At 31.7% G+C, this 121,480-nt stretch overlaps 4 protein-coding genes across 4 annotated transcripts; 3 read left to right on the forward strand and 1 right to left on the reverse strand.

Moving 5' to 3' along the window:
- Window positions 1-482: 482 nt before the first annotated feature.
- Window positions 483-34,662, reverse strand: PGAP1 (GPI inositol-deacylase). The gene is made up of 17 exons (XM_065508980.1): window positions 34,485-34,662; window positions 34,268-34,414; window positions 24,257-24,332; window positions 23,639-24,132; window positions 22,976-23,155; window positions 22,755-22,919; window positions 22,600-22,694; window positions 15,167-15,317; window positions 14,956-15,094; window positions 14,751-14,880; window positions 12,725-12,850; window positions 10,663-10,856; window positions 2,511-2,697; window positions 2,296-2,446; window positions 1,825-2,102; window positions 1,661-1,765; window positions 483-735 (listed from the first exon to the last, which is right to left on the reverse strand). The coding sequence occupies exons 1-17, from the start codon at window positions 34,620-34,622 to the stop codon at window positions 564-566; spliced, it is 2,928 nt and encodes a 975-aa protein (XP_065365052.1). The 5' UTR covers window positions 34,623-34,662; the 3' UTR covers window positions 483-563.
- A 5,684-nt stretch (window positions 34,663-40,346) lies between these two features.
- cv (crossveinless) lies at window positions 40,347-47,880 on the forward strand. The gene is made up of 4 exons (XM_065508830.1): window positions 40,347-40,906; window positions 43,868-44,074; window positions 44,137-44,281; window positions 47,545-47,880. The coding sequence occupies exons 1-4, from the start codon at window positions 40,684-40,686 to the stop codon at window positions 47,735-47,737; spliced, it is 768 nt and encodes a 255-aa protein (XP_065364902.1). The 5' UTR covers window positions 40,347-40,683; the 3' UTR covers window positions 47,738-47,880.
- A 9,829-nt stretch (window positions 47,881-57,709) lies between these two features.
- On the forward strand, window positions 57,710-60,606 carry Spg7 (Paraplegin). Its single transcript, XM_065508446.1, has 8 exons — window positions 57,710-57,873; window positions 57,945-58,289; window positions 58,362-58,596; window positions 58,663-58,796; window positions 58,859-59,395; window positions 59,489-60,082; window positions 60,153-60,344; window positions 60,405-60,606. The coding sequence occupies exons 1-8, from the start codon at window positions 57,757-57,759 to the stop codon at window positions 60,552-60,554; spliced, it is 2,304 nt and encodes a 767-aa protein (XP_065364518.1). The 5' UTR covers window positions 57,710-57,756; the 3' UTR covers window positions 60,555-60,606.
- Window positions 60,607-92,744: 32,138 nt separating this feature from the next.
- Window positions 92,745-110,946, forward strand: LOC135957681 (retinoblastoma family protein-like). The gene is made up of 15 exons (XM_065508468.1): window positions 92,745-93,149; window positions 93,302-93,444; window positions 93,515-93,703; window positions 93,778-94,129; window positions 94,197-94,353; window positions 107,595-107,629; window positions 107,695-107,846; window positions 107,928-108,460; window positions 108,526-108,621; window positions 108,692-108,786; window positions 108,858-109,034; window positions 109,105-109,225; window positions 109,797-109,888; window positions 110,140-110,307; window positions 110,367-110,946. Exons 1-15 carry the CDS (start codon window positions 93,009-93,011, stop codon window positions 110,514-110,516), a joined length of 2,601 nt encoding a protein of 866 aa, XP_065364540.1. The 5' UTR covers window positions 92,745-93,008; the 3' UTR covers window positions 110,517-110,946.
- The last annotated feature ends 10,534 nt before the right edge of the window (window positions 110,947-121,480 follow it).

Genomic DNA, 121,480 nt, shown 5'->3' on the forward strand with positions numbered 1-121,480 from the left:
GAGTGAATTAAAGATAAGGCTTTCGAAGGAAGTTTTCAAAAATAAAGACGATTTATGGGAGAAAACGCAAAAAATATGGTACGAGATTCCATTGGAGAAGTGTCAGAACTTGATATCCAGTATGCCCAGAAGAGTGGAGAAAGTTTTACAAAACAAAGGTGGATATACTGGATACTAGCTTTACTTTAATAATAAACTAATTTTTTTAAGATAAAATTTATTAGCTTTTGTTTAATAAGAATTTTTAAAAATGTATCTATTATTATGAGCACCAAATTTTTCGAAATTTAAGAAATTTAATTTACTTTATAATATTTATTATTAATTATGAAATATTTTGTTTTTGTTTTTTACTCTCCTTTTAACTATACATAAAAATCGACTGAATTTTTTTTATAATTTTACAATATACCATTATTTTTTTTCGTTTTTAAAAAATAAATTTTGGTGTATCTATTATTTTGAGCAGATGTGTATATTAATAAATTCAACAAAATTACAATTTATTTACTAAAAAAAAAAAAAATATATAAAGACTAGACATTTTCTCAATACATTAAAATTCAGAATTGGATTCCAAACAAGTGCAATAAACGCCGCATTATTTCCTGCAGCAAAACAATGACGTAAACAAATGCAATCAAATAATTCAAACGATATATGTTCTCTTGGCAATAGGTAATGCACAAACAGGCACAAAAGTACAGCACAATTGCAACAACACGATAACCAGAACTTGAAAGAAAGAAAAAAACATGTATTTAATGACAATATCTTTACCGTAGACAAATACACATAGATCGGAAACTCTCCTCTCTCTCCTTTCAAAGACCTAACTCAGTTGTCAAAAGCCTAAAGCTATGTATACACGGTTGTTAGATCTTACAATGTTCTCAGATCTGGCAATGTACTGACAATGAAAAATTGTAAGCAATTTCATTGTCAGTCAATAAATTTATCTGCCAACAAAAATTGTCAGTTTACACGGTTCTCAGATTGTTGAATGGCAAAACTTGCCAGATCAGATGTTAGACATTGTTTTTAAATACATATACACAGCGTTGCCAATAGAAATAATTTATCTGACAATGGTGTCATTGCCGTTATCGAAATAATCCAAAACGTTGCAAGACAAAAATTGTAAGTTCACACGGTTAGACATTTTCTGAACATTTTTCTGACAACATTGTAAGATCTGACAATCGTCTATACCAGCGAAATGCAATGAGCTCTCAAATGAGCTCTCTTGTTTTTATTTTCACATGTACGCAAGCACACACATTGTATAAAAACAGTCAGTCTCGCATGAGCATTGATAGAAGCAGGTTGTGTTACGCTTTTATGATTGTTTATTTCATTATTTCAGCTATTTGTTTTTGTTTTTGCCAGAGAATAATTCTCAACTTATACAACTACAATATCTAAAAACTGTAGTGATGTGAGTTTGCATTTCGCTGGTCTATACATATCTTAAGTGGTGAGAATGTACTAGTTAACAAAACTATATAAAAACAACACTCGTATGTGTGACTTTTTTAAGAAATTTTTTGTTTGAGTTTATTCTTGTATCCGCTTACATACATACATATGTGTATTTCTCTATGATCTTAACGAATGTGAATTTTAGGATAAGATGACATTTCAAGATATTATTACTTACGATTTATGTGGAGCATTGAATTGCAATAAAATGCTTAGACAGGAAAGCACAACTATTGTGGGTAACAAAAATGGATCCGGAAGTTTTTCACCAATATGTCTCAAACTGAAATAATTAGCAATGGTATTAAATGGTATTTGTAAAAATAAACCCCCAGTACTTACTAATGCGACTTTATCCATGCAATTGAAAGACCAACATTTAGTGACGACATTATCACAAGTAATAATAGCATTGTTATGTGAAATGGGAAATTTTCTAGACCTTGGAAGTATCCATTGGACTCCGCACTTTCACGATTTTCTGCGTCTCCAGTTGGAACAGGACTTCCGTCTGAATTTAACTGTGCATCGTCATTTCTGCTAGTTTGTAATTTTCTAAAGAGCCCGGTTGCTTTTTCCCATGCCCAATTTTCCAAGTAATCCTTATATGCATTGGACAACTAAATAATTAACATAAGAAAGCGATTTAACAACACAAAAATGTAAAATCTTGCAAATATATTAGTGAACACTGTGTATATATGGATATATAGCAAAACTTCTTAAGTCGACTTATGTTAAATGACATATTTTTGCAATTTTCGACTCAAGTTGTTTTAATATATTGCCACAGATATTTATGTAAATACATACCAAAATGAAATAAAATATTGAAGCCAGTACAAGAGCGATGCCACTACATGTTGCAAATGCTATAGATATAAATAAGACTCCAAATGTCAAAGGTAAAGTTGATATAATTTGGACCAAAACATTTGAAGATGCCACCGATATTCTTGTTATTCTACAAATAATAAAATTTATTATTTGACTTTTTTTCATTTCAGCCACCTAAAATTATATCAAACCTGAGAGCAATTTTCAGAAGAATATTTCCATGAAATGTTAAAATTGTCCAAATTATGAAAACTAAAATAATTGATGCCACTATAGCAGTGCTATGTATTATTATGGATACATAAAATGAATATTCCGCTTTATCAATTGTTGGTAGGAATTTAACTGGTAACAATAATTTTTTAATTATTCGACAACCTTTAAAATAAATTAATATTTTGTTAACAATTATTTAATTTATATTTATTTATTTGATTATGTATTAAATATGATCATCTGATCCACTGCCATCTTACGATCCTATCTTGGGAAACTATGTATTTTAATTCTCGTTATAAGAATTTTAAATTTGTTAAAAATGTTGGTAAAAAAATTCGGGTTAAAAAATATTTATCATGAAATTTGCCCATTGTATGTAGATAATAGCGTAGACAGACGATAGAGTTAATTTGCATTAACAGCACACTAATGTGAATTAAAATTTAACCATGACAGTAAACAGTTGTTTGTTTATAAACTGTTTAATGTTGAAAAAATGTGTTGCAAATCGGTAAATTCTCTGCTAGATGTTAAGATGAGCTTTTGCGAAGATACATGCAAATTTTGTAAATTGAAATTAAATTTTTATTTATGAATATTTTTTAATGAAATTTTACAGTTATTTGATATCAGGAATCCCGCAATTCCCAAAACGTGTTGAAAAATCCCAAAAATGGGATTTTTTGGCTATAATATCAATATCAGGGCGGGGATATTGGAACCTTTTAAAAAATAATTAAGAACATATTTGGCCATCTAAAATGGGTTACTATATTTTGATATTGACTATGCAATTTTAGAATGTTTGAATTTTACATAAAAAATAGGCGGCTTTTGAATGGACCTGGTCCCCTCGGTATCAACAAGTTTCAATTTTTTTTCATTTAAAATATTTCGTGAAAAGTTAGCTTTTCAAAAAGTATAAATTCCTTATACATTCATCGTCTTAGAAATTGTTTACGATAACATAAAAAGAAAAAAAGTACTTTTTCGTTTTAAAAATTTAACATACCCGAGGTGTCCTACATTGGGGACCAGTTACCGCGCCCCTGGCGAGCCCAGTTGGTCCAAATTTAAAACTTAAACTCTACAACATTCATACCGGGCTAACCATTTAGAAGTTACAGCTTTATTTTCCCTCTTTTTTCCTATTCTACTGGGTTACGTTTTCTTTTACAATAGTAAACAATTTTCCAACAGCTGATTGATTGCCGACGGTATTGCCATATTGAAATAGCTAAATTCAGTATAAATTCAGTTTGATTCTGTGTATTTACGTCAATTATATAATTCACAAGTTAATTTGAATTAAGACTGCTAATGCAAATTAACACTGAATGTATAAACTTAATTCTAATTTATTGAGTTTGAAGTCAGATATACAATTGGTCAATTCACAAGGTCTCTTATCAGTAATATTGTCATAATGTCCTAATATTTCACGACTCGCCGGCTCGGCTTAAACGACTCTTAGGCGTTCGGCGCAGGTCTGTGCTGGTTGATTACGACAACACAATAAACATAGCATACAGAGTAGTATTATTTTAGGACATTTTTTGCTTGAAATGCAATAACAATATTTTTAAACCATTGTGAAATATTAAGACATTATGACATGATAAGACCCCTTGTGAATTGACCAAATGTTTTTAATTTGTTATTTATTTACAATGGAGTAGCGAAATAATGGATATAAATATCAATAATTGTTTCAGGTGAAGTAACACACTGCCTTTTGTATGGGAGGCTCAGAACCTTCCAATAAAGAATATTGTTACGTTTTAACCTTTTCAAAACGTTGGTTTATTTCCTTTAAATAAACCGGATACTTTTGATTGCAAATTAAAGCCGTTTAGTAGTTTGAAAATTGTAACAACTCTTTATTTATTTAAAATGTACAACAACATAATTAAATAGTCACTCAGTGTTTTTTATACACGTTTATAAATTCGCAGAAATACAGACACAATTTATAATTTACACGAATTCACTTGAAAAATACAACACACTTTAAGGCACTCAGTTGATGTTTATTCGAAAAGCGTCTCTGATAAACTGACTCACGACTGCAACCTCTGCCACTATTTATAACACTGCCATCTGCACTCTAGATTATTCTTTAAAATTCGAATATTCTAGATCAGGGGTGCCCACAAGTTCCTTATGGAAGAGTAAACACCAATACATTTAAAGAAAAGCTATTTTTTATTCAATATTTGTTGTTGCTAAAACCAATTCATACAAAGAAAAAAGAAAAAAAACTCACTTTCAACACACACATTTTTAAAATATCATACGATAAACAAAAACAAAATCTACTTGGATGATCGCAGTCGTCAATGTTTACCAGCAAAGCATACGAAAGTATTGTTGCTTTCAACATGCGTGTATTCAGTGAAGAACGACAAAAAAAATAATAAGACAAAGTTGTTTGTGTATTTTGTGTTGCTAGTGCTGAGTGCTCTAGTGAGTATACAAAACACACAGCCTATAGCTAAGAGCAATTACAAAAACAAAAGAGTACCAAGAGTATAGGGCTTGGGCATGACTGTTCTAGATCTTACTAATACATACGCCATCTGTGGTGTACTTTCTACAATGTTATTTAAGAATATTCGAATTCGAATATACGGTCGCAGCAAACAGCGTTGCCAACTTACGATCAAATCAATTGAAAGCTTTTATTTAATAATGCCCACAGATATGTTACAGTTTGCTATTACAGCACTGTTATTTGAAAGCATTATGCTACTTTTAAATCAGCCCTTAAAATCGTTATATTTGAATTCAAGCACAATTTCGTAACAATATTACCAATTCATTTGTTATCAACATATGAGGAACCATTTAATAGGATTTTCGTATATTGGGATAATTCATCCTAAAGCGCACAGCAGTCGGATTTGTAATCTCATCATATTGCAAGTGTTTATCAAATCATTCACTTTTTGACTCGAGACCCTTTCCGGTCCAAAAATATAATGTCTTAACAATTTATAAAAAATTCACAAACGTTGGTATAACATTTAAACCATACAATGTTCAACATTAAACTAAATTTAATTTGAAAGATAAAGATATGTCCTTTAAAATTTGATGAATAAATCACATTTATTTCAAAATATCCAAGTTCAGTTCTTAAGTTATAAAATTCAAAGGCCTATATATTGAAAAGGACTATATAGGAAATGATATTATTTTTTTTCAAATATTATTTCCTATATATAAAACGGTTTATTTTTTTTTTCTTCTTGGACCAGCACTTAAGGGATAATCACCAATAATCACCTTCGCACTCTCCTGTACGCGGTCGAGCAGCTCCAAAGTAGACTTTGAAGCACCGGCCCATACATGGGAGTTGTATTCCATTTTCGGTCGGATATAGGTGGTGTAAATAGTGAGGAGATCAGATGGACATGACATTGTATTTTCATGCCCACAACATCAAGATTCGTCTGATTCCACAATATTTACACCATCCATAAATACAGATGAAGCAACATTGTTTGTTCGTTTTTGTGTCAACATGCAACAATGAGTCTTGCGAGCGTTGAAAGCGACCCTTCGTACGACCCTATTCAGAGATTGTCACAATGTCCCGATTAAGGGAATCATTTTGTTTTGCCTCATTGCTAGGGTTTTTAATTTTCCGGCCTTTTTTGATTCCCGGGAATCGGGAAATATTTTGTTAAATTCCCGGGCACCCGGGTATTCCCGGAATATATAATGATAATGTAAATTAGGAATATTATTGCTAAATTTCATATAAAAACTTAGTGTTATATATAATAACTATATATCAGAGCATTTCAAACATTTTTACAAATAATTTTTAAAAAACATAATGAAAAATGATAATTACAAAATTATTAAATTAATTTGTTAGTTTCATATATTTGAAATTACCCACAAAACTAAAACATTTATTACCAAGCAATTAGTTAAAATGCTAAATTTTGTCACTTCACTACTTTCATAACACTCATTATTTTAACACGGTTAATAACTTATTGATTTAATAATTCATTACTAGTTAGGTCGCACAGAATATATATAAGCACGACTGGAAAGTAAGTATTTATATAACAAATAATAAATAAGGCATTATAAGACAACTTTTATGTAATGCAGACGGTATGTAGTAGTCATTGAGAAGCAAGGTATTGAGTAATTGCAAGTTATTATCAAGTGTTTGCTTGGAAATGAAGCAAACAAAATATGTTATGTAACAATTGTTTTAAGCGGTAAGAAACTTGTTTGGCAAATTTGGACCACATTCTGGTGTAAATTTTACCATCACTTCTTATTATGCCATTTATAGGCATTATACGTATTTTTGTTGATTTATTATCGAAACATGACCAAAGTGTGTCAATAGGTTTAAATATATCCTTGTGGTATCTAAAAACTTTTATGAAATTTTTCATATTTATAAGTTTGGGAAAGTTGATAAAGCGTATGTCTTATTTAACTAACATTCGAAAAACCCCAAATAAATAAAAATAAGCGGTATTTTATTGCCGAGACTTGTATTTTAACTTGTTTTCTTTGTTATTTTGTCAGTTATTAATTCCCGACTAAAAATCTCGGGAATCGGGTAGTGAAAAATTGGCAAAATTCCCGGGATAAAAACCCTACTCATTGTCCCAATCTCCGACAGGCTTGGTCAATAACTGAATGAATATGAATGGCAAATGCTGCTGTCATCTGCAAAATAATAGATATGGTTGCAAGTTTGATGTAGAAGTTCATTTAGAAAAATAAGGAATGGAGTAGGTGAAAGAACGGAGCCTTACGGTACCCCTGAATTTATCTTGAACTCGTTTCAAAGTCGATTTTTCAACATTATATTTTTAAAAAAAATTTATAACGTTCAATTGCCAAAATTTTGGAAAGAAAAATTAGATACAAATAATAAAAGTTGACAACTCATAATTAGACATAAAATGCTGATAATATCTAAATTTGTTCTAATTCGTGTTATCAATTGTGAAGCAATGTAATTTTTATTAAATAAAATGTTGTTTTCCCAAATATACTTTCAATAAAATAAATGTTTGAATATGAATCCTATTACTCGAGGTGTGTATTTTTAATTGTTTTAAAGATATTTTGTAAATGTTTGTATTTAGCAGTTTTTTTGAATACTGTTATCATCATTTGTGGAGTAGAACTCTGTTAGATAACAAAAGATAAAATTTGTTTGGAAATAATTGCAAACTCACGATTTAATGCTGCTTTTGCAAAAAGAAAGTTCATATGGGAGCACCACGAAAAAGCTGACACGACTTTCAAAATTTCTTCTAAGGTTTATAGAAATGTATCTACCAAATTATAAAGGGGAGGCTTAGAAAATGTAGTTATGTAAAAAAATGGAGCGTGTACTGCCCATTTTTACTTAACTCGAATATGTTGACAGTAGAAAATTGCATACAAAATTTGGTGCGGTTAACTTGTCTGGAAATAAAACAACACTCGTTTGTGTGATTATTTTGAGAAAAATTTTGGTTTGTGTTTTTTTTCCAGTTTCCGTTCTAATTGTTTCTCTATGGTATCAACTAAAATACAACTAAATTTAAATAGAACAATTTGATTATTTTTAAGTTGAATAAAGGCTTAAATCAAGGCTTAAATATTCTAATTGAAAATAAATTTTAAAATTGTTGATACCATGGGACCAGATATATTCAAAAAACGGTTATTTTTATGTAAAATTCTACTTTAGGCCAAAAATTCTCAAATCGCATAGTCGATATCAAAATACAGTAACCCACTTTAGATGACCAAATATGATCTTAATTACCTTATAATGGGTTTCGATAACCACGCCCCTGGTATGGATATTACAGCCAAAATAAAAAATCCCATTTTATGGATTACTCCAATTTTTTTTTGGAGAATTGCGGGATTTCTGAATAGAAATTTATAAATTTGTTTTTATTTCTTCATTCTCAATAGAAAAATCTATATAACTCAAAAACGCAAAAACACAATAAAAAGCATTTTTTGTCATATTTTTCAAAAAAGTATTCCATGATTTTTTTAATTATCAAAAGTTATATATACTTTTCAAATACAGACAAAATCCCCTATCCATTGTCAACCTTAAGTTTTTTATGTGGCAAATTAATTAGGGAAAACTCAACAACTCGCAGAAACTCGCAGAAATCCGCTATTATCAAAAAATTTTAAAATGCCAAAGTTTTGCTCGACGAGGAGATTCTTTATATTGTTACGTTTTAATCTTTTGAAAACGTTGGTTTATTTCCTTTAAATAAACCGGATACTTTTGATTGCAAATAAAAGCCGTTTAGTAGTTTGAAAATTGTAACAACTCTTTATTTATTTAAAAAGTACAACAAAAGGGGACGAATTACATAATACATACGCCATCTGTGGTGTACTTTCTACAATGTTCTTTAACTGAATATTCGAATTCGAATATACGGTAGCAGCAAACAGCCCCTGGTAAGCTTTTTAAAAATGTTTTAAAAATGTAATATACCCGAGGTGTCCTACTTTGGGGACCCCTGGAAGCGCATATGCTGGATATGAGGTCCAAACTCAAAACTTAAACTCGACAGCACTTCCTCTTTGCGTATGTCAAATTTCATTGAAAACGGACTAAGCGCCTAGAAGTTACAGATTTATTTCTCTCTATTTTTTTATACTACTGTGCACTGTTGACGTTTTTTGGGTAATGTAGAGTTTGAATTTTTGCAAAAATATTTGGTATTTTCGCAGTTGGGGAAAATGCAACTCATGCTTATTAATTCTTAAAATAATGTTAAAAATTAGCCTTGTAATACATATTTGAAAATGAAGATCTTACCTTTGATCCCAATTTGAAATATTTTATATTTTTTAATATTTTTAAAATTAATGAAAATTATGTAATATGGAATTACCATTTCAATGAAAACTTCAAAATCCTTAAGCATGTCAGATATAGAATTTGAAAAAATAAAGAGAGAATGACACTATCATCTATTTTTCTACTATTGCCAAGACTTTTCAAACCATAATAAAATTCCGGAAATATTAGACAAATTAATATTGTTACGAAATTGTACTTGAATTCAAATATAACGATTTTAAATTAGCATAATGCTTTCAAATAGCAGTGCCTCTCAAACTGTAACATATCTGTGGGCATTATTAACATTGAATAAAAGCTTTCAGTTTACTGCGACCGTATATTCGAATTCGAATATTCAGTTAAAGAACATTGTAGAAAGTACACCACAGATGGCGTATGTATTAGAAAGCTCTAGAATATACGAGCTTTGACAGTTAAAGAGCAATCTAGAGTGCAGATGGCAGTATTATAAAGGCAGATGTTGCAGTCGTTAGTTTAGTTTATCAGAGACGCTATTCGAATAAACATCAACTGAGTGCTTTAAAGTGTGCTGTATTTTTCAAGTGAATTCGTGTACATTATAATGTGTGTCTGTATTTCTGCGAATTTATAAACGTGTATAAAAAAAAAACACTGAGTGAATATTTAATTCTGTTGTTGTACATTTTAAATAAATAAAGAGTTGTTACAATTTTCAAACTACTAAACGGCTTTTATTTGCAATCAAAAGTATCCGGTTTATTTAAAGGAAATAAACCAGCGTTTTGAAAAGGTTAAAACGTAACAATATAAAAACCCTCTAATAGATTAGGTTATAAAGGGTGTTTTTTTTTTAAAAATACACAAAAAAGAAAATAACACGAACAATGTAGGCCTCCAAGGCGTCAATTGTTGCTTTTTTATCAGCATATACAAGTCGCTTCTCGTGACCCCACAGGAAATAATCGAGACATGTCAAATCTTACGACATTGGAGATCTTTTCTCGAAATCAAGTTATAGCAAAATTTTGATTTCAATAAATCATTGGTTGTGGTCGCAGATCGTCCGGCTAAATATCATCCATATTTTCAAACAAAAAATCATTGATCATGGTGCGCTAATAATCTCCATTGACCGCAACGCGAGCTCCGGCTTCATTTTTTGAAGAAATAGTAAGGTCCGATGATGTCACCAGTAACTGTTCGTTTGACAGTTAACACGTTCGTAAGTTCTGTCGAGCTAAATAAACACCCTTTACAAACATACATATAATCTTTATACATACCTGTTATAATGTAAAGTGATTTACATTGAAAAAATCCTGCATATGGTTTTACGAACAATGTATTTTCTGCACTTTGAAATTTAACAATTTGATTTCTTAGTACAACGAACAGAACTGCAGTTAGATGAGCGGGAATCCAGTGATAGAATTCTTGAACAATTTTAGACATAGTTCCAGCAATTGAAAATGTATAACTATTTAAATATACAACATAAATAAATGTGTGAGAATTTTTACTTTTTGACATTTCGAACTAGAAATATGAAATTATGCATATATATGTATAAGGTTTCTTCTTAAAGTTACAGTATTCGGGGTTGTCATAGAATACAATCATTGTCGAAATCGGGATTGAAAACGACAGAAAAAGTACATTGGTCTCGTGAAATCGAAAGTTATCGGTTTTATATTCGATCTAGAATAAAATTCTTTATCGATTAAAGAAAAAATTTCATTGGATTTCATAAGACAAATGTACCTTTTTTGTCGTTTTCAAAACCGATTCCGACAATGATTGGATTCTATGACAACCCCGATTATAAGAGTATTAGTTGTTTTCGCGATAGTAAATATATAATTACTATTAATCTAAGTAATATACAATAAAAATATATACTAATATCAAAATAACCTATGATAACAAAGGTCAACAGAAAAAAGGCTTGACTAAGACCCCATTCACACTAGGCAATTTAGTTGCGCAAGTCTCTTGTGTTTGTTGATGTCAGAGGTAATGTCGGGTTAATGAGAAGAAAATTTTGCATGTTGTTTTGTTGTTGGGCAAGAGACTTGCGTTTCAATTGGCTTAGTAGTTTCGGAGTTATGATAACAAAATTAATCAAAAAATAACTTTTTTACGTGAAAATAAAATTTTTTTTTTGTTTTAAAAAACTCAAAATGAGCAAATTCACTTAATTGTGAATAAATTCGAAAAGAATCAATCAATTTGTATGGTCGATATCACATTTTGTTGCTATTATATGTGACTTTGCGTTAAAGCTAGGGTTTTTATCCCGGGAATTCCCGGTACAAATTTCCCGGGAATTTTGCCAATTTTTCACTACCCGATTCCCGGGATTTTTAGTCGGGAATCCCGGGAATTAAAAACTGACGAAAATACATAGAAACCAAGTTAGAACTCTATTTTTTTCACCAAAAAAAAGTGAAAAGTTAAACAGCTTTTTATAATTATTTATTTGGGGTTTTTCGTAATAAAATTTAAAAATAGAATTCATTATTTATAGAACTTATTTCTTATTGAATCATTCTAATTTGTTTAAATTTCTTCTTCAAATCCATAACAAAATACCTTCAAAAATTTATTAAATGATTAAATTTTCTTCAATTAAAATCTAGTACAAAAAGATTTAAGACAATTTTTTCAATTAATTTTGTATATGATTTGATTTAACAAAAATTTAATCATTCAAAGTTTGAATAAATTCGGTTATTAATTAACTTTAAAATTAATTCAGTTTAAACAAATGCTTTGGAATGAATCTAAAAAATTAAATATTAGGAATGGATTTATGGAATGAAAGGCTGACATCTTTTAATTACGGATTAAGATTTTAGTGAATTAAGCGCAAATTTTATTAATTAATTCGAAGCTCTGATATTTAATAATTATAACACTAAGTTTTTATATGAAATTTGGCTATAATATTATTAATTTACAGTATCATTATATATTTCGGGAATAGCCGGGTACCCGGGAATGTAGAAAAAAATTTCCCGATTCCCGGAAATCAAAAAATGTCGGGAAATTAAAAACGCTAGTTAAAGCAATAAACCTGAACAATTTCTGCCGTTTTCAATTTTTCATGAGTTTTTTAAAACAAAAAAAAATATATTTTCACGTATATAAACTGATTAAAGGATATGTAAATTTAATTTTTTTAGTTTACTTTAATAATATCGGCATAACCGTTTTTAAGTAATCATTAATTATGTGGAAAAACGTCTAAAAAAAATCACAATTCTACTTTTTTCAATTTTGATATTCATCGACAAAATAAATATTTTACATTTTTTTTTCTTAGAATGAAAGATAAAAACTTACCTTATTTTATAACGACATACGGGATCCAAAAACAATTCGAAAGACACTGGATTTCGTGAAGTATTGTAATGATTCGGCGCTGACATGGGTACATTAACGTATATACTTTTATCTTTAGATAATTGTCTACAAGTACATGATGTATTAAATATACATATATGTTAATATATTTGCAAAGATATCGAGCCGTTAGTGACAAAACACAAATTTTACAGAACGTTTTTTTATTTTTTCGAAATACGCTTGAACTTATGATATACAGTCAGAGACTAAAGTTTAAATACAATCTCAATTGATTGTTTAAAGAAATGTAAACGTTTAAGAAAAACTTAACCCTCTAACCGGCAAGGCGGGGTATGTTAAATGTATGTAATGCTGCTTTATTTGCTTATTTCTCCCGTAATAACGGTAATTATGTGTAAAGAGACAAACAATTTACTTATTGTGATAAATATGAACGTGCACTTGTCTTTTGTTTTTTTTTTTATTCCAACGTATTTTTTTTATTCAAACAATAACCTGATATATTCTTTTACCTCAAAATAAAATTGGGCGGTTAGAGGGTTAAAGTATACAGATTTATTTAGTTTCATAAATAACAAAATACAATAACACTCGACAAAAGTTTAAATATTTTTGAGGTGTATTTAAACTTTAGTCTCTGACTGTATATTACAATTTCATATACAATATATCGAGGGCTTATATTCAAAAAGGACTGTCTGTTCGGTAGGTCCTTTTATTTGGAAAAACAAAAAATATAAATTTTGATCACAATTAAAAAAAAATTATAATAAATACTTTTTAGAATGTATAAAACGAGATTTGCCAGTAAAATATAGTGCGACTATTTCAAAAGAAAGAACATTTAATTGCAATTTCTTCTAAATATATTTAAGAAATCAGAGAGGCTCAGAAGGCTTAATGCATATCAATTATTATAATACAATGACATAACAGTCTTTAATTCCAATAAATGTTTAAATGTTTAACCTTAGCTCTGGCACCAATAATTTTCTACGAATCCTGGCACCATTTACATTTATAAATACGTGTACTTTCTTATTTATTCATATGTAGATTATTGTTAGGGATACTCTATAAACCGTTAGGGATATTTGTGAAGCCGTCCATAACATAACAACAATATACCTAGGCTTCTTATGAAGCCAATTATTCTGTTTATTAAGAGATGAGACATCAAAGCTCCTCCGATGTACTTCACTCAGCAATACCCTAACATAAGGGAATCCCATTTTACATCCTCAGAGATATGGTTGGTTGGCTTACAAGGTGGTTACCTGAACGCGAACAATCAAGTAGTGTCGAAAGGACCCCGTTTTCAAAAGACCATACTACTCGTCAGATGTAGTGTCATTTACATCGTAATGTATGCTAAAATGTTGAAGTTATTAGACACATATACCTACTAAGGTTGGCTAATATGTAGTTGTCCATGAATCTGTACATTTTGACACTCAGGGCTGGGCATTTGCAGAGAAGGTGGAAAATCGTTTCCTCTTTCCCCTATTCTTACACCTACGACAATGATCGTTAAAAAGGGAGTCCAAGGCGACTTGCATGCTTGCCTACCATCCTCACATGTATAGTCCTGTATGTCGAATAACAGGATCCTCGCTATAGCATTCTTTGGAACGGTGGAACAGTATGATTACGGTCCTATAAGTGATCATGACATCGCACTGACTAAGTAACCATCATAATGTCAACGAGTGCCTTTTAGAGATGTAATAGAGTAAATGGAGACACTCGAGAACTTATATCTGTAGAAGATAAGTCCCCAGATCCCTCCCAAACACAAAAAAAAATGATAAATTTTTTTTTTTTCTTCAAAATTGATATAATAGGTAATGATTATATATATTTTCAAAACCTGCAGATAGCCCCTTTTGAATATAAGAACTCGATGTATAAAATTTGAAACACAACAAAAATTTGTTTAAACAGCTGAATTTCGCTAACGATAATTTGGCGCTAAAGGCTCGTTATGATAGTATGCACTTACGTTATATGGCTATATCTTTCATAGCCACGTGCCCAAGGTATACATAGTTTCGCCGTCACCTTAAAAGCCTTGTCTCCACAACCAAACGTCTCAATATGGAATTGTAATGTTGGAAAAGGTTCATCTAAACCTAAAAATTAAAACATACTTACTGTATTGAAACTAATTGCGTTAACAATTTCGCTATATGTATATACTTATGTACCTTCAATGAATACTTCGTAATGGAGGTTACCATAGACGCTTTCATTAATTATGGTTTTTTGATCAAAAGAAAACCAACGCGGAGCTTTAATAGTAAATGTTCTTTCTTTTTTGTTGTAAACATCTATATTAAATGTTATCTAAAAGTAATTGCATGTACATTATTTGTAATAATCTATAAACTATATACATAAATAAAGTTATGAACTGACCGGTTTATTTGTTGGCAGCAATCGTACCATAACATGAGTCCATAGTGGATAGAATTTATTTAAATGTTGCAAATCAATTAACACCATTGAACGAACATTATCATGCGACGCTATATTTTGAATGTTATGAGAGAGTGATGATCCTTTATCACTAAATATATATAGAAATAAAAGGAATTTTTATATGTATATATGCAAGTAACAATTTTTAGAACATCTCTTTAGGATTTATTTAGGATATCTCAAGGAATAAAAATACAAACAAAATATGTAAATACCTCCCATAAACGTACAATATTGTGTCTAATAAGCTGATTTTAAAATATACCCCGAAAGTTTAAGTAACATCGGACAATGTTTAAATCTTATAGTTCATAGGTCAAATTTTACAATATTTGTGTAATATTGCAAAATAAGCAAAATATTTCAAAAACATCGAAAACAAATGTTGATTTATTGTAGCTTTTATTACAATATTAGTAGGACAGTAAGAAGAAAGTATATGACAATTCAAAAATTCATAAAATTATTTCATTAAACTAAACCGTTAATCTTCAAGTCCTAAGGTTTTCATGGATACCAACTACTTATACAAAAAGCTTATATTTATTCATCAGGAGCTCTACAAACCTTGCTCCTTTTTGACAAATTTTAACTTTTTTTATAAATTCCATGCATAATGTGTTTTGTGGAAAAACGTAAAAAATACAGTCATTTTTACATGTTCCAAATTTGTATTCTTGTAACTTTTTACAGGGACGGGATAACTGTTAGCAAATTGTTGTATTCGAAATTTTATCGCAAATATAGATGATATTTTAAAGAAAAATTTCGATCCTCCGTAGGACCGACATACATATCTAAAAACCTAAAAAAGATCGAGCTAAATTTGAAAAAAATAAATAAATAAAGCTAAATAACACTTGACCTAAAAGTGATAACCTACATATGTATATATGTTTTTGTAGATCATCTTAAGGACTATTTATATTTTAAATATCAGCTCATTCGGATCATAAGTTGATTTTTGGCGATTTTTTTTTCAAAAATGTGAGACCCAAGGTTAATTACAACTTTTGTACCTTTGTAGACCCTCACTGAAATTTTTCGGCAAACATTTTCATGGAAAATTTTAATCTTTAAATGTCCTTTTTGAAAAGATTTTTTTGGATTTTCTCGAAAAATTTACCTCTTTTTTCCACCATATAACTCTGACAATAATAATTCTCTCAGGCATTAACTTACAACATTTTTTTCATTTAGTATCATGCTCTCTTCGATCAAAAAATGAATATTTTGACCCACTGTAAAAAAAGCTCGACTAAAAGTTTATTCTACAAAAATGATCTAATCAATATGCCGTTTCAAAATTATAGGGTCGCTATTGCACTCCAATCAAAAAGTCTCAATTTGTTGGACAGTGTAATTATTAGAAATTAATATTTTTTAACTATTTTATCATGTTTTAATATGTTTTTTTTAATCTATATATATAAAAGAGTAACGTTAGAGTAACTTCGGGTAATGTGGACTACCGTTTTGTTTCTTCTAAATTTTGGTCACAATATATATGGATATTAAAAAAGTTGTGAAGCAATATATTAGCTAATATATTCCCTAATTGTTTTTGCAGTTGAAAATTTTTTCCGTCAATGGATAAAAAAATTATGTGAAAATATTGTAAGGAACCCAAAAACCAGCATTAAAAAAATTGGAGGGTAATATGGACCACTATATGAGGGTAATGTGGACTAGTATTTAATACATAAAATTCATGAACCAGCTAATCATGAATGATTAAAAAATTTAATTTCAATATATTTTTATTAATACAAACTAAAAAGTCGCGTTCTTGGCTTAGATATATTGCTTACAAAGTACATAATAGTTATTGTCGGGTAATATGGACCAGTAGTACATAATCAAGTAATTTAAGTGGTCCACATTAAACGAACTTGGGTTACAGTGGTAAAAAAATATTTTTACCTAATAATCTAAATGTGCTTAAATTCTTACCAAATATATGCAAAACTACGTGTCCACTTTAACTATATAAAACAACCAAACATTAAATTCTACAAAGTAACTGTACCAAATTTTGTTTCTTACTTGAGCCGAAAAAAATGTTGAGCACGCGCATTAATTTCAATACAAGAATAAATAGCCAACATATCAATTACTCATGAAAGCAAATGTGCAATTGTCGTTTCAAACAAATTGTAAAATGAACGACAAATCAGTTTTATCATACCTTCAATAGTTTCTGAAAAAATACACTGGTCCACATTAGACGCATAGTCCACAATACCCGAAGTTACTCTACTGACTGACTGACTGACTGATTCATCATCGCACAGCCCAAACGGCTGAAGCTAGAATCATGAAATTTTAACTGTGGGTTCGTCCCTCCCCAAAACGATCCGATAAGAAGGGATTTTTGGAAATTCGAACGTTTAGGGGGTAAAAAAGGGTAAAAACGGGTAAATTCGGTAACCTTATATCTTCAAAACTAATAAAGATACAAAAAAACTTAAAATTGCATGTTACTTCATCTAAAAAATAAGCTGACAGGTGTTTCGTACTTTTTCGAAATTCTAACACTTTAGGGGAGAAAACGGGTAAAAACTGTATTTTGGTACTTTTTTGGCACCCTATGTATCTTTTAAACCAATAAACATATAAACAAATTTTAAATCGCATTCTTTACTTATCAAAAAATAAAAAATATAAGTTTGGTACTTTTTGGAAATTCGAACCATTAAGGGATAAAATTTGTGTTTATTTTTGGTACTTTTTCATAAAATATGTTTTTCTATAATATGACATAGACATACGAATATTTTATTATGAACTCCTACCACGATGCAGATTTTTATTTGAATAAAATTTTACCACCGCAATGGGGATAAAAAAAGGTACCAAAAAGGGGATGAAATCGGGAAAATACATTATATTTGAAATTATTAAGCCAATTTTGATAATTTTTTTAACGTTGGTTCCTGGATTCATACAAAAATTAACTAACAGGGTGTTATTTGGAACTCGAGTGCCAAGGTTTATATTGGGCCAAATCCGGGTAAACAGTTTGGTACTTTTTTTAAAACAGATTTTAATATTTTGAGACATGCCTGTAGCATAAACAATTTTGGCAAAATTGAAAATTTTTAAATTTCAAACTTGTTCAAGGAAGAAAAGGGAAATTGGTACTTTTCTCCTAATGGTACTTTTTTAACATTTTAAATTATTTTAGTTATCGACATTAAAGTTAGCTGATATGTATCTGAGTGAAGTTAGTGTTAGGAATAGGGGATAATATTTAGGTACCAAAATGTGTGAACTGAACTATAGGTACTTTTTTGTTCTTCTAATGGTATTTTTTTGAAATTTCTATAACAATGGACTTAGAAACATGAAATTAAACATATATGGTCCTAAGTGAGTAAGAATTCTAGGGGGAGACTTTTTGGTACTTTTTCTTTATTGGAATGGTACTTTTTGTAATTTCTTCACCAATGAAGCTAGAAACATGAAATAAAGCTTATAATAAACCGAGTGAGTGGGAAACCACAAGTGTGGGTTTTTTGGTACTTTTTTGTAAGTTCTAATGGTACTTTTTTGAATTTTCTATAACTATGGACTTAGAAACATGAAACTAAGCATATATGGTCATAGGTGAGTGAGAATTCTAGGGGGAGACTTTTTGGTACTTTTTCTTTATTCTAATGGTACTTTTTTGAATTTTCTATAACAATGAACTTAGAAACATGAAATTAAGCATATGTATATGGTCCTAAGTGAGTGAGAATTCTAGGGGGAGACTATTTGGTACTTTTTCTTTATTCGAATGGTACTTTTTGTAATTTCTTCACCAATGAACCTAGAAACATGAAATAAAGCTTATATGGAACCGAGTGAGTGGGAAACCACAAGTGTGGGGTTTTTGGTACTTTTTCTATATTCTAATGGTACTTTTTTTATTTTCTATAACAATGGACTTAGAGACATGAAATTAAGCATATATGGTCCTAAGTGAGTGAGAATTCTAGGGGGAGACTTTTTGGTACTTTTTCATTATTCGAATGGTACTTTTAGTAATTTCTTCGCCAATGAACCTAAAAACATGAAATTAAGCTTATACGGACCGGAGTGAGTGGGAATCTACAAGTGACTGCTTTTTGGTACTTTTTCTATATTCTAACGGTACTTTTTGAATTTTCTGTAATAATGGACATAGAAATATGAAGTTTAGCATATATGGTCCTAAGTGAGTGAGAATTCTAGGGGAAGACTTTTTGGTACTTTTTGTTTATTCTAATTGTACTTTTTTGAATTTTCTATAACAATGAACTTAGAAACATGAAATTAAGCATATATGGTCCTAAGTAAGTGAGAATTCTAGAGGGAGACTTTTTGGTACTTTTTCTTTATTCGATTGGTACTTTTTGTAATTTCTTCACCAATGAACCTAGAAACATGAAATAAAGCTTATATGGAACCGAGTGAGTGGGAAACTACAAGTGGGTGCTTTTTGGTACTTTTTCTATATTCTAATGGTACTTTTTGAATTTTCTATAATATAATGGACCTAGAAATATGAAATTAAGCGTATATGGTCCTAAGTGATTGAAAATTCATGCGGATACCTCATGGTACTTTTTGTTTATTCTAATGGTACTTTTTTTTAATTTTCTATAACAATGGACTTAAAAACAAGAAATTAAGCTTACATGGTGCTAAGTGAGTTCGAATTCTAGGGGAAGACTTTTTGGTACTTTTTCTTTATTCGAATGGTATTTTTTTTAATTTTGTATAACAATGGACTTAGACACATGAAATTAAGCATACACGGTGCTAAGTCAGTGAGAATTCTAAGGGGAGACTTTTTGGTACTTTTTCTTTATTCGAATGGTACTTTTTGAAATTTCTTCACCAATGAACCCAGAAACATGAAATAAAGCTTAAATGGGCCCGAGTAAGTGTTAATCCACAAGTGGCTGCTTTTTGCTACTTTTTCTATATTCTAATGGTAATTTTAAAATTTTTTTTTTGGACTTAGAAATATGAAATTAAGCGTATATGGTCTTATGTGAGTGAAAATTCGTGCGGATACTTCATGGTACTTTTTTTTAATTTTCTGTAACATTGGACTAAGAATCATGAAATTAAGCATACAAGGTCCTAAGTCAGTGAGAATTCTAGGGGGAGACTTTTTGGTACTTTTTCTTTATTCTAATGGTACTTTTTGTAATTTCTTCACCAATGAACCTAGAAACATGAAGTAAAGCTTATATGGACCGGAGTGACCACAAGTGCCTGATTTTTGGTACTTTTTATATATTGTAGCGGTACTTTTTGAATTTTCTGTAATAATGGTCATAGAAATATGATATTAATCGTATATGTTCTAAAGTGAGTGAGAATTCTAGGGGGAGACTTTTTGGTACTTTTTACTTTTTGTAATTTCTTCACCGATGAACCTAGAAACATGCAATAAAGCTTATATGGACTCGAGTGAGTGGAAATCCACAAGGGGCTGCTTTTTGGTAGGGTGGTGGGGGATTTTTGGTACTTTTTATATATTCTAATGGTACTTTTTTAATTTTGTTTAATAATGGACATAGAAATATGAAATTAGGCGTATATGGTCCCAAGTGAGTGAAAATTCAAGGCCATACTTCTTGGTAGTTTTTCTTTGATCTCATATGTACTTTTGTGAATTTACTATAATAATGGACCTAGCGTTTCCAAGAAACCGAAGAATTTCAAAACCGCGGTTTCGGTTTTGTGATAATTTATTAAATATTATGTATTATAGAAACAAAATTAGTTGATAATATAGGAAATGATATACAAATCTAAAATTCAAACTTGATGGGTTATGGTTTAGTGAATGCGAATTTAAAAGTGATAATCAATGGTACTATTTCCTTATTACAATGGTACTTTTTGAATATTTTATAATAATAAACCTAAAAATTTGAAATTAGGAACACATTTTGCATTTTCTATAATAATGGACCCAAAAATATGAAATTAGACATTTTCAATTAGATTCACAAAGTGAGACTTGATAGTACTATTTCTTTCTTCTAATTGGGGTGGCGAAGCGCACCGGGTCAGCTAGTTTTTAATAAAATTATTCTTTAAACGGATTTGAATTTCGTAACTGTACCAAAAATGTTAACTGTAATGTGGTAGTGTACGGCGGCTTTTATTTGTAGTAAACTAATATTTGAAAAATTTACCTAAATTTATCTGTAAGTAGGGACTGCGCAGATTAAATGAAAGTTTGAGCTTAGTTTATTCAATAAGCTTTTGAGTTACGCGAATATATATTGTTTAACCTCCTCCATCTTCAAAATAACGGTATATCTCGAAAACAGGAGCAAATTACAGTTTTTTTCAACTAGCACAGTGTTATCGTAAGAGCTATATTTTTAATTTTATATAAAATGTCTTTAATTTAATTTTTTCAATTCATTTATGTATGTACTTTCAAATCGTAGATAAAATAACTAAAAATATGTGTTAATTAGAATCTCTTCTAAGAATTCATAAAATTTTTGACAATCCATTGACGATTAAAGCTCAATATCGCCAAAACCATAGATGACAACAACTATGTAGATAGGTAAACCTATGAATGTTGTCATGAGAAAGTATTGTCATGTATTTTATTATTGGATGTGTGAAAAACAAAATTATTTTTTTTCATTGACAGCCAAAAACATATTTGGTCGATTCACAAGGTCTCATGTCATATTGTCACAATGTCCTAATATTTCATAATGGTTTGAAAATGGTGTTATTGCCTTTTTATAAGCGATAAATGTCCTAAAATAATACTACATTGTAGCTACGTACTATGTTAGTTTATCGTAATCAACCAGCAGAGACCTGCACCGAAAGTCTAAGAGTCGGTTAAGCCGAGCCGCCGAGTCGTGGAATATTAGGACAATGTGACAATATGGCATGATAGGAGGAGACCTTGTGAATCGACCAATTGTGATATTATGAAAAGTTGTTTCTTTGAGTTTTTAGTGGTTTTTGAAAACAGACTTAGGATTTTTGCTGTTACGTTTCTGTTCCATATCTTTCTATAAGCTTCGCACTAAATATTCGCATAAATTTTAAATAAAACTTAGCTATGCTACATCAAAAATATGCAGGGGTTCTCATAAATCATAAGTTTGTTTGTTTGTAATTGATTTATTTATAATTTTATTTAAATGCTTTACTTTCAGACAAAATCTACTTTTTGAAAATCGGTTGGAAAATTGTTGTGTTACGGTCGTTTAAAGTTCGAAAAACTTACATTTTTCAAAAAAATTTCATTAAAATTTAAAAATTGTTATGAATAAGGCCATTAAAATAAATTAATTAAAAATTATAATATAAGTCCAAGAAGATTTCAAAAAATATTGCAAACTTACCATTTAATACTGTTGCTATTGGTAAAATTCGTTGCTGTACAACCGTAAATCCAATCATATATTTCATCGTAACTATTAATTTCAATGAAGAGTTTCTAGGATTCCAAATCAAGATAACAATTAAAATATATTTCTGCGTTCACTGTAATTTTTACCTTGTAGTATTTATATTTTGAAATTGGCAACATATGATTGTATCCAGTACGTAGGCCGTTTTTAAATAACTTCCTATAAACAATTTTTGAGTCCTCATGCCATGTAGCTTCAATAGTAGATTTTGGAAAAGAAACTTCATTTGATTTATATTTATTTAGAGGTTTCTATAAAAACAACAAAATTAGAGAGCTATAATTTTAAATAAATGACACATATTTACCACAAAATAGTTAATAGCGCTTTGAGTACGATGCGATTTGTCGTCAACAAAGAAGACATTATTCCTTTTGTCAATATTTGTTATGCCGAATATGAAACGATTTACTACCATCACTAATTGAAGACACCAAACGGCTGACAAATGATCACAGCTTAACCAAACTTTTGGTATTGACGATGTCTTAATGTCAAACATTTTAAAGTTATTTAGTTAGGCACTTTTACTAAAATACGCAATTGTCGGCCGGCAAAAAGAACTTTGTTGATTTTAACAACTTTGGAGAAGACCCAGAAAACACTCTATTTTTTATGAAAGCTATACGAATTTGCTAACGATTCTTTGTGAAAACTTCGGAATCAGTAGATACATTTTTGTATATATCATCACCTAAAAGGCAAAAGGGCGTATCATCACTTTTTAAAATTTTACACGAGAGACAAAAAATTTAATAAAATGAAAAGTGTTGTGGTGACATGGTGACGTGTGCCTTGATGCGCAGTACCAATATCCATTAAAAACTAACTTTTGAATTTTTTGGTTGTTACGCCCTTTTGCATTTTAGATGATTATATACTCTGAGAGTCAAATAACAAAGTTTTCAAACAATTACACATAAGTCTTTTTGCTGACATGGCAACGATATGTATATGAAGATGTACATACCATTGCATGGATATCACTGTATTTGGATGTAGTTAAAGCATCACGCACCAAAAGGTCTCGGTTGCCACCTCCTATAGATATCATTAAAACATTATCCAAAAGCTTCGATTCATTATTATTTAGCGGAATGCGATGATTGTAATTAGAACATACATTTGTGTCTGTGTTTGGCACATACGAAACTCTTTTATTAGACAAGTAACGATCACTGAAGGCATAAAACTCATTTAATTTCGAATCGAAATCTACTACTGGATTGTCAAGCGGCGTAGAAATGAAAATAATTGTGTTAATATATGGAGCTATGTCTGGTTCTTCGAGCACTGATTGTGCAACCTTTCCGCCCATTGAATGGCCAATGAGGATTACATGTTTTTCAATATTTGATGATTTCTTGTACAAATTTTGTACAGCCAAAATAGAAAGACGAAGAAATTGTTTTTGATTTTCTAAATAACCACCATATAATCCGGAAAGCTGTTCTTCATAATTAACTAAAAATATTAATGTTGCATATGGTCAATACTACATGAATTATGATGATATTAGGCACGTGTTTAAACTCAAAATAAATAAAGCTGCAGTCGCAATACTAATTTACAAGAAAAGCTTACTTACTAGTAAAGTAATCCAAATGTATGCCTCGCTCATTATCCATTCCCTTTCTTAATGCCACCGAAGCCAGAGAACGTACCTTAAAAGAGAACAAAATTATAAATATTGTTACGAAATTGTACTTGAATTCAAATATAACGGTTTTAACGGCTGGTTTAAAGTTGCAAAATGCTTCTCAACCTTTATATTTATGTTAACATCAAGATTCACGAAATATGGTTATATGGAGGTTGCAATCGTTAGTTTAGTTTATCAGAGACGCTGCATAGTGGTATGAGAATAAAAAAAGAAGGAAATAAATCTGTAACTTCTAAACCCTTACGCCGATTTGAATGAAATTTCACATGCGCAAAGAGGAAGCGTAGTCGAGTTTAAGTTTTGAATTTAGACCTCATAACCCCACCAAGAGCGGGACCATGGGTTCCCAAAATAGGACACCTCGGGTATGTTCAATTTTTAAAATGATCCTATTTCTTCGTTTGAGTTCCGATTTAAAAAAAATTACACATACAGAATCTCCTCGTCGAGCACTACATAAAACCTTAGCTATAAATTATATCTTATCGCTTAGGAGATATTCGCATTTGAAAATTTAATTTTCAACATTTTTACCCATCCTACACCAGTTTTTTGGTGCCCGCGGTTCCAAATATTCTTTTGAAATGATGCTTTTCGGCCTATTAGCATACTTTCCTGCCTTTCTAAAGTATTTGAACAACTTGTTGCTAAACAGATAAATGATTACATAAATGAAAATAAATTACTTAGTGTTTGTCATTCAGGCTATCGTAAAGGTTTCAGCACCACGACTCTTCTACTTTCTCTAACGGACAGAATAAGGTGTAATCTCAATAATCATGCAGTTAGTGTTCTTATTGCCCTGGATTTATCCAAAGCATTTGACACTATTAATCATAACAATTTAATTAATAAATTATACACAAATTTTTATTTTAGAAAGGAGACATGTAATTTAATACAATCTTATCTCTGTGATCGAAGCCAATATGTTTCTTGTGATAACAAGAATTCTATGATTTTGCCTTGCAAAAGTGGGGTCCCACAAGGATCAATTTTGGGTCCCCTGTTATTTATGATCTATATGGATGATTTCATTCGTTCTATAAATTTGCCTGTTTCAGATATATATTTATATGCTGATGATATTCATATGGTGTTTTTTGCTGATAGACAATCTATTGATATTTTAAATGCACGTATAAATTCTAAAATGCAATGTGTTGTTTCATGGATGAGAAATAATTTCTTGCGGATTAACATAGATAAAACTAAGTTAATGTGCTTTGGTATCAAGGAGACAACACGCTTGAATATTACAATTGACAATATTCAAATTGAGATTGTAGAAAATATGCGTTGCTTAGGTATTATTTTGGATAATAAATTTTCCTTTAACAAACATATAAATTTATTAAATTCTAAAGTAAATTTCGTATTAAGGAAATTATACAGTTTAAAATACAATTTTCCCATAAGAGTAAAGATTATTATTGCTAATGCATTTCTTTTGTCACTATTGAATTATGGTATTGAGATTTATTCGGCTGCTAATAGAACTAACTTTGGGAATGTACGCAGAATTGTGAATAGGATAATTAGATACATATATGGCTTGAGAGTACATGATCACATTTCATCACATGTTAAATTGTTTTTTGGATTTTCATTTTCTATGTATGTTCGTTTTAGATTACTTTATTTATTTTATAAAATAATATCAACTAAAACACCACCTAATTTATATGATATGTTTGCTTTTTCAAGATCTACCCGCTCTCCCACAATCATTATACCCAGGATTTGTCTGTCGGTATTTGAACATTCCTTCCAAATCCGTATTTCTAGAACTTGGAATACTCTTCCTGCACATTTAAAAACTTTTTCTTTTACTTTAAATAAAGCAAAAAATATATTTATTGATCATTTTACTACACAACAACTTTAATATTGTTCCTTATTAAATGAGAATTACTAAAATATGTACATATATGTAAAAAAGTAATATTATAAAACAAAAATGTATATACATACTTATAAATATATTATACTTACTTATAAATAATTAAATTATAGTAATGAATTTCATATTTTTGCACATTGTATTATATTATCTTTTAACCATATATGGCCCATTAGGGCTTGGTTAAATAATGAATAAAGAAATAAAAAAAAAAAAAAAAAAAAAAAAAAATATTCTCCGATTTTATCCATTTTTCAAAGTTACTTGCATTTGAATATAAAAAAATTAAAAAAGGCGATTTTTCGCAATTTTTTTGGGAAAATTGTACTTTTATTCTTTTTAAGTTATCTAAAAATTTTCTAAGAGGATGTATAATGAATTTGTACTTTTTGAAAAGCTAATTTTATGCCAAATATTTTAAATGAAAAAAACATTTATAATTTTTGATACCGACGGGATCAGGTCCATTCAAAAAATGCCAATTTTTTATGTAAAATTCAACTTTAGGGCAAAAATTCTCAAATCGCATACTCGATATCAAAATATAGTAACATATTTTAGATGGCCCAATAAGTTCTTAAACATTTTGTAAAGGGTTCCGATAACCACGCCCCTATTATGGATATTATAGCCAAAAAATGAAAAAATCCCATTTTTGGTATTTTTCAAGATTTTTTTGGGAATTGCGGGATACTTGATTACAAATTTCAAAATTTGTTTTTATTTTTCCATTCCCAGTAAATACTTGCAACGAGAGAATAAAATCAAAATTTACAAAATTATTCTCTTAAATTCTCAAAAATAGTAAAAAGTAAATGAACGCTTTTCCAGTAACAATTGTTTTATACACACAATTTCCTTATTTTATTCCACATTTTCTTCAATTTTATTGAAAATTCTTTTATTTTGAAATTTTTGCACCACAAAAATAAAATTTTAAATAAATAAACAATAACACAAAACATATAAAATATATGGTGCTAACCATAGACAACAACTAGATAGGTACATTCCCACGACAGCCGGTTCTACGCACCGGAATGACCCGAGTTCATTCGGCCAAGGGCTGTCAACACAGCAAACACTGCTGCTACAACAACAACAACTAGATAGGTAACTGAGAGCCAAAAACCTAAGTCTGTTGTCAGAAACCTAATTCATGAGAATGTATTGCATGTATTTTGTTATTGTATCACCCGTATGTGTAAAAAGAGAGTAATTTTTCAATATGTATTACTCTCTCCTTCCTTTCTATGTGTTTATTCTATGGTGCTAACTATTACGAGTTCAAAATAGAACTTGTAATAGTTTGCAACGAGAGAAAATTTATACGCTCTTGATTTTGTCTCTACTTGTAAGTTATTGAGTTAATGAACTCTTTTCCAGTAACAATTGTTACTAACTAATAACAACTTTTAGTTATTGAACATAGCTTACATAACTGTGAAATTTCATTAAAAAATATTCATAAATGCAATAAAAAGCATTTTTTGTCATATTTTTCAAAAAAGTATTCCATGAATTTTTTAATTGTCAAATGTTATATACATTTTTGAAAAGTAGACAAAATCCTCTATCCATTGATATATAACATGTCTACCTTATGTTTTTTACGTGTCAAATAATTTAGGGAAAACTTAACAACTCGCTAGGAGCTATAATATCGATGACTTCAGACCACTTAGACTGAATGGAATCAGTCTTGAGATTAGGGATAATGCGAAGTATCTTGGTACCATTCTAGATAAAAGATTGTCCTGGAATTTGAATATTCAAAACAAGATTAACAAGGCTTATGTAGCCATCTACTCCTGTAAGAAGGCAATTGGCACAAACTGGGGTATTATGCCGAAGGGTATCAATTGGATCTTCAAAGCAGTTGTTAAACCCATCTTGTTCTATGGAGTGTTGGTGTGGTGGCACGCCTTGGATAATGCACTCACCGTAAGGCTGTGGAACGAGTTCTCAGGACTATTGCTATACTGATTACAGGCGCTATAAGGACTACCCCCTCTAAGGCACATTTTACTATCCTAAACTGGTTACCAGTTGATTTGATGGTGATACAAATGACTCTCAACTCTGCTGTGAGACTGAATACTGGATGTTCGTGGTTTGGCAAAGATCATGGGCACTCTAAGATACTGAACTACTATGGGTACTTACATAGTAATGTCGATTATTGCATCGCAAAACCATTTTTCGATAGGCATTTCCATATTAAGATCCCGAATAGGGATTCATGGCAGCGCGGACTCTTACCCCCTGATGATGTAATAAGGGTATTTACTGATGGCTCAAAGCGGGGCAATAGGGTCGGTGGTGGTCTCTTTATTGAGAACTATGGGATTAAATCCTATTTCAGGCTACCTAACTTTTGTACGGCTCTTCAGGCGGAAGTTACGGCCATTAAACGTGCATCCAACTGACTGAGGTTTTATCAAATATCTGGTGATATATGTATATTTACTGATATCAACTGTATAATTGGGACACATGCTAGGAGATTGGGCCTACGGTATAATGACTACTGTAGGAGCTGCCATAATGAAGAAGTGAATGAAACGGTGTCACACCTATTCTGCCAATGCCCGGCTCTGATAAACCTTAGGGAACGCATCTTCGGAATACCATTCATATCATGCTTAGATGAGCTATCAAGGATAAGTCTTAGACGAATCTACTCTTTCATCAGAGAATCTGGTTTTATGGTGTTTTAATTAGTCATTACTCTGATATAATTTCAAAGAAAAATAGTGTATAAGAAGCATACTCTATTTTAATTATTCACAATTTTTATTATTTCATAACAAAATAAATTTGAAAAATTACGTATATTGATATACACAATTTTTTAACAATAGCTTTGTTCAATAACTAAAAGTTGTTACTAGTTAGTAACAATTGTTACTGGAAAAGCGTTCATTAACTCAAAAAAAATGCAAGTCGAGAATAAATCAAGAGCGTATAAATTTTAGAGAGTGTTCTCTCGTTGCAAACTATTACAAGTTCTATTTTGAACTCGTAATAGTTAGCAGCTTATATTTCAAATGTTTTGTGTTATTGTTTATTTATTTACAATTTTATTTTTGTGGTGAAAAAATGTCAAAAAAAAGAATTTTCAATAAAATTGTAAAAGATGTGAGTATTTATACATTTTAAAAGGAATAAAATAAGAAAATTTTATGTATAAAACAATTGTTACTGGAAAAGCGTTCATTTACTTTTTACTATTTTTGAGAATTTAAAAGAGTAATTTTGTAAATTTTGATTTCATTCTCTCGTTGCAAGTATTTACTGGTAAAGTAAATGAACAGACCTAATATAATATTCAACATAAGATTCAAATAAAATAGTGTATACCATACAAAATAAAATAGAGTATAATGATTTTCATACATTTATTTACAACATTTGATTTTAAAATTTGTACAATGAATCTTATGGTCGTAGTATAAAACATACATAGAAGCGTTACTGAGGGACAAAGAACCTAAGTCTGTTGTCAAAAACCTAAGTCATGCAACAATAGAATACATATAAATCAATGTACATATTTTGAGTTTTTATATAAGTAATCGAATTTTGGTCTGGAATATGAGTGATCAAGATGGAGCTCCTTAAACGCTAATTGGCCAAGTTATTAGCGAATTTAGATATTTTTTTAGTTTTTATATAAAAAAAATCGATATTAAACGCTTATTGGCCAAGTTATTAGCGAATTTAGACATTTTGAGGTTTTATATAAAAAATCGGTTTGTGTTCAGTGATCACTAGAGTGCTCCAAAATAAGAAAATGCTAATTTTGAACGGCCCCCCTCTCTAGAATTGTTCTATGTATTATATTAGGCCAATAGCATAACGTTAACTGGTGACGCAACGGCCCTAAAGTTTGAAAATGCATTTACAAGGTTAAAAAGTGAATTTTTTCCAGTTTTTGGAAAAATTTTGCAAAAACTATTTTTACAATTTAATATAAAAGAATCGAAATCTGGACGTAATTCGATCTGAATTTGTAATAAATTTAAAATTTTTTTAATCAATTTTCATCATTTATATCTCATTACAACGGCAATTACGTACGCATTTCGATTCTTTTGCAAAAGTATATATTTAGTAGCAAAATTTTTACAAAAACTTAAAAATTTGCTTTTTTCTGACTTTTAGCGATAATACAGTTTTTGGGTAATTTTAACCCAAAGGAGATACAGGGTCAAATTTACCCTGTTTCATTAATATAAAAAAATAGTACTTAACTTTTAGGCCTAGTGTCACAATATTCCACCCGGATCCCGGGATTTTTCGGGACTTCGGAATTTTAGTCAAAAAACATCAAGTTCAACAATAAAAACTATTTATTTCGTTAATACACTAAGTAAACATTTTGTATAACAAAGCAAAAACTAATGCATTGAAACTTTAAAAGAGTGAGAAATCCATAACAACATTGAAAATTTAAAATAAAATATTGTTACGAAATTGTACTTGAATTTAAATATAACGATTTTAAGGGCTGATTTAAAAGTAGCATAATGCTTTCAAATAACAGTGCTGTAATGGCAGACTGTAACATATCTGTGGGCATTGTTAAATAAAAGCTTTCGGTTGATTTGATCGTAAGTTGGCAACGCTGTATTAGAATATTCAGTTAAAGAACATTGTAGAAAGTACACCACAGATGGCGTATGATCTAGAATATTCGAACTTTGACAGTTAAAGAGCATTCTAGATGGTAATGCAGTGTTATAAATAGTGGCAGAGGTTGCAGTCGTGAGTGAGTTTATCAGAGACGCTTTTCGAATAAACATCATCTGAGTGCCTTAAAGTGTGTTGTGTTTTTCAAGTAAATTCGTGTACATTATAAATTGTGTCTGTAATACTGAGAATTTATAAACGTGTATAAAAAAAATTGAGTGGCTATTTAATTCTGTTGTTGTTGTACATTTTAAAGAAATAAAGAGTTGTTACAATATTCAAACTACTAAACGGCTTTTATTTGCAATCAAAAGTATCCGGTTTATTTAAAGGAAATAAACCAGCGTTTTGAAAAGGTTAAAACCTAACAATATAAAAGTATTGTTTTTTTTATAACAAAAAGTTCCGCCTGTCTGTTTAAAACACGATAGTGCACAAACGAAAGGAGCCAGCTGGCAAAAATACTCTCTGTTGATAAAGTTTGTTTTATATTGAAAATGGTCTATGATTTCCCATAGCCCCATACTGTTTGAGCAGTCATAAATATATTGATTATGCGGAAATCCTTATAAAATTTTGCACAAAATAAGTTCTAAGTACTAGAATTTATACTGTAAAGTATTGCGGAAACTGGGCTACATTTGTCCCTAGTCCCCATACATGGTCCCCTTCAGAAAATAAATTTAACATTCATAATTGTCTTATAATAATTAATATCCTGATAAAATTTAATAAACAAGTTGTATATGAAAATAAACCCTTCTATCAACTTTTGTAAGGACCAGTCCATAATAATATAACCTCTATATCAGAAAAATATTTTATTTTAAAAAAATAATTTTTATATAATAACATAAATTTCGATATAAGTCATTGGCCGACTTCATAAACGCAGTAATGCAAAGCAATTACAAGGCAAAGCAATACTTTGTGACATTAATGAACGCATAAATGTTTTGTAAATAATCATAAATAAAAACAGTTCACAAATTTAACAGATGCTGCGCATGGACAAGCATTGCCATACATTGCCAAAACAAAATCTATTGCGTTTATGAACACTATGCATTGCAGTGTTGCTTTGCAAAGTGCGTTTATGAAGTCAGCCATTCCTTCATCAATATTAACCCTTTGAGACATTTTGTCCAATATATTGGACATTTGGGTTTTTCCTTTGTCATGTAGCGTTGACCCAAATGGATAGATTTTTAAAGTTAATAGCGTTATGAAAAGAGTGTTTACTAGGTTATATATATATGTGATTCAAACATCTAATTTTTCATAGGTTTTTGTTAAATTAAGTTATTTTCATAAGTTCGTTAGCGTTCTATAAGAATGTGTTAGACATAGTAATATTCAGTGTTTGTTTAAAATGATAATTACATTATTTTAAACTCTAAAAAAACGTGTAAGTATTAATTGAGTATTAGTTTAGCTATTTGTGTATTAATTTATTAATTTATTGTGTGACGATTTAAATGTAATTTGACTTCATATTCTTAATTAGCAGCCTCAAATTTGCTTACTCTGAAATTTTCAGTTTTCTATCTCAATTAATTCTATATAATGTCTGAAAGGGTTAATTCAAGTCTCCATAAAAGGCCAAAACTACATATTGATGGTGGGTATACAAGATTCGCCACAGCCGAATATAACACTTGTTTTATATTAATATTATGCTGAGATTTAGCTTTCTAGGTATTTTGGGAGCTTCAAAAATCATCCTAAAATATCAAAAAATCTCGTAATCCCGGGATTTTCGGTATCGGGATTTCGGGATTGGCATCCCTAATACATATACAGTATATAATATATAATTATATAAAAATACAAGGCCTGACTCATTCAGTCAGTGAATTAGTGAGTGAATGAAAGAGTCAGGCCTTGTATTTTTAAATATATAGATGTTTAAAAAAAAGCCCAATAGTCGATCGTATGTATACTTTTGTAAAGGTGTGTATATAAACAACCCAGTAGGAAAAATCGTCGTAGACGACATTGTCTTTGATGATTTATGTAAAGGTACGGTCACAGGTGGCAAATATTTACTCAAAAAAGCGTATCCGATTTTTTTAGCACAAATTTGTTTGACGTGTTTACTCTTACAAGTGTTTTGTAAAATCAAATAGCATCAAATAAATAAAATAAAACAAAATATTTGTTTTAAATTGTCTTAAGTAAAAGGAGTTTTTGACAATAAAAAAAGAATTAAAATATATTTTATTTAGCGGTTACGTCTTCTTCGTCAAATATTGACCATGGGTCACACATTAAGATATGTCTTATATCAAAGACAATTTATGACAAGATGAGCAACAATGTTTTGAATGTTGACGAAAAGTTGGGCGACATTGTCTTGAATGTGGTCTTCTGTCTTGAATGTGGTCTAGCCGAACTTTTTATTGTTATTGTGTAAACGACAAACTGAGCGACATTGTATCTCTTTTAGTCGTCCACGATTTTCGCGTGGAAAAAGTCTTTGACGATTTGTTCTGGCTGTCCCTCATATGTCGTCTACGAATATACATTATCTTGCACCTATCATTGAGGATGTCTTGAAGATGTGGCCAACTGGGAGTTTGATAATAACAAACAAAAAATCAGAGTCAAACGGGTTTATCATTGAATCCAATCATTGTCGGAATCGGTATTAAAAATGACAAAAAAAAGGAACATTTGAATTTAATTCTAGATCGAATATAAAACCGATAACTTACAATTTCACCGATTCCGACAATGATTGGATTCTATGACAACCCCGAAATTCATATCATACTACATGCTAATTGGAACATACCAAATAAATTAAAAAATTAAATATAGTCAGTTTAAAGTTTAAACTATTATTTTTGTCCTTAAAATGTTGTAATAAGCTCTCAATACTTCCACATAGTAACATTTTAGTGTTTTCTATTCAAATCATCTTGAAAAAAAGATTTTTTGTCATTCTCGTAGAATTGCACATATGGTCTTTAACTTCTGTAGAATTCAATAAACCCAAACATTGCAAATTTTAATTTTAATTTTGAACGTACAATTGCAACTGCATTCTGGGGGGTTACTCTCTATTGCGATGCAAAAGGTAAATGCGTTAAGAATACAATTTTGTACTTTGTATCGTCCACGCAAACGCTTTCGCAAAAAGAAGCAATACTGGCACCACAAAATAAACAATAGCGAAGAATGACAAAATGAAATGTCAAAACTTGTAAATAAAAACATTTTAAACTAATTATTTGTGCGATGCGAAAACGCAATAAAGGGTACCAATTGTACCATTTTTCTTTCGCATCGCAATAGAGAGTAACCCCCCTGATCTGAAAAAATAGGTAACTTACTTGTTTATAAGAACCGGCATTTCCCGGTACAAATATTACTGGTGCTCCATTCAAAACTAAGTTATTGACATCTTTCTGGAGTCTGCCTTCATAGTAATAGTATAATCCATAATGATAAAACTCCTTATTATCGTCAAAAATGACTTTCTAAATTAATTAATATTAAAATAAGAAGTTGAAATATTGAGTTTTATTTTGTGTTGTATAATGCAGATACCGAAAATTGCGGAACTCCAAACATATATGTCATGCGACAAGCATTTTCCTCAACTTCAACAAATATGTGGCGTATACCATACAAAAAAGCACCAAATGAAATTATAATCGCAATAATAAAGAAATTTTTAAAAATCATTTTTCTATGGTTTTGTTTACAATTTGCTAATTTTTTTCAATCTTAATGAGGTAAACAAAAGAACAAATTAAACATATGTTGGAAAATGCTGCCAGACCTAGAAACAAAATATAAATGTTTAAGAAACAGCCTGTGTATAACAGTTCATTTCCATATATGCATTTAAAGCAGTGTTACCAGAAGTAGGGTTTTTTAAATTTTTGTTCTTCAAAAACCGACGTTTATTACTGTAATTAAATGTGGCGCATATAAAAACTATTTTAAAACTAATTTAAAAGGGCTTGAGATATAATTTTTTTCGGAAAACTGTCTTCAAAAGGTCGAAAAGTGGCTTAAAGGGAGAAAAATATTTTTTTTTCTTAATGCAAAAAAAACCTTTGATTCTGAAGCACTATTAATCGTGAAAAAATTAAAAAAAAATTATTGCCATCCATAGTTTTATATTTATCTAATTTCTTAACAATACAACATTTATTGCATTGATCATTAAAGCCCTTTAAAATTATGTCCAAATACATACATTAAAACTTTTTATACGATATACATACCAATACTGTTGAATTACTTTTGTATCATCCAAGGCGAATCTATAGAAGGTGACGACAGAAGAACAGCTGATTATTTTTTTTATTCAGTTGTTTAGACAAGTGAACTGTCAATAAACTTGTGTTTTTTGTGGCGAAAAATACAACAAACCCAAAAGCAAAAACAACTACAGGCAACTTTGACAGTTCACTTATATTTTTACAAAAACAAAGTACCTGTTGTTTTTGTATATGTTGTAGTTCTATCGTCACCTTCTATAAATTCGCCTTGGTATCATCAGTATATTTAACCCATAGACCGGCGGATAGAGAGGATCAAGGCGTATTATCAAGGTGAGTGCGTCCCGGCAACAAATACAACAATGCAAAAACAACAGGCAATTTGTTTTTGTTAAAATGTACGGTAAATGTCAAAATCAAGGCGAATTAAAATATTACTATGTTATTTACAATAACAAATGTAAACATAAACAAAGTTTGACATATAGTGTACATAAAACCACAGCGAATTAAGAAACAACTGATTTTATTCACTCACCTTGTTAATACGCCTTGGAGAGGATTTACTATGTGCATGCATAGCTGCCAGATTTGACGATTTATCGTCATTTTGACGATTTTTGGTTTCAAAAATAGCAATTTGACGATTTGACGATTTCTTTCTCGAAAATGACGATTTTCTGCATTATGAAAATATGGTACTATTTTATGAAATAGGTAAAGAATTTTATCATTTTGTTGGTGAATATTTAGATTTTGAATTTTGTCAATTAAATTTTTAGATTTTAAACCAATAAAATAAATTAATTACTGAAATAAAACGGAAAAATTCTAATGCAACTTTTTCTATTTTGACAAAATTTATTCAGAATATAATGACATTACCCCATTCAATTGAAGCCGCCAAGCTCGAATTTATGCTTTAATCTCAGGCATTATTACCTTCCGAATTGACCACCTACAGCGTGGTGCTATATTTTTATGAAATTATCTTTAAAAAGTAATGCCAGAGATTGTTCTTTCGGGTTATAATAAAGATTTAGACATTAAATTCTATTTTATGTGTTTTATTTAAAAAAACTTCTGAATGAAATCTTATATTATAATTAAATTGAGCTTTACTTTTTTATTTTAGTGATCCCTTATTTATGAACTTCAATTTTAAGAAATTTTTTTGATAAATGTGATGTTTTGGTTCACTTTTGAAGTAGAAATTTAAAATTCCTGTTAGAAATCTTGACCTTTTTAATTTTCCGATTTTTAAAATTCAAAATGACGATTTTTTTCTTTTTTATCGGGATATTGACGATTTTTTCCCAAATTCATATGGCAGCCCTGTGTGCATGTGTGAGGTGACACTACACAGAAAGAAATAACATGTAATGTTTAAATAAACCTCAAATACAAAAAATTTATTCTCAGTGTACTGAAAACAACAACAAAAATTAAATATTTGTATTTTTCTACGCTTTTGTACGAGAAATAAATAAAAAAATGTTGAAAAAAGAACAAACCTGCGGCATAGACCTGCTTTGATGAATGTTGTCTAACAACTGAATCAAAGTAAATTAATAAAGTAGCGACAGTACTACAACAAATACAACATTTACAAAAACTACAAGCAATTTTGTTTTTGGTTTAAGGTCTGAGCTGTCAAAGTTGCCTGTTGTTGTTTTTGCTTTTTGGCTTGTTGTATTTTTCGTCACAACAACCACAAGTGAATTGACAGTTAAGACCAAAGTAAAAAAAATAGTCAGCTGTTCTACTGAGTCTACTTTATTAATTTACTTTGAACTGAATGAAATATTTGTATTTCGCTCTTGTTGTTTGCGATCGTCTTGTGTACGTGTAAATAGCCGAAAATGTTCGTATTCAGAACAATACTAGCGCCCAAGGTGCATTTAATAAGGGGCCATCGGCAGCACAGCTGATTATAGAAATAGCACGCACAAATGTCAAACTACATATATACAAAATATCCGCCCGTACGCCCGTATGTCAAACTCTATATATAAAAAATAAGTGAATTCGCCTGTATTTATTTCAATTCGCCACTGCTGTCACCTTGTTAAATACGCCTTGCTAGCGCCGGTCTATGATTTATGCCCGTAATTTCAACAAATCGGCATCTACGGTGTAAAATAACCAGTAGATAAATTTACCTAAACGGTAACTTGACATTGATTTCAAATCAATATCTATGGGTTAAAATTACCAAATATTTTTACTCCATAAGTAACTAAGCACTAATAGATATCTATTTGTTGAAATTACGGGCATTAACCCAGGGCAGTGTTGCCAGAAAATGAATTTCAAAATATGCTAAAACTTGAAAAACTAAGTGCTAAAATGTTCTACAGAAGAAAAAAAAAGTGCTAAATTTTTTCAATGTAACAATACAATTTTTATTTCAAATGTTACAAATATAAATTAAAGTTTTTTCTAATTTTGTTCATAATAATTGTTGACTTGTTTTAATAGATTACATTTCATATCGCTACCTTAATATAGAAAGGCCCTAACTAACATTTTCATTACTGTACAGGAGAAGAAAACAACTTAATAAAACTTAAATTTCTGTAGTTGTGATTTTTTTTTTAACATAAAATTTTATGAAGGTCTTCATCCAATTTAATGTTGTCACATTTTATTTTATTAATGGTGTATTACGGGATTATCTATCGAAGTATGCAAAAAACTAAACGAGTTACTGCGTTTTTATATTAAGGTAACGAATTATTAATTCAAATTTTTTTCTGAAAATAAATTGGGAATAAGAAATTGTAAGTTATTTTATAAAATGTAGTACAAAAATATTTAAATAAATATTTTAATTTTTAAAAAATATATATTTTATTCAGAATTGAATATTCTTTTATATATGTATTTTACATTAAATATACATATATAGTTTTTTTAAATATACTTTTATATTGAATTTCTGTTTTTGTTTTAAAGAATAAAATAACAAATATTTTTTATAACTTCCATGTTTTAATGAAATAAGATTTTAAATTTATTAATACATTTATCAATATTATTCGATACAAAAGCTATTAGAATACCTACTGATTATACAAAATAATTAATTGAATGATGATCTTATTTTATTTGCAATATCATTAGTTATATTGTAAGTGTAACAATATGCATTTTCGAATTTCAATCCTTCTCGAATTTGTATTATTGAACTTAACAATTCTGGTTTAATTCGATTACGAATTTTATTTTTAATTAAAGCCATTATAAAATGGTGAAATGAGTAATGACAATAGAAAAATAGACAATTCTTTAAATAAGTTTTCACCGACAGAATTTTTAAAATTATATACTTTGAGATATAAGAACACTGATTTTGAATAATATTTATATCAGTTAAACTATACTTGAACTCTTCTAAAATGTTTGTAATTGGACTCTTTACATGATTTAAGGTATTTTGTATAGAAAACATGGAAATATTTTTTAATATTTTTAGGCAAAAGATTTCTTAGTTGATTAACAAGTTCTTTTAAAAATAAAATGCAAATATTTCGAATTTTCTTCTCATATTCTATTGAATTTTTTTTAGCTAATCGCTTGCTTTATTAAATTTTCAAATTCATATCCTAAATACGGAGATGGAAGTAAAAATTCATCAAAAGAATCTTACTATTAATGTTTCAAAAAAAATAACTGTTATTATTTTCCCTTTTGTTTTTAATTTCTTTAAACAACTGATATAAAACAGTTGTAAAAATGCGTAACATATTACCAGCGTTGCCACTCATAAAATATTTTTCCTACCAAATTTCTAATTAAAAACTACCAAAGCCTACCAACACCTACCAAATTTAAAATATTTGAGAAATGCTATATGAATTCGTTTCAAAATTAATAGTTAACTTAACATTATATTATTGCTGCTATAAAATTATCCAGAGGAAGAATGATATTGAAGCAGAGTTTAACACATATTATTAGAAAATAAAAGTTTTGAGAGCCCTTTGGAATTTTTTGAACTCAACACTACTAAATAAATACACATTTACCTGACTAAACTAAATATTTTAGAAAATGCTATCTTCATATTTTGCAAATATGTAGTTTTATTATTTTGGCTTAACATAAGTAGTTTTTTCGTTATTATTTTAATTATTTTGTTCTTAAAAATACTTCTGTATTCAGAAATATCGTAGCTTACCAAAACACGACAAATATCGGAACAAACCAACCAAACTACCAAAAGTCAATTTGGTAACTTCAAACTACCAATTTTGGTCCAATTGGACCAAAGTGGCAACGCTGCACATTACATAGTTATAAAAAAAGGAAGTAAATTTGTGCGTTGTGTTCATTTACTTACCACACCGAAAGAAATTTAGTTGAAATATTAATAAAAGTTAATTTTTATGGAGTAAAATATTTTTTGGAAGTAAAAATTTTTTCGAGAAAAAAATTTTTTTTATCAAGCAAATTATGCTAAAAAGCATTTAGCATAATTTTTAAAAATTTCAATGCATTTTCAAGAAACAAAATGCAAAATCTAGCACTGAAAGTGCTAAAATGGCAACACTGACCCAGGGCACACTAAGAAAGGTGACTGCGATGAAACAGCTGATTATTTGTTTATTCAGTTTGAGTTGTCAATTCACTTGTGGCAAAAACAACAACAGACAACTTTGACAGTTCACCTACTTTTTAACAAAAACAAAGTACCTGTTGTTTTTATATTGTTGTAGTGATGCAGTCACCTTTCTAAGTGTGCCCTGATTTAACCCATTTTTATTGCTAGAGTAGGTATCAAGGCGAATTTATACAAGGTGGAGTCAGTCAAACAGCTGATAATTTTTTTTTTTCGCTTTTTGGTTCTAACAACTGTCAAAGCTTGTTTTTATATTTAAATATCTACATATTCTAAGCTTATTAACAAAATATTTATTTTTTACATAAATAAGTAAAGCCCTTACTATTCAATTATCTACATTATATTAAGTTTAAATACTTATTTGTTTAATTTTTCATTTTGGTAAGACCAATCGTTGTTTTTGTAGAACTGACACCACCTTGTATTAATTCGCCTTGGTAGGTATTCAACAGAGTTTTAAGTTTTTGACAATTACGGCTCGTCACTATTTTACCCTATTATTAAATACATTTAATTTAAATTTGTACAGTACGTTGGCAACTCTACTGATCACCAGTTTAACCAGTCCAATTTACTGACAATAGAAGATCGCGAATAGAAAAAAAATAATGTCGCAGCATCTCGTCATCTAATGCGTGAATGTTGGAATAAATAAAATTTGAAGAGAAATAAACATATAAATTACACCAGATTTGAAAAATAACATTTGTGTAATCTGTGCGTGAGTGAGAAGTAAATTCATTAGTTGATTTTTGCGTTTGTTGTCCTGCGTCTGAATAATGCTTTTTTAAATTGTCCGTCCTTTGTGTTGTTTCGTGCTGTTTTTATTGTTGTTTTTACTTTTGATTATTTGTGATTAATTTGATTGATTGGTTTGATCATTGGCAATATGGAAGTTTTGAGGAGTTTAACACTGGGCGCATTTTTGCTATATGGATTTGTATTTCTCTACAGCTCCGTGGAATCGTGTAATGAAGTTGTTTGCGCATCTATTGTTTCAAAATGTATGTTAACACAAAGTTGCAAATGCGAACTGAAGAATTGCTCCTGCTGCAAAGAATGCCTCAAGTGTCTGGGAAAAAAGTATTACGAGGAATGTTGCAGTTGTGTCGGTAAGTCTGACCGTCAATCATAGAAGTGATGATATCAATCAATGTAAATACTAAATGGGTAGGTTATTGTCAACCCACATTGCTACACGAGTGTGTCGTACATACATAAGTAACTTACATACATACATATGTATGTGAAGTCTCTTTCAATAGATACATCGCATATTATAAGCTAATTAGCAAAGCTAGTTCTATATATGTTAAGATCATGGTGTTTGTTAATATCAAATCGTTTCAATATGTACATATTTCAATATCTGTCAACACACCAGTGATGGGGTTTAAGGAATTGTACTTTGTACCAAATCACCATCGATGTACCTAAAGCAATAATGTTCAATAGGTAGTAGTTAATTACAATAATAAACAAACAATAATTACCTATAATAATTAATTAATAGCAGAACATCACCTATAATAATTATATATATGTATACAAACCATAGTTGGGGGTAGTGCCCTAAATGTTGATTGAAATCAGCATTGCACTATCACTGACTAAAATTGCAAAAAATTTAGTTTGCACTATTTTTTATCAGCTTTAGTGATAATGCTTATTTCATAACTATCACTAAAAAAATAGTGATAGTGATAATTTTTTAACTATCACTAAACTAAGATTTAGTGCAAAAATCTGCACTACAATTAATTAGTGCAAAATTTTAACATGCAATCAAAAAAGGCTGCATTAAACATACTATCACTAAATTTTCAAAAATGAGTAGTCATGAAATTGTTGAATCAAAATTCGAAAAATAGAAATTTTAAATATTTTTTGTTAAAACTTAAACCATTTTGAACTTAAAAATTTAGTGCACAATTTAAAGTTGCACTCAAATTAGTGCAGAATAAAAAGTTGCAATAAACTGATGATTGCATTTTTTTAAATCAACTAATTTAATTTTGAGTGCAAAATTTTTTAACTCAGCCTCACTAATGTTTAGTGAGGCTTCTAATTTTCAACTCAGCACTAAATATGAACAAAATGATTGCACTAATTTTGCACTACCACTAAGTATTAGTGCAAACTTCAAAATTAGTGCACTACCCCCATCTATGATACAAACACTGCTTTTAACAAATTTTGCAGGACATAAACCCTTCTAAAATCCTTGGTTTTAAATATTTTAGAAATCGGTCAATGCAGTTTTATTACTGAGTTGATAAGATTTATAATTATAGGCGAGATGATAATAAATTTCAAAGTCATACAGTAGCTCAGCTTATTTCGTGCATATGACTTTTTATAAAATATTTCGTTATATTTTTATAATTATCTTACATATTAAAAAAAAGAACACCGACAAATATTTGAAAATATGGTATTATTTATTGTAAAAAAACTTAAAAACCAATTCATTTATTAAAAATATTTAACATAAAAATGAAATTTAAGAAAAGTTAAATTATTACAAACAATAAATTAAAACAATCCCGACCCCTGTTGACGACATGCATCCCCACACCATGACATGGATTCCATCGTGTTTCACAGTGTCACGTAAATTTATGAGTTGCAAATTCAAAGCAAGATTAAAGATCAAAAATTCTGAAATTTGTACAACAAAATTTTTAAAAATTTTAAATTGGAATTTTGAAACTGCCGTTAAAACAATTATTTGTTTTGTTCATACCTGCGAATAGGTTAACGGTATCCTACGAAGGCAAGAAGTCATATACAAGTAAATATGGATAAATTTTTAGTAAAAATGAGCTTTTATTTTAATATTTCTCAAAATATTTTAATTTTGTTCCTACTTTTCTTGTTCTAGTGGCCTGAGACACGCTAATGTCCTGGGGAATTTTTAATAACTTTAATAATTATGTACACATTTCGATACTTTTATATTAAATTGCAAAAATAATTATTTAATGGCAACATTTTCACAAAAACTGTAAATGTTCTCACAAACGGCACGCCAATTTTTAACCGATCGAGCTCAAACTTTTGTCAATTTTTTATCCTCGGTAATAAAAAAAATAAGGTCCACCTTATTCTGGATATAACATGTGCCAATGGCAGCACCACACAGGCGGTCTTGGATATAATCTTAAACTTACTACCCAATGAGAATTATGTTGAGAGTGTGGCGGCAAGGTACTTACTTAGGCTATTTGAGTCCTCGTTAGTGAAACCATTTCGGGTAGGTCACACTAGGATATTGTATGAGATAAGTCTTATCAGTCAGGACATTATTCCTTTAACTTCGGTGTTTCACCCCCAGTAGTGTTGAATCCGATCAACTGTTCGATGGGAGTGCAGTCACTTAGGGGTCTGTAGTGACTATTTATGTGGACAGTAGGATGGATTGTCAAGTGTCCAAGGCCTTTTGGCCAAAACTGGATGCAAAGGCCACCAAAAAACTAATTGGGTTGGATATGTGTAGTCTCAGAATTCTATTAGGAGTGATAACAGGTCACTGCTCAATCGGGGCCTTCATAGGTAAATGGGATAATAGCACACAGGATGTTTGTTGCGTGTGTGGGGATATAGATGAGTTGGAGACAGTAGAGCACATTATGTGCTACTGCCCGAGAATACATAGTCATAGATATAAATGGCTAGGTAACAGATTTCTATATTAACTTGGGAATGTTGCTGGCTGTAAATTGAGTAACATACTAGATTTTATCATCGGAATAGGTTTAAAGGATATTCTACAGTGAACTCAAATCCGTAACCAATTTATCCTCTTTATGCAGATTTGGATTTTTCTTTTTGTTTCTCCTTTTGCAATATCTAAGACACTACCCTTCTTCTTTCTTTTCTGTATGTCCACCTTTATCAGGAAATGCATACTTTTTCTTTTTATAGGACTCTTGAAGGGATTCCGAGTTGAAGTGCGCAAGTGGTGTGCACTTCCTAACTAAACAAAACTAATTTGTTTGATATACATATGTATATTATGTATGATTTAATTACTTATAATTCTTCTTTAATTGTTAATTTTTTTTTTTCAGAATTGTGCCCTAGACCAAATGACACCAGAAACTCATTATCCAAAAGATCTCACGTAGAAGATTTTGAAGGGGTTCCAGAGTTATTTAATGTTTTGGTTTCATCACCATCGGATGATCTTGATTATAACTGGAACATATTCACATTCCAAGTGGATTTTGATACAGTGTTATCTGGTCCTAAATTAGAAAAAGACCTCAACTACTTTAGTAAGTTCTATGAATTTTATACCTTAATGCAGACTTTGTAGTTTTATTATTTTTTTGAACAGGAACTAATGATAAGAACTTGGATGAAGCCTTAAAAGAAAGAGATAATATGATAACTGTCAATTGTTCCGTTATATATTTAGATCAATGCACATCCTGGAATAAATGTCGACAAAGTTGTCAAAGTACTGGAGCAAGTAGTTATAGGTAATTCATTTATACATATCGAGCCATAACCGCAAAAAAAGCTCAAGCAACATATTTTTCATTTAGCGTTTTGTTTAATAAATGAATTTATTGGCATCATTTGCTTTATCTATAAAAATTTGACGGTCACACTGTATACCGTTATGAATTTATAACAAAAACAATTTTAGCTTAAGTGCACTTTGAAAATTTTTTGTTTGTTTTTTTTGTGACAGGAAATTTGACTGAAAATTATATTGTTTTTAAAAGTTATAATATAATAACACTGTCCAACAAATTGAGATTTTTTGATTGCAACAGAATAGCAACCCTATAATTCTGAATGTGTGTGAAGATAAATTCGTATTTAACTAGTAGAGACACAAACCATATTTTGTAACAGAGCTTATTTTGCAGTTAACAGTGCACTGTTATGCATTTAACAGAGATAGTATTTAAGATGTAGTATATTTAGGAGGCTAATACAGGGGAATGGAACCAAGTCCATTACCAAAACTATATTGAAGTGGTAATCCATGAGGTCTATAATAATGAAATATCTAAAATATTAAAATTTACAAATTTGGATGTCTGTTTCGAAAACAAATTCTTTAGAGGATCATTGGTAAAAATGGTCATTTTTGGAATGGTACACGTAACACACTGTATAGGTTTGGTAGTCCAAGGGGTGCCTAATGATTCACTAATAGTGGGATAGTCGAACTATCCCACTAATAGTGCATCATTAGGCACCCCTTGGACTACCAAACCTATATACTGTGTTACGTGTACCATTCCTAAAATGGCCATTTTTACCTACTATCCTCTAAAGAATTTTTCAAACCCAATTTTTTTTGAAAGTCAATTTTTTCAAATCCCAAAATTAGTTCAGCTATCCCACTAATAGTGCATCATTAGGCACCCCTTGGACTACCAAAGATATATAGTGTGTTAAGTGTATCATTCCAAAAATGACCATTTTTACCAATGATCATCTAAAGAAGATCTACAAAAAACATGTAGGTTGTAATTTTTAGGTCAAGAGTTATTTAGGTTACTTTTTAGTTTTGCTAGATCTTTAATTAGATTTTTTTTTTAGATATGTCGGCCCTACAAAAAGTTACACGCATCCAAAGTTGGAATGGCCGTATTTTTTTACGTTTTTTCCCATCTTAGGAATTTTGGTATTTAAATATAAAAACTGTCAAAAATTATAATGCCACTGATTTAAGAACATGTGGATCTACATTATTTTCAAATTTTGTTATAATATCTTTAACCTTTTTAACGGTGAACATTAATTAAAATTTTATATTTTTTAAATTTTCACCAATACCAACTACATATACAAAAAACTTATATTTATTAATCAGGAGCTCTACAAACCTTGCTTCCTTTTGACAAATTTTAAATTTTTTTTATATATTCCTGTAGGGTTCCTAATTTCCCAGAAGGAATTTAAAAAATCGGTTCATTCCCGGGAATTTTTGAACACTAAATTAAAATTTTTTCGAATAAATTGTCTTATAATTGTACCAGGGTTTCAAAAGAAGTATAAAATAACCATATTTGGTTGTACAATGTTGGTCCAGCCTTTATAAGGGTTTCTAATTTAATAGTGACATTTTATCGGAATTTTCACAGCCGTAGTTTTAATCAGTATAAAATCAATAAATTCTTAAGAACTAAAGAATTTCGACTATGTTAAATCTATAAAATATGCGTAGTTAGAGACATTTTTCATATCTGATTGTAGATAAACAAATTTTAACCACTATTATTGTTATTTTCACTAAATATGAATAATATTTATTGAATATCCCTAAAAGTTGTAATTTTGGGCATCTTAATAATTCCTATAAGAGCATAAACATTAAATTATATTCATTCTTAATAAATAAATATTTATTATATACTAGACGAGGTCTGTCTAATATATGGCTTTAGCCATATATTATCTCTTATAGTTTACGAGTTATTCGCATTTGAAAAGTAAAATTTTATGTTTTTTTACCTACCTTGGTCTGCTTTTTTGCTAATAACGGATCCAATTCTTTCCCGATTTTCTTTTCTTGAATTAACAACAAATTTATTAATAATCATAAGAAAAAACAGTTTAAAAAATTTTACTGATTCAAAATATAAAAAAGTCGTTTTTTCGCCGTTTTTTTTTTCTAAAAAAGTACTTACATTAATTTTATATTATACAGAAAATTGAAAAAGATAAATGATGTATTTATATTTTTCTGAAAGATAATATTTCGGGAAATATTATATAAGTAAAATAATATCAAAATTCGTATCAGTGCGTTGTCCAGAGCCTTTGTAGATCTCGTCTAGTAGATTCCATATTAGGGTTCCTAATTTACCGGACTTTTTCCTTTCCCGGGAGGATATTAAAATATCTTTTCAATCCCGCAATTCCCGGGAATTTTTTAATACTAAATTAAACCAAAAACCATTCAATTGTTTTCGAATAAATGGTCTTTTTTAATACTAAATTGAAATTTCTGAAATACAATTGGCAAAATACAATTCTGACATCAGTGTATTCTGTTGTTGTTAACTGTGGCTAAAAAAAACACTAATGCCTTTCATTATGTTTCAATTGGTTTATATTTACAGTAAAAAATAGTGTCAATTTCATGCACAGTGTTATTATTATTTTATATCTTTTACGAAATATTGTCAAAGGCTACAATTTTAGAAAATCTATATTATTAAAACCGTTTTGTCAAAAAAATCGAAACCGGTCGAGTATAGAAAGATGAAAAAACCAGTTGACCGGTTTTCGGTTTTGGATACTCTAGCTATAACACTGTGTTACTCTAGAAAGTATGCATTCTATAACGAAAGTGGCACCAGAAACGGGTATTTTTATACCCTACACCACCATAGTGGGGAGGGTATTATGCGTTTGTGCAGCTGTTTGTAACGCCCAAAAATATTAGTCTATCACCCACCTTAAATTATACCGATCGACTTAGAATCACTTTCTGAAATTACGTACACATTTCTATTCTTTCAAATTAAATTACAAAAGTAATTTTATTTATAATGGCAACATTTTTACAAAACTGAAAATCCCCTGTAAATGCACCTCAATACTTTGAACGAATAGCGGCACGGGTTAACGTCGTTTAATCGAGCTCAAATTTCCGCTAGCTCAATATCTGGAAAGGGGAATCGTTTTGTGGGGTCCAGACGAACAAGATTCCGAAATTTTTCCCCCCATATTAGATCTGGTCACCATAATATTCATATTTCTTTTATATTTTTTCTAGATGGTTTCACGATGGTTGCTGTGAGTGTGTGGGATCAACATGTATAAACTATGGCGTTAACGAAAGTCGTTGTAGGAATTGTCCTGAATCCAAAGACGTAGGAGAAGAATTTGATGATGCATTAGATGAAGATATGCAAGATTATGGCGACAATATGGGACCATTTGATGGGTCCGTAAATAGCAACTATTGACCGTATATAAAACATTTTTGGAATTTTGTCATTTAGTAGCCATTTATATACATTGAATTTATGTATGTTCGTTAATTTAGAATTTACTTATGATTAGTATTTGTATGTATATTAGAAATGAATAAAAATATATGTATTTTTTTTAACAATTTCATTTTATATAGTTTCTTCTCGATTACTAATTATTTAACGGTAGTGATTGCATGCTTTCTTAAATAAAAATGTATGTGTATGAGCAAAAATTAAATTATTTTAAATATTTGTGTTTTGTTTTAAATTGTTTGTTCAAATATAAGCTGAAGGTGGGCACATTGGAATAGCGTAATTGACCTATGAGTGTCGTCTTGTACGTGGCCAACAAGGTTCTATTATTCATACTCCAAATGCTGCACCTTCCAGGTGGTTTTTTGTTACAGAATATACAATCAGAATTATGGGCAGAATCAAAATATTTTGGAGATAAGTCTGCCATTTCTAACTGGCTGATCCGATTGGCATTAAAATTCACACAGGCGTAGCAGAGGAGTATTTCGAATGGAGCTGTGGTGTCTCAAAATATGACGCCTTAGATTTTAATATATTCTTAAAGCTCTTGATTAGACCTAAAAAATGTAAAGCCGTCTGCTATTTAACTCTAATAGTTATTGAGTTATACACAGTTTAAAATCCTATAAAATTTTTTATTTTCATTTCCGGCGTTGCTATCTTGACACACTTTATACATTTTTATGCATCAATGGATCAAAAACTTCAATATTTTTCCAATATGACTGAATAGTGTAAACGACCATTTTCCATTAAACATATTCGGTCGAATTCATAATAAAAACTTATTATAGATTTAAAGCACAAATTTGTTAACAAACACTTTAGCTGTATAAACCTTTAATAAAAGTATTATATTCATAAACGTTTGATAAAGGCACAATAACTAATGTACTGTTTTTTGTCTAAGCTGGCAATGCTTCCCAGTTATTTCACCATACCCTTTCATAATATCGTCATCAGTGATCGTAAATGTTCATTTGCAAAAATCACCCGATGGAGTAATTTTAACTACAGCCGTCATTCTTGTTCGTGATGTTCTTGGTGAGTTAAAGTTGGAATTTACTTTTGTAATATATATTGATTGGCCTTATAGGCTTTTTATATTACTTGGAATAAATAAATAAAGTTAGTCGTGCTCTTCAGACTCTTGTTCCCAAGTAAATCTCATTACAGACAATTTTGCCAAAGTTTTAAATTTACGCAAAAGAAAAACATCAGTAAACATAATTGGAGTAGGATCTACGACATCAAAAATTAAATTTGAAACTAAATTCTTGGTACTAAAAAAATAAAACTTGGTGCTGATTTACCATCTTTACAAGAAACTTACTTTGGATATGTGGTATCAGGAAGTTATAAAACATTAAATAATAGACACAAATTCCAATCATATACAATAATGATGATAATTTAAAAAAACAGTTGGAATTATTTTGGTCCATGGAGAATATATCACAAATACAACAATTATAATGATGAACATCAAGCCTGTGAAGCTAAATTCATTAAAAATGTTGAAATTTTAAGAAATGGAAGAGTTCCAGTAATGTTGTTATTCAAGGACGACCCTCTTACACTTGGTTCTTCGTATAACACTGCTTTGAAAAGATTTCAATTTAATAATGCAATATTAAATTCCATTTTTTTCTGACCAATTTGGAGGAACTATATTATCTCTGAAATGGGCCAGCAGATTTTTTGCACGGAACACTGTTGTTAATCTATACCATGTACACTGCCATCTCTAATATAGATAACCTCGTGGCACTGACAACATTCCATGGAATATTAAATTCCATTTTTTTCTGACCAATTTGGAGGAGCTCAATTATCTCTGAAATGGGCCAGCAGATTTTTTGCACGGAACACTTTTTTTAATCTATAGTATCTATACTACCATCTCCCATATAGCTGTTCCTGTGGCCCTGCCCACGTTCCATGGAATTTTCGTTTTTGTAAATTACTATAAAATTTTTTATTTTCATTTCCGGCGTTGCTATCTTGACACACTTTATACAATATTTTTCCAATATGACTGAATAGTGTAAACGACCATTTTCCATTAAACATATTCGGTCGAATTCATAATAAAAACTTATTATAGATTTAAAGCACAAATTTGTTAACAAACACTTTAGCTTTATAAACCTTTAATAAAAGTATTATATTGATAAACGTTTGATAAAGGCACAATAACTAATGTACTGTTTTTTGTCTAAGCTGGCAATGCTTCCCAGTTATTTCACCTTTTTCATTGTTAGTGTTGCTTGTCATTAGGATAAAATATTCGTTAGTTCTCTTTTTTCCATTGTTTGTTTTTAGTAATAATACATTTTTGAAGATAAAAACTAATTTTTAGAGAAAAAATCTGTATTTGATTCTAGTAAATTTATATTAGACTAAAATGTATTAATATACAAACGTTTTTATATATTTTATTACAATTATTATTAAAAGTATTCGAATGACGAATATTCTGTGATAAAATAAACATCAATGTTTTATGATTTGTTTTATTAATTTATTTTTATTGTCATTTTGGTTAATTTTAACGAAATTTAAAGAATTTCTATGAGTGAACATAATTTAAATTCCGGAGAGGGTATATTAGATTATGTGGACCTTTTCCCATAATTTTTACACATTTTATTACTACATGGCGTTACAAGTTAAAATTAAATGGCAGAAATGGCAATCAAACTCACTTGTGCACCTCATGTAGCTCACTGCCGGAGGAATATGAATCAAAATCGTATATTATTATAGTGGAACATATTCCCCAGCGGAGTTAAAATTATGTTTATCAATTGCAAATTTATAAACAATTCACCCGATAAAATGGAAAAACAATACCTTAAAGTAGGTTTAAAGTAGTGTCGAAGCTACAATAAATATTTCAAATTTATGAATGGTGTATAACAGACTTATAACACTATTAACGTTTATGAATACTGTTTTTTGAATTTTTTCTTATTAACGATTTATAAAGCTGTTTTAAGTTATTATGAATTAGACCGATTATATATAAAGAAGTGGCCACTTAAAATCCGTAGGGATTAAAGCGATCATAACTTTTAAATGAAACAACGTATGTTAACATTTTATACATGAAATTAAATGTAATTTATTAAGCTTTAAACAAAATGTAACTGTAGGTATATGTGTCTCTGCCTTTAGGCTAAACGCGATTGGTGCGTGGAAAAACGCTCCATATGGTCACGCCAGCATAATAGGTAGTATTCAGACTCTTCCGGAGAATATCGATTACTGCATTTCTAGGCCCTTCATAGCGAGGAATTTCGATTTCTCAATTCCGCACGGTACGGAAGCAATGAACGGGCCCTTACATGACACAACGGGTCTCTCAGTCTATACGGACGGTTCTGTGAAGGGAGATCGAGTTGGCGTAGGTGTCTATATTCGGGAACTCGATATTAGGTTATCTTTCAGACTTCCGAACGAATGTAGCATTATTCAGGCTGAATTATCGGCCATCAAAAGGGCGGCTAACTGGCTTAGTTATAACAAGATATCTGACAGGGATATTTGTATATATACTGACAGTCAGGCAGCTATAAAATCCCTGACAGGTGTATACACAACATCTAACTTAGTCCAGAAATGCCGGGCATCCTTAAACAAGATGGCGAGACATTCAACAGTCGTACTCAAGTGGGTACGGGGACACGGGGATATTACTATTATGGGCAACTGTGTTGCCGATGATCTGGCGAAAAAAGGCGCCATGTTACCTGACGGAGACATAGATTTCCTATGTGGGATTCCGTTATCCAAATGCAAGCTACAAATTAGTAACTTCTACTATGAGCTCGCTCAGGCAAAATGGGACTGTGAACCCACATGCACTATAACCAGGACGATATGGCCCCGACTAAATCGGGGACGGACAATTCATCTTCTTGGCTTTACACGCTCACAATTGAGTGGTGTAGTGGCGGTCATAACTGGACACTGCACCTTTGGTAACCACGCTAGGAGACTTGGTTTGCCGTACCACGACTTCTGCAGAAGTTGTCAAAACGAGGAGGAGGATGAAACTATTTTCCATCTTCTTTGTCATTGTCCGGCATTAGGAGATCTACGCCTAAGGTTTCTGGGGCATCGTTCCCTAGATAGTCTTTCTGAGCTCTCGAATATGAGGCTTGAGGGCATTAGTGCCTTTATAGGTAGGAGTAATTGGTTGAAAAGACCAGACACGGGGATCACTTTAGAGTGACCCAATAATCGCCGACTCATTGGCACGTAAATTCTTCAAGATCTCCTCCCTCTCTTTTTCTTCTTACATCTCCTTCTTAACTTCTTCAATCTTCTTCTTCTCCCTTTTTCACTTATATCTGTCCCTCTTTCTTCTACTTTCAGGTAACACAAAAGGACCATTGCTGGACCCATGTGAGCTGCTCTTTCTTCCTCATTTCGTGGCTGCCTGGAAAACCTAACCTAACCTATATGTGTCTTTATTGTAGAGAAAATGTAATTCTATGTTCGTATAGTTCAAAGGTTTATTTCAGAATAAATTTTTTTTTTTTCATTTTGTTATAAGTTCAAAAACCTACTTATATAAATATCAATACAATTTAACAAAGTATAAAACTAACAAGTTTGTTATAATTATAATAAATATTCCAATACCCTTCCTTAATTAATACAATTGTAACAAACTTCTAAATTTCGAAAATTTAATATGAGACAAAGGTTTTGTTAATATATCGGCTTGCATTTCTTCTGTGGGACAATACGATAACATCAGAATATTTTGATTTTTAAGATCACGTACAAAATGATATTTAGTGTCCACATGCTTTGTTCGCTTGCTAAATTTTTCTGAACCAACTAACTTTATGCAGCTTTGGTTATCTTCGAAAATTATTGTAGGTTCGTGGAGTTTTATACCAAAATCATCAATTAGTTTTCTTAACCATACAGTTTATTGTGCTGCTTCAGCTAGCGCTATGTATTCGGCTTCTGTTGACGATAGTGATACACTTTGTTGTTTATGACACGACCAGCTTACACATCCACCATTATATTTAAAAACATAGCCACTGAATGATTTTCTGTCTATGCGGTTTTGTGCCCAATCAGCATCTACATAGCCAATAAGTTTTTCAGATCTATTCCCTCCAAGTTTTAACTTTAAATTCATAGTTCCTTTTAGATATTTTATTAATCTTTTAAGCTCCATCCAATCTTCTTCTGCTGGTTGAGAAACATGTTGACTTAATATAGAAACTGCTGCCGAAATATCTGGACGGCTGTTTACGGACAGGTATATCAGACATCCAATAAGCTCTTGATACTTCTTGTTATTATCCATAATTTTAAAATTTGTTCGATCTAAGGCAATGTAACCGACATCCATTGGTATTTTCGAGACTTTGCTTTCCTGCAAACTAGCTCTTGAAACGATTGAATCAATATATTGACTTTGACAAATATTATAAAAACCATCGTTCTCCCGCTCAATTTTGACACCAAGATAAAAATGTACATCTCCAAGTATTGTATATTCAAAATTGCCTAGTAAAATATCTTCAACTATTTTGAAATATTCGTTGGTTTTTGTTGTTACCAAAATGTCATCTACATAGACAAGTATGAAAATAAATTCATTATCCATTTGCTTTTTTAGTAAACAAGGATCTGCATTTCCTTGAACAAACCCTTCCTGTTTAAGTATATCAAATAATTTTGTGTTCCAGCATCGCGCTGCTTGTTTGAGGCCATACAAACTTTTTTGTAGTTTACATACCATTACTTCTTTGTTATTTTTACATACTTCATATCCAACTGGTTGTCGCATATATATATCTTCATCAAGATCGCCGTTTAGAAATGCTGTTTTTATATCGTAGTGCTTGACTTTGTAATTCTTGGAACCAGCAATTGTTAAAAACATTCTCAATGTAGATTGTCTTACGACTGGTGCGAAAACTTCGTCGTAACCAACTCCGTATTTTTGGCTAAAGCCCTGTGCAACCAGCCGAGCTTTGTATTTCAAAATTTCGCCATTCGAACACCGTTTAATTTTATAAATCCACCTGCATCCTATAGCTTTTCGTCCCTCGGGTAACGGTACCACCTTCCAAGTTTTGTTGTTTTCTAACGATTTCATTTCTTCATTCATAGCTTTAACCCATTCTTCCTTCTCATCGCATTCTATGGCTTGTTTATAAGTACTGGGTTCAAACTTTTTTACTAAATTTACATACCGTTTTGGCGGTACACCAATATTCGAACGATTTGATCTTCTCAAAGGTACTTGTGGCTCTGAAATTTGTTCTAAATCATTAGATTTATTTGAATTTGAAATTACCTTCAAATCATTGGAGTCACTGGAAGCATTAATAGTATCTTCATCTTCAGATTGCACTAAAAACTCTTCATCTGCTGAATAATAATCTTCATTATTATAATTTGGAATTTCGTTGCACTGAATGACTGTGTCTGAATCTCTGCTGCTCAAATTCACTTCAACTTCTTCTGGTTTAGAATGTACCATTTCGATTTTTCTTGAAGTAGACTTAAGTATTTTGTAATCTCGACTTATTACTATTCTTAAATTCGTCAAATTTAAAAAACGTAGTGCTTTTGACTCTTCTGAGTATCCCACAAATATCAATACTTCAGTTTTCTGATCTAACTTTTTACGTTTTTGCGTTGGTATAAGTACATGAGCTTCAGAACCGAAAACTTCAAATAGATTTACGTCAACCTTCTTATTTTCCCATATTTCAAATGGAATGCTTTTGTTAGACCTTGTACTGATTCGATTTTGAATAAAATTCGCTGTTATCACTGCTTCTCCCCAAAAAATATTTGGTAGATTAGCATCTGCAAGCATACATCTTACCATCTCGACCAAATAACGATTTCTCCTCTCTGCAATTCCATTTTGTTGCGGAGTGTATGGCGCTGTCAAATGTTGTTGTGTACCCATACTCTTGAGGAATTCCTTAACAATTTCTCCAAGATATTCACCGCCACGATCTGAACGCAATATTTTAGGAATCTTATTAAATTTGGTCTTAACGTAATGAAAATATTCCTTGAGTTTCATTACTACATCACTCTTATTTTTCAGCAAGTATATTACGCAATATCGGCTGAAATCGTCAATGAAAGTAACGAAATATCGATATCCACTTGGAGTAGATACATTCATCACTGCTACATCTGTATGCACCAAATCAAGTACGGTTTTCGACTGTTCACTTGATTCATTTGGAAATGATCTTCGTGTCATTTTACCACTGAGACATATTTCGCACTCCTCTTTACTATCACAATCACTTGGTTTAATATTTGCATCCTTTAAAACATGTTTTACAGCATTAATATCTCTATGACCCATTTTTCGATGCCAATCGTGTATGCATCCATTGTGTTTTTCATTGTTTACCATGTTTACTTCATTGCTCTTCACCCTTAATTTGTAAAGATCTTCCACTAAATCGCCAATCGCAACAGTAACGTTATTTTTTATAATTCTACATATTTTATTTTCAAAAAATACACCGTAACCCTTTTCAGCCAACATTTTTACTGATAAAAGATTACATTCAATCGATGGAACATAAATAGCTTCCTTAATAAAAATTCTTTCGGTTGAATTATCCTCTTTAATAACTTCGATATATCCCGAACCTTTACCTTGAGAGTTAATTTGGTATCCATTGGCTACGTTTACCGCCTCAATGTGGGTTTCATCCAGATTTGTAAAGAAGTTTTTCTGATTAGATACATGGCACGTAGCCCCAGAGTCTAAAAACCAGTCACCTTTGCCACATTTACCAATCCAAAAACAATGCTCTTGATTGCCTTCCTTTACCTCAGGACTTCCTGTCATGTTGACTTTATTCTTCTTTGCCAAGAATTCTTTATAAAATTTGCAGTCTTTCTTAAAATGGCCAGTTTTATCACAGTAGTAACATTTTTTAGAACTGTTATGTTGGTCTTTTTGCGGTTTTCCTTTGTGAACTTTCATTACTGTTGTATCTGATGATGACCTTTTATAAACCTTACGTGTTGCTTCCTCAATCAACTTTCCTTTCACAAAGTTTAGATTTAGATCTTCATCAGTATCAGGAAGACTTCTTAATAACATTGCTACTGCCCATGAATCACTTAATGGATCACCCATGACAGCTAGTTGATCAACGTATGACATCATCTCATTAATATGAGCTTCCATTTTTTCATCATCTGCTAGTTGCATCTTACATATAGACTTCATTATATGTACCCTTGTATTTAAAGATGGTTTTTCATAATGATCTTGCAAATTTTTCCAATAATCAGACGCATTTGCGGAATTTTTGAAATAAATTAATTGTGCATCCTCCACCATGAGTCCAATACACGCTTTTGCCTGCCCATCTCTCTTTATCCAGTTAGCATCCGGCTCTGTGGGTTTTGGCTTTGAAACAATATCCCACAGATCTTCTTTAATTAAAATCAATTCCATTTTAATTTTCCATACTGAATAATTTGCTCCATTGAGCTTGCTGACGGTAGATTTAATTTCTTCTCTTGAATACATTTCTAAATTAATGGCCCATAACCTGTAGAGAAAATGTAATTCTATGTTCGTATAGTTCAAAGGTTTATTTCAGAATAATTTTTTTCTTTTCATTTTGTTATAAGTTCAAAAACCTACTTATATAAATATCAATACAATTTAACAAAGTATAAAACTAACAAGTTTGTTATAATTATAATAAATATTCCAATATTTATTTCGAATAAATTTTCTGACTTTTCTTTTTATGCCTCCCATTAATAGCTGCACAACTTTTCTTCCCACTTCTACCGTTATTCCAGCATATTTATTCCACTTTGTTCTCATCAAAATCTGGTTATTTACTGTACCTTCACTCTTTTTCAATTTACGTTTAACAATTCCCCAAGATATCTCGATTGGACGAAGAGTTGTGATAACTTGCCTGAAACTTTGTATCAGATGTGTAATTTCAGCTCATTCGGATCATAAATCATATTCGAACTTGTTTTGATTATTATTTGAATCACTTATGATATTAGGATTTGAGTATTGTAATTGATTATTAGATATACACCCTTTTGATGACATTGTTTGTCATATAGGTTGGTCCCTCTACTGTTTATATCTCTAAAGGTGGTATCAACTAATAGACATTCAGTGACTAATATTTATATATACATATATTTGGCCCTTATAGTTTCTAGGTTGTACTGAGTACCATGCTTTCTCTTTTATATGGTTGATTATTTCTGTTACACATATACTTATCAAATTTCTTTTTTCCTAGTGGAAACTAGTTTTTCTTATCAAGTTGCTAATTTACTGACATCAATTAAAGAATCATTATCTAATAATGATGTTTTATAATGTAATATGTTTGAGTTTAAGTTTTGACTTTGTTCAATTTTATTTATAATATTTATTTAATTTATGTCATAATTATTTAATTTATTTTATATTTAAATTTTTTAATGTAAACTATTTTTTTAAGTAGAAATTTATAACCGATTATGGCCAATAGGCTAGGTTGTTGAAAATAAATAATAATAAAAACAAAATGAATTTTTGTCGATTTTTTTAAAAAATTTGAGACCCGAGGTGACCAACTTTGAGGGGCTACGCACTGGCTCCCATTATCGCTAGAAAGCTGAACAAACTTAAATCATCTCGAAAATACCTCAGCTCAACCATGTGAAATTTCGCAACAATATATCCAATAAGATTCCGAATTATTTCCATAAAAAATTTTATAAACCACAGTGCATTCTAGCCTATTTCAATATACAGCGATTTTTGAAGAAAGTGTTAACAACACTAACATTTTGTCCAATTTTGGCTATTGTGATTGAAGAGCGATGTTCCCACACATGTCAGCTGTTTATTTTTTCCTACTATTTGCCGCAGCGGTATGTGCAATTTCATAATAAAGACGAGAAATTTATAATTAATTATGTGGAAAACGTTTCAAAAAATAAGAAATTTCAACGGTATTGTAAACAAAACGAACTTTATTCAGTTAAATCAATTCAAACCAAGAAATTTGTCAACAGTACTCAGTGGGAAACAGGTAATCTCTGCTCAATTTTATTATTCTATATCTGAAAATAGAGCTGATCTTATAACAAAATTCCTTTTTAGTTGAAACGATTTGAAGATGAATATAAAGCCGTTGTTTGTTTATTATCCAGATCTCTGGGAATAAGTCCACAGGCTGTTCGTCAGAACTTGAACTTGTATTCTAATGCGCCCAAGAAAAATGAAGCCGCCGGCAAACAAACAGAGCAACAAAAACAGGCCGGCACTAGTAGTGGAGGTAATGCTGGTTCAGACCCTGGATCATCGGGAGGACCTAATGGCAATAAAAATGATAATGATGACAAAATAAAGTCCGTTTTGACTAAGACAATCATGTGGATGTTTACCATTTACATGTTTGTAGCATTTATTTCATTGATAATGTCTCCACGTAACGAAAGGCCAGAGGTTTGTACATAAAACAGTGCATTTAAGAGTAATTATTTAGATAATTATTACAATATTGATATATTGATTTAGGGATCAACACGGTATGTTTCATGGAATGAATTCGTACATCATATGCTGTCTACTGGTGAAGTTAAAGAGGTTATTATTCGACCAGACATGGAAATGATAACTATTATTCTGCACGATGGAGCTATCGTTAAAGGAAGAAAGGTCTCATCTACTATATTTCATATGGCTGTCGCTGACGTTTCAAAGTTTGAGGAAAAACTTCGTGATGTTGAGAAACGTCTAGGTATCAATGATGGTATGTAAATTATATATACTAATAATAATTATGTCATATTATGTAAGGGATTAATCTATATTAAAGGTGTCCCCGTAACGTATGATCGCCAGAGTGAGGTGACTGGTCGGATTTTATTACTATTGCTCTTTTTTGCCGTTCTCATGGCCGTATCATCCCGCATGAAAGGAATGAAAAGCCCCCTTAGCATGGATTCATTTGTATGTGAATTTTTGTAAAACAAAAATTGCAGTAACATTAACGTATTTCACATTCTGTTTAGAGTCAAATGGGACGAGCTAAATTTACTTTAGTTGACCCCTTCGAAGGTGGCCGTGGTGTACTTTTCAAAGACGTGGCTGGCTTACAAGAAGCAAAACAGGAAGTTAAAGAGTTCGTAGACTATTTAAAAGATCCCGCAAAATATCAACGTCTGGGTGCCAAAGTTCCTAAGGGAGCATTGCTTTTAGGGCCTCCAGGATGTGGGAAAACTCTATTAGCCAAGGCTGTATCTACTGAGGCGCAAGTGCCATTTTTAAGTATGAACGGTTCAGAGTTTATTGAAATGATTGGTGGCTTAGGGGCAGCCCGTGTACGAGATCTCTTCAAAGAGGGGAAAAAACGAGCACCATGTATTATTTACATTGATGAAATCGATGCTATAGGACGACAACGATCTGGCAATGAAAGTTTCAATCAAGGCAGCTCTGGTGAATCTGAGCAGACTCTTAATCAGCTTTTGGTCGAAATGGATGGCATGGCTTCAAAGGAAGGCGTTTTAATGTTGGCGAGTACAAATCGTGCTGATGTTTTAGATAAGGCAGGTTGCTATATTTTATATTTCTGCTCCAAAAACTGTTTTTGCTGCAGATGAATTGTTATTTACAATTTAATTTAACATTTTATTCTAAAGGCATTATTACGCCCTGGACGATTTGATCGTCATATACTAATAGATTTGCCAAATCTTGAAGAGCGCAAGCAAATTTTCGAAAAACATTTGTCCTCCATAAAACTTGATGCTGAGCCGAATACATTTTCTCAACGTTTAGCTCGATTAACGCCTGGATTCTCTGGCGCTGATATTGCTAATGTGTGTAATGAGGCTGCACTACATGCAGCTCGAAACAGCCAGAAAAAAATTAAAACTGAAAATTTAGAATATGCTGTAGAACGTTTGGTAGGCGGCACTGAAAAGCGTTCCCACGCTCTATCGCCTGTAGAACGAAAAGTGATTGCTTATCATGAATCCGGCCATGCACTTGTTGGCTGGTTGTTACCAAACAGCGATGTCTTGTTGAAAGTTACTATAGTTCCTCGCACAAGTTTAGCTTTGGGTTTTGCTCAATACACGCCCAGTGAGCAACAACTTTACTCTAAGGAAGAGTTATTCGATAAAATGTGCATGGCTTTAGGCGGCCGTGCAGCTGAAAATTTAATTTTCAATAGTATAACCTCTGGTGCACAAAATGATTTGGAAAAAGTAACAAAAATTGCATATTCACAAGTATGTTGATACATTTAATTATCCATTAAAAATGTTCTATTAGATAAATATAAAAAATGCATTTATTTAGATAAAAAAATTCGGTATGAACGATAAAATTGGACCAATTTACATAAGAGATTCTGAGGAAACTGGAGGTTACGATAAACCTTTCTCTAAAGCTCTAGATAAATTGGTTGATCACGAAGCAAGAAATCTTATTGCGACTGCATACCAAAAGACAGAGCAAATTTTAAAAGATAATCGCGAAAAGTTGGAAAAGGTATTGTATATTTTTATCTAAATCGTTATAATGTATTATTTTTTAATTATTTTTTTATAGCTTGCTGAGGCCCTTTTGGAAAAAGAAACGCTTAACTATGAAGAAGTTGTAAATCTAATTGGACCACCACCCTTTGATGTGACAAATCGTACAATTGAACCGGTCGAATTCGAGCAAACACTTAAAAATCTAAGCGAAGATACAAAATAAATCATTAAGATTCACTCTTAATTTATAATGAAGTGTTTATGTTTGTAAATAATTGTTTTCTTGTTATTTATTTAATATGCGATAATAATGTTATTACCAGGGAAACCGGAAATATGCTCTAAAAAAAGCGTTTTAAGCGCTTTAAATATGCAGTAAAAACTTTAAAATATGCTCTTAAAATTTAAAAAATATGCTCTTAAAAAACAAACTTTTACATATTTTTTAACCAAAAAATATACTTTTATTTAAAAAAATCAATACAATTCATTTCTTAAAAGGTAAAGTAACATAAAATAAACAAAAATAACATGAACTAAAACAAGTATAACAAAAAATAAATATAACATAAAAATTATAGGAACTTTAGCTATGAAAAGGCTTCGAGAGGTATTTTTGATGATATCTTTATATATGTATATAATTTTTCTGTACGTGTGTTAGTAACTGAACTCCTCCTTAACGGCTGGGCCGATTTCGATGAAATTTTTTGTGTGTGTTTGAGTGGGTCCCTGGATGGTTTAGATTCACAATGGACCTATATAGGTACAATGGGCGTGGTACCTCCCATACGAAATACAAATTTATTATTGAATATCTGGAGTACTATTATAGTGGGAGTCTTCAAATATTGTGTGAGCTTTGACAGAACAAAGTTTGTCGGGACAGCTAGTTTTATATAAATATAAAGTCACTTCTTCAATTAAGGTTATTATTGCAATAAATTACAAAATATTGACTTAAATTTTCAAATAAAAATCGTTGTCTATTGGATCTGAAAACATTTTTATACATAGAAAATGTTCTTTCGACATCAACTGATGTTATAGGAGCAAATTTAAAAGGCAATATTTCTTTAACACTTAGAACGGTTAAGTTTGAATTATAACTAAACTTTGATATTTAGATGGCGCTATTATTAAAATAGTGCTTATTTTATATTAAAACAAGTAAGAGAGCTATATTCGGCTGTGCCAAATCTTATATACCCTTCACCAAATTATACTTCAAAATAAAAAATTTAAATATTTTTAAGTGAACCAAATTTTTTTTCAGTTTCTTAATTTTTTGGGAAAAAAAATTTTCGAATTGTTTTTTTTAAATTTTAAAATTTTTTTTTTGTTTTTTAAATTTTTTTAAATTGTTTTAACTCAGACCACCGATATCGCTAAGTAATAAGTACACAATATTCGCTTTCCTTGTTCTAAATTTGAAATTTTTAAATCTATTCAGTTTTTTCTAAAATTTTGCCATTATATAATTACACTGCCCAACAAATTGAGACTTTTTGATTGGAACAGAATAGCGACCCTATAATTCTGAAAGAGCACGTTGAGTAGATCATTTTTGTAGAATAAACTTATGGTCCACCTGGTCTGAATTTTTTTTTACAGTGGGTCAAATTTTAAAATTTTTGATTGAAGGTAACATTATACATACTGAAACAAATTTTGTAATTTCATATCTGAGAGAATTCTTATTGTCAGAGTTATATTGTGAAATTTTATGGGGATTATTTTTGTGAAAGATCTTAACCTTCTATCTCCTCTCTTTAGGGGTCAATTTGACCCTTTTTCGAGAAAATCAAAAAAAGTCATTTTAAAAAGGACATTTAAGGATTAAAATGTTCTACGAAAATTTTTGCCAGAAAATTTCAGTGGGGGTCATCAAAGATACAAAAGTTTTAAAATAGCCCTTTACGCTTAATTAGCATAATTACACGCCATCTCGGGGGTCACCACTGTCCAAGTAATTAAGACAAAAATTGTTTGCTAAATTCCATGTAATTGTCAATTATTTTTTCAAATATTTCCACAAATATGTATGCATGTGGACTGTTTTAACACACAAGTGTGTTTTATTTACCTGTATCAATTCATACATATTCACCACGAACTCATAAGATTTTTCTACAACTTGACAAAACATTTTTTTTAAAATAAACATATTTTCTCACATTTATATCATTATATTTTTATTATTATAAAATATTCGGACCAAATTTCGTATTTTTAATTCCATTAGTTTCGGTCATATCATGTTATTAACAGCGGATGTTCGCTGAGGTGGGTCAACGTATTTCCACATATATTGTTTCAACGTATTTCCACATATATGTTTTACCGATTTTTCCAAACATTTTTGAGCAACTAGACACATTAATAATAAATTGCATACACTTAGAGGTCCTTTTATTTTTTCTCTAACGCACTTAAAATTCAGTTGATGAAAAAAATTCAAGTATTTGTCTTAAATTGGTGTCCACCACTGTATCTCCAAAAATCCAAGTATGATCCGAATGAGCTGCAATTTAAAATATAAATAGTCCTTAAGGAGACCTACAAAAAACATTTTTTTTTAATTCTGCTTGTTATGTTTTTGGTTTTTTAGATATGGCCGGTGGAGGGTCTAATTTTTTTTTTAAAAATATCAGTTATTTTTGCTATAAAATTTTGAATAAAACCAGGATAACTTTCTAACAGTTATCTCGTACCTATTAAAAGTTACATGCATCCATATTTGGAACATGTAAAAAGTCCCTATATTTTTTCTTTTGTAGAAAAAAATTTTCTTCGGGACTGTATAAAATTTGTATATGATCCGAAAAGAGAAACTAATGCAAAAGCGTGCAAAGTAAAACTTGGCTCACTAAAGCAGACCTAGTCTCCTCCAGACCTATCCAAACTTTGCCAATTAAAAAAAAAAAATTAGGTTTGAGTAAAAAATTCTAAAAAGGCAAAGCACCGATCCTCAAAAAAGCTTCACGCTTGTATAGCCCTATATCATGTTTAAAGTTATTTTAATATCGCATTGTAAACAACGTCACAGTAGGGTCTTTTCTAAAAAAACAGATTTTTCGAACACATTTTCCCCGATTTAGGAATTTTGGTATATGAAAATAAAAAGTATCAAAAATTATAATGCCATTGATTTAAGGACATTTTCAGCTATACTATTTCCAAATTTTGTTGCAATATCTTTAACCTTTAAAATTTTACATTAATTAAAATTTTATATTGTTACGTTTTAACCTTTTCAAAACGTTAGTTTATTTCCATTAAATAAACCGGATACTTTTGATTGCAAATAAAAGCCGTTTAGTAGTTTAAAAATTGTAACAACTCTTTATTTATTCAAAATGTACAACAACCACAGAATTAAATAGCCACTCAATGTTTTTTATACACGTTTATAAATTCTCCGAAATACAGACACAATTTATAATGTATACGAATTTACTTGAAAAAAACAACACACTTCAAGGCACTCAGTTGATTTTTATTCGAAAAGCGTCTCTGATAAACTCACTCACGACTGCAACCTCTGCCACTATTTATAACACTGCATTACTATCTAGAAAGCTCTATTTCTACAATGTTCCTTAACTGAATATTCGAATTCAAACAGCGTTGCCAACTTACGATCAATGGTCAACTGAAAGCTTTTATTTAATAATGCCCACAGATATGATACAGTTTGCTATTACAGCACTGTTATTTGAAAGCATTATGCTACTTTTAAATCAGCCCTTAAAATCGTTATACATACCAACTACTTATACAAAAAGCTGATATTTATTCAACAGGAGCTCCACAAACCCTACCTTTGAAAATTTATAAAAATTTTTTATACATTCTATGCAAAATGTGCTAGGAAAAAACGTAAAAAATACGACCATTTTTTCATATTCCAACTTTGGATGCGTGTAACTTTTTATATGGACGATACAACTATTAGCAAGTTACTTTTATTGTATTCGAAATTTTATCGCAAATATGGATGATATTTAAAACAAATTTCGACCCTCCGTAGGCCAGCTATATCTAAAAATCCAAAACAAGATCGAGCAGAATTAAAAAACATAAATAAATAAACCTAAATACCTCTTGAACTAAAAGAGATAACTTACATATGCATGCATGTTTTTTATAGGTCTCCTTAAGGACTATTTATATTTTAAAAAATTAGACCCCCGAGATGGCTTGTAATTATGCTAATTAAGCGTATACGCTATATATATATATGTATATTTACATCTTTTGTATCTTTGGTGACCCCCACTGAAATTTTCTGGCAAAAATTTTCGTAGAATATTTTAATCCTTAAATGTCCTTTTTGAAAGGACTTTTTTTAATTTTTTCGAAAAAAGGGTCAGAGGAGATAGAGGGTTAAGATCTTCCATAAAAATGATCCCCATGAAATTTCACAATATAACTCTGACAATAAGAATTCTCTCAGATATGAACTTACAACATTTTTTTCAGTTTATATAATGTTACCTTCAATCAGAAATTTAAAACTTTGACCCACTGTAAAAAAAAAATTCAGACCAGGTGGACCATAAGTTTGTTCTACAAAAATTATCTACTCAACGTGCTGTTTCAGAATTATAGGGTCGCTATTATGTTCCAAAAATGCTGTTGGACAGTGTTATTTTAGCATTTTAATAATCGAAATGTGTACGTAAAAATTCTGATGAGGCATAAAAACAAACATTGGTTAAAGTTATTTTATAAAATTGTGTAATTTTTTTAAAAACAAGAGAGCTATATTCGGCTGAGCCGAATATTATATACCCTTCACCAAATTATACTTCAAAATAAAAATTTTAAATATTTTTAGGAAAACAGAATTTACTTTTTTTGCAGTTTTTTATTTTTTTTAATATTTAACGAAAAAAACTTTTGGTGAAAAAAATCGGGTTAAAAAATATTTTTCCGATTTTGACCTATTGTAGGTCAAACTTACTATGGTCTTATATACGTCGTTGCAAAGGTCTTTGAAATATCTATCATTAGATATCCATATGGTCTATATTAATGAATCAGTAATCTGAGTCTGCCAGAATTATTGAAGATTTGGATCCCGAAGATGTCTGGGGTCTCTAGAAAATTGATTTCAACAGACGGACATGGCTTAATCGACTTCGCTATCTATAAGGATCCAGAATATTACAAACGGAATTGCAAACTTATATATATACCCTTCGAAGGTGAAGGGTATTAAAAAATAATACATTACAATTTCTAAACATTTGGTAAGAATATTTGGAGGTCATTTGTAACTATAAAATTAAATATTATTTCATAGAAATAATGTTATATGTTCGCCAAAGATCTTTATTTTTGAAATGAGTTTTCAAAATAACTAATGATGTCAATAAGACATCTGACATCCGATTTCTTATTTTAGTGGCAAAGTTTCTAGACACCTGTAGTGTTAGAGGTTGTTTTTAAGTATTGTCTGAGCACTTCTGCGGATTCTGCAGGGCATTAAAATGCCCTTTGATTTGATTCCGAATAAATGAAACACCAGTGTTGGCTTTTCTAAAATTCTGAATGATTCTTTTTATTTTTACATGAGCTTATATACTAATTATTAAAATAAATCTTAACCCTTCTAACTTATTCTAACTTATTACAATTATATGATTATCTCTTTCGGTTCCATGGATAATAGTTTTAGTTTCTTTTACTTCATTTCATTTAGCCAATCAGAATGTATCGAGATCATTTAACTTTACTCAAATATAAGTCACTCAGAATTGAGTGCATTTTTATGTGTCATACAGTGTCAAGTATGCATTGTATATTTGACACCACTCAATTATGTTCGATTTTCAGATTAAAAATTTATTTTCAATCTAAATTTTTTGTACGATTGCTACTTGATTCAAATATAGCTAACTCCCGCCTAAAATAACTTTCGGCATTTGATTTTTAGGGTTTCCATTGGCAATATAGATTGCATATTCTAATTGGTTTTCAAAATTTTGCTCCAAAATATATCATCATCGCTTTAAGCAGATGAGGGAACATTGTGGTCAAATATGCGTTCATTCATACATTTGCAGTCCATAAATTTTTAACCTTGTCTTTGTTATATTATAATTTGGCTGATTATGTTGTGAAGTTTTTAAATAATTTATCAATGATATAAATATGTTGCTATATCGTTTTTTAACTTTACATTTTATTGTATAGACCATTTTTTGAGAAAGCGTTGAATTTATAGATAGCAGCTGTTCATAAAGATTGTTCATTATAGCATCACCTATCAGCCTCTGCGATGGGTAGTCATCTTGACGCGATGCAGAGGCTTAAGTGCAAGGAGCCATGGGGCCGTGCTGGCAGGTACAACCATACCAGAGAGGCTCATGGTGAGCACGAACTAAGAACTACCCTTCCCTTGTCAAGTAGCGTCTGTATATCCCTATGGGGCGGCTACTTGACGGTACTGTCAGAAGGTTTTCCCTTTCAATGAGATTGGGGCCTTCCTGACAGTACATGTCCGCTTTTCTGGACCCCTTGGGTCCTCTGTCCCTTTCCCTTACAGAGTCCGAAATCCACCAGCGTCTGTTCCCATATTGGGCGGCTTGGTGGTCTGTTTGACCCCAGTGGGGCGGCAGTTTTTCACCTGGCAGCTAGGTATAAAATGCACTTTTTACGTCGGTCCGTCCGATAAATGGAAGATAACAAACAGTGCCCTATGTATCCGGTCGGGGGCCTCATAATCTCCGGAGACCCTATTCCCGCGGCGGCGATTTCAGGTCGCGGTGAATCGAGAGCTACTGAGATCCAGGTTAGTTCGGTGGCGACACCGGGCCGAGCTAATCTGCTAGCTACTGGCGCTCAACAACAAGCAGGAGGAGTTTTAGGGAAACCTAAATCATCTGAATGCGCAAAGACTGCATCCTCTAAAAAAGGATGCAAGAGTAAAAGCAGCGAGGTGCCTCTGAATTTCAACCCAAGCACCTCGAAAGCTGCCTTGGCCCGTACCGACAGAGGATCGGTAAAAACCCCTGTTTTGGGAGCTGCTAGCTTGAAAACTCAGGCTGCAGCTAACCCAGTGCCGATTGTGAGCAAGGGTGCTGCGAACAAGATTTCGGGTACCCAAGCTACACCTCTCCCTGCCAGCAAAGGAACTGCGAACAAGTTTTCGGGTTCCCAAGCTGTGCCTCCTGCCCAACAGGGCGACAACAACCCCACAAGGCACGTAACACCAGCCAGAAGGGCTTTTTTGAGACGGCGAGCCGCCGAGAAAATTATCGACCGGTTAGGCAACAAACCTGCCGAGTCACTCTCGACTGATGATTTATCATCTCTCAACTGGGCAAGGAACATCATAGCTGACCTGCAGAATCCTCCTCATGCGTCTATGGACGCGCCTAAACGGCAACGTTCCGAGGAGGAGGCGCAATCGCAGAGCCAGCAGCCCGCGACGAAACGTCCCAAGTCTCACCGATCGTTTGACAAATCCTTCAGCGAGGTGGCTAAAGGTCATCTTGTTCGGGCTGTCATCGATCGGAGTGACTCTGACTGCTCTATATCCCATGCAAATTGGGATATGGTGCGCAGAAAACTGATGGGAGTGTTCTGGCGAGTTCTCAAAGAGAACCCGGGACCCCCCCCTCAGTGTGATGATGCCGGCTGGTATCGCGGTCGGGTCAAACTAATGGCTTGTTCAAACGAGCGATCTGCCATGCTTTTTAAGCAGGCTGTCGCTCTGTTGGACGGCCTTTGGGAAGGAGCTAGGCTGGATGTGGTCTCTGTTGACGAGATACCACGCCGGCCTAGATCCACAGCCCGAGTTCCCGACGAACCGGCGAAACCGGAGGAAATACTGGAGCTCCTTCGGATCGGAAATCCTGACATCCCTACACATGATTGGATGGTTGCCAGGGTCTCCGAATCTGAAGGGGGATACAGGAGGATCACGGTCATCATGAACCAGGAGTCCCTAGCGCCTCTTCGGAAAAATCTAGGAAAGGTCTACTACGGTTTCGAGTCGATCTTTCTTAGAGTTTACCGAGGAGACGATAAGGGTAAACTGGTTCAGGATGACATTGAACCTACCCCCGATGACATGTCTTGCGATGAGACTACTAGTTCTGTTGCTCAAGAGGACACCCATTCCAACTCTGAAATGGTGGGTGAATTTTTTGGGCCATTGGACGATGTAGTTGACGAGGACGCCCTCTTGGACTCGAGTCCCTCGGACCAAGAAGACGTCAACGTCACAATCGTACAAAAACACGGAGATGGTGAAGGTAACTCAAATTAATCTTCACCACTCCAAAGCAGCTTCGGCTGCCCTGCTCCTCCGGATGTCCGAGAGAGGGGAGGAGCTAGCACTCATCCAAGAACCCTGGATCCATCGAGAAGGGGTTCGCGGACTAGGTGCCAAAGGCCATAAGCTACTATACATGAAAGGCTCAGGTAACATTAGATCATGTATAGTAGCTAGCAACAAACTCAATATCTTCATTCTTTCTGATTACAGCGATGAAGATACTGTGGTAGCGGCCTGGGAAACTGGTGTAGGAACTATACTAGTTATCTCAAGCTACATGGCACATGACCACAGCGAACCACCACCAAACAGCAAGGTTCGCGACATAATTGAAAGGGCAAGAGTTGAGAATCTGCCGGTTATTATTGGAGCTGATGCCAATGCACATCATATTGTATGGGGCAGCTCGGATACCAACGCAAGGGGTGAGTCAATTTTCGAATTCATTCTTTGTAATAACATAGACATAGTCAACACTGGTTCAGAACCAACCTTTGTAGTTACTAACAGAAGGGAGGTTCTTGATTTAACGCTAGTTAGTTCTAGGCACTCAGATCTTATCAGTGGATGGAGAGTTTCGAATGACTGTTCATTCTCTGATCATATGTACATAGACTTTGTTATTGAAGTTCGTGAAAAGGGGGCTATGCCCATCCGAAACAGGAGAAGGACTGATTGGGTTGGGCAACATGCTACTCTCTCTCGCCTTCTCCCTGACCCTCCGATCATTAGTGATCGGAATGATATTGAAATTGCGGTCAACAATTTGACTAATGCGTTTGATAGAGCGATATCAGATTCATGCAGACCTAGTATCTGCAGAGGTAGGAAAAAACCACCTTGGTGGACTTCCGAGATAGCGAACACTCGTAGAGAGTGTCGCAAACTTTTCAATGAGGCCAAGAGACTGGGCAACTGGTCTGTTTACAAGTCCTCTGTGAATAAATTCAAGAACCTGGTTAGGAACGCGAAGCGCAAATCCTGGAGGTCCTTCTGTAGCGGCGTGGAAGGTTCCTCTGAGACGAGTCGCTTGCGCAGGATCTTGTCATCTTCGGCCGCTGTCCCGAGTTATATTCAGAAATCGAGCGACAGCTGGACTACTAGCGGAAAGGAAACCCTAGAGGTTTTGATGGACGCTCATTTCCCTGGCAGTGTTCCCCTATCTGAGGGTAACACTGCGATATCTTATACTGGGCCTTTTGAAGTCACAATTCTCATAAATGAGGAGAGACTAAAATGGGCCCTGCGTAGCTTTGACCCATATAAATCTCCGGGTCCTGATGGCATCATTCCGGCGGATCTGCAACGGAATGAGGATTTAATTATTCCCTGGTTGACTCGTATATACTCGGCCTGCTTGGCTTGGTCATATATTCCGGAGTCGTGGACCAGATGTACGGTGGCCTTCATTCCCAAGGGAGGGAAGGCATCTCATACTAGACCCAAGGACTTTAGGCCTATTAGCCTATCGTCCTTCCTCTTGAAAACTATGGAAAGGTTGATCGATCTACACCTTCGTTCATCGATTAACCCGAACCGACTATCCATGTCTCAACATGCCTATATGAAAGGTAGATCTGTTGAGACTGCTTTACATTCGCTTGTGGGATTCGTAGAAAAATCACTCGAGCATAAGGAATATGCATTGGTGGCCTTCTTGGATATTGAGGGGGCCTTTAACAATGTGACGCCAGAGACGATCCTTTCGGCTCTAGGGGGTCTGGATATAGATCAATCTATTATCTGCTTCATAGGTAGACTTCTGACTAATAGAGTCATTATCTCTTCTATGGGAACTGCTACTATTTTTAGATTAGCGAATCGGGGCACTCCACAGGGGGGGGTTTTATCTCCACTCTTGTGGAATCTTGCCATCAATATGTTACTCATGAAATTGGATTCCATGATGTGCAAAACTGTTGCATATGCTGATGATGTTGCCGTAGCTGTTTCTGGAAAACACTTGGACACATTATCACAATGCCTGCAAACTTCACTCAGTACACTCAGCCAGTGGAGCACTGCAAGTGGACTAGGTGTGAACCCTGGGAAAACGGAGCTTGTGCTGTTCTCCAGAAGGTACAAAATCCCTCCGTTCCCATTACCGCGCCTTAACGGTGTGGAACTTAAACTCTCGGATAGTGCTAAGTATCTGGGAATTATACTAGACTCTAAGCTATCCTGGAGCCTTAATATTCATGCGAGAGCGTCCAAGGCGGCTGTCGCTATCTATGCCTGCAGAAGGGCCATTGGGAGTACCTGGGGAATAAGCAATAGGAATGCGAAATGGCTTTTCGATATGGTGGTCAAGCCCATACTAATGTATGGAGCACTAGTTTGGTGGAAGGCTCTAAGTAAATCCACCTACTGTGGGATAATTGAGAGAATCCTGCGAATATCCGCACTAATGATCACGGGTGCGCTGCGCAGTACTCCGTCTCGTGCTCTGTTTGTAATGATGCACTGGCTACCGGCTGATCTGATGGCAAAACAATTGGCCATTAATTCGGCGGTTAGGTTAAGTACTGTTGGAGCATGGAGGTCTAGTTGTACTGGCCATGCGTCTATTTTGGGCGGTATATCTTATATACCTGCTAATATTGACTACTGCACTCCCTTACCCTTTATTGACAGACGCTTCTCTGTGTCATTGACGGGTGGGTCTAATTCTTCCATGGACACGTTTGTCATATACACAGATGGCTCTAAGTCTGCGGATGGGGTGGGTGGAGGCTTCTATATTCCCCATCTTCAGAAGAGGGTGTGTTTCAGGCTACATGATCAATGTAGTGTAATCCAAGCTGAGATTTCAGCGATCAAAAGGGCGGTACACTGGATGAAGTACTATAGGCTATTTGGTGTGAATATCCGAATCTGTACCGACAGTAAGCCTGCTATCAAATCCCTATCTGGCGTCTACTCGACATCCAGATTGGTACATGAATGCCGGGTATCTCTTAATGAGATGGCGAGACATTCTAACCTGGAGTTATTCTGGGTGCCTGGTCACTCTGGTGTACCTGGCAATGCTATTGCGGATGAACTGGCCAAAAGAGGCTCTCGCCTACAAATTGACGAGATCGATAACTTGGTCGGTTCACCGCTGTCTTGCTGTAAGTCAATCATACAGCGTAAATTATTTGAGTCTGCTCAACTCAGATGGTCTAACTCGACAAACTGCACGATATCGAGACTCACCTGGCCCGTTTATGACCATCGTAGGTCAATGTCCCTCACGGGGCTACCTCGGGCTAGGCTTCGAGCTCTGATGTCAGTGCTCACGGGGCATTGCTTGATAGGTGAGCATGCTAGGAGAATGAATACTCCATATAATGACTTCTGTAGAAGTTGCCATGATGAAGACGAGAATGAGACGATTGAACATCTCCTCTGTCTTTGCCCTGCCTTAGCAGGGGTGCGGACTGCGACAATAGGTAGTCCATTTTTGCACGGCCTAGCGGATCTATCTACTCTTGATATCAGGAGAATGGATTCGTTCATTCGTGCGTCAGGTTGGTTCGGCATTGAACCCAGGTCTGACATGTGAAGAATCTCTTGAGGTTCTGAGCATGATCTTTAGGGTAACACAAAGGGACCAATTTCATGGACCCAAGTGAGCTGGCTGATAACTAGCTGCCTTCATAACCTAACCTAACCTATCACCTATCAGCAAAATGGTTTCATTTCGGCTTAATGCTTCAACTACATCCTTAATAGGATTTAAAACATCCGCTATTATTGATTAATTTGGAACACGCCCTTCTTCAAACAAATATGTTAAATTTAAATATACATACATATTAAAGTGTTTTTAATGATGTTGCGTATATCTACAGTTATGGCTAAAATATCGTTACATATATAATAGTAAATACTGTTACGTCTAAATACAGTAACCGATATTCTATAAAATACAATTTTTTTAATTTAAACATTTTATGAAATCTACAAAATTTAAAATATACAGCCCAATTATGAATAAAAATTTCCCGGGAATTTTTCCCCTTTTCTCATTTTTCCTATTCAAATTCTATGGGAAAAAACTCCCGCGGAATTTTTTATTTTTTTTATTCGACTTATTTTTTTTAAATTTGATTAATAACGCAGGGCAACAAAATCGAAAAAATTTTAGAGGCTTTTTAAACCACTGCACAATTTTGATATATTGTGGTTCTAGTAGTATGGTCCAAATTTTAAATTCTATGGAGAGGTTTTTTTAAAAAAAATTTAAGTAAAATTGTGAATTTTGTTTATATATTACGTTTTAATTGGCTCAATAGTTTCGGATGTATAAAATTGAAGCAAAAAATATATTTTTTACGTGAAAATAGCAAAAAATTCATGAAAAGTTGAAAACGGCAGAAATTGTTCAGGGGTTACTGTCTGATTCGATTCGAAAGGAAATCGTTTCGAGGTTTATAATGGAAACAAAATGAGATATCGATCTGCCGTTTTCGAATTATCATGATTTTTTTAAAAAAATTTTATTTTCACATAAAAAAATTATTTTTTGCTTCAATTTGTTATTATAACTCCGTTACTCTAACTATATTGTTTTAAAAATTATAATATAATAATAAGACGTTTGCTTAATAGTTCATTTCAATGACCTCTCATTTTAGTTCATATGTAGTTCAAAAATGAACTAGGTAGCTCTTCTAGTTCAATCGCTTTTTTTACTTTTATACTACCTATTTATAAAAGAACAAGAAACGTCTCTATGTTCTGAACTAAAACAACAGATATGCTACTAGATCTAAAATGCTCCTTGGGTTTTTAATTTGCTGTCAGTTTCCGTATAATTCTGAGAACGGGTTCTATCCATTATGACCCTTAATTTTTCGGTATTATGTCAGAATGCGTATAAAAAGAAGCAGGATAAACAACGAAAACACGCATTTAGTTAAGAGCGTACATGAATCATTTTAGTTCATAGTTCAATACATAACTAAGTGAGCAAACGATTTGAACTAGTTCAGTTTGTTCAAATAATGGAATCGTTCAATTGAACTAGTTCATTCTAATAATAATACTTGTTACGTGCTCAGTGTCGGTCGTTTACCTAAACCGGCCCTACTAACTCTTGCGGCTTCTTCTCTGGGAGTAGTTCTCAACCCTGAGTCTACTGAGTTACGCACAAAATAACTACATGAATCATACACAAATACAAATACCATCATAAAAAAACTTACACTGGAACACATATAAATAGGGAGATAGATGTACACCTCCAATCGCCCTTACCCTACCTTGGCCGCACTGCATTCACATCATCCCGTTGTCCATCTCTTTCCGCCCTATCTACATCAACAATCCCTAAAATGAATAAACTCACTCACTATTTTTCATCATGATATGCAATATTAAAACATTTATTGATGAAAATTATTTAATACAATACATAAAATAAACCTAAACCTATACATAGAATTTAACAATAATAAAAACAAATTTCTTTATAATTTTAATAAAATTCCTATTTCCGTTTACTTGTGATTTGTAATTTTGTTTCATAATTTACAATTTCAAAAATATTTAATTTATAGATTTTTGGTAATTATTCGAACTTTTTATATATATAATTTGAAAGTAAATTTTTTAATAGGCTTAAGTTCATTTTTATTATAATTTCAAAGAATATCACTGAATACTAAAATTTTAGACAATTGGCAAATTGGAATGCATTTTCTACCCTGCCAAGGGCGTCATCAACAATCTTCATTGTCAAGGTCTATTTGTAAATATCATCTATTTAACTTACTATTATTAGGAATTAGAATATGGGAAGCCTAATTCATATTTATATTATTTGTAAATTAGACGAAATTTCAAATATTTTTTTTAATATATGTGTATTCTTATTATTACAAATTTATCATTTTATTAGTGTTGCTGTAGTCAACCTTTGGTTAACAATTTAGCTATGAATGTTTTTGTGTTTTTCTTTCTTTCTCCTTGGTGTTGATTCATTGAATCAAACTGGAGATTGAAAATTGATTTTAGTCTTTTATTGTGCCATGTGTATATTTTATTTATAGATTTTTGGTAATTATTCGAACTTTTTATATATATAATTTGAAAGTAAATTTTTTAGGGTAGAAAATGCATTCCAATTTGCCAATTGTCTAAAATTTTAGTATTCAGTGATATTCTTTGAATTATTACAAATAAATTATAATAAAAATGAACTTAAGCCTATTAAAAAATTTACTTTCAAATTATAAATTTCAAAAATAAATATAATCTTTTTTTTTACTTTTAATTTAAAAACTTTTAAGTTATCAAACATAAAACTTATTTTACCGGATCTTCGTATATATTGATTTAGGAATTGTTTCTTGGTGTTCTCTCACAGAATTTAGGTCCATGGTAGGCGTTCATATTGTTCAGGTTACGATGATTTTCGTCAAACAACCCGAATGTGAACAAAAGAGCGTAATAGATCGTAAAAATACACACAATTCATTCAGTTTCTTGATGTTGTTGTGGATATTTTATTTTTTATGATTTAGGTACTTATAAAATCACGATAATAATAACTTAACACTATTAACTCCAAATAATAAAACAACAAACACACATATATAACAACACTATCACACTAATGGCTCGAACTAGGACTAAAAATGGCTTTATACACTTCTTAAGCCTGACTTATTCGCGTTTACTCGCACCCCTAAAAGAGCTCTCTGAGGGATTGACTATTTTCAGTAACATAAATTATAGCTTCCGATAAAACAATATTTTTGCACTATTATTGCGAACCCTTTTACATTAAAAACATACAATACAACATAAATGATAAAAGTAATAATAATAATAAAAATAACTTAGCCTCTCTTAACCTACCCTATTGAACACTCATATATATATTTTTAATCTTTACTAACACGGAGAACAGATTTACGATATAATAATGTATAAAATTCCTACTGGGGTGATCCCGAAAAGCTCATCCCAGATATATATTTGGGTTTTGAAATTCGATAAATATATCACCCTAGACAATTTTTTTGGAGACTACGCTTATAAAAAGAGCTTTTTTGTTTGCAGACAAACTTACATATATAATGATGCCAATTGTCTTTATGACTTCTTTGGTTGCCACTTCAATAACGCTTGGATTGAATTTCAATAATTCTCGTTAAAGGAACATTTTTTAACGGACCAGGAGAAGAGCAAAGCTGATTCTTCATTTTTGTGTTCAAATATGTGACGGTCACGTTACGTTAATAGTCATCTTGTTGAACCTGGAAACACTTGATTTAACTTGAGGGTATAATGTGGTTTCGTGCCACAACGATGTCGGAAGCAATTTCAAGAAAGACATTTGCCTTAGTACCAAATGTTATGTCAGATGTACTAAAAATTATGACACAAAGAGGACAGTGTAGTTTTAAGTATTTTGTAAGGTTCATTCACAATAGTACACACTGTCAGAACATACTAACAGAACCTTACTATCGAATGGACAAAAAAAGGAATATGAAAAAAGACCCGAGGAATGTCGATGACTACGATCATTGAGGTTAACTTTAGCATGCCCGTTCGATGACCACGTTTATCTTGATCATTGAACATTTAGCCGTTGAAGCGATATCAGATAAATATAATTTAACCGCAGATTGATATACACCCAGGAAAAATGTTGTGAATTTTTGTAATGACCACTAGTTATTTCATGCATTCTTTTGTAAGGAGTGGTGGTTACCCAGCACATTATTTTATTTACTAGAATAAGTACTTATTTTTATGCAGGCTGGTAATGAACTTTTGCATTTAGCACAGCTATCTAGTGTGTTTGACTGGAAAACGGGAGGTTAGTGGTTCGCCACCTGTCAAAGCCATTAATTTTTTTGTTCATATCATATTCATTTATATGTTGATGTTAAAACTATTGTTAACTTACAATAAAATAACTCGTACATGGAGCAGTGAGTTAGCAGCTTGACTATCAAACACAAGCAAATAATGTGACTGTTCGATTCCCACACAAGGCAATATTTTTTGTGTTTTTTTTTTTAGCTACATATTCTTGTTGTGAATTTACTACTTATTTCTCAACTGATTGTAAGTACATTTGTAAGCTTGACCCCTGAATTTTTTAAAAATCTCGAACAACGGTAAGTAGTGTTTCAGTCAAATAATAAGTAGTTATCGCTTTGCTCCAATTATACTTGCTGGCTTACTAGGTAAGCAAAGTTTTTGCTGGGCATACATATGTGTTTGAAAAATTGAAGTGTTTTTTTGGCATTGAAGAAAAAAAACTTTAAAGAAATATTTAAAAATAAAGTTTAACGATAAAGTCGATTCTTATTTACTAAAAAAGGACCAATAATTACTCCTTTATTATCAAATTATTCTGAGGTAAGAATAATGAAAGTTTTTTTTTTATTAAATACATTAAATAAAAACCATTATTTATGATTGCATGCAATATTATAATACATTTCGTAATTATAATTATTAACACAATTGTAAAACGAATATTGTATTGCATAAAATCATAATTAATTGAAATGTAATTTCGATAGTAGTATTGTTAATTTACGTATATTTGTTGTATAAAGGGAACAGAGCCATCTAGATCTGAATACAAAAACTAACCTAAAATCTAGTGAGGACAACGACAGAGGTGCAGGTATTCGGTGTAAGGCAACCTTAGGAAGAAAATACAGGAACCTGAAAAAAACAGGGTAGTTCCGAACAACTACACTCAAGTTTAAACTGTGACAGAAAATTTGGAATACATCAGCCATATACATAAAAAGAAAAACGTTCAGGGTAAGCCGTTAGATTGTAGACATAGTGAAACCGTTACTTTTCACGACCTATTCGACCTCTGAAGGTCATTGTATGAAGACAAGGTCACCTTCAAAGACTAAAAAAAGGAAAAAACTAGAGAAAACTAAATTTCAAATCATTGTTATATGTTGTGTATACGTGTGTATGATGTCATATTTGTAAAAATAATTTTAAAAAAATATAAATAATTTGACAAATCTTTCATAAATTCGTAAAAAAAATTTCTAATAAGTTAATTTCCAAACTAAATAAAAAAAAATATTATTAATTATACATAATCTCTTTTCTAAAAATTAATCTTGCCGTATCTTGCTTGTTATTTATATTTGTATAATATTTGTTTTATAAAAGACTTTGTTCAAAAACAAAATCCAAAAAAAAATATTTTATATAAAAATCCAAAATAATTGAGGAATCAAAGAAAATTATAAATTAATGTAGATAGATATTTTTTAAATTAATAATAAATCAGATTAAACTACTGATATTTTAAGACTTGAATATAGTCTTAAGATATCACAGTTTAATATACGATTAACAATATATAAACCTATTTAGTATTAATTAAATAAAAAAATAAATAAAAATAATAACGAGTAAATAAATAACTAACCAGATGAATAAATAAACTAATAAATAAATAAAATATAATAACAAATAAACTAATAAATGAGGAAATATAAAAACAAATAAATTAATAAAATTCAATAACAAATAAACTAATAAATACCTAAATATAATAACAAATTAATAAGTAAATTAATTAATAAGTAAACTAATACATAAATATGGCCACAATAATTAACACATAAAACATAATATCAAAAATAATAAATAATATTAAACAAAAACTATTGATGAATTAAAATTCCATATATAACAATATAATACTATAAAACACAATATGAAAAATAATAATAAATAAAAGATAAATACAATTTATAATAATTAGTAAGAGACACATATATTTATAGATGTTTCTTAAATTATATACATACCAATATTAAAAACAAACAAATGTTTAAAACCACTTTTTTTTAACATATAAAAAAATACATTTCTAATTATCAAAAATTTCAATTATTTTCTAATTATCATATCATATCATTCAATTTTGAAAATACTTAGAATTTTCAATTTGATTTGTTTTATTGATTGAATATTTACTACATATATGTAAGATATGATTCATATGAACAAAATAAAATTGTAATTATTTATTTTTGATTAATTTTATTTGCTATCTTTATTATTATTCCTTATAATTTCATAATTAATGTATAACCTCTGCTAACCTCTGTATTTTATTTATATAGGTATTTATAGCTAAATAATAACCAGAATTGTTAACTATTTTCTATGCTAAATAAAAGTATGTTTGTATATTATATCATGATATGAAATCCACAGCAAATTATTCAATCATGAGATGCTAAAAGAGTAAAGGTAATGGTGTGAATCTAATTGTGTGGTAAGTTGTGTTTAGGGGCTTCTAGGAATTTCTATAGCGGGTGAACTGAAGCAATGGATGGCTGTAATAGTGCCGTACCAGGGGTGGGCAGCCCGAGAAGGTAATATCATGCTAACCTTCAATGACTCTAGTGGTCATCCACCTACTTTTAGTCCGTCCTTAATCCTGTCAAATGTCCGTCCGTATACATTGGTTTCCTATAATCGACTTGACGTAATTGTCCAATTTTTTTTGAACTAAAAAGGCACCAAATTTTTCTAAATGATGACAAACAGAGTGGAAAGAACCGACCACAATTCCGACGAGCTAATGCCGAGCCAAGACCTGCGTGCCAGTTCCACTCCCAGTCAATAGTTTGTCACAAATATTTAAAACTTGTTGAAGAAAGAAAAACTTGTTTGTCTATTAGTCTTTATTGTGACAGCTGTAGGGGACAAAATCGAAACAGTGCTATTCTTGCGACACTATTCGCAATAAGAATTTAGGTTCAGCTATACTTGAAAAAGATAACCCGAATATGAGTTAGGACCTTTCTCCACAGAAAAAATTAAATAGTAAAAAAACTGAACAAACGTTTAGTTTTTCGGAATATTTATTAAATTTTTCCTAAATGCCTGTAGTAGAAAACCGAATAAAACGTTCAGCTTTTTACTATATAGAGTTAAGATTGTACAAAAGTAAACGGGCTTTCAGGTTTTAACTATATTCGTTTAATTTCGCAATAATGAAAGAGAGTTTAGTTTTATATCCGATGCGTTCAATTTCTTCATTACTGAACGAAAGCTTATTATTTTACCAGCTGTATTCAGAAAATTAAATAAAAGATTTTTTTAATATTAACTAAATGTATTCAATATTTGTTAAATTTGTGACCTTTAATTAATATTAATGGTGCTATTATTTTGACAGCTCCCACTGAATATAATTATGCTTTTGAACGAGTTTTAACCCAGATATGCCGACTGCTTGATCATTTTAAAAGTACTTTTATATTATTTTGGAAGCAAATGAAAAATAAAAAACATTGCAAATATAGTTTTTTAAAAGATTTTTTAACTCGTCCTATATATAGGACATTGGGGTCACAACAACAAAACTAAAACGCAATAGTCACAACAACAAAACTAAAACGCAATAACGCAAATTAAAAATTCAATAACTCAAAAATAGTAGCAAACAAGTTAGAATGGTATATTCGGCTTTGCCGAATCTTAACATATTTTTTAGGTTGATATATATGGGAGCTATAACCAATTATAGGCCGATCATCATAGAATTATATATAGCGATTTTGGTATTTATGGGGATTATTTATAACGAATTTCAACTTAATAGTGATATTTATAAGATATTTGTGCTAATTTAAGTAATTTTCGGATGTGAACTTTATATGGGGGCTATGGTCAAATATGGGCCGATCCACAAAAAATTTAGTGTTGTTAATTCTTTTAGCACGAAACTTATTGTTATTTCGGGAAGAAATTTGTATGGGTGCTATGAGAAATCATGAACCGATTCTTATAATTTTCACTAGAGTTAGTCCTTTTATTATAAAAATAACGTGTGTAAAGTTTTATGGTATTATCTGCAATATATTTACACAAATAACCAAAATTATGTGAAAATTGTCAATTTTTTTTTAGGCTGTCTCACATTTTGGTTCATAGCTCTGGTTCTACTGAACCGATTTTGCTGATTTTCAATACCAAACTGCTTAGGACAACAATAAACATATTTTTGCAAGTCTACCAATTTTGTTTGCGTATTTTGGACGTGAGCGTGTATTACACAGACGGACAGACGGACAGACGGACAGACAGACAGACGGACATGGCTCAATCGACTTAGAATTTCATAAGGATCAACAAAATGTATACTTTGTTGGGTCTCAGATGAATATGTCTCAATGTTACACACGGAATGACAAACTTATGTATACCCTCATTCACCAGTTGTGGTGGTGAAGGGTATTAAAATAATGCGATCACACAATCGCCCATGAGGTATTGGTGAGTACTAGGTATGTGAACAAAAAAAAATGGTATTTTGATAAACGTGACGTATCCTGTAAACAAGAACTATATCAAGGCGAATTTATACAAGGTGGTGTCAGTTCTACAAAAACAACGATTGGTCTTAACAAATGTCAAAAAACCAAAATGAAAAATTAAACAAATAAGTATTTAAACTTAATATAGTGTAGATAATTGAATAGTGAGGGCTTTACTTATTTATGTAAACAATAAATATTTTGTAAATAAGCTTAGAATATGTAGATATTTAAATATAAAAACAAGCTTTGACAGTTGTTAGAACCAAAAAGCGAAAAAAAAATTATCATCTGTTTGACTGACTCCACCTTGTATAAATTCGCCTTGAACTACATGTAGTACAGTCGGCAAATCTGGGTTAAAATCAAGGCGAATTTATATACAAGGTGGTGCCCAAGGCGTATTTAACAAGGTGACAGCAGTGGCGAATTGAAATAAATACAGGCGAATTCACTTATTTTTTATATATAGAGTTTGACATACGGACGTACGGGCGAATATTTTTTATATATGTAGTTTGACATTTGTGCGAGCTATTTCTATAATCAGCTGTGCTGCCGATGGCACCTTATTAAATGCACCTTGGTGGTGCCGGTGGCGAATTCAGGCAAATACGAGCGAATTCATGCATTTTTTATATATGGAGCAAGGCGAATCTAACAAGGTGACAGCAGTGGCGAATTGAAATAAATACAGGCGAATTCACTTATTTTTTATATATAGAGTTTGACATACGGGCGTACGGACGGATATTATTTATATATGTAGTTTGACATTTGTGCGTGCTATTTCAATAATCAGCTGTGCTGCCGATGGCACCTTATTAAATGCACCTTGATATGGAGTTTGACATTCAAAACCACTCTCTCATTGTTTCGAATGTCAAACTCCATATATAAAAAATGCATGAATTCGCTCGTATTTGCCTGAATTCGCCACCGACACCACCTTGTATATAAATTCGCATTGGTTAAAATAAACAAGTTTTATTTCGACAAAAAAATTGTTACTTACTGAGAGAGTATACTTCTACTAACGGGACTGCAAAGTTATGGAGAAAAATATATAAGCATTGCGACAGAATTGAATAATGAAATTAAATACCTATAGTGGTGCTATTATTTTGACAGTAACTGTATGCATAAGAAAGAAAAAATTCCAGTCCTTTAACACGTATTTCCCAACATTACGATCAAGGCGAATTCATGCATTACGATAATGATTCTTAAGCTGGAGGTCCACACCACGCGTTTTCGCGTCAAAGCGTTGCGTGCATTTCATACCTTCTTCGCATTCTACGCTTCAAGTTACATGCGATGCTTTTTAAGCGTCAATTTTTTGTTTTATTATTAAAAAAAACTTCGCGTTTTCTGCAGCTTTTATTTATTTTTTCACCATTAAACTTGTTTTAATTTATTAAAATTGAAAAATACACATTAAAAAAAGAATATAAATTGTCAAAATCAGCTGACATGTTCGTGCGCCGCTTGTGACGCTTATAAAAGTAGAAAGTAGATCTACTTTAAGCATTCTACGCGTCATGGCATTCTACGCTTTTGTACTTGTAACTTGCAGCGTACAAATATATTGATTGTACTTTTTTGACAGCCGCGTAGAATGCGAGAAAGCGTAAAACGCGTGGTGTGGACCTCCAGCTTTACACTGCAGCCACACGATCAAGTATTTGAGTAGTCTTAATCAAAGTAAATTAATAAAGTAGCGACAGTACTACAACAAATACAACATTTACAAAAACCACAAGCAATTTTGTTTTTGGTTTAAGGTCTGAGCTGTCAAAGTTGCCTGTTGTTGTTTTTGCTGTTGGGCTTGTTGTATTTTTCGCCACAACAACCACAAGTGAATTGACAGTTCAGCTGAGTAGAACTCAGCTGTTCTACTGAGTCTACTTTATTAATTTACTTTGGTCTTAATAGTCTTTTACATATACTGTTTGTCAAAATTTATAAAAATTTAAAGCTGTGACGTGAGCTGTAACTTGAAAACAATTTTAGTACAAATGTAATCAGCTGTTTTCTTGAATGAAAAATTGAACACCAACTTGAATGAGAAATTGAATGTAAGTTCGTTTCAATTCTTAAAAGTGTGAGAGTATTAGAGCCAGTTTTTGACTTCGTATTTAAATATGAATTATATTTAAGTTCTATTTAAATACGAAAATGAGTTTCTCAGTGCTTTTTTAAATGATACTTAAATGGCCAACGTTGGCCATTTAAATTCTATTTAAGTTTCATAAACTACCATATGTTTTTGACAGCTGACTTTTGTTGTTTGGTTTTTTTTCACTCTATTGTAGTAAAAAAAAAAACAAACAACAGCGTCTTGCTAAAAAAAGCGTCTTGCAAAAACTACAATTCCGATGCGGGGCAATTGGAGCTTCTTTTGTGCATTTTCCTACCAATAATTTTATTGTTTAATAAACTTTTATTTCTTATTGGGCAAAATGTATCAATTTTTGTTTTGGTTGAACAGCTGTTTTAAGCAAAACTATCGATAAATTATTGATATTTAGTAGTGCTACCATACTTTTATCTTATTTAGATAAGACAAATTATGTAGCACTGAAAAACTCAAACTGTATTTAAATACAACTTAATTTTAAGTTAAAATTAACTAAATACGTATTTAAATAACAAGTCAAAAACTGGGCATTAGTAAAACAGTGTGACCCCCATTTTCTCAATCTCTGGTTATTTTTTATCGTGACTATAAACTGACAGTTCTCATACAAAAAAAATGTTAATTTTAGGTTCATCGTTACGAAAAACGATAACCAGATATTGAGAAAATGGGGGTGAGTGTATTAAAACTTGAAAGGCAAAACTTGATCGTGTAACCCCCAAGCAGTGTAGCCAGATGTGGGGATTTGTCCCCAATTTGGGGATTTCAAGATTTTTTTGGGGACAGAATTTCGTGGGGAGGGATTTGGGGATTTTAACAAAATTTGGGGATTTACATCCATTTTTGGGGATTTTACATTTTTAGACATTAGCGGTATTCACAATGTAGAGTACTTGGCCTAGTAATAATGCAGAAGAGCTATTTATTGACAAACATTTCAATTTCTAATCTATTTGGTTTTATATTTTGTTTAAATAATCATATTTTATTTTTTTCATTTGTTCAGAATTTGATGAAAAACACAAAAATTTTAGATTTTTCGATTCCAGGACACTACTTCGATAATAAAAAACTTACAAAAGGATTTCATCAAAAGTTCACAGATATTAAATTGTTTTAAATTCTTGCTAAACACAGAAAGCTGAATCATTCTCTAGGAGCCAATTTTTGACTTCGTATTTAAATGTTAATTACACTGTGCGAAAGTGAAAAAAATGTCAAAAAATTTCAGAAACATCCTCAAATTCAGAATTTATTCTAAAAAAAAAGTTTTCAATGATGTTCGTTAACTTATCGTCGAACTGTAACTTAAGCTGGCCACACACGGTTGATTTGTGATTATGATTTGTTCGTGTTCGACATCTTGTTACTTGTTAATGGGGATGTGCGCGATAAAAACTTTATATTTTTCAACGGGTTTGGAAAGAAAACTGATTACGTTTTAAAATACCGTGCATCTTTTGATACATTTGTAAGTTATAAGTATTGTTTTTGTTAAGAATATCTAAACAAAAAACAAAATTTGATTTTAATAGCATTTCAATACTTATTTTGATATGAAAGCTTATACCAATGCATTGATATACATTTTTATTGCAATGTATAAAGAAAATTTAGTTCTTAACATGTCTTCTGTATATGTATATGAAAACTATTTGTGTTGAATTTTATTTGAGTTTGAAATATTTTTAAGAAATCTATACTCATTAAAATGATTTTCGGAAGTGGGTATTATATGGTAAATTTGGTGAGGCAGGTTCGGCATATATAAAACTTATTTTTGCTGAATTGGTTTTTTATATCTATATAACTAAGATATTTATGACAGCTTAACTATTTTCAGATAGGGCAATCGTATGGGGGCTATGAGAAATGATGTACCCATTCTAATCAAATTCAATAGGCTTCGTCCTTGGGGCAATACAATTATCTTTGAAATTGCGACCTGTAGTTTGATTACAAGGTTTACATGGACGGACGAACATCGCAAAATCGACTCAGAAAGTGGTCCAGAACATATTGGTATACTTTAAGGTGGGTATTGGGACAATATTTTTGCACTTGCAAATATCAGCTCTAACTCAATATACTCTTCTTTGGAACTTTTTTCGAAAAAATTTAATAACTTTTGCAAATATAAACCGATTTCGACAAGTAATGTTTATTTCTATATATTCTATTGTCTTTAAAACAGGTTTTCATAGAAAAAAATTAAAATAACTTTGTTGAATTTGAAAAAAATATGCAAAATGTGTGAGTTAGAGGTACTAAAGTACTACTTAAAACAGTTGTTTCAAAATAACTCAAAATTTTGAGGAAGTTTCAAAATCTTTGAAAACGGTTTTAGTATTCCCTCACCTAAGTTCTGACAAAAAGTTTTATTTTGTAGCAGAGTGTTATCTTTAAGTTCTATTATAATACGACTATGAGTTTTTCAGTGCTTTTTTTAAATTATACTTAAATGGATTCTACTTCCGATGCGGTGAAATAATGGCTTATTTTGTCCATTTTTTACAAAATATACTTTCTTTTTCTGGAATAAAAAATCGAATATTATAAAGCTCTTGATTTCTCAAGGAGTTAAAAAAACTAATTCATACAAAAATCGGATAAACATTAAGAATTCATTGGCAGGTTTCAAAGTAAAATGACATATTCCAAACAACTTGTTCCAAAATCGATGAATCAACATTTTGAAAACTGACAATAAGGTAAATATATGTAAAAATGCTTGTCGTATGTTATTATGCCAGATTGCAACTTTAGTTTGTTAAACTCAACAAGTAAAATTTAGTATTAACAATATAATTTAATTTTTTTTATGGTGACAAAATTGGGGATTTCAATTTTGAAATGGGGATTTTTTGGGGACATCGACTTTCAGATTGGGGACATAAGGTAATGCATGGAACACATTGAAGACAGCAGGCTACCAACTACAATCTGTCAAAATTAGAATACACACGTTTATATGAAGACGATTCTTTTGACGACAGCACAGCTACACGACCACACGATTGCTTTTGCCGCTGTAGCCGAATTAAACTAATTTCTATTTCTGTCAACTACAAAGCAGAAATAGTGTTGCTAATATAATAAAAAATGTAAATCAAATGAGTGCTTAAAAAAAATATATTTTTTTTGCTTAATTAAGAGAAGTTTTTGATAACCATATTGATGTAAATTATTAACAGGTACATAATTAATTATAACCATATATATATGTTTACTTAAAATAATTGTTTAAATCTTAATTACTTTGGAATTTTATACGGTTATTTTTTATTAAAGTGGCACCACTGAATTATAAATCAGCTGTTTACATTGTAGCTGTCGTCTTTAAAATAATTCAGTAGCTGCCACACGACTACAACTCCAGCCAGCAGAATATGTGTTCGTGTAGTCGTGTAGCCTGCTGTCTTCAATGTGTTCAATGCATAAACTTTGTCTGGCAACACTGCCCCCAAGTAACTATTGGACATCCAATGTATTGATTACAAAAATATTTAATTTCTATGTAGTATGTATATTATATGTAAATACATACATTTATGTATAAAATGTTATAATAATGACCTAAAAACAAATATATTACAAAAAATATAGATTATTAAATGAAAAGACCCTTGTCATAAGAAAATTATATCTCAACCGACACAATTTTTTTTTGGCAGTTCATAAGAATGACAGCACTATGCTGATATGAGTGAATTCGTGTACATTATAAAGTGTGCCTGAATTTCTGCGAATTTATAAACGTGTATAAAAAACATTGAGTGACTATATAATTCTGTGGTTGTTGTACATTTTAAATAAATAAAGAGTTGTTACAAATTTTAAACTACTAAACGGCTTTTATTTGCAATCAAAAGTATTTAAAGGAAATAAACAAACGTTTTGAAAAGGTTAAAACGTAACAATTGGTGTCAGAAGTGGGATTGCAAATTAATAAGCATGAAGTTTGAAGAACTAAAAGTTGAACAACTCAAGAATGAACTGAGTAAGTTGGAGTTACCAACGGCAGGTAATAAGGCGGAATTGCAGAAGAGGCTCATAGATGAATTTAAGCGCCGTGATATTGACATCGGTGCTTACGAATTCGAGTATAAGGAAGAAATGGAAGTTTCTACACGTTCAACAACAAGCAGCTTGGATTTAAGCACAATGTTCGCGGCTATGATGGAAAAAATGGAAACAGCCAACGAGAAACTTCTGTCTGAAGTTAAAGAAGTTCAAGAAACTTCTGAAATAAACAACTTCTTGCTGAAGTTAAAGAAGAAAATAAAATAATGGAAATGAAATTTGAAGAAACTTCTAGAGCGACAGACGAGAAGCTTCAGCAAATATCGGAAGTTATAAACAGCGGAGTGGATGGCATTGAGAAAAATGTGTCCGACTTAGAAAGCTGTTTAGAAATACAAGCCATAGACGTCAATAAAAAACTCTCCGACTTAGAGATTGGTGTCGACAATAAACTGCACGATCTGCAAATAAAAGTTAATAATCTTCAATGCCAAGATGGACCGGTTCGAGTTATTTCAGAAGCATCTAGCAGAATAAAGGCCCCTAGTTTTGATGGCAGCACATCATTTAATGTTTTCAAGTTCCAGTTTGATACAGTTGCCATTAGAAACATGTGGAACAATGAAGAAAAAGCTATAGAATTGATATTGGCCTTAAAAGGAAATGCAGCAGTAGTTCTTGAAAGCGTGCCAGCGAGCAACAGAAATTGTTATGATGACATAATGGAGGCGCTACAACGTAAGTACGGCGGCGAACATAAAAAAGAATTATACCGAATGGAATTGCGTGGTAGAGTGCAGAATGCCAATGAGACGCTACAAGATTTTGCGATGGAAATCGAGCGTTTGCTACAGCTTATTTATCCAGGGGAGAACCATCCGATTTTGGAGCATTTGAAGATAGAGGCAATTGTGAATGGTATTCGCGATCCAGAGATAAAATATGCGGTATGTGCCACACCAAAGTCTCATTCGCGCTGGTACAAGAAACAGCAAAGATAATTTCAAAGCCCCAGGTGTGTAATGTGCGGAAGATCGAGGTTGTCGCTGAAGATGATAGAAGTATGGTCAACGAATTAAAGGACATCAACGGTCGAAAGCACATCCTTACTATGGACACGGGAGCGTCGCAGTCTATCATCAGAACAGATTTAGTAAAGAAATCGATGGAACCAATTTGCAATGTAAGTATACGCACCGCTACTGGAGAGCCTGCCGCTCTCCATGGTAAAGTTAATGTGAAACTAACTATTGCACTGTGGGAGAAATCCACAATTTAGTGGCGTAAAATAAAAAAAAAAAAATGTTTGGCATATTTGATTTATTGTTATGTAGTTTCAATCTATAGTTGTTGCTGTACTTAAAAATATTTAATATTTATTAATAACTTCAGTGGTTTGGTATTGGCAACTATTTAAATGTAAAACATTTTTCAGAAATATTTTTTATGAAGAATTGTTATCAAAGTTGTTATTAAGCAGGATAGTACAAGGTTTTCTTAAAGTTGTATTTTTACTTTTTTTATGTAGATGGAATATGAGGCTTGGTAAATCAGAAAAATAAAAATATATTTTCCGCTGTTTGTGATAACCAATAGCCATATTCTACTAGAATTTTTTTTTTACTTTTTGAATTTTCGGAAGGTTGCCAGTTACTAATGCTGTGAGATGCAGTCCTATTTTTTTTACCAATATCAAGGCTATATTATAGACTACATATGGTGAAAAATTTAGCTGCGAAAAAGTGCGAGGTGAATTTATATATTTTTTTTAAGAAATTATTATCGTTGGGACGATGTAAAATCTCGTACTAAATTTGTTCCTTATTTTTTAAGATTGTATATAAGAAGTGCTATTGGTAATTACATTATATAAAAATGAAATTTATGTAATTCTAACTACTTACAAGTTGCTAAAAACAAATGCCCATATACCAAATTTGACATAAAATTATGAGTCCTTTTAAATATGGTAGTGCTTTATTTAGATTAAAAATATAACATTTGCAAAGCGTTTTATGTCAATATTAATATATTTGTTTTAACGCTGTGTTATATCGACATTGTCCAGAACTTAATCTACAAGCTATAAAAAAGTGGAACCGTTATCGAAAATGTTATGCAACTTCTGTTGGATCCATTACTTCCTAGTGATTCATCAGACTCCAGTTTTTTGACGACAGCGGTTCCAAATATTTCCCGATTTTATCCATTCCGATTTTGGTTGTTGCATTTGTTTTTGTAATTGTTATTCGTTTTTAAAAATAAACTTATTAATAAAACTAAAAAAAGTTTAATTGAATATGAATATTTCGACCTATGCCGGCAATAGGGTAAATGTCCAAAATCTATAGATTTAAATCGTTACTTGCTATAAATAAAATTACTTATAAAATTTAAATTTTTTGAAAAATATATTAGAATTAAAAATAGTATAGAATTTCTTCCGAGGTAGTGTAGTTTAGCAGCCTCTCCCGCTCATTCTACTGAAGTAGCAGTACCCATTTTGCATTACTTTATTAGCTTACCCCCTTGCCTGCAATATTTCCATATAAATGAAATTAAATTGGCCAAGCGTTTAGAAGATACGAATTTAATTCCACTAAATTAGGGGTTTCTCCCACTGTGTATTGGTGGTATTAGCGAAAATCATGTCTTTGTTGTTGCCGATATTGTGGACGAAGTAATCATTGGTGCAGACTTCATGATTAATCACAGCATTACTTTGGATATGGGACAAAAAGTCATGAATTGGCGAAATGTTAAAATACCCCTTGACGCCGGATATGAGAGCAAGTCTCAAGTAAAAAAGTTAGTTTTTGTTGAGCACAAAATGTTGCCACCGCAGTCAGAGGATTTGTTATGGGCCCGTGAGGAAGTGGAGGATTGTATAGACAATGGTTTATTGGTGTTGGAACCAGCGGATGTGAGAAGTGGCCATGTAACAATGGAGGCCCTCGTTGAACAGTTCAACGACAGAAAAGATCATCAGACCGGGTTCCAAGATGGGTGAAGGTGCTTCAGCAGAAAAAGAAATGCATGAACTCGTTCGGAGACGAATTAAAATAACAAATGACCAAATGAAAACCACATATAGCTCACAACGTAATAAGGGTTTGTCATCCAAATTAACGAATCACTGCAAAGGACCACATAGGGTAGTTAAGAAATTGGACGACATGGTTTATAGAATACGGAAATGTGGAAGACCGTTATCGGGAATTAAAGTTGAACATCTGAAACGACTAGCTGCCTATGGGAGAAGTGAATCTATGCCTATTCGGGACGAACAGGCTTAAGCGGGGGGCAGTGTTACGAAATTGTACTTGAATTCAAATATAACGATTTTAACGACCGTATATGCGAATTCGAATATTCAGTTAAAGGACATTGTAGAAAGTACACCACAGATGGCGTATGTATTAGAAACCTCTAGACAGTTAAAGAGAAATCTAGAGTGCAGATGGCAGTGTTAAATAGTGGCAGAGGTTGCAGTCGTTAGTGAGTTTATCAGAGACGCTTTTCGAACAAACATCAACTGAGTGCTGTGTTTTTTCAAGTGAATTCGTGTACATTATAAACTGTGCCTGTATTTCTGCGAATTTATAAACGTGTATAAAAAACATTGAGTGACTATTTAATTCTGTGGTTGTTGTACATTTTAAATAAATAAAGAGTTGTTACAATTTTTAAACTACTAAACGGCTTTTATTTGCAATCAAAAGTATCCGGTTTATTTAAAGGAAATAAACAAACGTTTTGAAAAGGTTAAAACGTAACAATATTTTTGCTGCATGTAACATACATATATGGCAATTCGTATTAACATATCAAGCCCTTAGCGCCAAATTATCGTAAGCGACATTTTCAAAGTTTTGTTTTATTGCAAAAATTAAAATTTTATGGACCGACTGATGTTTTAGCTTTCTCAGAATATCAAAATTGTTAATAACTTCAAAATTATAGGGGTAATCGTAAGTCAATGTTTACATTTTACAGTAAACGAATTTTATCGTAAGCGACACATAGTGGTATAGAAAAAACAGGGAAATAAATCTGTAACTTCTAAATGGTTAGATTGGTTTGAATGAAATTTCACATGCGCAAAGAAGAAGTGTTCTCGAGTTTAAGTTCTGAACGTGGATCTCATTTACCCACCAGGGCCGCCACCAAGGGTCCTCAAAGTAGGACACCTCAGGTATATTACATTTTTAAAATGATCCTATTTCTTCGTTTGTGATCCGATTTCAAAACAATTACACACATAAAATCTTTTCATCGAGTGCTACAAAAGACCTAGTCGTAGGTCAATTGTCTCTTATAGCTTAGGAGATATTCGCATTTGAAAATTAAATTTTCAACATTTTTATCCAACCTACTCCAGTTTTTTGATAACAGCGTATCCACATATTTTCTGATTTTCTCCAGTTTTCCTTCATTGGACTAACAACATACGTATGTGTCAAATAAGAAAAGAACTGTTTACAAATAATGACTAAGTCCAAAGCTATATGCATTTGAATTTAAACATTTTTGAAAAGCCGATTTTTCGCTAATTTTTTGGGAAAAAATTACTTTTTTTCTTTTTAAGTTATCGCAAAAAAATTTCTAAGAGGATGTATAAGGAATTTATACTTTCTGAAAGCTAAGTTTTCATAAAATATTTTGAATGAAAAAAAAAAAAAAATTTTGTTACCAAGGGACCAGGTCCATTCAAAAAACACCTATTTTTTATGTAAAATTAAACTTTAGGCCTAAAATTCTCAAATCGCATATTCGATATTAAAATATAATAACCGATTTTAGATGGCCCAATATGCTTTTAATTAAAGGATTCCGATAACTTCGACCCTGGTATGGATATTATAGCCAAAAAACTACAAATTTCCATTTTTGGGATTTTTCAACACTTTTTTGGGAATTGCGGGATTGCTGATAATAAATTTCAAAATTCGTTTTTATTTTTTCATTTTGGTATAAATCAAGATCAGCGAAACAGCTTGCATTTTTATAATTTCTTTGGTGTTGATAGCTTTCATAATTAGAAGCACTAAAACGTTAATATTTTTCCCTGCTCTCTCTTAGTTTAAGAGTTATATGAATTTAAAGTCAATACATATAATAGTACATTTCTCATATGTTTGGAAAACAAACTGATCGTTATGGGTATCATTGAATAGTGCTTCACAATACCTTTAATATGATATATAATATGGTACAGTTTATTAATATTGTGAACCAAAAATTCCTTTTTGATTTTATATGACAGTACTTCAGAAAATTTTGATATACAGAAAAAGTGATTTTAGCGAAGCCGGTGTTCGATACACCCCAGAGTTAAAAGTCCCTTCACCCGGCCAAAGGCCGGCAATACAGAAAATGTGAATATTAACAGAAAAAAAATTATGAAAATACAAACTGTTACGCGGATCTTGATTTGTTCCCTTTTTTTTATTTTATCAAGTCTGCAAAATAAAAATCGTTCCGCTCTTATTGTGTTTATGCTTTTGCGAACATGAAATAAATTAATGTACAAATTATTCGAGTCACCCTGTTTATATTCTTCCCATTCGATATCAGTTGCACAACCATGTATTATTATTATTATTGTATTCGCGCCTTTTTCTTTGTGACATTTGTTTTTCTTTAAGGGAGGCGAAATAAAAAAAAAAATTTTGTGTGTTATTCCAAAGAATCGTCTTATTTTTAGGCCAATTTTGGTCGTGTAAATGGTGAAATAATTAAAAACAAAAAAATAAATATTTAAGATATAGACGACAAAAAAACTGGCAAACAATTGCATCTTCAATGTATTAATCCAAGTTAAAATTGACCGAAACCCAAAAAAGTGTTAATTTTCTAACCAGATATAATATCGAAAGAGACCAACTTATAACTATGACCCAATCTCGTGAAGATGGCATTGAACCAATACGTTCAAAGTATGAAGATTTGTGTCGTGAGCTTAATATGGACAGGGAGACAGAGGAATTGTCATGGAAAAAATTTATTGAAATTTCTCAAAAATATTCTCTAGAGGTAAGTGCAGCTGGGAGTTATGTATGTACATACATATATAAATGTAAATATATATGTGTTCCTTTATTGGAAGCCATAGATTAACAATATTTTTTCACATTTCTTGAGTATTGTGTTGTAATTGTTGTTAAATTTTTCATGGACATACAAAGGGAGATAATTTACATTGGTTTTGTTGTGCATTGTATGCGGCATGTAGAGGATCTTATACGCCCACTGTAGGAGGTGGTTCCAATGACGTGGTGCTGGGCAACTGTATATCAGTTATTAAACTTTTGCGTAGTTGTAGTATGAGGTATGTAGTACAAAGAACTTTCCGAACTGAATTGCTGTGAATAAGTATCTCGGGCTAATTACGATTTTAGTATACTTGAGTTTACATCGAAGATGAGAAAGTGGCATGACATGGCGAAACTGCCGGAATCATTCCTAAACCAAATCAATAAAATGGAACGCAGCTATAGCATCACCTCAAACGTCTTCATGCGTTACAGCGACATATTCGAGCAGCTTTTTATGCCACCCCCAAATGAGAAGAAAAATTGCAAATTCAGGTACATTGCAATTTGTCATGATAATAATTTAAAGTGCATATTTATTTACGTTAAAATCTTATACCCATCTGTAGATCAGCCAAGTGTCCATATGGAAAGCTATTCGAAATATGCTGGTGTTTATATCTTTGTGCTAAAAATGAAAATCCCGTTAGCCAAGTTACCGATATAGTAATGTCGTTTCATCTTCTTATCTGTTGCATTGATTTGATTTACAAAAATGTCTTGGCTGAAAATCCAGATCTCATTAACACCAAATTTGTGGGCACTCCCTCCAAATGGGGCAAGCCAGACTTTGATGGCAGGGTACTAAAGGATTATTGTATTATAGAACCTTTATGCAATATGTCAAATGCATCGCCACATGACGCTAAAAATATGAAGGACACTTTTAAGCGTATTATTAAAAAGTTTTTAGAGACTAATGTAAGTTTTGCGTTTTATTTCTTAGAATTTCTTTTTACATACAATCAACATATTTTTTTTCATCTAGACTTTGTATGGCAGTGAGGAAACACTAGTGTCAAACAAAAATTTCGAACGAAATTTAAGATCTCTTAAGGGAGCCTATGAACAGTACGTATTAAATATGGCCGAATTGGATGAGAGAATTCTATTAGACTATCGTAAGATTAGCAACAACAGTTCACGTAAGTAAACTATTTTGGCTTTTAAGAACTCGGTTTATGTTACATACAGCTGCGGTCAAAATAATAGCACCACGACATTCATATTGTTATATTAAAATATTACGTAAAAACTGTTAAATTAATTTTTGTTGTTTTTGTATTAATTTATGCTTAATTCCATAAACTTTCAAACATTAAAAATAATTTTGAAAATTAGAAGCAAATTTTAAAGAAAAACAACATAATATATAACTACCTACGAAATTCATCAGTCAAAAAAATAGCACCAAGATAGAAATCGATTAAAATAAACAAAAATTAACCAGGACAAAATTTAATTTAGTAACAATTATTATGGTTTGTAACGTTCTTAACACGTTATTATTAAAAGTAAAATTTTGTTTTCGTATTTTTTGGCAAAAAAGAGACCAAAAATAAAGATAAAGATTCTAAAATTTTGTATCCAACTTGTATGCCAAATATATTTTTTCATTCCCCAAAATAAATTCTTAAATATTTTTGGTTTCCTTTTACCCTTTTTGTGACTCTTGGCCATCTAGTTTTAATATAATTATGTTTGGGGATATCGCATCCTGTGCCACGACATTGACCTTTTAGCTTGAATCCCAAATTTATATCAATTTATTATTCCATAGATCATTCCTAGGGTCATAATTTCTTTGATTTATATCTGAGTATGATTTTATCAATATATTTTATCATATAATATTGAATTATTTATTCCACATATTCAATATATTCTTCGAATGTTATAGTAGAAAAACCACGATCAAATTATAAGTTTAAAATCTGTGTGTTTTTAAGAAAAGATGAATATATTATCTTAAATTTTAGTTGAAATTGGATTCGGAGGACATTCTATAGAAGTCTGATATCAAACAATATAATTTGTTTAATTATTTGACCAAGAAGTTTTTTGGTACTTGAATGTTGAAAAATGGTAATGTGACTTTGGAAATTTTACCTTTAATAGAGGATGTTATATTGTTATTGGTGAAACTTTTCTTGGATTTAAATAATTTAAATTTTGTTCTTGTAATGGTCAGCGAATAACTGCAACACTAGTCGCCACTTTTGACCACCGTGCAGAACATAAATGCATGATTTTCGAAACGGTGGACCAAGAGTGTTATGATTAAAAACGATAAGCGGTTTCGCAACCTGAAATTTATATTTTTATTTCAACGCAATGTTTTTTTAAAACCATTTCTAAATATCTATAAATAGTTTTTTTTTCTGAATTAAGCTAATTGTATGTTTAGAAATCATAATTTTTGAAACTAGAGCTCACATACAAAACTTTTTTTGTTACTAAAAAATTTGAAAAGTAAAATTAATTTTTTTGTTTTAAATTTATTCATTTCGATATAAATTAATTCAAATTATAATATTATGGCGATTTTTTAAATCGAAAACATAAATATTCTATATTTTTTCGACAATTTCTTACGATGGTGCTATTATTTTGACTGCACAAAATCTGGGTATTTTTCAAAAATACTTTACTCATAGAAGAAATAGAGATTAATTAACGATATACTATAAATATTTAATTAAAATTACTATGAAAATAAAAATATTTTCCATGTTGATTGCTTTAAGGTTCTGTGGTGCTATTATTTTGACCGGCACTGTATGTACAATTGAGAAGCGATTGGAAAAATATTATGAACATTTTAAACAAATGATGTACATATGTATTTAAGATAATAATTTTTTTCTGATCTTGAAATTGAAGTGTGTATCTTTATAGAAACATGTGTGATGAAAGGTAGATCTGTTGAGACTGCTTTACATTCGCTTGTGGGATTCGTAGAAAAATCACTCGAGCATAAGGAATATGCATTGGTGGCCTTCTTGGATATTGAGGGGGCCTTTAACAATGTGACGCCAGAGACGATCCTTTCGGCTCTAGGTGGTCTGGATATAGATCAATCTATTATCTGCTTCATAGGTAGACTTCTGACTAATAGAGTCATTATCTCTTCTATGGGAACTGCTACTATTTTTAGATTAGCGAGCCGGGGCACTCCACAGGGAGGGGTTTTATCTCCACTCTTGTGGAATCTTGCCATCAATATGTTACTCATGAAATTAGATTCCATGATGTGCAAAACTGTTGCATATGCTGATGATGTTGCCGTAGCTGTTTCTGGAAAACACTTGGACACATTATCACAATGCCTGCAAACTTCACTCAGTACACTCAGCCAGTGGAGCACTGCAAGTGGACTAGGTGTGAACCCTGGGAAAACGGAGCTTGTGCTGTTCTCCAGAAGGTACAAAATCCCTCCGTTCCCATTACCGCGCCTTAACGGTGTGGAACTTAAACTCTCGGATAGTGCTAAGTATCTGGGAATTATACTAGACTCTAAGCTATCCTGGAGCCTTAATATTCATGCGAGAGCGTCCAAGGCGGCTGTCGCTATCTATGCCTGCAGAAGGGCCATTGGGAGTACCTGGGGAATAAGCCCTAGGAATGCGAAATGGCTTTTCGATATGGTGGTCAAGCCCATGCCTGCAGAAGGGCCATTGGGAGTACCTGGGGAATAAGCCCTAGGAATGCGAAATGGCTTTTCGATATGGTGGTCAAGCCCATACTAATGTATGGAGCACTAGTTTGGTGGAAGGCTCTAAGTAAATCCACCTACTGTGGGATAATTGAGAGAATCCTGCGAATATCCGCACTAATGATCACGGGTGCGCTGCGCAGTACTCCGTCTCGTGCTCTGTTTGTAATGATGCACTGGCTACCTGCTGATCTGATGGCAAAACAATTGGCCATAAATTCGGCGGTTAGGTTAAGTACTGTTGGAGCATGGAGGTCTAGTTGTACTGGCCATGCGTCTATTTTGGGCGGTATATCTTATATACCTGCTAATATTGACTACTGCACTCCCTTACCCTTTATTGACAGACGCTTCTCTGTGTCATTGACGGGCGGGTCTCATTCTTCCATGGACACGTTTGTCATATACACAGATGGCTCTAAGTCTGCGGATGGGGTGGGTGGAGGCTTCTATATTCCCCATCTTCAGAAGAGGGTGTGTTTCAGGCTACATGATCAATGTAGTGTAATTCAAGCTGAGATTTCAGCGATCAAAAGGGCGGTACACTGGATGAAGTACTATAGGCTATTTGGTGTGAATATCCGAATCTGTACCGACAGTAAGCCTGCTATCAAATCCCTATCTGGCGTCTACTCGACATCCAGATTGGTACATGAATGCCGGGTATCTCTTAATGAGATGGCGAGACATTCTAACCTGGAGTTATTCTGGGTGCCTGGTCACTCTGGTGTACCTGGCACTGCTATTGCGGATGAACTGGCCAAAAGAGGCTCTCGCCTACAAATTGACGAGATCGATAACTTGGTCGGTTCACCGCTGTCTTGCTGTAAGTCAATCATACAGCGTAAATTATTTGAGTCTGCTCAAATCAGATGGTCTAACTCGACAAACTGCACGATATCGAGACTCACCTGGCCCGTTTATGACCATCGTAGGTCAATGTCCCTCACGGGGCTACCTCGGGCTAGGCTTCGAGCTCTGATGTCAGTGCTCACGGGGCATTGCTTGATAGGTGAGCATGCTAGGAGAATGAATACTCCATATAATGACTTCTGTAGAAGTTGCCATGATGAAGACGAGAATGAGACGATTGAACATCTCCTCTGTCTTTGCCCTGCCTTAGCAGGGGTGCGGACTGCGACAATAGGTAGTCCATTTTTGCACGGCCTAGCGGATCTATCTACTCTTGATATCAGGAGGATGGATTCGTTCATTCGTGCGTCAGGTTGGTTCGGCATTGAACCCAGTTCTGACATGTGAAGAATCTCTTGAGGTTCTGAGCATGATCGTTAGGGTAACACAAAGGGACCAATTTCATGGACCCAAGTGAGCTGGCTGATAACTAGCTGCCTTCATAACCTAACCTAACCTAAACATGTGTGAAAATATTTAATATTCAAAAATCAATATCCACAAAAAGAAATTTCTTCTAAAATTTATTTCAAAATTATAGCTCTTTTAGATACATACTTATTTTCTTTACTAACTGAAACATATGTTGGAGAAATGTATTATCTAAGCACGATATACATACATACTATGGGCGCCAAAAGTGAGTAAACTCCAGTGAATTATATTATTTTTTTTAGATAATAAAAAACATTAAAATTCGACATAAACCTTTTTTTCAGAACCGAAACTAGTATTCGGTCTAGTCTGCAACAAACCGAAACTTTTAAATTTTAATCGATTTTTATTATCTTAAACAAAATTAAATAATATACTGGTGTTTACTTACTCATGCTTATTGCCAGTAAAGTGCGGTTTAGCTGACCGTTGAAGGAATGTAACCGTTATGTTGACTTAACGTAAGACTTTAGTGTAATTATAGAAAATTAAAAATGTGTAACATTAATTTTACATAACAATCAAATCGAATATTTTTTTATGCACACAAAAAAATAATCGAGGCTATATTAACTAAGCTTGCATAGTTAATTTCTTTTTATATGAAAACTAAAAACTAAGTTTTATTATCTATGCCAATAGGTAATTCAAACTATACTCTTTACCTAAAAACTTTGTTAATATAACTATTGGAATTAGTAATTTGATATTTGGTATCTTCTTCGAAGTTTTTTTGTTTATTTTATTGTCAATTGAAAATATTTTTGGTGCAAAAGGGTATGTATGAAATTATCTAAAATTTTAGTTATATTAACTAAGAAACTTTGCAAATGCCATTCTACCCTTGCGCTTAGTTAAATTTATACCATATTTTTAGATAATAAAATATAAAACCTATATATTTTGTGCTTTCTTGGAAAAAGAAGCATTTTTATATATTTAAAAAGTTTTTAAAATCAAAATTGTTAGACGATGTCACGTAAAAACGTTAGGGAAATTTACTGTTATCTAATGTTACATTACAATATATCACTAAAACTATTCCGACTACTTTACACATAACAAAAATAATCAGCAATTTCGTTAAATATTCAGTACGTTACAGTTGGCTAAAGCTGCCCACACACGGGTGATTTGTGAGTGTGATTTGTTCGTGATCGACTTGTTAAAATCACAAGTAATTGAAAATTTTCAATCACAAATCAGTCGAACAAATCATTCCGTGTGTGGCCAGCTTAATTCAGTCTTAATAACATAGTGATACAAAATTGAACGAACAAAATATGCAGAGTTCTCATGTAGCAATTCTGTTTTGCATCGATCACTATTTTAAAATTTATTTATTTTCAACAACCTAGCCTTATTGGCCATAACCGGTTATAAATTTCTACTTAAAAAAATATCGATATATTTAAAGTTAAAATTTCAATACATAAAAAATATGTTCTTTGGAAACTAATTTTCGATTAGAGAATGTGTTATATTTTGGGATAAAGCAAAAATTTCAATATAGAGAGAGTTTTCCAAAAATTTTAACAAAATGTTTAGATATTTATAGGATCCTTGAAAATGATTTTGAAAGAGTTCTAGATAACCTATTTGATATTGCACATGAAAATGGTAGAATAGAAGCAGATAAAATGTTTTTTAAGCTACAGAGATAGAGCCGGGTAGACCAAGTGCTTTGCTGATGTAGACGATAATTTGGCAGACAAAGAAGAAATGTTATTGGACGAAGAGAGAAGGAAATTATATTATTCAGGCGGTCGTAGAATTACTGGGTCTGAGCTGCGATGTATTTTCCATATATAAATCTTCAATTCAGCGAATTAGTGCACATATGAGAATACCCAGAGCAGAAACTATTAAATATGAGTTCAAGGACAACTTGCCTAACGTTGTAACCGTCCATTGGAATGATCCGAGTTCACTCGGCCAAGGGCTGACAACTCAGCAATCACTGTTGCTGCTACAACAACAACGATAAACTATTACTTAACTTAGATGTGAGAAGCCGAGAAGAGGAGTGGCTGCCAATTACAATTTCGTATAGCGACAAGGAACAACATCTTGCAGTTCCAAAACTTTATCTGGAAAAATTCAATAAAGAGCTATAAGAACTTTCCTCTATGATGATTGGAATTTTATTTACAAGGTGCAAATGATTTGTTGTGATTAGGGTTTTTAATTTCCCGACCTTTTTTGATACCCGGGAATCGGGATAATTTGTTTCTAAATTCCCGGCTATTCCCGAAATATATAATAATACTGAAAATTAGGAATATTATAGCAAAATTTCATATAAAAACTTAGTGTTATAATCATTATATAAAGAGCTTCGTATTAATTAATTAAATTTGAGTTAAATTCACTAAAATCTTAACGCGTAATTAAAAAATGTCAGCCTTTCATTCCATAAATCCATTCCCAGTATCTAATTCTTTAGCTTCATTTAAATTTAATTAATTTTGCAGTTAATTAATAACAGAATTTATTCAAACTTTGAATGATTAAATTTTTGTTGATTCAAATCTACTACAAATATTATTATAATGGTAATTATTCCCCAGCGGAGTTAAAATTACGTTTAGCAATTGCAATATCGTCTATTATTGCAAATTTATAAACATTTATCTAAAAAATTGTTTTTTTTTAAGATAAAATGTAAAAAGAATACCTTAAAATAGGTTTAAAATAGGGTCGAAGCAATTTTAAAATTCGTTTATTTAACAACATTTGAAATATGTATTTTAAGCTAAAATACGTTTATGAATACAATTTTAAGGAATTTTGCTTAAAAATGCCTGTTTAAAATTTTTATGAATATAAATTGCAGTAAAAACATTTTTTTTAATAAAATAAATGGCTTAAAATTTAGGGTGTTATAAAAATTTACAATAAAAAATGTTTGCCTGTATCAACCAGATCAGTTGCGACTGACGGAGGATTAATGGAGCTTGTGATCTCTTGGAACAAAGTTTAGATATAGACTTTGTGATTTTCAATTGTCGTCATCGTTCTTAAAAGTGTATATAAAGCCTAGATTAAGCAATTGATTGTATCTCCAGAAATACCACCCTTTAAAACAGATCAGAGACAATTTGAAAAACATAGATTCAAATAAGACTGAACCTTGAATCGGTTTTGTTAAAAAGCACATTTCTGACGCAACAATTTTATCTCTCTTAAAGTATTATAAATCTACACTTGGAAAACATTTTTGTCAGAGACGATTACCGTGAATTACCGTAATAGAACTATGCATATTTTTTTTGAATGGCAATCCAAAGAAGAATATTGAAATGAAACCCCCTGGTGCTACACATCAAACAAGATGGATGGCCAGAGCGAATTACTCCTTAAAAATATGTTTGCTTCAGTCTCAGCTGCAAATGATAAAAATGCTCTGCAGGACATTTGCTTATTTTTGCTCAAATTTACAGATTCTATAAAAACATCTAATCAGAATTTGCGTTTTTTGTAAGCGTTAAAAGTCTATAATAAAGTAGACAAAACAATTAAAAAAAAAACATTGGAAAAAAAATAAATTTTGTTGACCTAAAATATTTAAAATTTTTATTTTGAAGTATAATTTGGTGAAGGGTATATATGATTCGGCACAGCCGAATATAGCTCTCTTACATGTTTAAGTATGAGAAAATTTTAGGAAAACTCAAAGAACTAAATTTTACTGCTTTTTTCACTTCTCCTTTTTCTTAATAAGAGAAAGAGCTAACAACACTGCCTCCTTTTCACTTCTCAATTTTTTAACTTAACCTACGCTTAAACTTTAGAAGGTTCCTAATTAGTGGTATGTATATGTGTTTGCTCTGTGATATAATTTAGTCGTGTCTGATAATATCAAATGGTTAATTTTTTTTTAATTTGCACAGGACAACGTATGTCGGGTCAGCTAGTTTTTAATAAAACAAATTCTTTAACTTCATGTATCTGTACTAAGTACAACACAATTTTTATCCAGTTGGAAGAAAGTAATCAAAAAAGTACCAATGATAAATTTTTAGCTTTTTGGGCCTTTAATTTTATATTTACCATATCACTGGCTTAACATGCGAAAGCTCCAAGTCCATATTTTAAAATTTTACAGGAGAGACAAAAAACAATCAAACTTTTTTTTGCGTAATCATTTTTGAATTCTGTAAATGCAATTTTTGTTTGCTTTCTATGTGCGTAAAACAACACCATTAATTTACAGCTTCCATTAACATTAAAAAGAGGTTTTAAATATTTATATTGATTCCAGTGAAAAAAAGTAAATAAAACTCTTTAATTAAATTTTTTTTTAATAAAACAAAAAAATCTTAATAATATTCACATTCTGAAAATAAATTGTAGTATTCAATAGAAAAACCCTTTATCAGTTCTGTTTACTTAATGGTCAACTTTCATTTCCCATTGGAATTGTTGAGGCTGGTTTTTCTTGTTGCACAGTGTTGTCAGAGTTACATTGTGAAATTTTATGGGTATAATTTTTGTGGAAGATCTTAACCTACTCCCATTAAAAGTCAATTTGACCTTTTTGTCGAGAAAATCAAAAAAGTCCTTTCGAAAATGACATTTAAATATTTAGTGGGGGTCACCAAAGTTGTAAATAAAGCTATAGCAAATTGTAAGTCTTCGTACTTTCTGGTCGTTATTTTTCTTCTTTCCTGACGAAGTTGGTGTAAATACGACCACTCCAGTGCTACTACATTTCTTTTTATTTTTTGGAGGAGATTTTTTTTTTTTGGAAAATAGTTTTTTGAATAATTTACATATATAATATATCAAATGAAAGGTATATCAAAAGCCTTTCCAAATAAATATAACCCCTTTTGAAGAGAATATGTAAATAAAATATCTAGATAAATGTAGTGTATAGTAGGGTGACCGGTTTTTAATATCCGGTTATAACCGGTTTTTTGGCTAAGGTCGGTTTCGGTTTTTTTGAAAAGCTCACATTTCGAATATCGAAGAAACCGGGTTTTTCTCCTCGAATAGCCGGTTTTTTCTAAAAGTGTGTTTTTATGAGTTTTAGTCAGAGACCGAAAATAACGGGTTCACTTTCATTTCAATAATAATTTTTTTGTGATATATCGCTAAGAGAGTGATTTATTCGAGAACATTTTAGGTTTGGGGTTGAGAGAAACAGAAAAGAAACAAACACAAATAATCTGGATGAGTGATTTATAATATATTTTTTTCGTAAAACATGGAAAATAAATCGCAAAAATGCATTTGATGCAAATCAACGCTTAAATATATAAAATTTATCAAAAGATTATAACAATTTAAAAAAAATTCTCATTTCTGTTACTCAGACTTCATTACTTCATACCAGGGATGTTAAAGTTGGTACAATTCTACTTTTTTGGTACATTTTGACCTTCTAAAGTACCGTGGTACTACCGCGACGCATTTGGTACAATTTGAACATGTTTTTCTCCTCTTTGAATTTTTAGTATAGCAAACAAATTATTGCGTCCATTTCATTGCATTTGTGGCAAATGAGAAAATATTTTTTTATTTTCAAAATATAATAAAAACTAAGGAAAGAAACAGACTACATTATCAAGTCTCATACAGACAAAAGATTGGTTAAGATCGACAAATTCATGCTGCTATAATGTAAAACTTCCAAATAGTTTATTAACTAAACAAATAAGTGTCTGATTTTGAACTCATATATTCAGAAGACTTATTATAAATTTTTTTTAGACGTTTCTCCACATAATTAATCCATTTTATATATATCATACGAAAAACTAAAATTTTGTGAAAATGAGCGAATTCACTTAATTTTGAATAAATTCAAAAAGAATCAACCGATTTTTAGGATCGATATCTCATTTTTTTCCTATTACATGTGGCTTTGTGATAAAGCAGTAAATCTACACAATTTCAGCCGTTTTCGATTTTTCTAAAACAAAAAAATTTGCTAATTTCACGTAAAAAATATATTTTTTTCTTCAATTTGTTATTATAACTCCGAAACTACCGAGCCGATTGAAACGCAATATAAATTTTTACATAGCATGGGGAATATGTCTTCAAAATTCAATCAATCGAAAGAAGAACATTAACTACTCAATTTTATGTATACCAAACGAAAAACTAAAATTTTGTGAAAATGAGCGAATTCACTTGATTCTGAATAAATTCGAAAATAATCCATAAATTTTTATGGAAAATATCTCATTTTGTTCCTATTACAGTGGCTTTGTGATAAAGCAATAAATATACACAATTTCAGCCGTTTTCGATTTTTCATGATTTTTTAAAACAAATAAATTAGCTATTTTCACGTAAAATTTTGTTTTTTACTTCAATTTGTTATTATAACTCCGAAACTACTAAGCCGATTGAAACGCAATATATAAATTAATTAATGATTATGTAAATCTCAACTTTTATTTTAATAACATCGGACTAATCTTTTTTGAGTTATAATTAATTTAAAAAAATTAATGATTTTTAAAAAAATTTATAATTTTACTTAAAAATTAAAAAAAAAACCTATCCATAGAATTGAACAATTTTACCATTTTTGTACCTATGTAGGTAGCCATGATGCATCAATCTATATAGTTGTTAGTCAAGCCTTTTTTTGCTGTTGACCTGTGTAATGTATGTTTATGTTAAGTTTTGTTTTTTTGTGTACAATTGAATTTTTATGTAATTTGTTTGAAGTTTTAATATATTAAAAAAAATGGTGCCGCGTAGGTCCAAAAAGTACAATTTTTTTTTGGAGACTGGTACAAAATTGAAAACCCCATTTAACATCAGTGCTTCATACTTATCATATTATTTCCATAATTTGTTAAAAATTACTAATAATATGTTATTGTATGTAAATAAAAGAGAAAGTAAGTTATTAAGAACAAGAACAAATTAATTGTTTATCTCACACCAAACCATTAAAAAACCACAAAAACGAATAAAGGTCATACCAAACTGTTATTTTCAGTGATTTATTTTTATCACAAAAATATAAATCACAATTTGGGTTTTTTGGTATATGGACGAGTTATTTTCGATCTCTGGTTTTAGTGTATTAAAAACTTTAAAAAATATTCAAAATCAAAAAAAAAAAATTAAAACAAATACTCCATCTATTTTAGAAGACTTTATATTTAGAAAATCATACAAGTGATTTGGAAAGCCTGAAAAATTAATTAATGCTTTGTTTTCTATATGTCCTAAAAAATACACCAAGTAAAAGATAATTTTCAATGTCTAGTTTTATAAAAAAAGTCGAGATACTCCAAAGCATTTAAACTGTGTTTTACTTATTCCTAAGAGATTATTTTTTAGTTGTTGACATTTGAAATTAAATTAAAGCAGGGACATAACTGTTATAACCAATATTCGAAAAAATCCTGAAATAATTGTTTATCAAGAATTTTTGAAAAATGGTCCCTGAATAACAGTTAAAAATAACCAATATTATTTTGGTCTTTGGTAACCATTATAAACGATTTTTATTTCATTTGGTCTTCAATAACCATTATGAAAGATTTTTATTTTTTTAGGTCTTTAATAACCATTATAAAAGATTTTTATTTTTTTTGGTCTTCAATAACCATTATAAAATATTTTAATTTTTTTAGGTCTTTGATAACTATTATTAAAGATTTTTATTTTTTTTGGTCTTCCGTAAACATTATGAGTACCAACAAAGTTTTTTGGTCGCATGGACCTAGTTTTCATGTAATTTAAAATAGACAGAGAAAGATAAATTGGTTCAGAATTTCATAAGAATCAAGAATATTTATGATTATAAACAGTTTTCTTTTAAAATGTGCAATATGTGACAGCTATGACTAATTATGGACCAATCGGCATAAAATTAAGTGACATGTCTTCTGTATATATGAAAGTTATTTGTGCTAAATTTTATTTGAATACCAACTTTTTTAAGAAATCTATACTCGTTAAAATGCTTTTCGGAAGTGGGCCTTGTATGGGAGCTATGACTAATTATGGACCAATCGTCACAAAATTTAGTAGTGAGAGTTCGGCTTATATAAAACTTATTTGTGCTGAATTTGGTTTGGATATCTATATAACTAAGATATTTATGAGGGATTATTTATTTTCAGATAGGACAATCGTTTGGGGGCTAGGAGAAATAATAGACCGATTTTAACCAAATTCAATAGACTTCGTCCTTGGGGCACTATACGCTATATCACTATGGTGGTGTAGGGTATAAATATTTGTAATGGCTGTAGTCTATCGAAGACCAAAAAAATAAAATTTTTTTATAATGGTTATCAAAGACCAAAAAAATAAAAATCATTCATAATGGTTATTGAAGACCAAAAAAATAAAAATCTTTCATAATGGTTATCAGTGACCGAAATAAATAAAAATCTTTCATTATGATTATTGAAGACCAAAAAAAATAAAAATCTTTCATAATGGTTATTAAAGACCTAAAAAAATTTAATTTTTTCATAATGGTTATCATAGACTAAAATTTTTTTGAGTTATTTTTAATTGTTATTACGGGACCTATTTTTTTGCAGTTATTTTTTCTATAACCAATTGCTTATTTAAAAAAAATAACAGTTATTTCGGGTCCCTGAATTAAAGTCATAAAATATCAAAAATATCAACCACTCATTTTTAGAAAAAATGCAATTTCAAAATGGGTAACATTTTACCCGAAGACCTTATGAAGGATAAGAAAAACAGTAGTTCAGCAAGTATGATGAAAAGTGGCAGATATATACATATAAGAGCTACCAATGATATATTGTAGTGCTACCAAAGCTCTGAAAAATGTAACTTAATTGTACGTAACAAAAGACCTTAAGTCCAAACAAGTTTATAGATATTTTTTTGCCAATTTGTTTTTCTAAAAACCTAACATAGTTGTTGACATTTGAAATGAAATAAAATTCATAAAATATCAAAAATGGGTAAAATTTGAACCGAAGACCTTGTGAAGGATAAATTAAATAATCAAAATGGTTTTAATCACTATTATTTTAATAAATAAAACTTTTTTCTTCTTATTTCTAGGCGTTTTAATATTTTTCCAAAAAACCGGTTAACCGGTTATTATAAAAAAACCGAAACCGGTTTATATTAAATTGCAATTTTTCGAAGAAACCGAAAACTGGTTTCTAAAAAATGTCGAAGAATCGATCGCCCTAGTGTATAGCGAATTTTGCATTCCAAAAGTCCTGTTAATCTCATAAATCAACCGTTTTTATTAAAGTCTTTTTGAAACACATTTGTTCGTTAAATAATATTTTAAATTTTTTACTTTTTTGTGGCAAATAATACTCATTTTGTTCTTATTGTTCACTTTAGATGAATCATCTGGCTTGAAAATCGATTTACATCCGGTATGTATACATTTATTAAAATACATTTTCCTGTACATACTAATTTGTTGAAAATACATTTTTAGGACATTAAATCGTTAATGCCTAATACCCCATACACACGCAAAGAGAGTTTACCCAGCAAAGAAGGTGTTTTCGATCCGGTCGCGAATGCTACAAATAATGTAAAGAAATTACGCGAAATATCCACTATTACTGAACCATCCGAATTCATAAGGTAATTGCTTATAGTTTAGATTTTAATTAGTTAATCTAATGAAGATAATGTATTATCAATTTTTAACAAACAAAATATTAGACAAGCTACTGGCGATGATGTTATAAAAAGAATTGACGAGAAATTAATTTTCATGTCCAAGTTGTTCTATAATAAATTTCCCAACAAAGAGGAGTCAGTGAATAAATTCCAATTGGCAAAATCTTTGTATTATTATCTGCTGGATAAGATTTTACATTTTGAAGTAAGAATTAAGCCGATCGATCTCAAGAGCCTTTTTCAGAAGGATAGTTTCAATACAACCTTAATTGCATGCAGTGTTGAGATTGTGCTCGATGCATACGATTCTCCGCTCAAATTTCCATGGATATTAGATTGCTTCAGTATTAATGCCTTTGAATTTTACAAACTAATCGAAATCATTGTGCGTAGTCACGATGGCGTCCTTAACAGAGAGCTAATAAAGCATTTGAATTTAATCGAGGAAACATGCTTAGAATCATTGGCATGGCAAAAATGTTCGCCGTTATGGGAACTAATCAAAAAAGAGCCCACACCCTTGCCAACGTGGTCGGAAGTCAAAGTTGGAAATATTGATAGTAGTGAGCCACAATGTAAGTAATTTTGTAATAAATATGTTTTGCACTTGCTAATTATGTCTATTCCTAAATATGTTTAGTGCAATCACCCATGAATTCAGCATACGATACATTTAGTACATCTACGACTACCATAAGCGAATCTGTTCGTCGAGATTTATTCAACACATCGAAAGGTAATTGTTATAAAATTAATGTTCGCAGAATAAATAAATAAATAATGACATACTTACATAACTATTTTAGAAACCCTACATATTTTGGATAAACCTAATAATGATAATCAAAAACAAATAAATGCTAATAAACGGTCAATACCACTGAAACTTTTCCTAAGAAAGGTAAAGTATTGAAGAGTTTTTTTTTTTTTTGTTTGAATGAAAATCATTTGAAGTAATTTTTACTTTCACAGTTTTATAAACTATCGTGGTTACGCATTAAGGAATTATGCAAAGAACTTGAGTTGGGCGATGAGATGATTTCGAAAATATGGACCCTTTTCGAGTATTCGATAACTCAAAAAACCGAATTAATGCAAGACAGACATCTTGACCAAATTTTCATGTGTGCAATATATCTTTATATTAAAGTAAGATTTAGTAATTTCAATAGCAATACTTAAAGTTGCTGTTATTTTATTTATTTTATGTGTTCTTCAGGTTGGAGAAGTAAATGGCAAACTATTCAGAGACATCATGAAATTTTACAGAAAACAACCGCAGGCTACAAGCAGCATATATAGAGAAGTTTTCATAAAAGTTCTCGAATCCGGCGAGAGAAGTAAGATTCAAATATCACATGTCGTAACATTGTATTCTAATTTTGAGATATCATACATTTTTAAGAGTGTTTTGCATCAGTAATCACAATGGCCTAATTATTTTGTTAAAATTCCAACCCTTTCTGATGCATATATGCGGCTAAAATTTTTAACATTCGATTATACACGAAAAATTATTAAAAATAAGCTTTATTTCACAATTTTAGAATGCGTTAGCAAAATCGAAAAATGCATAAGATGATGTCTTGATGTCTTAAATTTGTATATTTCAAATTCTAAGGTGTCTATGAAAAAATCTTAAAAAAGTGTATTTTTCATATGCTCTAATGCATTTCTGATGCACTTTAATAGTGCCAAATATGGCTTATTTTCCCGGTACTTTCCTATGGAATCATATGATGAAGTCAGAAATATATTCAGCTGTTTTTACTCTGTAGAAAATGTCGCTTAAAACAGTGGATCAGTTGCAGATGAAGAATGCAAAAACATTCTTAAAATATATGATATCACAAAATCAAAATTTTTAAACGAAGCTTAATTAATATATATATAAATATTTCTGTTTTGTAGAATTGGGAGACATAATACAATTTTACAACGAAATTTACATGCAAAAAATGACTCCATATGCATGGAATTTCAGCAGAAAACAAGATAAACCAGTAAGTTCATTGTTTCTAATATTAGTACATACATTTCAGAACTCATATCTAAAATTACTGATATTAAAGTCAAGATTAAAGATATAGCTCAAGTTTCATAGAAATTCGTATGGGTAATTTACTGACACTTATGAATTTTGGGTTTTACCATGGTATTATGCTACTTCACTTAAGTGTGCCCATCAATCCGAAAATCACATCAGATTTAAAAAAAAAATGATTTAGATTGCATTTGTTATTAATATTTTCAGGAACGGGACTTATTATTGTCGCCGCACCCAACAGAAAAACAAACTATTCCAAGACAAATATCGAATAATCACTCGTTGTTTGTTCATTCTATTGAGAAGAATGAACTTGACAAATATACAGCATCTCCAAATCAATTGACATTTCAATTTAGTCGCAGTCCTGGCAAGGTAACTTTTAATATTTTCGTCTGTTTTATATTTTAATAATGAATTGATCATTTTTGTAGGAGCTTGAAAAAATGAGTGCAATAACAAGTAAGGGAAAGCGTGCGTTCACGTTAATTGAATTATCGGACCTGGATAGAAAGAGAGCCAGAGGTTCTGGAAATCACGCTCTATTGAAAATAATGAAAGATAGACAAGAAGAACGCAATTAGGTACATGTACAAAAACTCTTTGTATTTTAGTATATTTATTGACATAATGATTATCCCCTTAGTAGTATAAAATCTCATAAATTTTGTCTTTAATACCATATTTAAGGCGAAAAGCATTGTAATGAAGTTTGTACATATTTAGGGAGCCTTTTTCGCTAATTAAGATCAATAATATTTCATATTCTAATAGTAACATGAGATTTATTAATATGGTCGTTGAGAATTGTTTGCACTCATAATTTATAGTTTTCTTTATTATTTTATTTTAATAAGAAGTAAGAACGTTTTTTACTACATTATTTTAATATTATTTAATTAACTGTCGTATACAAATTATTTGAATTAACAATAGTTGTTTTTACAATAATTTCTTAGAATGAATTACATACATATAATAAATTTATATATGCATATATATTGTATAAACAAATCACTTTCTCCACTCATTATATCCAACGATAATATTGCCAAGCAAACGTAAGTATCCATCAAATCATTACCATGTAGTCCGATTCGGAAAGAACATTTTTAAAATTTTATTAAATTATTTTATTGATTCAGAATTGCAGTAACAATATAGAGAAAATATACAAAAATATATAACTTAAAGTAAGATAATTGCATTGAGCATGGCTTAGAGTATAGGTTTTGGATATAGAGGGAACCTTTAATAACATTAGGATAGAGGCAATAAGAGAAGAAAGAGAGAAGTAAAAAGAGAAGAGGGAAGGTGATAAGTTGAGTGGTAAGTATAGTGAGAGTAGAGTTGATAAGATAAGTTTTAAATTAAAGAAATTCAGAGAGCGCAGACCATCTATACACCTTAATTCCTTCTCACATAATTCGAGAGGCTGCTATAGTATCTTTCCCCTAAGAGCCTGGCACGCAGGTCATCCAGTGCCGTGCAACTACAGATGAAGTATATGATGGTCTTTTTCTTCTTTCAATTTTACAACTCCAACAGAAGTCATGGTATGGCAGCCCAAGTCTAGCAGCATTGGTACCGAAATTGCAATGTCCGGTGATCATCGCCACCATATTGCTGAGTCGTATTCGTTGTAAACCGAGTAGATACGACGCGTTATATACGCACGTCCCGACGCACAGTGCTTTGTCCCCATATAACGATGGGACAAAAATAGAAGGAGTTGTCGTAGAGCTTTCAAATTTGGTATGCCAATATAAAATATCGTAGTTAAGAAAAATTTAATTTTTGGAAAAAATCGGACCAAGGACACGCCTACCTCCCACATATGCCTAAAATATAATTTTTAGTTTTGGCTACATAATTGATCTAAAAATCATGAAAATCTGAAACTCTTGCAAAAATGATCTGATAGTAATGAAACTTGGTATGTTTATTTGCAATTACCAAATATCTTTTTGGATTGAATAAGCTTTGTCCGTCTACCAGTCTGTCCGTCTCCATATATCGGTCTGTCCGTCTTTCCATGTAAATTTGTTAATCAAGGTATATGTCGCAAATTTAAACATGTTCCAATGATATTTGGTCCACATCACTTTTTCGACCCAAGGACAAACTTTTATAATTTTAGTCATTATCGGTTCATGATTTCAAGTTTTTTTCCTACTTTAGTCTGGATTTTTGCTAATAGTGGTTCCAAATCTCTCCCTATTTTGTTCAAATATACATTTTACATTACCAACAAAAGTAATAGGAAAAAAAGAATAATTTTAAAATCTATACTAAGTCAAAAGTTATATGCATTTAAATATGTAAGTATTAATAAATGAAATTTAAGTCCCCAAAATAATGGAACGTCTGTCAAGAAACAGAAGATAGTTGATAATCCCTTGATAGGCAATCGTTTCGCACTCTTGAGCGAGGATAATAATAAGAGTATAAAAGATGGTGCTTACGAAAAGAAATCATTAAAGCCACCACCAATATATCTGCGTGAGCCCAGCTCGAACAATTTGGTCAAAACATTTGTTGAACTCATTTGAAAAAATAATTTCCATATTGTTCCAATAAGAAAAGGCGGTGAGCAAGAGACGAAAATAGTCGTATACACTGAGGAAAAATCTCTCAATACCTAAATGATAATAAAAATAATTTTTATACCTATCAACTGAAAAGTAGTAAAGGGTTGACAGTTGTCTTTAAAGGCATAGAGTGCAGTGTTGAGACTAATGATATCAAGGAAGCCCTGCAAGAATTGGGCTACGAATTAAGAGCTGCAGTTAATATATTTAACAAAGATAAAATTCCTCAGCCAATGTTTAGAGTCGAGTTGGAGCCAGAAAAAAATAAATTGAGGGGAAATGAAACTCACCCAATTTACTTAACACGATATCTGTTAAATCGTAGAATAACCATTGAGGAGCCTATTAAAAGAAATCGTCCTGTTCAATGTGGCAATTGTCAAGAGTTTGGACATACTAAAAATTATTGTACCTTTCGAACAGTGTGTGTGTCATGCGGAGACCTTCATTCTTCATCCTAAAGAATGGTCTCAGAAGAAAATGTGGTAACTGTGGTGGCGATCATTCAGCCAACTACCGCGGGTGCCCAGTTTATAAGGAGTTATTGAACAGATTAAGAGAGAGGCAAAAGCTAATAAGAGGGAAAACATCTGAAGTACCAGCCTACAAATTTGAAAACACCTATCCACCAGTCAATTCTGAAGTTTCGCTATTGAACAAACAAGCAGCCTCAACACAATTAAATTCACAATCCACTCAAATTGATCAGCCTAAGAATGTATCAGGTTCTTATGTCAATGTTTTGAGAACGGGCAACCTGGTGTTCCCCAAAATACGGGAGGGCACTTATGCACGCGCTTACCCAGAATATTACCTCTCTTAATCAAAATATGACAAACTTTATGTCATCCATGCAAAACACAATACAAGAGCTTTTAAGAGCGCAGAACCAAATGATACAAATCCTCTTAAAAAAATTTGTTATTTGAGACTATGTTTCTGGAATGCAAACGGTTTAAACCAACACAAATCAGAGGTATCCCACTTCATGCAGAATAAAAACATCGACGTGCTATTGGTTTCGGAAACTCATCTTACCAATAGGTATAACTTTTATATTTCAGGTTATACATTCTACTGTACAAATCATATTGATGGTAAGGCACATGGTGGCACTGGTATTTTAATTAGAAATCGTTTAAAACATTATCCCCTAGATGAATTCTCAAAAGACTATATGCAGGCAACATCCATTCATCTGGAAAGCTTTGCTGGAGATTTAAATATAAGCGCGATCTATTGCCCACCACGCTTTGCCAGTGTTGAGACTATTGAAGAATTCTTTAGCACGCTAGGAAGTCGCTTTCTGGCATGTGGCGACTATAATGCCAAACACACTTACTGGGGCTCTCGACTAATGAATCCCAGAAGTAGAAAGCTTTATAAAGCATTAGTTGATCGCAAAAATGGCCTGGATATTGTGTCCCCTGGACAACCAACATACTGGCCTGCTGATCCTAAAAAAAATCCTGATCTCATCAAAGCCAGGTAAGGACTTGACCGTGCCATCCTCCTATAGACCAATAAGCTTGCTTATCGAAACTGTTCGAAAAAGTGTTCCAAAAGAAAATCATACCATTTTTAAATGAGAAAAATATAATCCCAGTTCACCAATTTGGTTTCCGGGAACGCCACGGAACAATCGAACAAGTTAATCGTATAACCGGAGAGATAAGAAAATCCTTTGAATTAAAGAAATATTGTTCAGCTATATTTTTGGATGTCGCTCAAGCCTTCGACAAAGTATGGCACAAAGGCCTGGTATATAAAATAAAATGTTTGCTGCCACCATCTACTCATAAACTATTGGAATCTTATCTATCGGACCGTATATTTACAGTTAAGTACAATGATTATGTGACAAGAGAATATAGGATTGGAGCAGGAGTACCACAAGGAAGTGTTCTTGGACCTACCCTCTATTTGATTTACACCTCTGATTTGCCTACGAGCGATGAATTGACTATTTCTACATTTGCTGATGACACCGCAATTATTAGCTTGCATGAAAACCCATATATAGCATCTAGTATACTAGATGGCTACTTAAGATGTGTGGAAACATGGTTAAACAAATGGAGAATACGTGTAAATGAGTTAAAAAGCAAACATGTTACGTTCAAACTGAGGAGGGAATGCTGTCCACCTGTCACACTTAACAATGTTAATATGCCTCAGTCCGATTATGTTACATACCTTGGTATTCACATAGATAGAAGACTTACTTGGCGCCGTCATATAGAAGCCAAGAGACTTCACATGAAGTTATAAGCATCTAGCCTTCACTGGTTAATAAGTGACCAATCAAAGTTAAGCCTGGGCTATAAAGTCACCCTGTATAAAATCATTTTAAAACCAATTTGGAATCCAATTGTGGGGAACGGCCAGTAATTCCAGTATTGAGCTTATACAGAGGGCCCAGTCAAAAATTCTTAGGACCATGACGGGTGCACCATGGTACATAAGAAATGAAAACATCCACAGGGACTTGGAAGTGCCACTAGTGAAGGATGAGTTTAAGAAAATCCGCGATAAATATATACTGAAACTGCAATCCCACCCACCCAATGGCCAATACATAAATGGCCTGTATCGGCGTGGAGGGACACAGTATTAGACAACGTCTTAGACTTGAGTTCTGAAAGGTCTGAATCTTCCTGTCAACATACCTAGGGGCGTGGGCAGAAGTAGATCTCTCATAATCAATCTTACTCCTTATAAAAGCATGATAAAATCTCAATCCAATCTGAGGCCTTAGACCTCCTCTGATGTCCGATAACTTCTTGAGAAGATTGGTAGCTGAAGAGGATTCCCTCAAAACACGATCATAATGATCATTAACAGTCAAAGTATTTCTGATGGTCAGACCAAGAAACTTAAGCGAATTCACCTGGGTAATAGGACAACCATCCACAGTGAGTCCCATATCAAAATTAGCCCGTCTTCCAAAAAGCATACATTTGGTCTTTGATGAATTAATACGCAAATTAAGGGAGGAACAGATCGATCGAAATTGACCAACTTTAGAATCAAGGTTAAATACCGCCTGGTCAATAAAAGAATCAAAGGAGAGAATCAGAAAATCATTCGCATACTGAAAAACCAGGGTCCAATCATCCTCAAGAGAGTGAATACCAGCAGTGTATAGGTTAAAAAGTATCGGACTGAGGCAACTTCCATGAGTAAGTCCATTAAAAACACTGACGGACATATCACCCATACACAGCTGCCTTTCAGAGAGAAAACATGATATCCAATCAATCAAATACAACGAAACATTCACACAGTCATAGGCATTGCTGATATCGATAGATGCCAACACAACTCTCAAACCCGTTGACTTGAGATATGACACCCTGAAAAGAAACTCATTTAAACACGTTGTCGACGTTATCCCTCTGTAAGCAAAGGAACGAGCGGGTAAGACTCCCAAAGCATCGACAGCCGTAGTCAACCTTTTCCTTACCATCATATATAAAAAAAATTAAATGAGAGCAATCGGCCTAAAGTTCCTAAAATCATCTAGTGAAACATGCCTCTTGGGAATGGGAACAACCTTAATCTTCCTCCACTGTGGATGCAAAGTACAATCAAGAAACAAATTATTGAAAACGTGTTAAAGAGACTTCTTAGATGCTACAGTAGGGTTCCTACAAGGGAAAAATATCACGGGAATTCCCGGGAATATTATTTCGGTAATTTTCGGGAAATGTTTGTCGGGAATTTCTTCATAAGTTTTCTTCTAAAAGTTAAAATTTTCTGATTCGTTTCGATGGCCAAATTTGTTGCTAATTGAATCATTCTATTATATCCATAGATTTTATCGGTTCTAGCAACAGATAGTCAGTTGGCAAAGAAGTATTACGGTTGAAATAACCAAATTTTTTCACTCAACTCAAGCCACAGCAGAAAAATTTGGTTATTAAGAATGAATCTAATTTAAAGTTTATGCTCTTAAAGGAATTAAGATGCCTAACATTACAACTTTTAGGGATATTCAAGGAATATTATTCATATTTAGAGAAAATAATAAAAATAATAGTTGTTCAAATTTGTTTATCTACAATCAGATATGAAAAATACTACGCATGTTTTATAGATTTAACATGTTTTATAGATTTAAGCAAGGTCTGTGCAACTCTACAACAATTCAAAAACATAAATAAAAACAGGCATTTTGTTTGTGTAAAACTATACTGAACTTGTCGAAAACAGCTGACCAAAATACGAAAACAAACGTACATAATATAATTTTATTTTAAATTACATATTAATTTTTTTTTAATATGTATGTATAACAAATTCAGGAAATATTAACTAATAAAAACATGAAAGAGAAGGCTAAAGTAATAATAGCTTTACAAAAACGCGGAGGATATCTGGAGAATGGTGAAGCATCTTTGAGTTGTTCACAAGTGCGTTCGGCAGCCATAAATCGTTGAGTTGATTTAATAGCCATGGGAGCCTGGTCAATGGAGCACAGTTTTGAGGAGAAAAGTAACGAATAAGCGTTAGAAAAACAATGTTAAATGCAAAAATGAAGTCGTAGATGATGAAGATGATTATGAAACGTACAAATATGAACCAATTGTACAAATATCACACACATCTGAAAAAGAACTAACACAGCCTACACATTGTCCATTGTAAGAGTGGCTAAAGCCCAGAAAACTTTCTACATATATTAATGAATAAAAACGTGAGGCCGAACGTTATTTATGAAAAATATTTGAATGCAGTTTTATTACTTTTCTTAATGTTTTTAATTTGATTTAATAAAACTTTGGAATTTAAAAAGAAAAAAAAAACAATGGCACTCTAAACTAATTTTGACAAGCACAGTATGAAAACACGAAGTGGCAAAAAATTATCAGCTGAATGAAAGAAGTCCGGGAAATTAGGAACCCTATGCTACAGACATGGATTTAACCATATCACTAGTGACTCGATCCAGACCCCCCGCAGAGGCTCGTTTCCTTGAGTCAAGAACTTCAGTGAACTCCTTAAATGATAAAGGTGTAATATTCATATCCGAAGGCCTAGAAGTAGAGAAAACAAAACGATCCCTAGATGAAACTTGATCCGCTAAATGTGTCAAGAAAGAACCATTAGCATCATCGTCCAACATCGAGGGTCCATTGGAGTTGTTATCCTTCAAACTATTGACAAACCGCCATGCAGCAGCAGTATTTGATTGATTATGCACTTCCTCTATTCTTTTTTTGTAATCATCACTTATAGCTTTCCGAGCAGCCCATTTTCAGGCTTCCGAAGCATTTACAGAATCCTCCAGATTCTCCTATGTTGGATACTTAATAGCCTTACTCATAGCTGCAATACATTTCCTGAAGAGACATGAAAGACCACCATTCCACCAAGCCTTGGGCACAAATTTACCGAACTTGAATGTAGCATTAGAAATTTCATTCCTAAGGGAGTTCATGATACAATCCATATCTGGTTCCAGTTGATCGATGAAACCGCAACAGCACCAATTTCAGTAATAATGGGAAAATGATGGGAACCGCCAGACCACATGGGACAAGTTCGCCATTGGACTGACAGAGAAGATAGTCTAGCAAAGGTCAAATCTAAAACAGTCCCTCTGTCGCTATCTAAATGAGAAAAAAAAGTGATGGAACTATCATTCAAACATACAAAATCTGATCGATTGAAAATGTCTCTAAAACAAAATCCTCGGGAAGAGTCCAGTCTGTCACCCTAAAGGGAATGACGAGCGTTGAAATCTCCTCCCATTATAACATTGCACATGCCCTCAAGAAAAGACAATAAACGCGACAATTCAGCTGCACAAGTACCAGTGCATAGACTGGGTGGAAAGTAGATCGATACAAAAGTAAAGTTTGGGTCCAAATTAAGGGTTTTTACAATAATCACATCCATATTGGTTGAAAACCCACAACCGCCATAATTAACAGGACGAGTTTTGGAAAAAATATTTTAATTCAAAAGTTTACAGTTGGGATCTGAATCGTCAACTTTAAAAATCTCAGAAAATAAACAAACATCAACGTTATAATTGTTGATGTAAAACTCAATGGAAGACTTGTTTGATCTTAAACTCTGGACATTGTTCTGCATAATCTTCATTATTAATTACAAAGAGAAACCGATGGATCACCAGGTTTAAGTAAATCAGAAAAGGCATTATTTATATTAGAAATCATTATTTTTTATTGTTGAAACACTTAATGGTTTCAACAATAAAAAATAATGATTTCTAATATAAATAATGCCTTTTCTGATTTACATGAAGGTGGGAACCACTGCCCTCCTTGGTAATGAAATCCTTAACAAAAGAGGAGAATTCAGCAATAATTTTCTCAAAATCCGAAACCATAGCTTTATTCTCCCTGTAAATCACCGGCATAGAAGGATCAGTATCGACAGGTTGAAGAGGTACATAATTAGGTACAGGCCTAGGCCCTTCGCGCCATTTGGGACACAATTTCCTATCTCTGCTAGAATGAGATAGACCTCCACACAAAAGACACTTCTTAATGCAATTGCCATCACAAATCTCATTAGAACAATTCAAACATCTCTTCTTGGAACGACAACCTTTAGATGGGCGACCAAGGCGATCACAATTGTGGCATTGTCTGAGTGGGGGATAGTAAATATTAACTTTAATATGAGAAAAATCCAAAATAATGTGCTCCGGAATGTTGCCTGAGCGAAAACCAATCTTGACAGAGTACGTTGGCGTTTTCTTACCACTGTCCTTATCCTTCTTAACAAACCTCTTAGCAGACACAATATCAATGTCAGAAGTTGCAGACTCACATATATAATCTTTCGACAACTCCAAAGCAATGCCATTATTCACCCCATATGAATAAACAAAGGTATTTGGAATAAACGCCTTCAAACCAATCTGAATCAAATCCTTACCAACAAATTCATTAGCAGCTGAATCAAACTTAATGAGGTACAAAGTTCTACCTACAGGAGTGATAAGACGAATGCCATTAACTTTTACCTTCATAATCTTCTGATATACAAAAAGAGAATTACGAATCTTCTCATTACCAGGGTCAGCATTAGAGGAATCAACCAAAACTAAGAAATCACCCTCATGATCCCCCGGGTAAAAATTTTGTCTACAAATTATAGTGTAACCCTGAGATAACCCAGATTGTCCATTGGATACAACCTCAACTTCATTACATACCTCCGGAACTACATTCATTCCAGAGCACCTTGAAGCCGCCATTTTATATCTCAAAAACAGAGGTACAGTGTCATCTAAATCCGTCAGGGATGAACTGAGATCAGATGGAATTGAATTTTAATGAGGTTGGTTAGACCCCTTTCACACTAGGCAATTTAGTTGCGCAAGTCTCATGCCCAACAACAAAACAGCATGCAAAATTTTCTTCTCCTTAACCCGACATTACCTCTGGCATCTACAAACACAAGAGACTTGTGCAACTAAATTGCCTAGTGTGAAAGGGGTCTTACCTTGTTGTTATTGGCCAAAGGTGCCGAGACATCAGGATTAGAATTTGTCCTCTTCACATTACCACGCGACTTTCTAAAATCAGTAATCAAATTCGATTGAAAGAAATTTTCGAAATCCGGCTGTGATGATGTGTGAGCAACAGGTGACGCAGCGTCGTCCATCCTCCAGATTTTTTTAACACGCAACTAAGATATTAATAATCACGTAAAAATTCGGAAAATAAACACCAATTCAAATCGAATTTACAGATCTTTATTATTTTGTAGGAAAATTCCACAGTAAAAAATAGCTGTAAACACTAACACGCTTTATAAAAAAAAAATTTACCGTACTCCACAAGCGAATAGAGAGAAGTGTAGCTCTCTTACTTGTTTTTACTCAAAATATATCCACAATTTCTTGTATATAAGTTTTTGTCTTCGTAGGAAACCGTTAACCTATTCGCAGGTATGACCAAACAATTTAATTTTTTTAACGGCAGTTTCAAAACTTCAAATTTTTAAAAATTTTGTTAAACAAATTTTAGAACTTTTTGATTAAAGAATAATAACAAGAAGTGAAACGCTGTCAAACAAAAATGTATTGGCATAGAGAATAGACATAGAGCGGAAACTCTCCTGTCAAAGACCTAACTCAGTTGTCAGAAACCTAAGTGGTGAGAATGTATTAGTAGAAAAAACTATGTGAAAACAAAAACAACACTCGTATGTGTAATTATTTTGAGTAATTTATTTGTTTGAGTTTTTTTCTAGTTTCCGCTCTATGTTTCTCTATGTGTATTGGTATCATTTTATTTATATGTATTTGTCAAACCCTGCAAATAATACAACCAGTCCATACACGCGTGTAAAATATACCCCATAAGGGATTAGGACTAGGTCCAAAAGTCACCCAAATGTATTGAAAAAACTTGGTCTATTTAACATTACGATGTCGTAGGGTTGGACCATAAAACCCAGCGGAGTAGTCTTAAAACTACTCTATGAACCTCCCCAGTGGATTAGTTTTGCAATCGTGTTAATACGAAAATATGTGTAAAACCCAATGGAGTACTCTTAAAACTAGTCCATGGACTTCCACAGTGGATTAGTTTTGCAATCGTATTAACACGAAAATATGTCGTTTAACTACAAGCTCTTGTTTAACAATGACATAGTGCATGCCTGCATTATATTGGACCATGTTGTAATTAGTCCATTATTATTCCATTTCATCTAAAATGGATCACGTAGTCCAATATTATTTGCAGGGAAGAATAATAACAAGAAGTGAAACGACGCTCGTGAAGAAATAAAGAAATGGCAAATCAACCGCATTCAACAAGATTTTTTTTTAAAAACACGTGCATAGTGTATGTTGTTGTTGCAAAAAAACACGGCGTACACAACCATAACAATAAATGTAAATAAAACATTACAAAAATAAAGGTAACTTTCAACATTTGCCAACACGACAACATAGGGCAAATTAA

This window comes from Calliphora vicina, chromosome 4, assembly GCF_958450345.1.
Source record: "Calliphora vicina chromosome 4, idCalVici1.1, whole genome shotgun sequence".
NCBI classification, from domain to species: Eukaryota; Metazoa; Arthropoda; class Insecta; order Diptera; family Calliphoridae; genus Calliphora; species Calliphora vicina.

Coding starts and splice junctions, on each gene's coding strand:
- PGAP1 (XM_065508980.1), bottom strand. CDS start 34,622: ATGATTTTTAAAAATTTCTTTATTATTGCGATTATAATTTCATTTGGT. Junction 15,318..22,599: donor AATAGCAACAGTATTAAATG/GTAAGTTTGCAA, acceptor ATATATATTTAG/TGATAAAGGATCATCACTCT. Junction 2,447..2,510: donor CTTCTGAAAATTGCTCTCAG/GTTTGATATAAT, acceptor TATTATTTGTAG/AATAACAAGAATATCGGTGG.
- cv (XM_065508830.1), top strand. CDS start 40,684: ATGGAAGTTTTGAGGAGTTTAACACTGGGCGCATTTTTGCTATATGGA. Junction 44,075..44,136: donor AAAAGACCTCAACTACTTTA/GTAAGTTCTATG, acceptor TTTTTTGAACAG/GAACTAATGATAAGAACTTG. Junction 44,282..47,544: donor ACTGGAGCAAGTAGTTATAG/GTAATTCATTTA, acceptor TATTTTTTCTAG/ATGGTTTCACGATGGTTGCT.
- Spg7 (XM_065508446.1), top strand. CDS start 57,757: ATGTGGAAAACGTTTCAAAAAATAAGAAATTTCAACGGTATTGTAAAC. Junction 58,597..58,662: donor ACGTCTAGGTATCAATGATG/GTATGTAAATTA, acceptor TCTATATTAAAG/GTGTCCCCGTAACGTATGAT. Junction 59,396..59,488: donor GTGCTGATGTTTTAGATAAG/GCAGGTTGCTAT, acceptor TTTATTCTAAAG/GCATTATTACGCCCTGGACG.
- LOC135957681 (XM_065508468.1), top strand. CDS start 93,009: ATGACCCAATCTCGTGAAGATGGCATTGAACCAATACGTTCAAAGTAT. Junction 107,630..107,694: donor TGAAAATCGATTTACATCCG/GTATGTATACAT, acceptor ATACATTTTTAG/GACATTAAATCGTTAATGCC. Junction 109,226..109,796: donor TCTCGAATCCGGCGAGAGAA/GTAAGATTCAAA, acceptor TCTGTTTTGTAG/AATTGGGAGACATAATACAA.